Source organism: Dysidea avara, chromosome 2 (genome assembly GCF_963678975.1).
Source record: "Dysidea avara chromosome 2, odDysAvar1.4, whole genome shotgun sequence".
In the NCBI taxonomy this organism is placed as follows: Eukaryota; Metazoa; Porifera; class Demospongiae; order Dictyoceratida; family Dysideidae; genus Dysidea; species Dysidea avara.
In genome coordinates, this window is record NC_089273.1 from 39,109,602 (window position 1) to 39,253,780 (window position 144,179).

Genomic DNA, 144,179 nt, shown 5'->3' on the forward strand with positions numbered 1-144,179 from the left:
GATCGCGTAATTGTAACACAGGTTGGGTTTTGTGTCATATCTCCGTGGTCTTTATCTCGATTTGTTTCAAACCACGAAAAGGCACTCCTACAATGGTTACTCCATCTACATAGCAATTTTCAACTCATTCCATGAAGCGGTTTACCCTGTAGGCGTGACAACAAATCGATCTTGTTTTACGCGAATAATCGGTCATAACTCCTGAACCATTCATCGGATTTGTACCAAATTTGATGCTAGGATTCGCCGTTGTACTCCCTTTCTGTGTGCCAAATTTCAAGGCGATCGGAGTACGTGTTTGCTTGTTATAGCAATGTTTGAAAGTGTGCGAAAAGACGAAGAAGAAAAAAACGAAGAAAAAAAAACCAAACTTTGGCAGCTCGTATCTCGGAAATGGCTTGAGCGATTTCCTTCAAATTTGTAATGTAGACTCCCTTGGCTGGCGGGCAACTGTGTAGCAAATTTGGTTCCAATCAGATTAGTGATCACCGAGATACAAAGGTGTGAAAATGACGTTTTCGTTCTTCCTGTCAATATACTCACGGGTGTGGCGCGCCGGCTTCTTGGGCCGCACGACACACTACCGTGTGTCTTGATATGAGCTAGTACTATTCTGTAAAGGTAATTTTTGTCATGTACAATGTCTTTAGGATGATTTTCAAAGGCAGAATTTTGGGAGCCAATCAAAAATTTTGGGGCGATCTCTCATAAGCGGTACTACCGTACCGTTTGATACTTACTATAAGTCTACTATTCAACATTGTATATATAAAAGGCATACAACCAGGCCCGTAGCCAGGGGGGGTTCGGGGGGTAATGAAGAACCGCCCTCTTGGAAAAAAGGTCCACAATTTCAGTAAAAGGTCCACAATTTTAGCAAAAAGGTCCACAATTTTAGTATACAAGTCCAAATTTTCAGGAGCAAAAGTCCATTAGCTACAGTTTACTAGATACCACTATAATAAGAAGCTAAAATAAGTGCTCCAAGTAACTCATTCAGTGCTTGCATTAAATGCAATGCAAGATCGAGATACTCTAATAGAGCAGTCAACCACTCTAATAGAACAGTCACAATTACATTTTCTTTTAAAAGCTACTTAATTTACATGTAGATTGTCTAAACCGAGCTTTCATTAAAATATAAGATTTTGGTGGACAAGCCCCTCCATGCAGAGCCCACGAATAGCATCCATGCTTCAACTCCATGCAATGTGTAAATTTCATTGTTTAAGGCACCCTTTGTTCTGCTACACTGCCCCTGTTGATCATGGCAGAGTGCTCAATCTTTCCCACTCTTATTCACTGTGACATTCCAATATATTATATTTAGATACATGCATGTGCAGATGGTATAATTACAGTAGCAGTAGAGATATTTTTCAAGATATCATTCATACAGCTGGTCTTCAGCTTACCTAAAAAAATTGTTATTTTTATTGACTGAAATGCCACTAAATTCAACCTTTTAGTATCTGTTTTCAAAAAATTTTCTGGGGGGGCATGCCCCCAGACCCCCCTAGATTGGGTGTGCTTTGCACACCCAGTCTCAGTACCTTTATTAATCATCATGCAAGTAAAGGTCCACTTTTGGTCAAAAAGAACCCCCCTTTCAAAATTCCTGGCTACGGGCCTGACAACTATCATTGCTTCATGTTCACACTACTGTTTGAAGTTAATCCATGTCAACATCAACTGTGATGTATTCAACGCGATAAATTTCTCCAGCACTGCCACGATACACATCGAGGTACAATCCTTTAGTAAGATCAAGATTACGTTGATAATTGGCAATAAATACAAATCCTCCTTCATGCTCTGTATGGCAAGATCCCCATTTCTCACATAGCTTTATCTGTATCTTAACTTCACTGGAGTAGCCTTGTGAAGGATTTGATAACTTAGCACCAGAACTGTCATATATGTTATTTGTAAGCACTTTGTTGACATTGTCACCTTCAGCTTTGTGACATGGAGATTTGGTACCTTTATCAGGTACAACAAAGCCAATAAATCTTTCTCCATCACTTATTCCAATAGATGGATCATGATCTCTAGCATCAGCCCACACTGTGTCCATAGCAATCGTCATAGTAACAGTTGCACATTTGCTATCGTCATTAGTTAGAACACCAGGAGAAAGCAGTTGAACTTGTAAAACATGTTGGTATAAAGTCCCAGCAAGTATTTCCAGATAGTTAGGTTTGTAGGTATATGACCCATGAATAGTAGCATGTTTGGCTAGCCATTTGGGAGTCATCAACTGGTGATAAGGTAACAATGATTTTATGAGTTTTACCTGATAGAAGAAAGCAGATAAATTTATTCATTTTATAAGATAGAAGAGCACACCTACACCTGCATTTATATATGCTATAAGTGACCAAATGTAATACTTACTAGAACTGATGAACCATATGGGATATCACTTACTTCAGTTTCAGCTTCTACTATTGCAGTAAAACAAGTTGCTACCAATATCAAAGCAGTATTCAATACTACCACCATTTTGTCCAACAAGTCAAAAGTACAAGTTGTTCTTGAGTAGTTTAGTAAAATTTAGTAAAGTATTATATTTGCCTCCTTTTATACTAGTAGTCCTCGACTACACGAGTCGATTTTCTAATCAACTATAATCATGTTATGTTATCTCTAACAAGAGTTACAAATTTGTTTTACACTCCAGGCCCGTAGCCAGGGGGGGTTCGGGGGGTTCTGAAGAACCGCCCTCTTGGAAAAAAGTCCACAATTTCAGTAAAAGGTCCACAATTTTAGCAAAAAGGTCCACAATTTTAGTATACAAGTCCAAATTTTCAGGAGCAAAAGTCCATTAGCTACAGTTTACTAGATACCACTATAATAAGAAGCTAAAATAAGTGCTCCAAGTAACTCATTCAGTGCTTGCATTAAATGCAATGCAAGATCGAGATACTCTAATAGAGCAGTCAACCACTCTAATAGAACAATCACTCTAATAGAACAGTCACAATTACATTTTCTTTTAAAAGCTATTTAATTTACATGTAGATTGTCTAAACCGAGCTTTCATTAAAATATAAGATTTTGGTGGACAAGCCCCTCCATGCAGAGCCCACGAATAGCATCCATGCTTCAACTCCATGCAATGTGTAAATTTCATTGTTTAAGACACCCTTTGTTCTGCTACACTGCCCCTGTTGATCATGGCGGAGTGCTCAATCTTTCCCATTCTTATTCACTGTGACATTCCAATATATTATATTTAGACACATGCATGTGCAGATGGTATAATTACAGTAGCAGTATAGAGATATTTTTCCAGATATCATTCATACAGCTGGTCTTCAGCTTACCTAAAAAAATTGTTATTTTTATTGACTGAAATGCCAACCTTTTAGTATCTGTTTTCAAAAAATTTCCTGGGGGGCATGCCCCCAGACCCCCCTAGATTGGGTGTGCTTCGCACACCCAGTCCCAGTACCTTTATTAATCATCATGCAAGTAAAGGTCCACTTTTGGTCAAAAAGAACCCCCCTTTCAAAATCCCTGGCTACGGGCCTGCACTCAGCTCACATCTATGCTGCTTCAGTGATTTTACAGGCACATAAATTCTGACCAATTGTACCCAGTATTTTAATGTTGTAGTTATGTAGGATATGCTTGATGACCCATTCAAACTTTGTTGCCACTAAAACAATCATGTAATTCATCCAGGTTAGGTAGTATATTTACAGTGGTGAAACTACATCTTGGATAGTACACCAGCACGGCATCATCTACATGCATATATCTTAAGACGCTCAATCACTAACTGAAATGTTATTTCCAAGGTTTTGTTGGTGCAGATTTCTTATAATAAATTTCAGCCTTTTGGTACAGAACAACAGGTGCATACATCACATTGTTAACTGCTGACCTAGTGAAAGTAGTATGTTTTTTTTCCCTATATGTACATAACTAATGGATTAACTGAACTATGATTTTGTGTGATAACTGCCTGGACATGTACAGTAGAACCTCAGTTGTAACTACCCAAACTTTGTGTTAACTGGATAGCAAATGTGTTTAGTGAGTGTTCTAGGGTAGGTACAAATGTGTAGAAGTTGACACGTACTAGTTGTAACTAGAGGTCATATTGTATAGTGCATACAGCACATTGAAAACTTATTGTAAAGTGGTTGCGAATAATTTCAAGCTCATGCTTTCAGCCCATGTTATTCTATAGTGTGTTTGTATAAAATATTCCAGCTCAATTACTACATGGTAGCATTAAAACTCTATGAGTCCTACTATAAGATTTGAAACTGATGGACGGACTTTGTATATGGAGTATGTTTTCTTGGCTTTCTTTCCTATTGAATGACATTTCTGGGTTACTTCCTCAAGGTATATCGACTCTAAAATTATAATTTAATGTGTCTAGTGGATAATACTGTGCCGTACCAAGTGAGTTGGCTGAGTTCATTTGGGTATGGCCCGGAAGCTGTCCACATTGCAAATTTTATTGAGCTTTTACCACTCTAAATCGCAATGTTGTTTTCTGGAAAGTTGATTTAGTTGTGAAGGTTTGCGTTTATTAGAATGATCACTGCATATCGTCCAGCTCGCTGAAATGTGCAGTTTTTTATGCGTAATATATACAGAAAGGACAACGACACTAACGAGGACACTCAGCCATGTGTGATTAGCATTAGTATACACCACGTAAATCACGACACCTCTTTGGTCCCAAGGTGAGAAGGTGTGTACTTCAAAACAACATAATTACAAGGAACAATGCAATTGTCATGTTTGGGTTGTTAACGTAAATGGATTGAAAGACACTACATCATTATGGGCTTGCGTTTTGGATTTATATACATAAGAATTAAGAATGAATGGGAAACAATCCATATAGAATTGTTGTCTACACTGTTTAACAAGTTGTAATAGATACAATATTTTCTTGTATTTGTATTATACAGGTAATTTAAGTTTTGTACTTTATGGGATATTCCATAGTAACTAATTCAGTTGTGTGTGTAATTAGTAATTGGTCAATTAATTATGAGTATCAAATAAGATAATTTGTAATTAGCAAACAAAGTAATGGTTAATTACCAATAATTACAGCCCAGAAGCTTGGTTTTAGCTGAAGCCCAGCAATTATTCTTGTTTTACACCTATATATGTACACAGTAGAGCATAAACATATTCATGGGGAGAAAGTTGATGCAAATACTATCATACACTGCTGTCGTAGGAATCACGTATGTAGATGATAGTATTCATAGCCTCATAACTGAACTGTTATCCCATGAATATTGTACACTGTACCCTGCATGTACTGTATCTCATGATACAGGTGTTACAGGTTTCCTTGCTAATTCAATTTTGTACTAGATATTGTCTACAAACACCACTATACAAACTGTACACAGTTAATGTATTGTTACAAGTTGAAGTGTAATAATCACGAGTTGACTGTACAATATGGTCTGTATTGAATTACACTAATGTCAATGTTCCCATTGTAGTGCTGAATGGTTAATCTGATTCAACAGCAACAGCAATGTATTCAATGCGATAGGTTTCTCCAGCACTGCCACGATACACATCAAGGTACAATCCTTTATTAAGATCAAGGTTACGTTGATAATTAGCAATAAATACAAACCCTCCTTCATGTTCTGTATGGCAAGATCCCCATTTCTCACATGGCTTTGTCTGTATCTTAACCTCACTGGAGTAACCTCGTAAAGGATTAGATAACTTGGCACCAGAACTGTCATGTACCACATTTGTAAATACATTGTTGACATTGTCACCTTCAACTTTGAAACATGGATTTGTGCCACGGTTGTCAGGTACATGAAAGCCAGTAAATCTTTCTCCATCACTTATTCCAAAAGACGGATCATGATCATTAGCATCAGCCCACACTGTGTCCATAGCAATTACCATAGTAACAGTTACACATTTGCTATCATCATTAGTTAGAACACCAGAAGGAACAAGTTTAACTTGTAGAACATGTTGGTTAGAAATCCCAGCAAGTATTTCCAGATAGTTAGGTTTGTAGGTGTATGACCCATGAATAGTGGCATGTTTGGCTAGCCATTTGGGAGTCATCAACTGGTGATAAGGTAACACCTGAAAAAAGAATATGGAATAAGTCATTACTGTAGGCAAAACTTTATTGATACAAATCTGATAGGATAAATCCATTTTGTACATCTTCAATTCCATGTTGTAACTGCAAACATTTGGTATGAAATTCAAATCTTCAGCTCTTTATAATCATTTGCTATATGGTAAGCATTCAGCACTTACCTCATTTAATGCGATAGATTTCTCCTGGACTGTTACGATACATATCAAGATACAGCCCCTTGGTCAGATAAAGGTTACGTTGGTAGTTAGCAATAAAAACATATCCTTCATCATGCTCTGTATGGCAAGATCCCCATTTCTCATATGGCTTTATCTGTATCTTAACCTCACTGGAGTAACCTTTTGGGGAGTTTGGTTTAGGGCCAGCAGCATTGTACACTACATTAGCAAGTACATTATTGATGTTATCAGCTTCAGTCAAGTAACACGGTGGTCCAGCATAGTTACCTTTGTCAACCACACGAAAGCCAACAAACTTTTCTCCATCACTTACTCCAAAAAATGGATCATGATCTCTACTATCAGCCCACACAGCATCCAAGGCAATCGTCATAGTAACAGTTACACATTTATGATCATTGTTAGTTAGAACACCAGGAGGAACCAGTTGAACTTGTAAAACATGTTGGTTTGTAATTCCGGAAAGGATCTCCAGTAGTTAGGCTTGTAGGTATATGACCCATGAATAGTGGCATGTTTGGCTAGCCATTTGGGAGTCATCAACTGATGATGAGGAACCTGAAAAAGAATATGGAACAAGTCATTACAGTAGACAAGACTTTATTGATACAAATCCGATAGAATAATCCGTTTTGTACATCTTCAATTCCATGTTTAACAGTAAACATTTGGTATGAAATTCATATCTTCGGTGCATTATAATCATTAATTTTGCTATATGGTAAGCATTCAACACTCACCTCATCAGTAGCATCTGCTGTAGCAGTCAAACAGGTTACTGTCAATGCTGCAACAGTAGTGAATATTGGAATCATTTTACTAACTTGCTGGAGATGAAACTTGTTCCTTGAGAAGTTAATGAGGACATCTGTCTTCTTTTATACTTGTAGTTGTACTCTATGCTGGGTTGATTGTCTAACCATCTGTAATCATGTTAGATCTCACTAACAAGATAGAGAAATTAGAGTAGTGTTAGCCTCATCTTGTCTGCCTAAGCAGTCTAACATTCTAACCAAGTTTGACTGCACTTATCATGTTATGTTTGATGACTCATCGTTTTTGTAGTCAACAATTTGCTACCACTAATTTGAATACGTACATCAAACACATGATTTCTCCAATCACAAAGCTGGACCTGCACTTTTGTACTTTCTATACTAGGGTTTTAATTGGCGAATTTTTGTTGTTGTTGCATAATACGTAAAAGATATGTACCCATGTAAACATTAACATCAAAGTGAAATGGCACTACAGCATTGTGAATACCAGAAGAGGAGTTGTCAATGTTTGTAGTGATTTTATATTATACTAGCACGTATGCTGTGGTGCAAATCTATAACGACCGCTTATGGTCTTGCTAAATATTACATGAGGGTGTTTTCATTGTTTCCTGATAACTGCAATTTAAAAACATCACCATAACTACAGGTATGCAGTGTTTACACAATTGTACATCTGGCTAGCTACTGTAGAATACACTAATATGAATTGTTCTGTAACTGTACACAAATGTTCACATTGTTCTTGTTGAGTGGAATTAATCCATTTCAACATCTACTCTGATGTGCTCAATACGATAAGTTTCTCCAGCATTGTGACGATACATGTTAAAATACAGTCCTTTAGTAAGATCAAGTTGACGTTGGTAATTCTTAATGAAGCGAAATCCTTCTGCATGTTGCATAAGGTAAGATCCCCATTTCTCACAAGGCCTTATCTGTATCTTAACCTCACTGGAGTAACCTTGTGAAGGATTTGATAACTTAACACCAGATGAATCATCGACTAAATTTTTAAGCACATCCTTGACATCATCTCCCTCAGCTGAATAACATGGAGGTAAGCAGTTATTTTTGTCAACCACAATAAAGCCATTAAATCTTTCACCATCACTTACTCCAAAGTGAGGGTCGTGGTCACTACGACCATCAGCCCATGTTGTATCCAAACCAATTGTTATGGTTACAGTAACACATTGATCCTCAGCAGTAGTCAGTACATCGGGAGGAACAAGTGGAACTTCCAAAATGTGTTGGTTTGCAACCCCAGCAGGAATATCTAGGTAGCTAGTGTATGGGTATATGATACATGAATTGTGGCGTGTTTGGTCAACCATTTGGGGGTCATGAATTAGTGATAAGGTAGCACTGATTTCTCCACCTTTACCTAAGAAGATAGAAAGGTAAATTTTATTATGGCACGATATTAACACTGCCTGTTATATGTGGCTAAGTCTAACACATACTAGGATTGGTAGTGGGGATATCACTTTGATTTGCAATTACCTCAGTTTCAGCTTCTACTGTTGCAGTAAGCAAAGTTGCTACCAATATCAAAACAGTACTCAATACCATCAACATCTTGCTAACTAGCCAAACCAGAAGATGTGTTGCTCAGGAGGTTCAGAAATATTATGTAGAACTGTTGAGCCAAGTGTCTGACCAATGGTAACATCATTTAAAATTATCAAAATAAGTTGTTGTTTACTCATACTTGCATCTATGCTGCATCAGCAGTTACGCTGGCACCAAAGTTCTGACCAAGTTTAAATTTAAAGTAGTATGGTAGACCTGGGATTTGATCACTCATTATTTAAGTTAAATGTATCAACCAGTTGAGGTGTCTTACAGTAAGCAAAGTTGCTACCAATATCAGAACAGTTACTCAGTACTATCAACATCTTACGAACTAGCCAAACCAGAAGATGTGTTTTTCATGTGGTTCAGAATTATAGACTTTGTGTAGTACTTGTTGATGATGATGTCTCCTATTATATTAGCTGACGTTCACTATGCTGAGCCGACCGTCTGACCAATGGTAATCATTTTAAATTGTCACTAACAATATGTGACCGGATTTCATATAACAAGGCTTCCACACACACAAAATCAAACTTACGATTTTACCAGAAATGGATTGCTGGTCTAATACACTATCATATTTCACACTGTACTTCCTTCAGCACTGGCAAGTCTGGTTTCTGTAGCAGCTTTCTTCCGACCCTGTCAAAGCCACGAGTGTGAGATTGGCACCATTAAATGGCCATGGCTTTGTGATAATGGTGTGTAGTGAGCTGGGACTTCACAGAGAGCTCGCCAATAGTGTTCTCAGTAAATTTGGAGTAATTTGAGGGCCATGGAGGGCCATGGAGAACCCAAACTTGGCCTCTGGACTCCAATCGTCTTCTTACTCCATTTTATACCCCTATATTAAGACCACCGTCCACCCCCACCCTCCCACCCTTAGTACTACCATCTGTGATATTATTACCCGCTCGAAAAAAGCTGCTCAAAATAGGGCAAATTTTGGGCATCAGAAATGTATACACCCACTCAGTGATAGCTAGTGAACAGATGAACAATTGGTGCAAATTTTGTTTGCACAGCTGGAGGCACTGGGAAGTTATTACACAATGATTCCTTAAAATCGCCATATCTCCTAACAAAGCTTTGTGCGTCGAAGCCTTGTTTTGTCAAATCCAGTCACATATACAAAATTTGTAACAGATTTCTTGTTGTTTACTCATATTTGGTATCTATGCTGCATCAGCAGTTACAATGGCACCAAAGTTCTGACCAAGTTCAAATTCAAAAGCATGTTTGTTATATTATTGGTAGTTACATGGAATAGATTTGATGACTCATTATTTATGTGATATACCACTATGTTGACTGTGCAGTTAAGATGAAAATAATTTTTCAGGTTACCATGGGTACTACATATCACCATGGTTACTATGTATACGTATATTTGTGTCATGTCCAGGTGGACTTGTACTATACATATGAATACTCCTTGAAATGTTTCCAATAATTTTAAGGACGCATTACTACCACCAAAAAGGCTACGGTTAACCAGACATTCATACAAACTGTCTATTGTAGAAAAATACTAAGCGACAGAATTACTAATTCATTCTTCTATAGTTACACACACATTGACACCCTTTTCAAATGCTACATACAGTCACCATGGGTAATGCAATTATATGATTACCTTGAACCTCAGAAGTCATAAGTGAGGTCAGATCTACTACTGAACATAATGTACTAGGTTTGCAAACAAAGTACTTTTTATTGTACTGGATGTGTGCGTAGTGTAGTGTACATAGAAGAGAACTGGTACATAATGAATAATGATTGCTTACGATTCGAAACTTGTTAAATGTGGGTTACTAAACCCAGGTCCAGTCATCTATTTTCTGCACCTTTCCAAACTTACTTAATAGAACTACTTTAAACCGGCTGTAAGACCAGGTGTCCTACAGACCTTCAGCACTTGTGCTGTAAAGTGTTGATTAAACTTGGAAGTTTTGTAAAAACATGCAGTATTATTGGAAGCCTAAGTTGGTTTGGTCTTATGATTATAAATGTTTATTTAGCTGTTAGTAGTATTAAATTATTAGACATGTGTTTACCCTCTAAATAATATGTATTCAAATACTACATTCAGAGGCAATAGTTTAATTGACAATAACACAACAAGAATACTATCAGGTACATAGCAGTTTTGTTGATTATTAAGTCACATCTTGAAATATTAAAACCAGGGACGGATCCAGGAGCTGGCAAGGGGAGGGGCACAAACAGGCTAAGTTTGTTGTAGGTGGTTGGTGAGATCCAGATTCTCTTGTTTGTTACTGCATTTTTGAAGCAGCAAATAGTCACTTCTTAGTAGTGTCACTGTTGATTTTTGCCATTTTGGCCTTTGCAGATGGTTGTGAAGTCTTAAAAGCTGTTAAAAGGCTCCAAATGTCTTAAACAACACTAATATGATAATTATTGTTAGAGGTGCTTAGTACGCACGAAGGTGCTGGGTATCAATTTCACAGCTAGTTTGACATTGGTTTACTTTGGTTACTGGTGAATTTGTAATAAGTGTAAAATGTGCATATGTGACCCGGTCTGCGAAAAGGGGTCTTATAGCCTTTCCAATTCTCCACGTTTGGCTAATCATAACTCGTGATCTGCAAAAGCTATCACCTTGTAATTACACCCACAGCTACTGCTATGTTAGGGGTGTGTAGAGACCAAATTGTAGGCTTGTACCATATTCACAAGTCAAGTTATGGGTCACCAAGTATATGCAATCAAAAAGGCTATAAGACCCCTTTTCGCAGACTGGGTCACATATTTTCATGAGTTTTATAGATAAACTGATCTTGGCCTGACATAAGTTTAGTATTTTAATCAGAAGTATGGTTGGCTCCTCCACAAGGTGAGAGGGAGGGGGGAGGGGGGTGCATTTGCACTAAATGTCCCATCCTGGATCCGCCATTGAAAACCGCATTGTTTCCTACAAGATACTCTTATCAAACAGTACGATAGTACTGTTTAAGTAGGGATCCGGATGGATTTGGCGCGCGCCTCAAATTTTGATCCCTCAAAAATCATCCTAGAAATATCTCACACAGCAAATAAACCTTTTACTAAAGAGTCTTCAAGTTTCTAACTTTATTTCTAGCGTTATATACCAGGAAACGACTAGAAAAGTGCTGGAATTTTATTTCTAAAAAAATCGCTAAAACAGAAATTTTCGTCTGCCTGCCAGCCTGCCTGCCTGCCTGACCACATTCGCAAGGCTACAGGCCAAATGAAGCAGCGAAGGATCACCATTCTTTGCCACAATATTTAACTCGCTGCTGGGATGTGCCTTTTCAGGTTCCGACGAGTGTCTGCCTTCTGCGCTTTGCCTTTCCTTTTATCTTCAATTACGGATCGTCTTCTTCTTTTCCAGTCACGGAGGCGTTAATAATTCGTATCGACACTTTCCTTAGAGCAGCCGTATTCGGACGCCACAAAACTAATAACGGATTCCGTACTGTAAGGGCAAGTAGATGCCTGTATAGCAACACTTGCGATTTAACAGCCTAGTGAAGTAAGAACACACTGCCACGCCCTTATCAATCAGAGCGCGCGCTCGTACTTAACGATCAGTGGACCACGCCCATTATTAATGGTCCAGCTGTAACTAATTGTAGAAAACAGGAGATAGAAACCCTGCATGCCTTTCAATTTAGTAATTGAGCAGCTTGCATAAAGCAAGCAGCAAGATCGAGATACTCTAATAGAGCAGTCAGTGCCAAAGATCAATAATAGCTATATACCTATACCAAAAAAAGTTAACAAACTAGTGAATTAAAAAAATTGTTAATTTAGAAATGGAAGTAGGGATCAAGCGATAAAAACTACTGAAACAAGTGATTTGAATGATGGCAACTATTACAACATAGCTTTGTGGGGAAATCCCTACTTTGGCATTGAACATATATGGTGACGTGGTGAGATGCCAATGTAAGGATTTCCCCACAAAGCTATGTTGTAATAATTGCCATCATTCAAATCACTTGTTTCAGTAGTTTTTATCGCTTGATCCCTACTTCCATTTCTAAATTAACAATTTTTAAATTCACTAGTTTGTTAACTTTTTTTGGTATAGGTATTAATTTAATACTCAAAAAGATATGTACACGTGTTATCATATTATTGTCTCAACTTATAATTAACTCTGTTGTGTACTAGTCCACTAAACAAACTATCAACTGTTTGATCAACTAGCGTTAATGGCAGGAAACTACTGCTGACCCAGGTAGAATCTAGAATTAAGATGTGCGCCAAGAGCTATGTTGAGCTCTTGATTAGCGTGTTAAGTTAAAGTACACAGGTAGCTATATAGAAACTAAACAGGAAAGTTTTAAAATTAACAATTCAGTCAGTGGGTGTGGTTCTACACAAGTTTACAGAATGCAGGACATGTTACCTGTAAGTGGGTGTGGCACTACAACAACTGCTTGGTTTTTCCGATCAACAGTGTTTCTTCATATAACCTCATTACCGGATAGCACTCAAAGTAATTCCTTTCTACCCTGGCATAATTATTTGAGACAATGTGGTATCACTGTTTCAGTTTACACTTACCCAAATTGTTATTATTTCATACAGCCTGTTACTTAGTTGTTAAAGAACTCAAGCGTCAAATCACTGTTAGCCCTTGCTACATGTGATTCCAGACCTGTATGAAACAGCGTGTTATACAGATGTTTCTCATGATTAGTTTTGTAGCTTATGTTCTACATGTATTCCCATGTACCACTGGTTGTATGTTCTGTGTGTGCGTGTGATTTATCATGCAGACATAACATGCACAAATCGTTGTTTAAAAATTGGTCTCAATGTATGTAATAACAACAAAGGATGCATTTTCTAATTGTTACAGCCTAGATATGTATGTGTACAGAGTACAAGATAACAAAGTTAGCATTGTTGTGAGCATTCACACTGTTTGAGTGACCAAAGTTAATTCATTTCAACATCAACAGTAATGTACTCAATACGATAAATTTCTTTTATGTTGTTTCGGTACATATCAAGGAACAATCCCTTGGTGAGATCAAGTTCACGCTGATAATTCTCAATAAAAACAAATCCTTCAGCATGTTCCGTGTGGCAAGATCCCCATTTCTCACCTGGCTTGATTTGTATCTTAACCTCACTGGAGTAACCTTGTGGGGAGTTTGGTTTAGGACCAGAATTATCATATGCTGCATTTGTTAGTACATCGTTGACATTATCACCTTCAGCTGAATGACACGGAGGTGAGTTGGCATAGTTACCTTTGTCAACAACTATGAACCCAATAAATTTGTCACCATCACTTATTCCAAAAGATGGATCGTGATCGTTAGCATCAGCCCATGTGGTATCCATAGCAATTGTCATAGAAACAGTAAGGGATTGACTGTCATCATTAGTTAGGACACCAGGAGAAACCAGCTGAACTTGTAAAACATGTTCGTAAACAGTAGTCCCAGCAAGTATTTCCAGATAGTTAGGTTTGTAGGTATATGACCCATATATAGTAGCATATTTGCTCAACCATTTTGGGGTCATCACCTGATGGTAAGGTAACACTGTTTTAACAAGTTTTACCTAATAGAAGAGAAAGAATATGTTATTTTAAACTTTAATATATTCTACATTATTACTATGATTAACACTCACCTCTGTGTTAGCTTCCACTATGACAGTTAAACAAGTTACTGCCAACATTATCAAAGCTGATTTCACTACTGGCAACATCTTGTGATGTAGCAATTGCTTGAGATACTTCTACCAATACAGCAAAGCTGACAAATGCTGTGTATCTGATAAAATGTGTTTATATAATTATGTGTACTCTACATGTGTAACCCCAAGATCAAAGTGTAAGGTACATGCATCAAAAGGCGATAATTTTTATTACACCTGTATGGATTCTTGGTATAAGTATTATTACCAATAATATCATATCAATTAAGAGAGTAATAATTGAATTTATTATGTGGTTGTTGTGTATTAGCATTTGTCAGTAGCTAACAGTTTGTATTTCACCATTTTAAGGGCAGAATCATTATGTTGGCTTTACAATCAGTATTGAAACCCGGTCACTATTGCTAACTCGGATGACCCATTGACCCGGATAGTAACCCGGTTTAATAAAAGCTGAGGCATATGCCAAGAGCTACGTATATCTTGGGCACTCCACTAGAGTATTAAGTTGCAAAATGGTTAGCTATGCAATACTGAACTATACAGGTAGCTAACAAATCAGTCAGTGAGCTTGGTTCAAATTAAGTTTGCAGACAACAAACTTACTTAATATACTTGCTTGCTTAATGGATGTCACTTTGTGCATACCTACAACTCTTATTAACGTTCTTGGTACATTCATATTCAAGATAAGTGAGTATGGCTCACAGAAGAAGCTGGCTTGCTGCAAGACTAGACATCTACTTGTACAAATCACTATGTATTTTTCTAGTTAAATTGATTTGTACATCAAAAATTGATTGATTGGTAAGCCTGCAGGTAGCAAATGACATGGATTGATGCATACTTGTAGACTGTAATACTAATAAATGGCTGTGGCATTTTCAATTGTATAACATTACTACAACACTAGTTAATTTGCGTCTCACAATGACCAAAGACTATTCTATCCATGATCTGGAATACTTCTGTATATGGTAAAGTACAAAAAATCATCTCATACATTTTCTATGGAAAGAACTTACATTGGAGCAGTAGCACTATAACTACTTGTACTTATACTGCTAAGCAAAAATTGTTCTTGGGTATCATGATGGTCCACTATAGAGTGATGTTTTGTTAGAAACCAACCAGACTAACAAGATTCCTCATAATTTTCAACACAAGTAATTTAACAACTACTAATACATTAACCTGGTAAATTGGCATATTATTTGTATGTCACCAGCTGAAATACCACATAGTTAACATCTCAGATATAACTCTTGAAAAATGATATAACTTACTGTATTGAAATGCCATTAATGTAGCCATTAAGTAATAATAGTAAACTAAATTTGGTGTAATAATTTTCAGTGTACAGCTGTACTTATGTATGTGATGGATACATCAACTTGAGCTACATGTCACACTATTGTGTGTCTTGATACAAGTCATAGTACATGTGTGTGCATTGTGTATCATTTCTATGATATACTGTAATTAGTTTGTTGTAAAATAATTTTCATATGTAAAGCTTGTACAAAAACTTCTTACACGAAATTTTTTACACAACATCGAACCACTCCAATAGAGCAGTCATTCACGTAAATCATACAAAATGCTTTTACACGAAAATTTTTATCACAAAAATTTTATTTGCATAAAATTACGGTATGTACCACCATGATAAGTTCTCCATGATGTTTTTAGTGTGGTACACTTTGGCATTGAAACCGGGTCACTACTGCTGACCCAGATGACCTGCTGGCCTGGATGTGACCCAGATTAATTAAAAGTGAGGCGTGTGCCAAGAGCTACGTTTTAAGTGCTCGACTAGTGCTTTAGCACAATAGTGTCTATGATTAACAATGTTATTAAGTGGACATGGTTCCACGTAAGTTTGCAGAAAGCAAAATACATTTCCTGCAAGTGGATGGACTGTGTCTTGTACAACAGTAATTGATTAGTGGGCGTGGCTCCACATAAGCCTGCAGGCAGCTATGAGCATGACTTCGTGAATACCTATAGACTTTAATATCACCGATAAATGGATGTGACTGCATATATGGCTGCACACAGTCATGTCCAATAAGTGGGTGTGGCTCACAAAAGAAGCTGGGTTGCATCAGGACTTCACTACGACGTGTTTATACATTTTTGTAACGTTCACCTAATTAATTTGGTTCGGATAATTTTTAAAGCAGGTCGGACCTTGATGACCTGGACAGAGTGTGACCCGGTTGACCTGAATGACTCGGTTTAAAGCTGGTATGTACAATTTATCGTGTATCATCCACAAGAATTAATTTAAAAGTTTGTAGTTTCATTTCTACGGGTTCTCTTTAATACCCATGTCTTTGTATCTATCTGAGTGACAAAGTACTTCCTTCATTAGTAATAATTAGAGCTCAAACAAATAGCCAAATATTCGGATTAATATTTCATTGTCAACTGTGATGGACTTAACATGCAATATATTTCATAGCTGGGTCATTCCGTGTCAAAGGATTTTAGGGTCACCTCTCAGATTTTGATGAAACTGGGTGTGTTTGTAAAACCTATGATGCTCATCACCCAAAACCCCATAAACTACATAGTTACTGATTTATGACTGGTGAAGGTGAAAGTCAGTTAAAACTTTATATGGAGCTATTATGTGGCCATCTCAGTAACAACCCGCATAGCTTGCACAAATGCGCTTTTTAGAAAAATGAGCATGCTCTGTGTGTGAATTTAACATGCAGACATATCATGCACAAATTATTATTGAGTGATTCAGTTTATGGTCTCGATAAACAGTGATGTACTCAATACGATAAATTTCACCTCTGCTATTTCGGTATATATCAAGGTACAATCCCTTGGTGAGATCAAGATCATGTTGATAATTCTCAATAAATACAAATCCTTCAGCATGTTCCGTGTGGCAAGATCCCCATTTCTCACCCGGCTTGATTTGTATCTTAACCTCACTGGAGTAACCTTGTGGGGAGTTTGGTGAAGGATCAGAATTATCATATGCTGGATTTGTTAGTACATCGTTGACATTATCACCTTCAGCTGAATAACACGGAGGTGAGTTGGCATAGTTACCTTTGTCAACAACTATGAACCCAATGACTCGTTCACCATCACTTATTCCAAAGGATGGATCATGATCGTTAGCATCAGCCCATGTGATATTCATAGCAATTGTCATAGTAACGGTAAGGGATTGACTGTCATCATTAGTTAAAACACCAGGAGGAACCAGTTGAACTTGTAAAACATGTTGGTAATGATCAGTCCCAGCAAGTATTTCCATACAGTTAGGTTTGTAGGTACATGACCCATATATGGTAGCATGTTCACTCAACCATTTTGGGGTCATTACCTCATGATAAGGTAACACTGTTTTAACAAATTTAACCTATATATGTGACCAGATTTTACAAAACCGATCCAAATCGCACATCAGGCAAAATCAAACTAACACCACCAGTGGATAACTACACTATCGTACTACTAGTTTTGACCCTCAGTACTACTCAAACTACTCGAGGCTGGTTTTAACAGACGTCTCTTCTGGGTGGTGTGGAGTGCTCAAATGACGGTTTCAGGCCTTGTGAAGGTCCTGGCTTGACATGAATCAGTGGTTTACTGGTGGACAGCCTTATAATGTTGGCCAGACGTTTTCTCTGTTGATTTTGCTACATATCAGCCACTAAGGAGCCAGCACAGCCCTGTAATCTCGTGTCTGGACTCCAATCGTGGTCTGCCTCCATTTTGAGGCTGGACTCCAATCGTGGTCTGCCTCCATTTTGAGGTCTATCTCTTGCCCTCCCCGCCACCCCCCACCCCCCACCCTCCGCCTCTTTGTGAGCACTCGTGATACTACTTCGCTCGTACAACTGCTCAGATTTTCTATCTTATTTGGCAGGAAACTCTACAAGCAGCTACAAGTACTGGACGTGGCCTGAAAGGTATTGATGCATCTTTTGTGTAAATTTTATACGCGTGCTTGCTATCCTTGGAGAGTTATGCTGGCTTGAATTCTTTAAAACTGTTTATCTCGAAACTTCTAATGTGCGATTTGGATCGTTTTTCCAAAATCCAGTCACATATGTAGGATACAATAGATGGATACACTGTAACTTCACTTTCTACAATAGTACTGATTTTCACTCACTTCAGTGTTTTAGCTTCCACTGTGATAGTTAAACAAGTTACTGCCAACACTATCAAAATTGATTTCAGTACTGGTAACATTTTGTGAAGTAGTAATTGCACCTTAAAAGCTCAGCTGTCATCTGGTATACAATGGTATAAAATATACATGCTGGATATATGACAAAAATTATTCTTAAAACACACATGATTAATTAAAAGCATTGTCTTTTTGTTCATTAGACTGATAAAAAGCAAACCCCAAAGCCAGCTTTTGTCTGGCTTTGGAGGATTTCACAATTACAAAAAGAAGTGATGCCAATCTATACCAAAAATCTAGCTGTGCAAGCCAGGGTGAAAAAGTAGGCAATCAAAGTGGTAGCAAAGATTGCATGTACACTATGTTGATTCTGTGATTTAAAATGAGGTTATCTATATCTGTCAAATATAACTATAACTATTGATTTATTGAATTACCATGCATACACAATCCCCATTCTGTATTACCTGTCTCTCTCTATACACAGGCTAAAGATGACTTACTGTCAAGATTAAAGCCGCTAGCTATTAGCAGACTGGAACTAGCGGTAGTGGAGATCAGTGTGGTGTCCTCATGGCTACTACAAACTGATCTGTTCTTACAGTCACTGCTGAGAAGGAGGAGAATTAATCCACCATCTGCTACACTATCAGTAAGACTGTGTACATGTACACAATTTTTTGTTGGATTTTATGTTACATATGTGGCAATCAGAAGTGCACACATGCACTTGTCTATAGTCCATGCTGTAATACCTTATTGTATTAACTAAATGATTCAAGCAACAAGTACACAACACATGTATCTGACTCAGAGATAACACACATATGGTTTGTATATACGTACGTATACATGTAGACGCATGCATGCACACATACACACACACACACACACACACACACACACACACACACACAAACATACACACGTGCTCTCACATATACTGTGCACTCACATATACAGTCCACTGAGTGACTGACTGAGTTGAGAACTAGTTTGAGCAAAGCAACAACTCTTAACTGATAATTTTTGTAATAATCATGTACAACAATGACAATAGATTTATACAAAATGAACTGACCAAGATTACATACAGGTAAAAAACCTTAGAAAGTACCCATACATAACTTGTAATAATGTCAGTTCTAAATTTAGATGTGCTGAGCTACGTAATTCTGTATCTCGTGGGAGCACTAACCTCAAAAATATCATAGAAACAGTAGTGAAATAACTTCTCAGACATGCGCTGATACAGTGTCTAGACAATCTGAAAGAACATCAAGCATTTTGTCCAGGCGTTTTAGTAGTTTTCCCTTTCCCAGACAGCCTCTGTTACAGGTGTTGAATACCAGCATTACATATGCAGTCCTGAACAGTGACTCTGATAACACAAACACACATACACTTTTCATCAAGTATACTACCACAACAGCTATCTAGATTAAGGTTACGGTATAGTCATGAGCAATCATTCAAAATTTTGAATGCCTATCGATACTTTTGAGAAGCCCATAAAACCAGTGTAGCAGCATGAAAATTTTTTAATGAAGGTGAAGCCCTTCATATTTAATGTTTTTATGTAGCTACAGTGTAGTTTGAAGCAGGTGGAACACTACAATTTGTTGTAGTAACACAAGTAAGCCAGCTCTTACATTGCTCAGCTCCAGCTGTCACTACCATGTTTTTCGGCGCCAAATACAGCAAAAGCTGTAGGCTCTATTGGCATTTCTGGGGCATAGTGATACTGTATATTAAATTTATTAGGTCCTGTGGAAGCGTTTTTGGCGTGTTTCTTCCCGGTGACTCAGATACAAGCCTTCAAAGAGCTTGTTTCACTGAAATAACTACTAAAAGTTCAATAAAACGTCTATACAACCAGTAACTTAAAAAATCGCTTCCACAGGACCTAGATATTTTAGTTGTTTAGTCACTGTGTTGAAATTATAAGGATTCAGTAATCTGTTAGTCTGGTTGTTGGCAGCCATATTCATAAAACATCTCTCTATTGTGGACCACACACCCAAGAACAGTCTTTGTTCTGCAGTAAAAACAAACAAGCACAATTAGTTGTATTGCTAACACAACACAGTTGTTGAAATTATTTATTCCTGCTTGGTTTAAAGCAGGTTTTGTAATTTGTTCCGCCCACGCATTTTAAACTATTCCGTAGCCTCAAGTCTACTAACTTACTGTATGTGTAATACACAACCAGCAGTTACCAGTGTGTGTATTGTGTATAGGAGTTATCATCAGAGATCAGTAGTCGTCAGTCACTAATCTCAACTGTTGAGAATGATCTCAATCAAGTCCTATTAATATTTAGTGGTGATGAGTTACCATTAGTTACTGAGTTAGGTCATCAGATGACCCAGTGTCATGTGTGTCTGTCAGAACTGATGGAGAAGTTGGAGTTGGTGAAACAACTTTCTGAAGTGGAAGGGATAGATGGGTTAGGTAGTCTACCATCACCATTATTGGACGATGTGAGTGAGCGTGCGTGTGTGTGTGTGTCTTTTGTTCTTGTGTCTTTGTGTGTACATTCATGTGTGTGCACATGTGTGTGGTGTCATTGTGGATTTGTTACATATGTCTGTACCATAAATGTCTTGTTTCATCATTTCTTGTTTCCCAGGATGATCCTTCAGTGCTAGACATAGCCATATCAAATCTACCTAACCACTTAGAGGTGTCCCTTGACAACAGTAACCGACCATCATCTTTAAGTAATCTAGAAGAGGCTGATAGTGGCCTTGATGATCTTGACACCTTCCCATCATCATCATCACATTATAGTTGGACCTACTTTGATACTGAAACTGTTAAAAGACAAGTATGGTTATGTGTGTTTGTGTGTAATTGCTACGTGTGTGTGTGCGTGCGTGCGTGCGTGCATGCGTGTGTGTGTGTACGTAGGTAAGTAGGTATGTATATATAGACATACGTACGTATGTATATATATATATATATATATATATATATATGTAATACTATGTATGTTTGTGTTTGTGGTTTGTTTGAATCTGTTTATGTGTTTTTGTACCAAGTGTTACTGTTTTTAATAACTTGCGTAAGTATATATACTAATATGCAAAAGGTGTCATACCAATGTATTATAGATACTTTACATTTTAAGATGTATACAACATCCACTACCAAAAGTATACTGGTACCTTAGTTTATGGAAAAGGTTGTATCTTCTCATTATTTTAGTTTGTGTTTCTTGCCTAAGTACTGAGCTTTCCTTCAGGCAGAGGTTGTAGGTTTGATCATCACATGTGGTTTGCTAGTAGCTGTTTGCCTGTGGATTTGATATAATATTAGATATGATATAGTTTCCTAAGTGATGTACTGGCTTTCCATTGCCTGTATCTGATAATCTGATAAATGGCTGTCTATACAAGGTCGTATTTTATATTTCAGTGTAACTTGCTGAAAAATTGTATTGTATCCCACAATCAATCTCTCCAAAGTGTGTTATAAAGGATAGCGTGATCGTGTAGTTAGCTGCTTAACCACTTGGTAGAAAGGTGTCTGGAATGGTCAGTTCAATTTTTGGACAGGTGTTATCATGAGTGATAACCCTTGAAACACCTCAGCAAAAAAATTACCTGCATGTAGAGATTAGTACTTGTGAATTTGGCATCTTAAATGTCATAAATCATTGTGTTTATAGCTAAAATCTTTCTGTAGTTTTAGAGTATTGTGCACCTGGTACACCCCCATCACATTGTCTAATATTACTGGCTAGTGTTGGCTACAGTGAGCTGTAACTGGATTCACAAGAACACCTATTGATCGTGCAGACCTTAATTTATAAGAATATATAGATGCATTTAACGTGAAAGTTGAAAAGACTTTATAAGATTGTTATTGTCATTAGAGCTTTACGGTGACCAGTGTGAGAATTTAATCATGTTCAATTAGTTGAGCTTTTCATTTCACTTTAAATTCAAATGAATATAAATCCACAATACATTGTTTTAAAGGGATCTATAAATAAACTGGATAATTGTGGCATCACATTGGTATACAATAGAAAACATTTTTTTGGAAGGTCATGATAATGTAAATTATTTTGACCTAATAACATGTAATTTAGCTTGTTTGGCATATCATAGTAATCTTCACACTAGCTGTGACGTTGTCTTCTCAACATCATGCATCTCTGAACATCCACCTTGATCATATTAATATGCTAACATTCTCTGTAGTACATTTACTTGGATAAACACCACATCTTGAATAGCAACTGCACTTGATTGAGTATGATATACTAACCAAACACTGGAAGGTGTAATTGTATTTTTTTGCATGTGTTTTAAATATTAAATATACTACATATCACTGGAATTTGTGGTATTGCTTTGATATAACTCAATGCCACAATTGATTGTTTTAACCATGACTATAAAACTGTACTCATCATCACAAAACAGTGAATAAGAATATTAAAAGGTGTGAAGCAAAGAAGAATTTTTGCCGGGTATTCCTAAACTGGAAAACCTATGTAGAATGTGCTGTTGTGTTGGTGCCATTGTTGAAACCAGGTTGGGTCAACCGGGTCACATTTTGACATTACAACATCAATTCCCCTACATCAAAATAATGCTGTTCTGTTGTGCACTTATCCTTATATCCTTATAATACATCTTGTAGTTTATACTGCAGAGGATTATAAAAATTAATACAATACAGTGTACATTTTTATCACAGTCATATAAGTTTAATATTATAGAAACAGCACACAGAATTATGCGTTGTTTTAGAAGGTGGTTATAATATTTTTTTTGCAAAATCAAGTTGGTTTGTTTTATCCCCTCATGTGCCAATTGTAATTTTATTTAAATAGAAATTGTTACATGCCATTAAAATCCGTAATACATATATTTTTTAACATCAGTTTAGTAGTAAGATAAAAATATTTCAATATCTGTACTGATCCAGTGGTATGGAATAATTTCAATAACTTCTTAATGTATCCCACTATCAGTTTCAACAAGGCCTACTATTAAAGTCATGTAGTGGCTACTATTGGTTATTTTCCAGTGTTCTCTGCTCCTATTAATAGACGATGAATTTTTGGGAAGTTTACCAAACATGGTAGACTTGTTAGTATACAATAACTCAGAGGAGGTGTGACGTGAAATAAGTGCCATCAGAAAGAATTCATATTAATCGTTTTATTAGAATTTTTAAACTGTGAAAAGTAACTTCTTAATCATCTGTGAACACTCTTTACTTCATTATCAGCAGTGCTCTCTTCTCTGATGGCTGCTTGTCCTCCATTTTGATTACACCAATGAATTTAGCATAAGAAAAACTTTTGATTGGTACATAGTTTTCAGCAGTACCCTTCCACAGTATGTTCTGTATACAAACCCTATACTTATAAGAAGCCATAGGTCTTCTTATTATAGTTAAGAAATTTTTGGTATAGAAATAGAGAGATTTTTCTTCTTTACACATTTTGTTGGCTAAACACATTTTAATTAGATGCTCTCCTGAGTTAAATTTTTAAACATTTAGTGTTGTAATTCAATACCACAATCAATAGTAACAAGCTGTAATATATAATTCTGACAATGGTTGTCCTGTGTGTATTATTTGTAGGTCACGTAATCTCACGTTTGACACTTTTTAGAAGGTTAATCACATCAGGTTAACCTGTAACTAATCCTATTGGCTATATAATTCCTTTTTGCAATGTATACTAATATCTCACTGAGTAGTTCTTCACTAACATTAGACGTATAGTCTTTAAGGTAACAGCTCACATGAGCTATTAGACCTATATGTCTTCAGGGTAACAGCTCACATGAGCTATTAGATGTGTAGTCTTCAGGGTAACAGTTCACATGACCTATTAGCCAGTGATATAAAATCATTCTTACATCACCTTTTAGATCCACCATATGATTATTAATGGCGTACGTCTGATCTTATTTCCTCCTCCTGTACCGTACTCTTTGAATGAATGAAAAATAATGGTTAAAGCCTAATGTAATTATTGAATTCTGAATAATTGAAATACATCAATTAATTGATATTGTACTTTGATGATTAGTTCTGTCCAATTTGTCAATGAAACAAATGTATACTTAGGTTCAAGAATTAAGGTATACTGGTGAAACAAAACAATTACAAAACATGCAGCATACACAAAGGCGAAAGGTTTTATGCCTGTATCAATTGCAGACACATCCTATAGATCATCAGTACTTGTTTTGGTGAATTGGGGAAGCCATATAAGTACAGTATCCATTACAGCTCTTTCCCGAGCTTGTAATGGAGCTGAACCGTACGTGTCTGTTGTTGACACCTTTGCTGTTACCAATAATCATCTGGTTAGCTGAAATATTAACTCTGTTGAGAAAAATCCACTTTTAATTTTTAGCTGTTTTTCAAGATTCAGCTCAATGTGAACATACTATAATGTGGCTTAAAGCTGCTGAAATGAAGGTATCTTGGTATACGACACAAGTTTTTGCTAGTTGAAATAGTCAGATCAAGCAATTTAAATGCCATCTCTGTGCTCTGTGTGTATGTGTGCATGTACAGTGTGTGTGCATACATGTGTGTGTATTGTGATAGTGGAGTTTACATCAATAATATACTTCATTGCTTACTCACTAGGACAAATCTAAGAGGAAGAGTATTCACCTCCAGTTATCTAGTGTACAGATGGACAGAGATAAACAAGTTGAAATGCAGCAATTACTCTCACAAGTTGATGCGCTAAACTTTGAGTTGTTAGAACTGGTTGATCGGATGAATTCTACTCAACTACCTCCAATACCTGATATTGAAGAGGTACACTTCTCCATTGATAAGTGTCAAGTAAGTACAATCCTATTGTGTATTTGTAACTAAGTGACTATATTGGTTGTGTGTTCTTACCCCTTTTGTTATTGTTGTTATTGCTGATGTTGTTATGGTTATTGTTTTCTGTCTTGTCTTTATCTTTTATTTGTTTTAACATCTTCATTTGAACTCTTATCAACACCTTTATTGAACTGTGTTATAGTTGTTGTGAGGGCAATATCTATCATGAAAACTCGGAAGTATGGAATGTACTCATCACACATGTTCTTACTCTTTGTACTTTAGACTATCCAGTCAGAGACATTAGAACAACACAAGATATTAGAGTCACTGAATAATCAATGTTCTACCTTCCTTGAGGCTAACAGTGGCATACCAGCCAAGTTGAAACAATCACTAGAGGTGTGTTGTATCACTTGTATTGGTACACATGCATGCATATATCACATTGCCTTGACTTGTGGACCTAGTAAATATATATTTTTAAACAATTGTTTACACTATTTAAACAAGGTCAGCAACTATACTAGGCAGGCGCTCATATATTATGACACCGGCATTCGTTACCCTGGAATCTACACTACACTCTGTTTTTACAGATTTAAGTTTAAAACTTAAGGCTATAGGGTGCTATTTGCTTCACATTGCATGCAGATATTAGAAACTGTGACTAACTAGATGTTCAGTGGAGAGCAATGCAGTGTTTATTTAAAACTTGGCTCTATGCTGTATGCATTTTACTCTACATGGGACTAGCGTGTTTATGACTTACCATGCTTCGGGGCAGTAGGTTTACTATGTTAGTTATATAATAGTTAGACATCGAAACACAAGGTTCTACGGAATTTAGAAACCCGAAGGCCCCTGTGTTGTGGTGCACAACGAAGCGAGGGTGCTACTACAGGGCCTGAGGGTTTCTAAATTACGTAGAATCCTGTGTTTTGATGTCTAACTAATTTAGACCACAGCTAATTCATGTACCTTCGCTGCTGCTTGTTGTACCTTCCCAGCTGCTTGTAACACGAGAAATGTAGCGTTCATGAGTAGAACAAGTTGTAACGGCACTTACTATCCAGTTAAACGCCCATGTGTTACCAATGTTACAGGCGCTTAATTGCCGTATTTTGTATCACCCCAGAGACAGGGATCTATTGAGACATGAACAAGGGATCTACAGGATTTAGATGCCTGTAAGTAGTCAACGAAATTCGAGTATTTCAACTTGCTGTGGCATAAAAGCTAGTAAATTGAGTGTGTGTATGTGAATCAGGTTGCTTCTCTCTTATGACTGTTAAAGAATTTCTATATGATCTCTAGGTCTACCTGTTTGATGTGGCCACCCTGTGGCAGAAGGTCAATCTTAAAGCTGCTGAAAAGATGAGACAATTACACGAACGAGAACGAGAGATTGGAGAGTTCTATGGCCAACTCAATGGTCTACTGAAGTATGTAGAAGATGCCAAGAAATTTTTAGAATGGAAAGAACTCTTTGGCTATCGTGAAACTGTAGAAAGGGTTAGGGTAAGTTAAATCTATTTCACTATGCATGTTATGTAATTTTTTTGTTTGTTTTCACATTCATGGAAAACAGCATAGTAATCACCTCTCTCAGTTTCTTTGGACATTGCAGTTTGTATTCCATGAGTGGTTTAGTATAAACTAAAACCCACAATTAGTATGAGCAAGTGGTGAAATAAAAGCAATTGTTTGTGTGGTTCACAACATTTTCAGTGAGACAGTTCGTGTCGGACCTCCTCTACTTCAGGCCATTTCTTTATAATTTTTGAAAGGTATTCCTACAGTATTGTAGCATAGTAAGTGGAAAGCTATTAGGCTTGTATTGGTGATACCTGAAATTCTCACTTGGAAGTTGCGTACATTCAAGTTTAACCCAAAGGAGGTTCCAGATCCCAATAGTGTAACTCTTGACACTTACCTGGACTACATATTACTAGTGTTTTAGGATTTTGGCTTCCTGTATTTACCAGCCATTATATAAATTCCCTAAATATTTGTAATATATAGTTACCTAATACAACCACATTATTGGCTAGTTACCATCAGCTTATTTTGACAAAACAAAAAATATTTGCTAAATGCAAATGCTAAAGTATTATTGACGGCTGAATTCTTGGTAATTACTGGCTAAATCACTAATACACAAAATTACTTAGTAACCATACATCTAAATAGTACCTGTGAAATAAAGAACCCAGCTGTTGTTTGCATAATAATAACCACAACAAAGTCATATAACATGGCAAAGTCTAAACTTTGGTAAAACAAGTCCAAACAAACAACGGAATAAGACAATTTCAAAGCGATGTATTACAATTGCAATTGAATTGTTGACATACTTTGGAATAAACTGAAATCCACAATCAAAAACTTTATGGTTGATTATAAAAGTGCTGTAGCTTTACAAGGAATGTTGATTGGTTAAGCAATGTGTGAGATCTGTAGTCCATACCAGAATTCACTATTAAGATTACTTTAATTTTTGTAGGCACTCCTACTTCGGTAGCATAGTGCCGTGAAACTGCAAAAATTGGTTATTTTATAAAGCACATTTTTGAACATATATAACACAAGATTATGTCAATAATTCATACAACATTATTACGAAATCTTAAATATGTAAGCAATAACACCTTTGACTTGATTTTAACGTAATTTTAATTCGTATCTATAGAAAACAGATAATATATCTGTTATTTGCCTAATTATTTTGTTTACTAGTATTTTATTTAAGACTGGTGCAGCACTGAATTAGGAAAAAGTGTTTTTGATTCTATGCTAATGAAGGCTTGGAACATACATACTTCAGTTTTAAAAATTGTGTTTATTAAAATAATGCTGTTCGCTAAACAACATTGGATATAGGTAGCTAACCAGTATACAATCAGTCAGTAAAAACAGTGTTCAACATTATTATTGGTTAATTTCTTGAAGGAGATATAACACAATAGATAAACAATGGGTCTTACTCACAAATAGTGATTGAAATATCAAATTAGTCAAGAATTTGTTCCAGTCTTAACTTGAGTGTTTGATAAAATTAAACTAAAACCCACAAGTGAAAGTGATAGTGACCATTATAAAAGAAGTATGGTGGACTAAGATCCCATAAATGATACAATCCTTTGGTTGAATCTTCATCTCTATGAAAAGAGTATGAAATGTTTGTAAAGGTTGTTTGATTTATCAAAGCAACCTTGTAAACAACAACAACAATCGTGTTTGTTGTGAAGATGTGATTTTGTGTGATAGTGTAGCATTATAATGAATTTTGACTCATTATAAACAGTTTTGTATATTACGTAGCATAATGCGGTAGTTCTGAAACTGACGCACCTATAGGGATCTCATTTATGGGATATCTGGATCATTTGTGGACTATTTCACAATTACATAAATGTGTCTTGTTAGAATGGGTGAGCTAAATCATTCTTCAAGTTGAAAACTAATGTTTGATAACCAAGAGATTGTTGTACATCAATAAAAATAGGTGGAGTTAACTGTTTACTCTGGATGGAGTGCGGTGTGGACATGAGTACATACATCCATATTAGGGCTGAAATCTTGATGATCATGTTTTTTTAGTATTCAACTACTCTCTAGAGTTAACAATCGAGTGCTGATGAATACTAGCTACTTGTAGTCTTATCCATTTGGTACATTTTATACTGAGTTTAAAATGAAAGCTTTTTCAAGCAACAACAATGATACACACACTAAACCTGCATAATCCAGAAACTAGAAAACAAATTGGAAACGCACAATACTTTTGCCAATTTACATTGGTGGTTACAAACAGGCGTGTCTCATGAAGTGTTTGTTTGATCGCTTAGAAAAACAAAGTTTATTGATTGACAAAGAGTAAGCTATATTGTAACAGTGTTAGTTGCAAAATTCCTTCCACTTGTAAAATCCTATGAACACAGCACTGCATCCATATAATTATTGTTTAACTCTTCAATGATATACAGGGGTGTAGTTGAACTGTATAGTTCATGGAACTCATACTGAGAGCATGAATAACATGGTTAGAAAATTATCAAATATGTGCAAAGATATCACATCAACACTACAAAGCTGCTATTAGTAGTAAAGCAATTTTGTCTTAACAGTGTCAGTTTGATCTCACTGAAGTGTTTTAACACAAATCCTCAACAAAGCATTACCAGTAACACTTTTCTTTTGTACTGAGGCTACACAAAAACTTTTGTCGATTCTAATTTCTCACATTTGTGCGGTTAGAGAGTTGACAGTAGCGTGACTAAAGGAACATTTAAAGATGTATTACTCTGGATCAGGAGATGATCAAGATCACAATCAAAGCAACGTCACAGATCAAGAAGGACCTATCATACATGCAGCCTTCCCTTACATTTCTCTGGCATTCAAGTTGATCACAACACTGATCATTATATCAATGGCTAGTTTGGTTTGTGTTACCATCAAGAAGACGAGGTGTTTGCATCAGTCTCGTAACTTCCTGATAGCTAACGTGATGATTGCTGATATAATGTTGGCACTGTGGAATACTATACCAGCTGGTATAGCCATTGTTGGGTTTGCTGCTGGAACAAATGTAATCTACTGTGGACTGTTAAACTTTGTGTACCATCCAGTGATAGCTTACCACACAACATTCATAATGATATCTGTTGATAAAGTGATAGCTATCGGCTTTCCTTTGCGGTACAAGCATATCATGACCTGCCGTGTTGTAGTTGGAATGATCTGTGTCTCATGGCTGTTAGCAGTAATAGTTTCGTTTCATACTCTGTTTATCTCAGATGGCTCTGAATTCCCTGAATATGGTATATGTATCTTGACTGGTAGACAGTTTCTAGTAATCATCATACCTTATGCTATCCCCATCTTTATGGAAGCTGTAGTCACCACATCACTAAACATATACTTGGCTATCAAGGCTTACCAGTTTCATAGGCGAATCCAAAAGCGAGTGAGGTTGTCACAAAGGACTGCACAAGATGAAGACTTGCAACGCAAGCTGCAACAATTCAAGAAGCATCTAAAGCCCATGCTAACTTTGTTGATAATCCTAATAGGAAATTCAATGTCCAGTTTACTGTTCACTGGACTGTACATTCCTGGAAGGATATGGTTGAACAATAAAGTCTACTACAACATCATGGAGTATTTCGTTAGACCAAACATCATATTATTCCACCCACTTCTTCATATTGTAGTTTATGGAGTGTGCTTCAAACAAATCCGAGAGCCGATGGTTAAGTTGATGCGACGGTTATGTACCGGGTGTTAGCAAAACACTATAGCAACTGCTCCACGCTCATGATATCAAGACACACGGTAGTGTGTCGTGCGGCCCAAGAAGCCGGCGCGCAACCCCGTGAGTATATTGACAGGAAGAAAGAAAACGCAATTTTCGCACCTCCGTAGCTCTGTGCTGCCTTGATGAAACAAGACAAATTTTGCTGTGTACATTCCCTCCAACTTTAGTACTCCACATTCCAAATTTGAGCGAAATCGCTTCAGGCATTCCTGAGATATGTGACTTCAAAAATTGGCTTAGTTTCTTCGTTTTTTTTTTCTTCTTCTTATTTTTCTTCCTCTTTTCGCACACTTACAAAAACTGCTATAAAACGCGAACGCGTTATCCGATTGCCTTGAAATTTGGTACACAGAAGGGGGGTATAAAGGCGCATATCTGTACCAACTTTGGCTGGAATACCATAAACAGGCAAAGAGTTATGAGCGATTATGCACGAAAAATAACACCAATATGTTGTCACGCCTACAGGGTAAACCGCGTATGGGAAGAAGCTGAAAATCGGTGGGTGAATAGGTTAACTATTGAACCTCAAACCTTTTGTGGTTTGAAAGAAATCGAGCCAAAAACCAGGAAGATACAGCGAAGAAATCAACAGTGTGTAACAATTACGCAATCGAGATTAGCTAATTTTTATTATTATTATTATTATTATTATTATGTTTGCCACGCCTACCAGATAAACCACTTGGGGTAATGCTTTGAAAATCGCTGTACAGATGGAGTTATCATCTTAGAAAGGCTCTTCAATGCTGTAGAAAAATCAGACTTAAAGCCACGGAGTTGTAACACGAAATCCAACTTGGTGTAGCAAGTGCGAGATCGAGATACTCTAATAGAGCAGTCATCCTAATAGAGCAGTCACCCTGAACAGAATTCAAAAGATCAGTTAAAAATAAGTAACCTGTATAGAGATCAGCTACAAACAAATTACCCTGTAGAGAGTTCAGCTACAAACAATTCACCCTGTTCAGACATCAGTTAGAAGAAGTTTTCTTGTAGAGAGTTCAGTTACAAACAAATCACCCTGTTGAAAGATCAGCTAGAAGATGTCACCTTATAGATAGTTCAGTTACAAAGAAACCACCATGTAGAGAATTCAGCTACAAACTAGTGACTCTGTAGATACATCAGCTAGAAGAAGTTACCTTGTAGAGAGTTCAGCTACAAAGAAACCATTCTGTAAAGAGCTCAGCTGCAAACAAATCACCTATACAGAATTCAGCTACAAACAAATCACCCTGTAGAGAGATCAGCTAGAAGAAGTTACCTTGTAGATAGTTCAGCTACAAACAAATCACCCTGTAGAGAGATCAGCTAGAAGAAGTTACCTTGTAGATAGTTCAGCTACAAACAAATCATCCTGTAGAGAGATCAGCTAGAAGAAGTTACCTTGTAGATCGTTCAGCTACAAACAATTCACCCTGTAAAGAGATCAGCTAGAAGAAGTTACCTTGTAGAGAGTTCAGCTACAAAGAAACCATCATGTAGAGAATTCAGCCACAAACAAATCATGTATAGAGAGTTCAGCTACAAACAAATCTCCCTGTAGAGAGATCAGCTAGAAGAAGTTTCCTTGTAGAGAGTTCTGCTACAAACAAATCACCCTGTAGAAAGATCAGCTAGAAGAAATCACCTTGTAGAGAGTTCAGCTTCAAAGAAGCAATCATGTGAGAGATCAGGTACAAACAAATTGTCCTGTAGAGAAATCAGCAAGAAGAAGTTACCTTGTAGAGAGTTCAGCTACAAAGAAACCATCATGTAGATAGTTCAGGTACAAACAAATCACCCTGTAGAAAGATCAGCTATAGAAGAAATCACCTTGTAGAGAGTTCAGCTACAAAGAAACTATCATGTAGAGAGTTAAACTACAAACAAATCACCCTGTAGAAAGATCAGCTATAGAAGAAATCACCTTGTAGAGAGTTCAGCTACAAAGAAACCATCAGCTACAAACAAATCAGCCTGTAGAGAGATCAGCTAGAAGAAATTACCTTGTAGAGAGTTCAGCTACAAAGAAACCATCATGTAGAGAGTTCAGCTGCAAACAAATCACCTGTAGAGAGTTAAGCTACAAACAAATCTCCCTGTAGAGAGATCAGCTAGAAGAAGTCACCTTGCAGGGAGTTCAGTTACAAAGAAATAAACCATGTAGAGAGTTCAGCTGCAAACAAATCACCTGTAGAGAGTTCAGCTAGAAACAAGTCACCCTGTAGAGAGATCAGCTAGAAACAAGTCACCTTGTAGAGAGTTCAGCTAGAAGAAGTCACATTGTAGAGCTACAAAGAAACTACCATGTAGAGTTCAGCTGCAAACAAATCACCCTGTAGAGAATTCAGCTACAAACAAATCTCCCTGTAGAAAGATCAGCTAGAAGAAGTTACCTTGTAGAGAGTTCAGCTACAAAGAAACCACCTTGTAGAGAGTTTAGCTGCAAACAAATCCCCTGTAGAGAGTTCAGCTAGAAACAAGTCACCCTGTAGAGAGATCAGCTAAAAACAAGTCACCCTGTAGAGAGTTCAGCTACAAAGAAACTACCACGTAGAGAATTCAGCTGCAAACAAATCATCCTGTAGAGAGTTCAGCTAGAAGAAGTCACCTTTTAGAGAGTTCAGCTACAAAGCAACCACCATGTAAAGAGTTCAGCTGCAAAAAACTCAATCACCTTGTAGAAAGATCGGCTAGAAGAAGTTACCTTGTAGAGAGTTCAGCTACAAAGAAACCACCATGTAGAGAGTTCAGCTGCAAACAAATCACCTATAGAGAGTTCAGCTAGAAACAAGTCACCCTGTAGAGAGTTCAGCTAGAAGAAGTCACATTGTAGAGAGTTCAGCTACAATGAAACTCCCATGTAGAGAGTTCAGCTGCAAACAAATCACCCTGTAGAGAACTCAGCTACAAACAAATATGCAGTGTAAAAAGATCAGCTAGAAGAAGTTACCTTTTAGAGAGTTCAGCTACAACGAAACAACCATGTAGAGAGTTCAGCTAGAAACAAATCACTTGTAGAGAGTTCAGCTAGAAACAAGTCACCTTGTAGAGAGATCAGCTAGAAACAAGTCACCTTGTAGAGAGTTCAGCTAGAAGAAGTCACGTTGTAGAGAGTTCAGCTGCAAACAAATCACCCAGTAGAAAGTTCAGCTATGAACAGATCACCCTGTTGAGAGTTCAGTTAGAAACAAGGAATCCTGTAGAGAGATCACCTAGAAGTATCGCCTTGTAGAGAGTTTAGCTACAAACAAATCACCTGTAGAGAGTTCAGCTACAAACAAATCACCCTGTAGAGAGATCAGCTAGAAGAAGTCACCTTGTAGAGAGTTCAGCTATAAAGAAACCACCATGTAGAGAATTCAGCTGCAAACAAACACCCTGTAGAGAACTCAGCTACAAACAAATCGCCCGGTAGAAAGATCAGCTAGAAGAAGTTACCTTGTAGGGATTTCAGCTACAAACAAATCACCCTGTAGAGAGTTCAGCTACAAAGAAACCATTCTGTAAAGAGCTCAGCTGCAAACAAATCACTTGTACAGAATTCAGCTACAAACAAATCACCCTGTAGAGAGATCAGCTAGAAGAAATTACCTTGTAGATAGTTCAGCTACAAACAAATCACCCTGTAGAAAGATCAGTTAGAAGAAGTTACCTTGGAGAAAGTTCAGCTACAAAGAAACCATTTTGTAAAGAGCTCAGCTGCAAACAAATCACCTGTACAGAATTCAACTACGAACAAATCACCCTGTAGAGAGATCAGCTATAAGAAGTTACCTTGTAGATAGTTCAGCTACAAACAAATCTCCCTGTAGAGAGATCAGCTAGAAGAAATTACCTTGTAGAGAGTTCAGCTACAAAGAAACCACCATATAGAGAGTTCAGCTGCAAAGAAATCACCCTGTAGAAAATTCTGCCAGAAACAAATTGCCCTGTAGAAAGATCAGTTAGAAGAAGTTACCTTTTAGAGAGTTCAGCTACAAAGAAACCATTCTGTAAAGAGCTCAGCTGCAAACAAATCACCTATACAGAATTCAGCTACAAACACATCACCCTGTAGAGAGATCAGCTAGAAGAAGTTACCTTGTAGATCGTTCAGCTACAAACAATTCACCCTATAGAGAGAGCAATTAGAAGAAGTCACCTTGTAGAGTGTTCAGTTACAAAGAAACCACCATGGAGATTTCTGTAATCAATATAATATTATGTGACCGGATTTGCGAAAAGGGGTCTTCCACACACATCCAATTCTGTAACCGTTGGAGACCATAACTCAGTGTTCAAGTAACATATTAACCTGAAAATTTCACCACGTATTGAGCTATAGTGGTGCTCACCACTGTCTAAATTTCAAGGCTATAGCTCTTTCCAATCTGAAGTTATCAATTGTCAAAGTTGGCAAATTGGATGTGTGTGGAAGACCCCTTTTCGCAAATCCGGTCACATATGTATTATACAGTATATATAATTTGTACATTTACTGATGAAATATTTAAAGTACATCTACTTCATTTTTTCTTCTTCCTGTGGTAAAGAAAAAAACATAGGTTAAAAAAGTCCCAAAGCTGGCCTATGTATACAAATACAAAAAGAAATGAAATCTAATCCAAAACAGCCAAGCTGTAAAAAAGTGTGCGGCCCTCAGAAAGGCTATGGTGAAAAAAGATGTGAAATCCAAGGTGGCGGCCAAGAAATAGCTGTGATGGTAGGTTAATGGTAAAAATTTTAATAATGACAATTTAGGTAAATTTTGTGAAGCGGCACAAAAATTCACCTGAATTGTCGTTATTAAAATTTTTACCATTAACCTACCATCACAGCCATTTCTTGGCCGCCACCTTGGATTTCACATCTTTTTTCACCATAGCCTTTCTGAGGGCCGCACACTTTTTTACAGCTTGGCTGTTTTGGATTAGATAACTATTAGCAATATATTATTGTGTAACTGGTTACATGTATATATACAATGTACAACTGATTTTTTCCACAATGTCATTGAATTGCTGGCACTGTGGCGTTTGTTAAATGATGGTGTTGTGTTAGTTGTATTTGTTTGCAACAGAAGCACTGTTAGGTGTAATGTGGTGTTAAAATCTTCTACATTACGTACACAGCTGTTAATAAGCTAAAAGTGAAACCCACAATCATATGCTATAACAGGTGTTATAAAATGGTTAAGGTACTTGTGGACGTGATCCTGTCAACTACGTCATGTAACATTTTTTTGGAAAGGCACCTAAAACTGGGAGACCTGAAACGTGTACATAAAATGAAGCTACTAAAAGAGTAGCTAAGCATTTGTTTTAAAGAACAGAGTTGGTCAGATCTTTTATTATGAATTTGCTACAGCAACAGCCTTATACTTGTCTCATGGCATGCAATCTGTAATTTTTTTTGATATCTTTTTATTGATCACTATTATAAGGCAAGCAACAAAATGAGAAGGTTTTGTTTTATTGCACTAAATTAATGTAAGTGAGATAGAAGAGTCTGAAAGGTAGACTGTTACTTTTTCACTGTTTTTTTCATTGCAGAGATAACCTACCCAGTAAAGGATTTGCCTGTTTATGACGAATGCAATGATTTCAACTCTGTATGCTATTGTGTTTTATTAGTCATGTACATTTTAATGATCCAGACCTCTGTAACCATGTTAAAGTTTACACATTATATCTAAACTACTTTAGTGCACCTAAAATGGGAACCCACAGTCACGTTATGTATATAGTTAATAAAAAGATAAGCTGTTCGATTGGAAATGGGATTTTTAATAAAGGCTCAGGATGCCTTATAATGCATAATATTATGTGAACTGCATTCTAATATGAAACTCTACTTTTCCAAACTCGATAAGCATGTAGTCTCCAAAATTTACTTTGTGGTTTGTTAGTACAGTTTGAAATTCTATTATAACAAGATTCTGAAGTGTCACGGATGTCTTAACAGATATTATGAACCCTAATTAATAACATGTGTTATAGAACATTATTTGCAACAATTTATAATCTTTATGTACATATTATGCAGACTTGTTGCTTAACTAATCTTTAAAATTGCTGTAATGTTTTGATCGTAGGAACTTCATCATTTGTTCATGTCTAAAGCTGACATCAAGCACAACCTATTACAACAGATTGACACATTCGTAGCATCAACAATGCCTTCTGCATCACTTAGAAATACAACACCACAATCTAAAATTGTATCAGATTTGTGTACTAAGAAGAGTAATATTCAGGAGGGCTGGCTGACTGTGGTGGAGCAGTTGACATTGTTATGTGATGAGAGAGTGTTGTGAGGTCATGTTGTACGTCTGTGTGAGAGAGAGGTGGATGTGATTGGTGATGGAGTGGATGTGTTGTCTAGTGTTGGTGTGGAGCTAGGAGATGTTAAAAGGAAACATGCAATGTGTCAGGTAATAATGTGTGTGTAGTTTGTGCGAGTGTGTGTGTGTGTGTGTGTGTGTGTGTGTGTGTGTGTGTGTGTGTGTGTGTGTGTGTGTGTGTGTGTGTGTGTGTGTGTGTGTGCGTGCGAGTGTCTGTAGTGTGTATGTTGTGTGTGTGTATATATTGTGTATGAGTGTGAGTGTATGTTGTGTGTACATGAAGACTACAATCAACTGGAGACAGATTTACATAATACGTATTAAGCTATTATTTTACAAGTGGTGTTAACTTATTTCAGAAACATCTCCAACAGTCCAAGAAGATACAGGCTGTACTGCAAGAGATGGTACAGTGTTTATTCAGACATGTCAGTGTTGAGGTCTTGACCACATGTCAAGCTCAGAACTATCAAATGTTGGAGCAACAGGTAAACCATTGGATTGTGTGATTGGTGTATATACAATAATCCCATATAGTATGTATTGTCAAGTATGTGTAGTGTTAGTGTATGTAGTGTATAGTGGAATCTCCGTTATCACATCAGTTAGTTATCAGTTTACAAGGGTGGTTGTACTATTAGAGTACTTTTTGTAGCTCTGAGAAACTGCAAGGGGAGAGAAACTTGTTGACGTAATCTTTCTCTCATATGGCTATTTGTATGTATAAATTTGTTTGCTAGAGATGATGCGGGTAATAAGATCCTGGTATTGTGACATTGCAGGCTTCCTCTTAATGCATGCGTACCATTCATTTTTGCTTGATAATTCAGCCCATATTCTCCTCTCCTCCCTTATGATAACCCCAATCTTGCAATTAACGATTAGCTTAATTCACCATGTCAAAATGATATGTTAGAAAGACATACGATTTCTATATACGTAGCTACATATGTTGTGTGTGTGTGTGTGTGTTGATCACTACTTTGTATTGAATGGTTTACATACTAGAAGCTGTAAGTTTCTATGTACTCAAGCTGTTATGCAGTTTTTTTGACGTATCTTCATCTCTGTAAACACCAAACTTCCTATTAAAATTGGAGTTGGCCTGTTGAGGTTGAGATCACCTGATCGACAGCTTTCCCTGTACCACCAGCCAGCAGCAAAGTTTAATGCACAATTTGCATTCAGAAAATCATTGTCGTTATCTCCAGTAGAAAACTTCCTCATGTTTTGTGGAGAAAATGTGTTAGCACCTGTCCCAGTGTATCCTCCAATCATCAATGGATATTCTGCAGTAGTGTTACCCACACTGAAGTTAGTGTAGTGAATGAAAAAGAAAGGACCATCAGTTGTGCGCTGAAAATCTACCCTCAGTTCCCATTGCCCATTTCGTGTCATACAGTGTAACTTCTTCAGACCATACCAGAAATCTTTTTGTAGGTCTCCAATCCTTCTTCATAATCTACCCAATCAAAATCTGTTTCTCCCCCTACCATATTTCTCTGTATGACAGTCCATCCTCCATCAGTGGTGTGCATGTTACAGTAGACATGTTGAGTAGCAAAGTTGTCTGTACACACATCAGAACAATCAATATCTATCTCATAGACATTAGAAGGTGCAACACTCAATGGAAAGCTAGTGAGGTCACAGCAACTCTTGATGATTACCATGGCTGGAGTACATGTTGTCTTCACCATATTACACTGTTAAACCAGATTCTGGCAACGTTCATCAGCAGTGATGATTGTAAATGACAGTGTTAATAAAACAAGCTTTATAACTTCCTTCATTGCTGCAAATTTGCTGGCTGTTTATTCTAGTTCACTGCTCCTTTTGTGCCATAGCTTGGGAATGAAGCAATTTATAGTAAACACATATCACATTTAGAAGGTTTACAATTAGTTGTATATGTTGTACTTTAACTTAGGAATTTCACTTCGCCATTTTTCTTACCTTCTGATATCACATTCTTTCCAAAAGTGGTAACACTTAATTATGACTTCCTATTGATGCTCTTACAAGTTGTCTGGCTTCATTAGCTCATGTCACTTGTCACTATGGTAATGGTTAGACACCTTCCTTTTTGGGACCACCTCTACTATTGTGAAGAAATGGTTTAATTCAGTCGAATGTTGTTGAGACTGCTCTCTATAGCCTTATGTACATATTAGACTTGTCATTTGATTCCAAAAATGAGGTGGTTAACTGTGGAGAGGAGATTGTTATAGTGTTTCACCAGTAATGCATACTTTTGCTACCACAAAATTTACTCAGTACTACATATATAGCTTGCTCTAATAATTTATCACCTTTCTACTTGTGTGCTGCCGTAGGTATGAATACTGGAAAACAAAAACCAACTGTTTTACAAAGTTTGTATTTTGCTATAAAATATACTATGGTAAAAATACGTATATGTGCTACGTAATCGCTTCAGTGTGCACTGAAACAAAACTCAAATCAATAAAGCCTATACCTCATTAGATTTGCCTGTTTATAGAGAGTAATAGAATCTTAGTGTTGTGTCTGTACAGCCTTATTTACGTATGGTGTGGTAGAAATATAGTTTACCTACTATAACTCCAAGACTATTCACCTTAAAGAAAGTTTGGATGTCCACTCCTTTTCATCACTGTAGATAACTGAGAAGCAATAAAATGAAATTTGAGAAATGTGCAAGAATGGCTGGTTTTCGCTCAGCTGGTCACATATGTCACACAACGTTCATTAGCAATAACCATCATTAGTGATAGTATTATTAGACCCTTTTGTGGTAGATTTGGTGGATTTTGGAGGTGTCTAAGTTATTTAGACCCTTTTCATATTTACTACGCGTGTGCACTTGCATTGGTAGCGCTGGCACTGTAGTAGTGCCTTCACTTCGCTCAGGAACCTGTGGTCTGAAGTCTAACTATTACTTAATACAACTTTCATAATGGTCCTCATAGCTGTTGATAGTGCAAACTTATTGTCTTAATCAATACTCACTTCTGTTTGAGAAGAAGCTATGTATAGGTATAGTATAGTTGTATGACATTTAGTAGGTTTGATTATTTTGCTTTACAGCTTCTGTTTCCACACTGTTTCCAAATAAATAGTTCTTTCTTTTCATTTCCATTAACCTTTCTCAAAGATTGTCAGGGTTTATAATCCTTTATAATGTCATTGTAGTGTTATAATATGTTGTGACTAGAGCTTCAGTGGTTGGAGTTATTTCCTTTGGCTTAGTTAGAGGACTTCAACCTGTACATCCACAGCTTGACAACTGACCTGACCCTTGCACCAGCTACTACTAGCCAGTAGCTCTGCATTACTTGCTAATCCTCTTGCCATATTATCTACATGTCTATAACCAGCTATAACAGAGTCATGCCGTGCCAGCATGACTCTGTTCAGTTCGGTTTTCTATATTCAATGTGTCCACTAGATATTGTATCAAATTAAAGCATAAATGGATAAAAGAAACACTATATTGAATTGACCAATTCAACACTTCATGCACGGCTGGTGTAAGCCATAAACCATCCCTAGAGCACAACTGTGCTAATTCGCCACTGCCTTTCTTCCCTACCACCCGTTAACAGAACCCTACTTTACGCTTCATTATTGTGGTCTAAACACGGCCCATAAACGGAATGTCGTGGTTTCATAAACCGGGTTGCAAAACCGCGCTAAGTGTAATGCAGTATTATAAATGCCTGTGTCATTGTCTGTGGCATCACTTTGTAAGCACTCTGTATCATCTTTTGTTGCACATGTGTTTATCTTGTTGTGGTGGATCCCTTTGGGTAATGTGATGTCATTGCACACTTGTGGATAGTTGATAATAAGTGATGTAGGCAATTCTTCATAATGGCAACCAACAATGTAGAAAACAGTAAGGAATAGGGTAATTACTGTGGCATGCTGCTACTTTTACACATCGAAGGTTACTGACATCATACATACATACACACGTGTTCTCAGATGTCTGAAAACCAGACTAGGAGATAATCACTTCAACTATTAATAGTGTACTGTGTTTTTATAACAGCCAAGTTCTGAAACTTATGACTTAAGCCAATTGTCCTCAAATACTAATAGAGGTAGAAGAATACTTTAATCCTAGGGATTAGGTTATGCATGCATCAAGTTTGGAGGTGTAAAAACCTTCTAATGACTTTAGTTTAATATACTTGTTGTGAGCAGTTATGGTTTCACTACACCCTGTCTCTCCTCTAAAAGAATACGAAACACGTATTTATTGTAATCATATTATGCTATGAATGGCTAATTCATGTGCATTGCATGGTACAGTGTTGTGTGTATGTAGTATGGCTAATATTGTGTCATGTCATAAAACAAAAGTATAGAGACATACAACATAATATTCTCATGCCATGATGCAGTGTTTTGGATGTATCTTCATTTCTGCAAATACCAGACTCTCTGCTAAATGAGGGGGTGATTTATTGAGATTCATTTGGGTATTGGGACAGCGGTCACCAAACCACCATCCAGCACTGTAGAACACGGCACAGTTCCCACGTGGCCATGAATCATTTTCATTGTCCCTGGTTGTGAATTTCATCATGTTGTGAGGAGCAAATTGATCAGTACCTGTCCCAGTGTATCCTCCAACCATCAGTGGATATTCTTCAGTAGAATTGCCTACACTGAAGTGGGTATAGTGAATAAAAGAGAAGGGTCCATCAGCAGTGACTTGATAATCTACCCTCATCTCCCATAGACCATTTTCTGTTAAACAGTGTAACTTCTTTAGTCCATACCAGAATTCTGTTTGGAGGTCACCAAATCCTTCTTCGTATTCAGTCCAGTTCCTGTCAAAACTGACTTCACTTTCTGCTCTATTTCTCTGTACCACGGTCCATCCTCCATCATCAGTGTCCATATCACAGTATGCATGTGTGGTAGCAAAAGGATCACCACAAACACTACTACAATTGGTGTTTATCTGGTAGACATTGGATGGTGCCACACTCAATGGAAAGATGGTGAGGTTACAACAGCTATTGATAGATAGCATAGCTGAGCTACAAGTAGTTTTCAATAGATTGCACTGATCAGCCAGATTTGGCAACGTTTATCAGCAGCAACCACTGTAAGCAACAGCATCACTGTAGCAAATCCAATAACGTTCTTCATGATTACTCTTGCAGTATCAATGCAACAGTTAGAACAATCAACAGAATTGCTGTTCAAAATGTAGTAGTATAAATTCAGTATTCTGTTTGATATGGTACGGCTTTGGGAGAAGATGTTATTTATACTAAAGTTTGTGTGACAGTAGGTAGGATTTGAGACAATTATGTTGTGTGATGTAAATCAAAGTGTTTGCGTAGCCAAACTTTACCGCTTCTGTTGTCACACTCCTGACAAATTTATTATGCTTTCATTATGAGATGTTTTTGTCATTTTAGTATTAACAAGACATAACTCTAGTTTAATAAGTAAAATGTTTCCACCAGTACACCCACTCAGTGGGAAATAAGTTGTGATATCACTACTGTCCCAAGATGTTCATGTTGAGTCTGTACCAGTGCTGATGTGGTATCTTTGAACAAGTAGGAATAGAAAACATTATAAATTACGTTGCCATATCTGATTGATTGTGAGGATTTATTTCCTTTGTACCAATTCCAGTTGGGTAGAAATCTGACCAGAAACTATTTTATTTTGTACCTTTCATCCTGGCGTCAAGTGCAGGCAAGCAAATTGGTATCAACTTATCAGTATTGTTTGATGGTACTACTGGTGGTGGTGTAATGACACTTCCTAACAGAGGTAGGATGTCACTTCATGGTATTGGTTGGGCAACACTTCCAGGCAGTGGAAGGAGGTCACTTCATGTTGGTGATTTCATGACACTTTCTAGATTTAGTGGAGGTGGCAATGGAGGTCTATAACATCATATTCTCTTTCTATAAACAGTTATGGCAGTAATATTCATCCTACGTACCATCACTAGTGCTGTCTGCACCACTTCCAGATGCTATGATGTGGCCCTTCACCACAGAATGCATGTCAAACACAAATATTCGAAAATGCTTAAATAAACAAAATTAGCAGCAATGCATTTTTATATTAACTTTTCTCACTAATTTAGTTTGTCTTGTTATAATCTATTAAATAGAAATATAATATAATATGATAACAGACATATGCATAAGTAGCTATGTGAAGGGGATGTACCATTTAGTTTCACCTTTTTGTTGTTGTTGTTTGCTATAGGAGTTAAAGGCTATATATACCCTTACAATGCCCACAGCTATATTTACATGAATTTAGCCTTCTTCTTTACTTTTCCAGAGTTTTCATTGCTTTGTAATCACAAACATGTGTAAAGGTTGAAAATGCTATCAAAAATAATACTCACATCTTTTTGATGTCTTCTGATTCCGCCTTCGCTAACTTTCTCTGCTTGTAACTAGTGGATATAGATCTACTTCCCCCATTTCTGGTATTTCTTTTATTTATTTTCCTGTCCCTCCCTCTTCTGTATATTCTTTTCTTGCAGCTTGTTTGTCTTGTGAAAATGTTGTTACAGAAATTAACAATAGAGAGAATTATTGGTACCTTCAAATGGTATATAGTTACTCTTCAGAAAGTTTCCCTGAAGGTTCAAGATACTCTGTCTACTTCCTGGAGAATTGAATAAACCATTACTTCTAGCATTCACTTTGCTAGCTACGTAACACGTTACTTAGTAATTTTGACCTCGTACGTACCTACTGTACTCCCACAACTTTTGCCTCTTCATACTACTGCTTGCTGACCATTGCTTTGGCCAGTGAGCCAATGATGGGAAACCCAGTACTATTGTCCAAGGGTTCAGATACTTCAGCCATGGAATGTGTACTCACACTATTGTCCTTAGGTCAACATATCAACACGTACTTCTCTGCAAAAGAATTAACAAATTTAGCTGCTGTGCAGGTGGTAGCTACACCACAAAGCTGTACTTACAGTACACACACCTTCTTATTTTGCTGAAAGCTTGAGGGCTTTGTAATGGCACACGCAGCCATTCAGAGTCCTTGCGCTGCTCAGACACTTCATGGCTACTACTACTAGTTCACACAAATTGCAGCACGCACAAATATTATTTCAGTACGTGGAATTATTGTAGTATGTGAAATCATTCCAGTATGCAGTTACATGCGTGCAATTAGGTAGCTAGCAACCGACAAGCAATCAGTCACGAGTATCTCCCAGGATTACTGGTTGGTGCATGCAAGGCAAACAGTAACAAGGACAGTTTGTACCTAACACACCACAGCGATGACACCAGGAAACTATCTCGGGTAAGCTATTAGCTAGCTACTAGATGAATCAAACACTTTCATAATAGTGATAATTATAATTTCATGATGGTTAATAAAATAGAAGCTATTTAGTTAGCTTAGAGCTAAATGTTGTGGCCTGCTTTAACTGATTCAGTTTCATCGTACTTCTGTGGAAGATAGCTAATGCCCCAATGCCTTCACTCGATCAGTAACCAATCTGAAATGTAAAATGCTGCAACTACTGTATTAAAGCACTGAACACTAACTGTCAACACAGCAGAAGTGTCTTGAACTGAAGTCGTGAAGAGTTACTTCAATGTAGAGTCCTAACACCGTGACACTTGTCTACTGCAACTGACTATGCCTGCAGATAGTCAACTTTTCAGTCTTTCTATAGAATAGAGAAGGTATAAAAATGTTAACTTGATACATATGATTATACTACAAATAAATTCAAATAGCTAGAGACAAAATCTATACGTGGTAATACTATTGTAGTTAGACATAGAACCATGCTGTACTACGAAGTGTATTACTGTGTAGTACGGCTACTCCCGTACTGTAGTAATATCATAAAAATTTCATACTACAACCGTAGTACGGCTACGACTACGTTAACTTTGTCTTGACTCGTACTGTATATTTGTACTAGCTCATCTCATTATTGTTAGTTAAATCTGTTATGAATTAACAATGTTCAAATTGAGATATTCTCAACAAGTAATTCAGTATTAGTGCAAAAGGGAGCCTTAGTGCTTTGAAATTACAATCGACTGTGTCGTTTTGACATCATTAATCAGGAAACGTTTATGTGAGCAAAAATTCGTATAAACTGTTCACAAGATTATTTTTCACAACTTCTCTATAATCTATTTAGCCATCCACTTTCAACAGACAAAACGAAAACCATGAATTACATTTTTAAAAACTGTGGAAGTTTAGTTCACACAAACATTCCTGAAGCTACGTTCATATACACATAAGCTTACTAGGAATACTTTCTACATATCTACAGGTTAGTCATCTCAATGGGATGCTACTATCACACACGGAGGATTTACACATGATAGAGACAACATTGTATTCAAGACTAGCTCTACTCAAACAGTTCTACCACAAGTGGCATGATTTCAGGTTGTGGTTGACTGACACAAGACATCTACTGAAATCCTCCGGCAAGTCACTTTCCAGAACAGAAGATGCCAATAATACCTTACCCAACCCTGAAGAACTAACAAGATTACAGGTGTGTGTAGTGTTACTTTACATACATGTATACATGCTTAGAATTGAAGGATTGAAAGCTGTCAGATTTGTTAATGTGGGGATGTTTTAGTAGTCCAAAACATATTGATATATCCTACTATACTCTAATGCATGATTACTGTTATATGTATGTGTTAATAAAATCATTTATTTTACTAATCTGTTTTCTTTTTGTCAGGCTAATTGTCAGCTAATTGGGGCTAAACAACACAGAGTGAAGTCAGTACAGAATCTTGCTAATGAGATATTGAAGTTACCAGCTCCACAAGAGGAACTAAACCAGTTTGAGACAAAAGTCAACACCACCTTACAACAATGGGATGATGTGTGTAGTATGGTGAGTAGAGTTGTATGGTTAGGTACGACAATATAATGGATTATTATATCACAAATAGACTGTACACCTGGTATGTACGTAGTATCTCCTGCCTGGAAACTTCTTTGTTTGGGATGAAATTGCAAATTGCCCATGTACATATAACAATGCTGTAGTCATGCCTTTATCATAATATCCCATACCCAATTGTGCAATGCAATTGAATCTTCTAATCCACATACTTAGAATATACTGAAGTATTTCTATTAAGAAAGGTGTCTTTATTTCAAGGTCTTAAAATGTATGTATTCATGCTAGCCCAAGTTAGACCATTAGCTAGTTTCCTGACTATGAAATACTTTTCAAAGCATACGATGTTCATGTTTGGTTGCTATAATTGTGTTTATGTGAAGAAAAAAAAACTTGTATTCATGCTATATGTGTTTGTACTTTATTGTTCCACCCTGTAGTGTATACCATCAGGAGGTGTTAACAGTCGTAGTCTACCTAGTTTGTTATCTAATGATGTCACCGGTGACACACCCCACACATCACATGAACTGATCAGTCTGATTGTTAATGTACAGGAGGAACTGAAACCAGATCACATGATCATGGGACACACCCACCAGCTGAGAATACAGTTATCTCAACTAAGAGTAAGTGGTGTGTGTGTGTTAGGTTGATGTTGTGTGTTTGTATGTGGAATTGCTATTCCTAAGGCAAAGTCTTAGATGCCCATATATACTTGTTTTTTGTATTTTTGTGTCTTATTACATATTTGGTCTTTCAATAGTGTCTGGAATACAAGATGAAAGTTGCTGGTGCTATTCTAAAACAAGTCAAAAATGCCAGCAAACAAGCATCAAGAAGGAAGCATCCTTCATCTAAGAGTTACGACTACATTGATGCCGTCCGTCCGGTATCACATGATATTGACAAGTTACATCATCATCGATCATCAACCATCAGTCAGTCTACCAACCATTCTGAAATGATCACCATCAGGTCTAGTAACAAATCTGCTACACTACCAGGACACTATAGAACATCGTGAGTTGTAATAAATATAACATGTGCTATTTATCTTCAATAAGGGATGCTTGCATGGGTTTTGTGTAACACAAATGGCACCTCATTATTTAATAAATACTACATTATTATGGCAGAATCACTACAATAGGGTCACAATAAAATATCTAATGTATGACATCAACATACACTGTTTTAATAACAAGATTGTCCCTAGTGGAGGCTGATCTTTTAACCCCTAAAGCTGTGTTTGACACTTAACAAGTTAGCATCAAGTGGTCACTAAGCTTTACTTGATTTGTACAGTGGAACCTGTCTATAATGGTCACCTTGGGACCAGATATATCTGGCCTTTATATACAGGTGGCTGTTATAGAGAAAACCTGTATAAGGTGGTCAGCAGCATTTTAGTGGCTATGACCGTTATAAATGAGTAATTATTATAAAGAGGCTCGTGCCAACCGCAATACAGTAATAATTTTACTAGTCTTTATGCAGAAAGGGAAAGGTGAGCTTGCTATGAATGTTGGTTATAGCTATTGAATATGTTTAAGCAGTGAAGCCTGATAGTTTATATAGCATTCATTGAAAAGCAGGAAGTGTGATAATTGCACATTACGAAGGATAAAGTTATGCATACAGTGATTCATAGGCGAATTCTTGGTTGGCCGTTATACGCGACACGTTAGACAGGTGACCGCTTAATGCAGACCACAATACATACATTTGTATGGGAAATTATTTGGGACCTCGTGACCATGGTTGTTATGCAAAGGTGACCGCTTAATCCAGGTGATCGTACCACAGGTTCCACTGTATTAACCATTCAAAAATATTATGTCACAAATAAGCACTTACATAACACGTACAAATGTTTACATAGTAGAGTTACATTCTTCCCTATCTCTACAGTTACAAGTTACCAGCATCCATCATCAAGTTGTTTGCTCTTTGGAAGAGTACTTGGTGTGTGCTGTGTGCTAAGAAGAGGATACTTAATGCACTGCTGGAGAAGTGGAGATATTTTGAGACGTTACGTACTGGACTGGTGACCTTCTTGACTGAGGCTAACTCTTACTGTAATCCTCCATTTGAACATCTTGGTGCCATGATGTCTCTGATGGATATTGATAGTGAAATGAAGAAATATAAGGTGTGTGTGTGTGTGTGTGTGTGTGTGTGTGTTTGTGTGTGTGTGTGTGTGTGTGTGTGTGTGTGTGTGTGTGTGTGTGTGTGTGTGTGTGTGTGTGTGTGTGTGTGTGGTGTGTGTGTGTGTGTGTGCGCATATTGTGTAATTCAGTGTGCGTAGATCAAAATGGTGAGAGTGATGTTATTCACAATGTTATTATCCATTTTATGGTGTAGCGTCTCTCAGAGGAGATGATGCATTATTCTGGTCAGCTGACTGAGTTACAGAAACTAACTCGTGGTCTACTAGACATCAACTCTGCCACCACTAATGCTTACCTGGAGAGTCAAATGCGCCTACTACAGGAAGACTGGGACACATTTGAAGAAAAGTGAGTCAGAATTTCAATGAAGTGTACACACCATTCATGCATATAGCCTTAATAAATGTGCCATTGCTTGCTGTACAAGAGTTGCAATACTAACAGCCTATTATGTTGAGTGCATATTATACAATAAAAGATCTCGTACTGGAATATTTAACTTTAGTCATATTGGATAGATTAAAATTGTTTACTTTTTCTGCCATTAATGTTTATAAGAATTCCCATACAAACATGTCATTTTTAGTACTACTTGTACATACATGCTCACTCAGTTTTGTGGTTTGCTCTTTTTACTTGCTGTTCTATCCACTAAAGGTTCCTGGAGGTCAAGCCGATATTCAGTGCACTGTGGCTACGTTGGCAAGTCTTCTATGAGGTGCACAAACAGTGTCTTCATTGGCTGAATGAGTGGCTGTTGAAGACTGACCAGTTCTTGCCTCTGGCTAAGAGTGACATGAAGTCTGTAAAGAAAGAAATGGAACAACTGAAAGTGTGTAGTCTGTTTGTGTATCTCAGTGTGACTGACTGACTGACTGACTGACTGACTGACTGACTATGTCCTTGTCACTATAGGAGATGAGGCTGGAGATAGACACTCAAGAAGATACATTAATTACTGTCAAGCAGAGAGCACTGGAGCTGATCGCTGGCACTGGAGGAGGTCATATAAACCAAGAAGCCATCCAAGAACACATGGAGGTGGTGAACCGCAAATGGCAGAGACTGAAACACTTGACAGTTCAAAGGTGTGTACTAGCAGACCCTGTTGATATTGACCACCTTTTGTGTGTCCTTCTATTATGCCATGTATTGATTTTAGACATGTCAAACTGTGTATAGTTCTACATTCAGAATGGCTTCTAAGTCACTGTTTAATGCCACATTACAAATTTTTTCTGGCTTAATTGTATGTAAAAATATATATATATATATATTCAAACATATATTATATTAAAATCCTTCTGCATAATGGAATGGTTATGTGCTTCATAAAGAATTTTACAATGATGTTATAATATGGATTCACCAAATTTCTGCATTGTAAATAGTAGTGTGGACTGTGCTGTTTAGTAAGGACACCTGCAGACTTAGTTAAGGTCTCTTAGTGCATATAAACTAAACTGAAAACTTTTGTTATTAGTCAGTTCCAAGGTGTCCACGTTATAAGTTGCACTGTATAGGTAGTTGTGTGTACCATGAAAAAATTTAATGCTTGGTAGCTCAGGTATTTCTATACGCTCTTGAATATGTCTTTACACTGTATATTATTGTACTCTTCATCACATGCAGACAGGAAGCAGTTGAAGTAGTTCTGGTGGAGAAACAAGACATTGTTGAGAAGTTAGCTAATTGTGTAGCATGGCTGAAACAAGCTGAAGATCACATGAGCCAACAGAAGGAAATTGGCAGTGACTTCTCACAAGTGCAGACCCAGTACCTTATACATAAGGTGTGTCCGTCTGTCTGTCCACCTGTGTAGTATACATCTGTATATCTGTGTTTGTACTTTGTATGTGTTTGAATAGTTCAGTGCATTAGTTTATAAAAACAAAAAAAAATTATTTCAGCCATGAACATCATTCCAATATCACACTAGTGATTTTAGGTGCCTTGTAATTTATCTACTAAAACCCACAATCTAATGTGACATCCACTATGATAATCTGTTCTTAGTTTTGCAAAACACATTTTTATTTTTATTTTTTGGAAAAGGTCATACATCTTTTGGAGACCTTTGAACTGATCAAGATCATTGTAATCCTAAGAATATGTTTATGTTGAGACTGTGAAAATCAGAGCAACTATAATGGTGATCTCTAGTATCTCAAATTTGTTAACATGTGGCAGTATTTCAATTGGAACACACATAGAGATATTTACAAAATTAAGTGACTTTAGTGCTGCTGTAGTTGGTATCCTGTCATGACCTACTAACTCCCATAATCTGATCTATATTGTTAATGTTATTGATAACTGTGTTCACCAACATGCAGGCCTTCTGGCAGGAGGTAGAGGAACAGGTCCCCAAGATAGAGTTGATCATCGTAGCTGGTAAGAGGTTGGTGAATGATGTGGACTGGATGGGAGAAGACGAGCAGGAGCATCATGTGATGCAGCAGATCACACAACAATACTTGTGTGTGGAGCGACGATGGCAACAATTATTATCACAATGTCAGGATTGGGGTGGACTACTAGATAATCTTTACCCTGAAATGAAGCAATGTCAGGTACTACCATCTGTGTGTTATTATTAAACATGGTATAGACACATTGTACATAGAAGTACCCCCTACCCCATAGAGGTATTAAAATCAGTTTGTTGTTTGTCAGAATACAATGGGGACCTGGACTTCTTAAAGATCAGCAGTGTAATCATCCCATTAATATTTAAACTAACAGGAAATCAGGGATTTCTAATATTTGCTTTAAAATTGTGTGATTTTTTAATTCACGACTGCATAAAGTTATATTGTTATTCATTATTCACATTTAATGAACTCTACACAAACAGTATAACCATTAACAATGATTGTTCTATTAGGACAATATTAGGGACTTAATAGTGCAATCACTGTTAATAAATGTGTCTTCCGTATGCATTTAATCTATTGTACTTGTGTCATTAGATACTGTGTACCACACTGGGTCAGAGGTTGACTGAAGCTGAAGTGTCATTTGGTTGTTTTGAAGACATCACAAACTGTAAATCACTACTAACACTTAGAGATGAACTGGGAGCACAACAAGTGAGTGATGTATGGATAAGTTTTGTAATAGGAACTAGGGCTGAGCGATACTGCCATTTCAGTATCACGATCGATACTAAAGCCACTATTCACGATACTGAATAGTTCACGATACTTATGAATAAGACAATCATAGTTGCTGCTACATACTGTATTGCTCGGCATTCCTGCAGGAAGTCCTTATAGGTGATAGTAAACTAGCCACTATCATTCTTGTTTACAGTAACAGTTATTGTAACACATGCTTTGAGGTTATGTTGTGGTGTTCACACCTCTCTGCAGGGAAAACCAGGTGGGTGGACTTTATCACTTACAAGGATTCTTAGCCAAGTACTGCATAACAAATGACAGTAATGTACAGGCATGGTATCACGATAGTTAATAACAAAATATCGCGATATCGATATTTTCAAAATATCGCGATATATCGCTAAAACAGTAGTATCGCTCAGCCCTAATGGGAACACATAACAACATTTTGAAAGTGAAATGTTGTACAAGATCACTTTTAAGGAGTAAATAAAATATACTTGAATTTTCAATAAAGCTCTTTCAATTCTTACAGGCATTTGAAGCAGACATTAATCCACTGGGTGAACTGCTGGAGGCTATTATGGGATCACAGCGACGTCAACTTCAACTAGGTGTCAAAGTTGCCAAGGAGATGACCGACCTGTCCAAAAGCTATTGCGACCGGTGGAACCAGTTAAAAGCCACGGTGGCCTCACGTCATACAAGGATACAAGAGTGTATTACTGAGTTTGACACCAGTAACATCATGGACAGCAGTAAGTGATGTTCTTGTATGTTAATATTTCACTGAAGCCATACTTCAAAAGGTTGTATAGTGGTAGTTATCATCAACAAAGTGTTAATGTGAGCTCAAAGAAAAACGATCACCAACAGAAGCCAGTTATGTTACAGAAATCTTGAACTTTATGACTGTTTATTTTTTAAAGCGACATACATTTTTTTTTTTTTTTACAATTCATTTTTTTTCACAGTTATTATGGTATTACTCATTCTTATATCTTTAAACCCAAAAGCCAGCAGGCTCTATTTGCAGAATTGAAATGTTAATTTTCACATTTTACATTCTTAGTGTGGTTGTCATATTACTAGAATTTTAGTGAAATTTTCTTTATATTGCAGCACTGCCTAAGGGATGGTCTAGGTCAAGATCAAAGAATGGAGTACAATTCTTCCTAAAGTGAGTGTCCAGTTAAACATGTGTATCTATAACAAGCCTTTTTGTTTAGTGTAACCTTATAGGATATTCTGTAAACTTAGCTAATTGTTACTGTGTTCCAATGGTGCCACCCAGGGTTGTTGACAATAACACTGATGTCTCATTGTCATAACTGTACGTTGTACAGCTTTGAAACAAATCTATTAAACACGTTTCATGCCTTAGCTTTACTTTATGGAAAATAAACTGTTGTTTTTCAATTGTTTGTTTTATAAACTAAATCCCACAATCAAAGTTACCATGGTGACATATATAAAGCTAAGCCTTACTTATTTGCTATGCAATAATTTACTCTAAATAGAACAGATTTTTTGGAAGGATTCCTCATGTACAATTAGTACATACTTTTGGAGGAGTCTTGAATGCTAGAAGTCAAAGACATTGTTATTCTTTCTGTTAATTTTATTTTATTTCTCAGTGGTTACAAGAGTCTTCTTCAACCATCAAACAGTACAGTAGTGTTGTAAACTAAATCCCACAATCAAAGTTACCATGGTGACCTATATAAATCTAAGCCTTTCTTATTGATGTTGAATGATTTATATACTCTAAATTGAACAGATTTTTTGGAAGGATTCCTCAGTACTATTAGTACATACATTTGGAGGAGTCTTGAATGCTAGAAGTCAAAGGCCTTTTTTCTATTGATTTTGCTCCCAAGTATTTCTAGAAACAGACGTCTTCTACTTTCATACGGTACAGTAGTGCTGTATTGTATAGATCATGATGATTTGTATCCTCCCATGAAAGTAATAGTGACTAAAATCAGTCTTGGAATAAGTACCTTAACAGCTCCTTGGCAGTATTGGTATAGTCAAGCCCAATAATGTCTTTAGTGTTATCCGAAACATTTTCAGTGTGTTGCTACAACATTTGTTTAATTTTTTTGTGAAATTTTCTACTTACTGACATTAACTGATGACTTCAGATGAGTGTAACTCGATAACTACTAAGGCTTACAAGCTTGCACTTTTAATATTAGACACCATTTCCAACAGGTACGCACCTTTTGGCATACTGCAGTAGATAGATTACACTCATCATACGATTACCATTGTCTTCCTTTGTGTCATTGACATTTCTGCTTTATTCAAATAACGTGTAAAGCCATTGATAACTGCACTATCGATGAAAAGAAATGTTTGTACCATAACTCAGTAGGCTATCATTCTCCATCTGCTGAACTGTGTAAGCAGAACATAGTTGAAAACTAAGCAATGCATTTATGATACATTGGCTTTTTTGTAAAGGTGTATAAATTCTGTGGTACAATTATATAGCCTTATATGTCTGGTGCAATTTATTGCATTTGTGCGATTGTTATAGAAACTTGCAAAGAATGAACTACAATGGAACCTGTCTAAAGCAGGCCAGGAATATTTGGCCTTTGTAGAGAACTGGCTGCCTTACTCAATATCCTCCATACAGCAGCCATAGGCCACAAACCAAAGGCTAACTTTTATACAAAGGTTCCAGGGATCTATATAGTTTAGTTACACATTCATGCACTTAGCTACACTTCGGCATACCACTAAATTATTGTACATATGCAATGCATGTAACAATTGGTTTAGTATTTGCTATCTTACAGTCGTAATGAGAACTCTATGCAGTGGGAGCATCCGGAGCTGACAGCAGTCTACCAGGCCATTCAGAACAGATATCGTAACATCAAATTTTCCTCTTATCGCATTGCCCTGAAACTGAGAAGCATCCAGAAGAAAATACAACGTAAGTCAATGACTTGTTGAGTGATATACAGAAAGTGTATAAATGTAATACATTCTGAAATGTGTTTGTTCATGTGTACATTGTGTGTGTGACTTGTAGTAAACATGGTTCGACTACAACATGCTCTCGATGCGTTCATCAAACATGACCTGCTGATTCGTCCAGACCTCACAAGGATGATAACGTGGTCAGAGATGTGTGCGGTCACCAATAGCATGTTCCAGTTTGCTGAGAGAGAGTGTAGTGGTGAGGTGTTAAATGTTACCAGATCAGTTGACCTGTTAACCAGCTGGACCATGGATATTTTTGATGTGTAAGTGGTAGAGAAATTGTCTGTTAGTACTTATAGTGATTTCAATGCTTATTATATTAGGCGTTAAAGAGACGTACAGTTTGTTAACAAAGCAGTTTTCTCCTTGACAATATAATGACTTCTTTAGTATTAAAAACTGTGTTCAGATTACACTGTGTATGATACTATGGTGTAATTATCTTTTTAATTTGACTGCTAGCAATCTGGTTTCAGTATAGTGTAAGTGATCTATTATCTTTTTGTGGTTATATTTTGTGTTGCACTGCAAAGCTTCCATTACTATAATGTGTGTAATTGTTCCTCCTGTTACCTCCGTAGTAATCACACTGGTAAAGTTCCTGTAATGGCCTACCAGTGTCTGGTGGTGGTGATGACTTCTGCTAAACTGGATGAGAAGAACCGACGTAAGTATTTGAGTATTCTGTAGAAATCCTTAACAAAAGTACTGTGACATCTTGATACTTAAGACACTTATCTATGGTTTGATTTGTGTTAGTCTAAATACGTGTTGCCCTTACTACCTTACTATTAGAATTTCACAGTATTTTCAAAATAGAAGAGTACTATTCTACTTGGTCCTCTTCATCACGTTGTTTTAATTACTCTTACAGAATTGTTCCAGCTGATATGTAATGAGAACCATTATGCTGATTATCCAACACTAAATCAACTGCTACAACAACTTATTAAAGTAAGAGAGTGTAATTTCATATCTTGTATAATCTGTTGTTAAGCTTTTGAGTTGGTTTGGTGTAGAATATTAACTTTTGTACATACATTGTAAATTTGTACCTTAACCACAGTTGCCAGAGAGTGTCAACGAACATGAGTTTTGTTCCCCACAAAGTGCCAGTAATAGTGCAGCAGAGTGTTTCAACAAGGTAACGTATGACATATGGGTGTGTGTGTGTGTGTGTTTCTGTCTTATGTGTGATGTGTGTCTATATGTGTTTGCATGTAATACGTATATTTGTCTATAGGGTAATTATTTCATATCAACGTTTACGGCTGATCAACTATGCTATACATTTCTACAGGCTGATAATCCACACTTCATTCACATCAACCAGTTCCTACAGTGGATCAATGAGGAACCAAAGACTCTAGGATGGCTACCAGTACTACACAGACTGTCTGCTGCAGAGGAAGGTAAGATAAAACATACTTAGCAGCTATGTTGAATTCCAATATCATATTATACTTGTGTAGTCAAAAAGCACATACTGTACACGTGCACACGCATACAATGTATTAATTTTGTATGGCAAGAAATTTTATTTCTTGTTCTTTTCTGATCTGGATAGTAATCATTGTGTGTTTTCCTTTTTTGTCAGTGGAACACAATGTCAAGTGCTCAATATGTAGAGTCAACCCTATCAAGGGATTTAGGTATGTTAAATGTTAACTGCATGACAGTGATACTCTAGCTATTGTAGTATTATTCTTTATGATTTTTTTTTGTTACAGATATCGTTGTTTGCAGTGTTTCAACTATAACATTTGTCAGGTGAGCAAACATTGTGCAGAAACAGTGGAACAGCCATAAGTATATAAATAATAAAATTATTGCTATGTTTGTGCAGCTACATATATCTATGTAGTAAGGTTTGGATATTAGGACGATCAAATTTTGTTTGATCATTTGTGATACGTCACTTGATATGGGAGTTCAGTTGTACAATTTGAGCATTATGTATTGAAAACGTGTGGTAGTTTCTTGTGTGTGTCTGTCTGTCTGTCTGTCTGTCTGTGTGTGTCTGTGTCTGTGTGTATCTGAGTCTCTGTGTGTGTGTGTGTGTGTCTGTGTGTGCGTGCGTGCGTGCGTGCGTGGGTGTGTGTGTGTGTGTGTTTTCTGTATTTAGAAATTCCTTAAATGTTCATAGCCAGAACTGCTCTGTCTTTACAGGAATGTTTCTGGTCTCGTAAGACATCTAAAGGACACACACTGGCTCACTCTGTTCATGAATACTGTCTCAACAATGTGAGTTATCAGTGTGGTGTACTACTCCAGTGATTGTTCACCTATTCTCTTTCATGCATGTTTGCACATAAATGCACAGCATCAGCTCCTTTGCTCTCAAAACTGTAGATTTTTGTTGCTATACAATTTTCTCACTGTTAACTGTGTTTCTTTTACATTGTAGTCAAGAGCTCCAGATAATGTTAAGGGAGTTGTAAAGCTGTTGAAGCACAAAGTTGGCCTGATAAGAAAGTCATCTTTCAAGAGTCTCTCCTCTATGTCACCATCTGCCAGAAGAAAGCGTACTGAATCTTATGGATCATACAGTAATAGAAGGTGAATATCCTCATTGATAATTGGGAAATAAAGTGCATATGGAAGAAAAAAAAACCAAACACATTCTGCTTTCCACAAATTTGTTGCGCGGCACTACATGTTACCATAAATAATAGATTTGTCATTTGGGTTGTGGAGTCGATTAGTACAATTTATTAAAAATGGCCACTGTTTACAAAAAGTAGTATAAATTTGATAAAGCACAAAGCTATATATACTTACTTTAAGGTACTACTGTTGGATATAGTGCCTTAAACACTTAGACAATGTGCGTACATGCTTGTACAACCTAACTGTTTGTAGTGCTCCATTGATACACAAAATACCTGCTAATCCGATACCAATTCCCAGTAGTGAATATTACTGATGCGAATACCGGTAATGATTTGTTTGTTTGTTTATTTACACTAGTGTTTTACAACAAAGTGAATACATTCCAAGTTAGCTATGTATTTGCGGTGACTGTTCTATTAGAGTATCTTGATCTAGTGTCATGCAAACGTGATAAGTTGCAGTTACTCAATGTTTAACAAAACAAATCATGTTCAACACTTTTCCAGCCTGTCATGCTCCAAAGTTTCGCTAGAGTAGCATCATTATGACGATAAAAATTTGGTGTGAGTGGCTCCAATTTGATGTCGATCCAATTATCAGTGGAACACTAACTGTTTGATGTGTTGAAAGACACACAGAATTATACTAATATTGTTGTTGGTTCACAGTTCTTCACAAGGTTCCATTGATTCATGGAGTGTGCCAGGGACAACCTCAACTCCACTAGCTGCTCACAACAGGTCAGTAGAGAACCCATCATGATTAATATTGATATTGTTCTTGTTGCTCATTTGTAGATTACCTGGTCCAAGTCATGGTCATTCACGTGAGGTGTGTAGACTTGCATTAATGATGATGTTGTAACTAAGGCAATTAGTACTGCACAATTGTTTAAATTAGGAATAGAGTTAAAAGAAAGAAGCTTGTGTTGCAGGAAGACTGGACTCTATATATCCATTGTTCCATCAGTATTGTTCTCTATACAGTGGTCCTCTATTATCCGACCACAATTATCCGAACTTTCTGTTATTCAAACTGTGCTTTGTTTTTTGTATAGCACTCGCAGCAATGCTTTAACTGATTTATGGAACTTTCTAGTTGTAGCTTGCAGCTATACACTAGTACTCATAAGTAACACGCATTGCTCAAATTATTAGCAGCCTGAATACACACAAACTAGTTTAACAAAGTAACTGACGTGTTGTTCACCATAGTTTCGCATGGTAGATGTTCATCACGTATTTTGGCAGGTTTTAGTCACAACCCACAATCAATTCTATTGTGACACATGGTGAAGTATTTCCGTGATATCTCCAGGACTTGTCTGTTTACAGTAACAAATGTAACAGCAACGTTATCTTCTCCCACCCATCATCGAAGTATTTGGATATGTCTATAGAAGCAATCCAGTGGGAGAACTCGTATTGGCTGGGGTGATTGATCACTCAGTGCTGCGAGGGCTGTCAGCCTGCACCGGCTTGGGTGATTAATCGTACTGGCTTGAGCGCCATGGGCTATTAGTCTGCACCAGAACTGTGCTTTATTGCCCACAAAGAGTGTTTTATTGAGTGCTTTATTGTACAATTAAAGCACTTTTTGCGGTGCAATATAGCACTCTTTGTGGGCTATAAAGCACTGTTTGCTCTAAAGTGTACTTTATGAACTTTAAAGTACACTTTTTCCTTTGATCTCACCCACACAAAATTCTATAAGTGTATATACAGCAGATATGTAATGTGTATAATGTGTTTAATTACAGGTGAAACCCAAACCCAAAAGATTTGCTGCTTCATATGAAGTGTTAGAAAATAGCAAAAAGTAAGTCAGTAAAGGTACTAAATGTTGTGTAGACAGGATTATGTGTTTAAGATCACAAAAATATTTTTGCAAATTTTTTAATATTTACTCTTACTAAGCGGTACGGTATTCAGTTTGAGTATGATGTGAGCAATAACATAACAGAATGAACTATAAATCTTCTGGTATAGAATTTGGGTTATTACGACCTAAAACCAAATTGTCAACACTTTCTGTTCCTGCTGTAGACATTTCATGTTTGGTTAATGGTTCTCTTGTGTTTATATCAATGTAGCCTTCCTGCTGAGGTTGAAGTAAAGAACAAATCCAGTTCTCTACCAGTACCAGCCACTACTACATACAGGACAGCTGCTAATTCTCATCTTATGCCACCTATCCAGCCCCTACTTCCTAGTCCAAGTGAAGACCTGTCACACCCACCAGTAGAGAACAGGTCACATGATCAAGAGCCAAGTTCAGAAAGCGCTAAGCAGAGTCTACAGAAGAGAATTCAATTGTTGCAGGATCATAACCTCAGCTTGTTGAATCATATTAAAATGTTCCGCGAAGTCATTGACAAAGTGAGGGTCTCTGTGTTCGTAATGCTGTTCGCAGTCTAGAAATAAATTATCTGTGTACAATGTATTGATGAAGCCCATTCATATGTAGAGCTTTGTGCAACCACCTCAGTATAGAATATGCACTTATTCTAATAGATCATTAACCTGTGACAAAGTTCTGTAATATACTGTATGAGTCACCTTTATTGTTCAGTAAAACCATTGGGGTCCTACTTAATACATCTATAGTAAGGTAGCTAGAGTTGGTCTTCCTCAATACATTGTATGTGTGCATGTGGTATCTGTACAACATAATTGTTATGGTGTTGTTTCTTCCTTACCATAGAGGAGACAATCTCAATAGTTACATACCATGATGTAATACCTGTCACATATTTTCCTCGTCACTCAACATCATTCATTTCAGATAAGAACAACAATTTTTTTTTCAATTCAAATAAAGATCATTTTCTGTACATATTCACACATTATTTTTTAATACCTCTCTGTTATATGATAACAGTATTAATGTTAAAATCATTGTAATGCGAACAATTCTCAACTGGACAATCTTCACATCATGTCATAGTGACCTTGTACATGTTTACATCACTTGCTGTTTTATTAACAACTAGTATTACATTCTAGATCTAAAAAAACTTTCAGTGTAAAAGAGCAAACCTGAAACTGTAGTTGTAGGAAGAAAGCAATAAGTAAACAACTGATATCATTGCTATAAATATCATAACTTATATACATTACAGGGTTGTTTAATAATTACCGTTTTGGTTGTGCCTGGACTGCACTATAGACTAGGGGTATAGTCGTGCCAGACTGTATTGAGGTCAGTATTATTCTACAGAATAGCGTATTCTAGCATTACTCTCCAGAATGGGATGGAATAAATTGACACTCTGGCAATATGTGCCTTCCAGCCACAGGCACATTACTGGTCAACCTCATGGGCGTTGAGTAAATTTGCTCATAGGCTAGGTTGCTTATGGCCTCTACACTAGACTTGAGTCTAGGGCTGGGTGATTGTGACATTTTGCTACTTTAACAATTGTAGGATGTAACATATTACCGTTATGATAACTATGATGAGACTGAGTGTTTACACGTTTTCATTCAAAAGTGAAATGTTACACACGTACCACTTTTAAGGAGCAAATGAAATGAAATTTGATCTTTTTGATGAAGTTCTTTTAATTATTACAAGCATTTTGAAGCAGACATTTATCCACTGGAGGCTATTATGGGATCACAGCGATCTCAACTTCAACTAGGTGTCAAAGTTGCGAAGGAGATAACCAACCTGTCCAAAAGTTATTGTGACCGGTGGAACCAGTTAAAAGCCACGGTGACCTCACGTCATACTAGGATACAAGAATGTATTACTGAGTTTGATACCAGTAACATCATGGAAAGCAGTAAGTGATGTTCTTGTACCAACAGAGGGTTGTTATGTTACAGAAAGTCGTAAACTATAGTGGCTGTTTTTTTTATGCGGCATCCAATTGTTTACAACCTAGTTTTTTGTGTAGGTATGGCTTTATATTTGCAAGCCCAAAAAACCAGGCTCTAATTCCAGATTTGAAATGTTAATTTTCACATTTTGTATTATTATTGTAGTTGTCATGATTAAGAATTGCGGTGAACATTTCTTTATATTGCAGCACTGCCTAAGGGATGGTCAATATCATGACCAAGAATGGAGTGCAATTCTTCCTAAAGTTAGTGTCCAGTTAAACAGGTGTATCTATAACAAGCATTTTTGCCTTATAGGATATTCTGTAAACTTAGCTACCGGTTACTGGGTTCCAATATAATTATTATAGTGCCACCCAGAGTTGTTGACAATGGCCTTACTGTCATAACTGTATGTTGTAAAGCTTTGAAACAAGTCTATTAAACACATTTCACACCTTAGCTCTACTTTATGGAAAATGAACTGCTGTTTTTCAATTGTTTGTTTTATAAACTAAATCCCACAATCAAAGTTACCATGGTGGCCTATATAAAGCTAAGCCTTACTAATGTCTGAAGATTTCCTCTAAATAGAGATTTTTTGGAAGGATTCCTCATGTACAATTAGTACATACATTTGGAGGAGTCTTGAATGCTAGTCAAAGATCATTATTAATTTTATTCTTTCTATTAATGTTTTATTACATGTATCTTCAGTATTACCCAAAACACTTTCTGTGTGTTGCCACAAAATTTGTTTTATTTTTTGGTGGGAATTTCTTGTTACTGACTACTAACTGATGTATTCAGAGTTTAGATGAGTGTAACTTAGTAACTTCTAAGGGTACAGGCTTGCACATTAGACAATGTTTTAACCCAACAGGTACATATGTAGATTTTGGCATACTGCAGTACCGTATTGCCTCGAATTATGGCCGGTCTTGTATAACGCCTGGTCCCGTTTAGTCACCAGGAGTATGCAGCATCATAACAAAAATGAACGCCGGGTCTCAAATAAATTTCTATATGCAGCCATCATTTTTAACAATTCCGGGTGATATTATAAATGATGAAGTGAAGAACATTTTATAGTAAGAGTTCCTTTTAAGCTGGTATCTGTGAAATATGCTGAGGGAAAGAAGCATCAAGGAGAGTCCAGGAGAGCACAACACCAAGGTAAGAAGTTGACCCGTGAATGCCTATCAGATACATATATAAATCTTACAGTCGCCGGTCTCATTTAGTAGCCGGGGTAAAAAATTGCTTGAAAGAAATAAACACCTGGGCCATAATTCGATACAATGCGGTACATATCATCGTACATTTACCATTATCCTCCTTTGTTGTTTGTAAGAATAACGCAGAAAGTGTCCATCACTTTTGTACCATAATTCGAAGTAAGCAGTAGGCTATCATTCTCTATCTGTTGAACTGTGTAAGTGATACATTGCTTTTGTGAAGGTGGTGGTACAGTTATAGCCTTATACATTTAGTGTAATTCCTTGCGTTTAGGTGAAGCATACAAGTGATGAATTACAATGTAACCAGCTGCAGGCCAGAAATATTTGGCCTTTATAGAGAGGTAAATGTCCTCCCATACAGCAGCCATAGGCCACAAACCAAACTTTAACCGTTGTACAGGGACCTATATATTCAAGTTTAGTTACACATTCATGCACTTAACTCCATTTCAGTACACCACTAAACTATCGTATGCACACATGTAACAATTGGTTTAGTATTTGCTATCTTACAGTCGTAATGAGAACTCCATGCAGTGGGAACATCGATATCCAGAACTGACAGCAGTCTACCAGGCCATTCAGAACAGATATCGTAACATCAAGTTTGCTCTTATCACATTGCCCTGAAACTGAGAAGCATCCAGAAGAAAATACAATGTAAGTCAATAACATGTTGAGTGATATACAGAAAGCGTATAAATTAAATGTATATTCTGATGTGTGTTTGTTTATTAGTGTATTATGTACGCTGTGACTTATAGTAAACATGGTTCGACTGCAACATGCTCTCGATGCGTTTGTCAAAAACATGACCTGCTGATTCGTCCAGACCACAAGGATGATCATATGGTCAGAGATGTATGCGGTCACTAATAGTATGTTCCACTTTGCTGATAGAGAGTGTAGTGGTGAGGTGTTAAATGTTACCAGATCAGTTGACCTGTTAACCAGCTGGACCATGGATATTTTTGATGTGTAAGTGGTAGAGGATTTGTATATCAGTTCTTTTAGTGATCCCAATACTTATTATTATTATTACTAGGTCCAGGGCAAATACAACCAAGTACAATCACCAATGGGACAACCTACTAATGGAGCATGTACAAACAGTACATGACCAACACAGTGTGTGCAGGTAGAAAAGATGCACAGTAATACAATTCTATCGGAACTGACTGGCACATAAACATAAGGGATGTATTAGTATGCAATTACAATCAGTGATTATCCGACCATGGGAATGTGAGGATGTGAGATTGCACTTTAAATTGTGAGAATCACGGTACTGAATATGATGCCCACAAGCAGTAAAGCTTAAACATCCAACGAATACTTATTACATTAATTTTATGCAATTGTACACAATGTGTGTTACATGATATGTTTAAATGAGGATGGATTAAAATGCTGGATTAAGACATGGCTGGAGTTGCCAAGAGCAGACCACGGTGATGTTGGGATAAAAGCAGAGTATTTGAACTGTCTATCACCTACAACTGATATCTGAGTTATGTATATATTTAACATGAGCTGGGTCATTTGTACTAAAATAATCACATGATGCCGTGGATATGTTGCAAGACCAAAAAAAACTTGGAGAACAAAATTAATGTAGCTGAAATGCAGTACCAGAATTTCATGGATATGTCAGTGTGCACAAGTATGTGGAGCATTGCTGATGGCTGCAGACTGTAGCTACATATAATAAAAGCAGTTAATAACAAGTACAACCACGCACACAACAATTATCAGCCTAAGGGCACATTTTGTGAATGCTGTGGTTGTTCTCTCCATCAGCGTTCAGTATGTGGAATGTAATTTGGCAGTGAATATTTATGTTGTTTTCTCAGGGCCCATATCAGTGATCAGTCTGGGCACTCCTGGCACTAAAAGGCTTCAGGTAGAGAGCTATGCATCATCACACAAACTTACCAGTTGGAAACTGTACCTTCTTCACACAATGGCCTGCCAGGTGAGGCTTTCTCTCATCCCATACATGAGTGAAGATACCCTAGTTACGCAAGACTAAAGAAACAAAACAAGACTATCAGAGTGTTTAACCAACACAAACTAACCTCCAGCGATTAGTAACAACTTCTAATCATGCTGTTTATTAAGCAGGCGTAGCAACCACTTGTCTTCCAATCGAAATAGTCGCTGTCACCCACTTTCAATCACAAATGAACAGTAGTTCGCTTGTCTTGTGGGTGTCATGTGCTAACTGTTTTGATCGGTGTTAAATAGGATCGTTGTATGTTTCTATCACCTCCACAAAAGCACCTGCCCATTATACGATTGTCTCTTCATACAACATGGATTCTGTTCCCGGTGAGTGTGAAGCCTTAGGCCTTGTAGTTTTCTCAAACATTATTCATTTATTCATTATTAATGATGTACTTTTAACTGCATTTTGTATTATCTTTAGTACTTGGTTGTATAGTTACAAGGAAAAAAAGGCATGTGCCTGTTAATATGAATATGATGATCGTCAACAAATTTTAATATGTATATCATCAGTTCCACAGAGTTCGTAACAAAGTACTGCAATTTTCCAAAGCTGTCTCTATGGAATATATAAATGCTACTTTATTCATGGTGTAAAATGATACCTATAGGGATTTACCCTACAACAAATGTACAGTTTGCTAATGTAACAGAATAGTGGACTGGATACTGTGTATTAGTGTGTATGTGTACGCATGCATAAAGTTGAGTAGTATGCATTAATAAGAATATAGTGAAGAACCACATGGTCCAGTCCTTGTCCCATAATGGGGGCACCCCAGCCCGTTACACTAAGTTAATTTCAGCACAAGTAGATTCATGAAACTAAGAGTGAATAATAAAAGAGAGTGTATAACTCCAGTATGGGCCATCAAAAATGACAGCCACAAGTCTTTCTGGATTATAGTAACTTCATGCTCGTGATATAAGTGCAGATTGAGTGAGTTAACACTTTAGGAGGTGGTGACTTTGAATAGCCCCTTGAAAGTTAGTGTATGCAAGCCAAAACATCATTAATTAACACCTTCTGTAAATTCAAGGAAACTTAGGAAAGCCTGTGGACTTGTGGCTTTCATTTTTGATGTCCCTTACTGGAGTAAGACACTCTCTCTTTTATTATTTACTCTTGATGAAACTAAGTGAAATTAACTTTCCCTTCAGTAACATTATGTCAGTAATGTCACTTAGTAGTATTATTAAATGTAGTAATATGTACAGGAATTATACAATTTGTTGAGTTAGGTTTGATGTAGTTAGGAGTATAGTGGTCAATTATCCAAACATTCTGTCATCTGAACTGAATAGACAACTGTTCTATTAGACCACTTTGTGTAAGATTTACTGTCCAGGACTATTTTCTCAAAAAATACATCTGAACCCTGGCCTTACAATTTCTGGTATTGCCACCATAGTGTTAAAAACTTAAAGGGTCATCTAAAACACATTATCAACAATCAAATGTGTCTATGATGATATTATCTTAATCCACAATAGTGTATGGGGATTCGTTTATCTCTGTTCTTGCTTAATTAACTGGATGACTATATATCACAGGATAAGCATAGATGGCACTAACACATACTACAGAAATTACAAAGTATTTACTATAGGCACCATGGCTGTGAGACAACTATTCCTTGTTGTGTTTGTTCATTACACTGTATTCAAAAATGTATATGTGACTATGATGTTTAAATAGCCAGTGGTTGAACAATAGTTGTGTGACTGTGCAATTGGAGTATTTTTACCATACTGCAATAGGGACAAGGTTCTTGGAAATTAGGAAACCATAGGCCTTGTATGTGTTGTCAAGCCTAAGTGAAGTAACATGGTGAAGAAATTACAGTAGTTTACCACATTGCAGTCAAAGTAATATACAGTGTATAGGTATAAGAGTGTGTCCAGTCATCCAATCAACCTGGAAAACTTAAATAATATGGTTATTTGTAATTATAGTGATTGTTTACATCTCTCTCTATGCAGAATCCCAAAAAAGAGGAACTAGTGATGGAATTAAATCTATCAATACATTACCAATTTGGCAGGCCGGAATGGCAGCAGCTATACTGACACTGTAGAAAATGCAAGCTGGAGTGGGTACTTGTTCTTCCATCAGTACAGTGTTCATTAGAGTCAACAAATAATGTTGCTAGTGCTAATTCCAGTTATTGACAAACAACAAACAATTACAAACACATGTACTGTTGAGCTACCATAGTGGAAATATTAAAAACACAAGGAAAATCCATGGTACTTAAGTGACAATTAACCATCCTCCAATTAACTGGTTTTTTTTTTTGGCAACAAAATTGTTATTAACAGTAACTGTTTCTCTACTTGTTTCACGGTCTTCTTTACCTAATTTCAGTTGAGAAATTTTTGACATGAATCACCAATAGCTCACTTGAATGCTCCACCCATGAGGATGGCAACAAGGCAACCAATTTTCAATGATTTGCTAAAAGCGATGCTGCTTGAGCAGTGCAACAGTGTACCTGTACATCAACAAAATAAAATTTGCACAGGACTTAAATCTATGGAGTTCACAAATCTCGAGGATATTTTCTTCTTTAAAACAAGAATTACACTCCTGTGTTTGAACTAATATAGGAACGTTACAATCAATGAAACTTTAATGCCATTTTGTTCTATATGATGCTAGCATTCCAAAAATCTAACTTACAAGTCCATGTGATTTCTAATGCGAGTTATTGATCAATGAACATCAGTAGATACTGTGCGTGCATCTTATAAAGCTCAGTGCAGCCTTAACGGTTAACAAGGTCATATATGCGATACCCATGTTGAGGCCACATAAAATTAATGACTAGGTTCTCATCTTAAAATAGCAATATGGGCTGATTCAAAATTTTTTTTAGCTCACATGTCCCAGAGTGTGACTTTTTAGTTTGTTATGGCTAGCTACTAACTTTACATATTGCCTAACAGCTGAATTCAGTCATGAATAGTACAAAAAATGGTTGATGTGGCAAGAAAAATGGTGAAATCTGTACAGGTAAGAATGAGAGACCAATTACTAAGTTGGTATGGCCTGATATTTCAGGATTTTTTGTGATATCAGTGATATGTATAGTGCTGTGAACATACAGAGTTTACCAAAACCTGTTACTGGAAAGTGAATAACCGAATATTTCTTGTCTCATAGTGACATAATGGCACACAACATGCCTGCTGGAAGCCTTAAGGTGGTACCAAAAACATCCTGGATTACAATAACAGGGTATTATACAATCACATAATTACACATGTTTTGAAGTTATGTAAACGCTTATCAGCAGGAGTAATCTATGGTTTATGTGATGACACATGGATCTATGCTAGGCCATTATAAGACCTTCCATTTATAAAAGGCAAAAACGATCTTTTTTGGAGAAAACAATGTTTCTTGTCAGGTATCAGGCTTGATTTGAATTTAGAAAAAAATGAATCATGGCATGCATAAAGTGAAAAGTGGCTTGAACTCTATTACAGTTGTACAATACAATGTATAATTGTCCTCAGCTATATGGAATAATAATAACTACTATACTGTGCAGGCCTCTGTACAGAATTGAATGCATATCCAATTGAACATAAACCAAAATACTAGTCTAACTTAACAAAAGTCTTTAACTTCAACAACATGTGCTGTGAGGGCATTCCAGAGCCTTATTGATGATGGAAGGTAGGAATGTTAATAATTTGAAGATAAGAGAGAACTTTTACAGCTAGTCTACAAAAGGTAAAATAGCTCTTAAGATGATACCTGTCCTGCTTGCAGCAGGACCATGTTAAACACTTTCATACATTAACCTAAGTTCCTACAGCAAATGTCCAGTAGCATAGTTTAGTTTCAACGTAGCTAACATAATTATATGTTTTAGTTGAAGAGCTGAATCTATACATAAGGAACATTAAAGTCCCAAATTGGTTCACACTTACTGTTAGCTACCCACGTTTATTGTTTTAATGATGTAAGCTAGTAGAAAAGAATTGTAAAAAGTCAAGAGGAAATTAAAGCAACAAAAGTTTAGTTATATTCTAATCAAACACATAGCTAGTCACTTTGCCATGCACCAGTGAGGCTTGAATCCACAATCATGGAAATCACAGCTTTCAGCGGAAAAGTGAATTATGGTAAACATAAAAAAAAAATCTCTGTGTTGGATGTAGTGAATGAATGCAGTCTAAGGGAGACAAAGAGAGACAAATAAATGTGTTCTTAATTTAATAGCTCATGACTGCCCTATCTCGATCAGATGTGTTCTGCAATTTCTGAAGAGTAACATATCTAGCTTTACAAAAGTTAACTATTAGCAAATTAAAAAGCATATGTAAAAATGTATGCTAGAACAAAAAATAAGAACTCTGCCCTCAGCTAGATTTGAGCCTATAATATACCAGGCCCTATAGTACAACAATGAAGACATTCTATCAAATCAGCATTTTGCCCAAACTTTAAACAAATATACACTGTTGAATGGTACAGGTATTTACTTGTGAGTCTACAACTGTTATCATTTATGTATGTTTATCAATACACAACATTATCTTCTTCATTAAATCTTACCAACATCCATCAATGTGTTTAACATTGCTGAGTAAGTTAAATTCAGTATAATATACCTCTAACACAAGATTCGGTTCATCTCAAAAAATGATCCACCACAGATGTTCATCTAATATTGCACAGAAATGTTACAGTTTCACTGCCTACCCATGCACATCTATGGAACTCTTTGCCAAGAATAGATTTATCTCTCCTTATTTGCATTATCAAGTGTAAACTCTATAACTACATGTGGGAACACTTTATTCAAAATTTTGATGATACCAATTTGCATTCTTTTCATTATAACTATCCTTGTTGCCACTGCATGTGTCACAGCATCGATGACACCTTTGTACAGAGAACTTACCTAATTAATTTATTTTACCCAGGGAGAAATCAGTTGCAAGATTCTTGCAGTGACTTGCAAGAAACTTGCAAGTTTCTTGCAGGAATTGTGTGAGTTACTCATTGCTTGCAAGAAACTTACAAGAAAAGGGACATTTTCCATGCGAGAATCTTGCATGAAGACTTACAAATCTTGCACATGATGTCTCCCTGGGTATTTTTGTATGTTCCCCTTTCTTTAGTTTGAGTCCCAGGCAGTACTTGCCAGTGGCTCTCAGTACCTTTATTTGTACTGTCAAACATTAATAAATTGAATTGTGGTTTGCTAGCAAGTTTTACTCTAGCTAGCTAGCTACACCCTCACATTCACTGCACTATAACTGACAAATGGCGGCCATTAGAAACTGAGTTATTTTTTTACAGACTACAAGCACTAGTTTGATGCTTGATACATGCAGGATAACCAACTACATCAAATAGACAGGCAGTTTATAGTGAAAAACTTTAAAAAAAAAAAAAAAAAAAAAAGGCGAAAACCCAAAATTTGGCAGAAAAAAAAACTTTTGGCAAATTCTAAATAATTTCTCTTTAATGTGGCTACCTCCTAGCTACGCGTTAGCTGATCAGATGTAGCTACGATAGACTATGGAGCGATGGGAGGGATGCGTAAGTTTGCTATCTGTATATGAATGTAGTATGGACTCGCATATGGAAGCGTGTCATGTCAGTTAGCTAATGTCGAGAGCTGAATGTTTAGTTTTACAGTGAACCCCTCGGTGAACTTACAAGCAGTACATATATACCTAGTATTTGGTCGTCCCTTACGAAGCGATGAACTTCCTTATGACACAACGAATATCGAATGCAATGGCGGATCCAGGATGGGGCATTGAGGCAAATGCCCTCCCCCCAACCCAAAATGTGAACATTTTGCTAGTATTTACCGAAGTGAACCAGTCAAACACATTAACTAGCTGTAAAATTGTCACCCAGCACCTTCGTGCGTACTATTAAGCGCCTCTAAACATAATTATCGTTGCTGTGTTTATAGACATTCGTAACCTTTTAAACAGCATTTTAGACTTCACAACCATCTGCAAAGGCCAATAAATGGCAGTAACACTACTAAGAGGTGATTATTTGCTGCTTCAAAAATGCAGTAACTAACAAGTCCTACAACTTAGCCTGTTTGTGCCCCCCTCCCTGCCAGCTCCTGAATCCATCCCTGGAATGTGAAATCATAGGTTATAAAGGGGTGAAATCAATGCTCCATACTCCATAGTAGGGCAAACCTTTAATGTCAAATCCCCACCATTGGCCCCTGTTGTAGCACGGAGATTTGACATAGCATAGAAAGTTACAACAAAAAATACTTGGGCACTTATTGAATGGTTGTCAAAGGTAACAGTTTCGTGTCAGTGTAGCCCCACCTATGCCTGAGGTAGGGGGGGTGGGGGAGTGGTGGGGCAATAAATTGATAGGTGCATTATCTCTTGGCAGTGCTGCATGGCCGATTTCAACATGTGGTCTCACTATAGCATGTGCAAATCACTGGCCATTTTTGTAGGGAAAAATAAATACGATGTCAACTGGAACTTATCAATCAAGCAATGATAAAAACTGGGTAGTTTAAGGACAAAAACCATTGACATGGTAAAAAAAGATACCTTTCAGACATTAGTATTGATAAAGTAAGACTACAAAACACAAATCCGGATTACGTTACACAAAAATGATGTATTATAGTGCCACGCCTTCTTGTTAAACCTGTCTATAATTAGCAGAAAAAAGCACTATAATAATTATGGAGGCTTAAATATTTTAAGGATAAATTTTTCTCTGTTAACCCGCAAAACATCAAAATCAGCAAAAAATTTCTCCTTTAGTATAGCGGGTTATTGTTGCGAGGTCCAAATTTTTGTGAGGTGGCTCCAGCATAAATTTCTGCGATTTGCAAAGACTTGTGAATAGAGGTTGAGCAGGGGGCGTAGCAGCATCACGTTTATGTATCATTAACTTTCATACATGCACGTGCAGACGCCATTTTGAGTAGAAGCGTTCATAGAGTACTGTTGGTGCCACATGTCCAGACTTCCTCGGGCAAGGCTGAACAGAATAAACATTTGTACTTGAATTGTTGTATTATTATTCTTAACTCATGTTTACTTCATGCCATTTAAACTGCATATGTTACTAGTATCATCATTAGCTTCAGTGGTACGAAGAACTTCAACAGAGGATCCATCTTAAAAGTTTATTTGAAGCATCAGACTGTTCACTACATATATATATACTGAGAATATTGGTTTGGGCAGCAAAGAGCATGCACAGCAGTCTTAACTTAGCCCAGCTATGCATGTACATAGCCACATAGTATGCACTTCTCCAATATTTTTAGTAGCTATACCCAGACTTTCAGTGGCATCAAGCCATCAATGATATGCTTTGAGAATACTTTAATAAAAGACAAACACAATTGATTCTTCTGTACACTGTTTGTGGCTGAACTGCACTACTGGTTACCAGCCATTTATACCCATCTAAACCTATCTTTCTTCATTGTACAAGCTGATGGCAAGAACTAGATGATTATACACGTCTGGATACATACACCAGAGGGAACAGACCAATCAGTCCATTCACGGAGGATTCAGCAGTGCAAGCAATGTTACTCTTACTCTCTAAGCAGCAGTACAAATCTTTGGCACATTCCACAATTTTCATTTTATCCTTATATCTCCTTTTCTTTGTCTTTAAGCCCTGGATGTTACTTATAGAATACTCAAATGCCACTGTACTTCACTATGAACATTTTTACTCAAAATGGCATCCGCACATGCGTATGAGAGTTAATGATATGTAAATGTGATACTGCCATGCCCCCATGCATAACCTCTATATGTATGAATACTGAAGTTTAGGGGAGACTCTTCTCACTCGAAAATAAAAATCTGCTAGCAGAAAAATTTTGTGAGTTGCACTTTTATTTGCAAAAATTTGGACCTTGTACAGATAACCTGCTATACGGCATTTTACACAGTATTGAGGTTTTCACCAGTGTTGGAATCCATGTGATGCCGTGCGTGAGTATGTAGCGGATAGCGTGATGGTAAACTCAGTCCTTTGCCATGATGCTAACTAACACACCTGTAGCTATTGGTCATATAGCTATTGGTTAGCATGAAGGCAATGGGCTGAGTTTGCCATCATACTTTGCCAAAGGATTCGGAGGTTGAACATGATGTGTTCTTTCAGGTTCTGGTGGGATGGCATATAAGAGAGTGACTGAGAGGCTTATAGTATCAACAGGGGAGGAGCATTATTCATTGGTGATGTGCTGGCTACATTGCCATTTATCTGCAGAAATAAAGGTATATTGTATGCGTGCATGTGTGTGTGTGTGTGCATGCATGTGAGTGTGTGTGTGCATGCATGCGTGTTCATAATATTGTATTTTGCGTGGGAGGATCAAAGCGATGCCACATATCGTATTGTCCATACAGTTATGCAGCTAATTGGGCAAATACAGTACACTTGGGCAAATACAGTACAGTTATGTGGAGAATTTATTTAAGGAATGTTATGTAAACACACTGTAAATCGCTAAACCACCCAAACTAATCCTACGAGTTCGTTCTACGGCTAAAATAGACTGTATAAACACTTACTGATCATCTGATCACGAAGCCTTTTAAACACGACTCAGCACAATTGATCACATGCGTGACATTGTAAATCGCTAAAATTAGCCAAACCAATCCTATTAGTTCATTCTACGACTAGAAATAGATTAGTTAAACACTTACTGATATACTGATCACCAAAAATCGCAGCGGTTTGAGTACTAGAGAAAATTGCTCCGAGCCAGATGACCAGGAAGTACAATATAACAGTTAAAGCACCACCTATGCTTGTGTGTATGAAAAATACAGCACTCTGGGGTGTCTTAAAGCAAATACAGCACTTGACTTTGCCTCAAGCTATATTAGCCTCTCGACACGCCCCCTCGTGCTGTATTTTCCATATATACGTGTGGTGGTGCTTTAGCTATAATATATTGTGGGGTTGTACATTAAAGTCAGTTAGTACATGATGTACCATAGGCTCTTAAGGCACTACTGGATATTCAACAATGTGACCTACAGCTATCATGTTGCTGGGATGGGAGGACAAGATAGATAATGGTGGAAAACCTTTAGGAAAGAGTGCTCAGAGATCTCTTGAAGGAGTGTGTAAGACAGCTAAAGGACTGCACAAGCATTTTAAGGTAAAGAAAGTAGTGTATAACTAATGGTAGTATTCTTACTATTAACCCTGTATGTACACATCGGTACGATGTATTGTAACTCTGACCAACTTCAATACTGAGTGACAGTGGTGTGTGTGTATGTGTGTTGTATTAGAGTATTTGTACAGGCCCAGCAGTAGAAGTGCTGATCCAAACATATTTATTAGTCAGAGTGTTGCCAAAATTTTAAGAAAAAGGCTAGTGAGTGAACCGGAATACAGGAATACAATCTTGAGTCAAGAAATATAACCCAAATATTCTAATAGATATATTGGAATATTAGAGTGTCTTTCTACATTCTTATAGGACGCAAGTTGTTAATAAGGCTTCTAATTTGGTCAGTGACACTCTGGCCTTACCAGGGACTAATAAAAGAAGGGTTTTTTGCTATTGATGAGTGGACCATATATGACAAGGTGTGTGTGTGTGTGTGTGTGTGTGTGTGTGTGTTCTTTGCAGTGTTGTAAATCAAGTTGAATCATACTGTATATATTGTTCAGTTAGTGTGAAATAACAAGCTACATTGTACATGTATATACACACCATAGTGAGTAACCTGTCTTAGAGCTACTAATATAGAAATTGACCCCTTCATTTTTGGATTCCCTAATTTTGAATTGCTTACATTTTTATATATACATCCAACTGCATATCTAGACCACATTAAGCTTAAAGTGACCGACTACTTACTGCAACCTACAGAATTCTGAAATTACTGAATGAAATTTTTTAAGTTTTGTACATATCATAGTTGGTCTTGTAAAAATTGCTATGTTTGTGGACTTTGTGGTTGTACACTTGTTCATTTCTTAGTCACTACAACAAATAACTGAACAACAGCCACTGAAGGAGACCATACAAGACTCAGCTTGTGGACTACTGTCTTACTTTGATGGGGAATGTATCAGAGAATCACTAACACTCATAAAATCCAGTTACCAACAGGCAAGTGTAGCACTTAACCATAGCTATGTATTTTGTATACTAGTTAAAGTACTGCCACGCATACGATATGGATATAAAAGCACGAGGGCGTGGGTAAGAGACTATTATACCTGTAGCATGAGGCGAAGCTGAGTGCTATATTAGGCTTGAGACCATGCCCGATTGCTTTTATTTTCATATTGTACAAGCGTAGTGGTGCTTTAACTGGTTTAAAGTGCTGACTTGTCATCTTGAATTGCTTGGAGTGTTCATTTTGTGAATTCGAACCGCATTGGTTTTCAGTCATCAGACAATCAGTAAGTGTCTATGTAGTACAGTTGTGGTAGTAAGTATCCCCTTGGCTACTTTTGGCGATTAGAGATGTTATACATGTGATATTGTTTTTTGTATTTATTTTCCAATCAATGCATAACTGTTCTTTATTTTTCATAACCGTACTTTATTGAGATGCAAATGGAAAATATAGCACACTTGAATGTGTCATGGAAAATAAAGCACTCTTTTCGCTGTGATCTTGCCAACGCAAAGTACTTAGGCCTTGACTCTAGGCCTTCCAAAAAATTGTTCATATTCATATTATTGTCATTGAAGTTCATTGTCAAAGCTTAGTCCTTATATATCCTTCCATACAACAATTGATTGTGGGTTTTACTTATCACATCCAATTATTGACTATGACTATGCATTATAAATTCACAGTACTGTTATGTGAAGACTGTATTTAGAAGAAAGTTTGTATCCAAATTGTTTGAAATAAGTCTTCATCAAACATGGTAACTTTGTAATGAACTAAATGTTAAATAGTTGGGATACATCTTTAAAAATGGCAAGCAATAATTGGCACAATATCAAGAGTCAAGTGGCCAAGAAACTATGAAGTGCACACTCAAATATATAGTATCCCAACCTACTACAGCTCCATTTTGGTCCATGGTGTGCTCCACCAGAAACCTGATGGTTAGAAGGTTAATAGCAATGTTATGTATTTGGCATTTAAATCAACAAGATTCTAGTGTTATCAAATGGTACAGTAGTATCGTTTAAGTAGGGATCCAGGTGAAACTTTTGCACACTAGCCAAAACTCTGCCTTCAAAAAATCATCCCAGAGACATTTTACATTACGAAAATCACCTTTGTGGAATAGTAATAGTCCATAGTACATACTATTAAATATAACGAAACACTTACAGATGGCCAGATATAGAATTCTTTGAAAATTGCCAAAGCTCGAATTTTAGTCTCACTGCTTGACCACAGTCGCAAGGCTAGAGGTCAAACGAAGCAGCACATGGTTACCATTATACGCCACAACAACAAACTCACCAGTGGATGTGCCTTTTGAGGTTCCGACAAGTGTAGACCCTCTGCGCCTTGTGTTTTCTTTTATATTCAGTCAGGCTGCTTGTCTTCTTCTTCAACCAACAAAACCATATCGAGGCGTTAATTTTTAGTATCAACGTTTTCTTTCAGCAGCATATGTGACCGGATTTGCGAAAAGGTACCTTTTTCACACACAAAATTTGACCCATTTTTTTGGACTTTAAAGCTTCATAATTTTTGATCATGGCATATAATTGCTTGAAATTTTCAATGAATGTAACTACGTATTTGGCTACATTTTGATACTAAAAGCAAGTTAATCGGTATGAGGAGTTAAATGTTACATCATTTAGTTTGCTGGTATGTCAAATGTGTGGAAAAGGTACCTTTTTGCAAATCCGGTCACATATTTAGATGCCACAGAATTATTTCAGAGTTGGATTGCAGTCCCAGCGCTACTATGAGAGGTACACTTGCTAGTAGGCCTGAGCCTATTGTGCTCAAAATTTTACCTATTATTCTTTCCAGAATTTCCCAATAAATTCTCCTATTATTCTTTTTATTATTCTTGTATCCAGCCTATTATTCCATAATCATTCTCATTCAGTATATACCTGTGGCTAGTTGCTTAGTTTTCAAGATGCTGCTATAAGTAGTTTTGTCCAAATTATTAATAGCCATATATGAAGCATTCCACCTTACACATCATTTTACTATCCATAATAGTTACAGCAGACTTAGAATAGCTATCCACAGTAATAATTCAAGTGTATTTAATTATTAGTGTATAGCTATGTACTAAGTTAGGTAGATAATAATGCTCAAAGACTTAAAGAGATACACTGGTATAAGATGTACAAGTTTCAGAATTGCAGATAATCACGCAGTTGAATCCCTGATGTTGGCTGCAGATTATAACATGAAATGATCTGACTGCTCTACTAGAGTATTTGAGCGTTCTATTAGAGTATATCGATCTGTTAGAGGCTTTTCAACTCCTTTCAGCCAGCACTGCTGTCAGCTTTATATCATTTGTAGTAGCTTAACTCTTTCTTTTAGGTAATCAAGAAGAGACACGCCCCCTAATTCCACCGATTATTTCCGTGGTTGTCCGATTATTCTAAAATTATGCCTGTAACCATCCTATAATTCCGGAATTATTCTCATGAAATTAGTGACCTATTATTCTCAAGATTATGCTGGCATAATAGGCACAGGCATACTTGCTAGATATCTGCAACTTCACGATTGGGATCTGGTTTGTGATAGGTTTGCGACCACGCCCACCAAATAAAGATCTAGGTGGACTAATAGCGAAAGAGTACAGAAACCTCACCTCTTAACAATCTAGCTATTCTATTTACTTAACAATAAACAAGATCAACTCACTCCTTATTGGTCTAGCTAGCTACACATCCCTTGGCTGACTTGAGATATACTCTAAAGCAACAGTCACTTTAATACCACAGTCATGTATGATAGAACAGTTAAAAGTTACATTATTCTGGTAGACATAGCTATTTTTTATAAGAGAAAGAGGCAATCACAATATAAAATTAATATATTACATTCATAGTAGTATTGTTCTAAAGGAGACAGATGCCCCTCAGCAACAGCAAGGTTGATAGCTGGAGGAACACAGTGACGCTTGGATGTAGAATGCGATCCCCTGATACACTTGTTACTGAAGAGCGCAGCAAGGAGAACCCCAAATTACAGCTAAGCCTGCCCATAACCACAGAGTATGGGGAACTCCACTTCTCACTGAGCAAATGGGCAAGATGTTTATAAGTAATGGTATCTTCCTTCCCCATACCTACAGATGTGGAAAGTACAAGTGAACTAATACAAGTTACAATGTAGCTAGCTGTGCCACAACCAAAAAAATTAAACAAACCAGTATTGTAAAAAATTGTTAAATTAAAAATTAAGTAGGGATCTAGGCAATAAAATGATGGTATTACAGTATAGCTCAGTGGGAAAGTCCCTACTTTGGCACATTAGCTATTATTATTTTGTGTAATGCTAAAGTAGGGACTTTCCCACTGAGCTATGCTGTAACACCATCATTCATCTCTTGCGTCACTACTTTTATTGCATAGATCCCTACTTCATTTTTAAATTAACAATTTTTAAAAAAATACTAGTTATTTCAGTTTGTAAGTCTTAATATTGTCTGGTACATAGTTGAATTCCCTGTACTGTTGTGTATGCCACAAATACTATACAATTTCTTGGTTGGCTATGATCAATACCCACCCATCCAGTATACAAAATAAGAGTTGACCATTTGCCATTTTCTGAGCAAAGTAGGCTGCTGACCGACCAATGCAGCCATTGGTAGGCCATTTGTGCCAACCATATTTTTCGTACTTGTATTTATTATTATTAGCCTTTACAACATGTATTATGATAGTTATTATTGTTTCATCATTACCGTCCATTATCAACTCTGTTCAATCACTACATAAAGTCTTCATCCCATCTAAGAACCAACTTTATGCACATGCATAAACTAGGACATTGCAGCATGTGTTTAACTCAATAAATGATTGTGGTTTTCAATTTGTGATGAAACATATGATGACATTACCGGTGATAGAAAAATAAAATATTCACACTATGATTATGACGGCTGTTTTGTGGTTAGAATTTCCAGCGCTGTTGAATGGTGACAAAAAAAGTTCTGCCGACGGACAAACCATTTGTGATAAGTTTTGATTTAATTCACAAGAAACTTTAGCAACAATAGCTAGGTAAATAGTTATAAGTGGTGCCACTTAACTTGACTCAAAACTTGGTGCTTTGTAACAATGTAAATATAACCTGTGTACAAAATGTACAATGATAGCTGCACAATTTCATGTATTTTGTACAATAAATCAATTGTATTGATTTATTGCATAAAATAGAAATTATAGCTACTGCACACATAATTACGATACAGACAAATGCAATTGATTTTCTGTATAAAATATGTACATCAAATTTGTTTGAAAGTAGTTTCAGATTTGATCTCGGAGTGTTCCATTTCCTCCAAACCCTTAGAAGGCTTGTGCTTCACACTGTGCAGGGTGTGTTTCACACACGCACGCACGCATGCATGCACGCACACACACACACACACACACACACACACACACACACACACACATACACACACACATACACACACACACACGAGTACACCTCTGTTTTAATTATAATAACCATACAGTTTTTCAAACGGCCAATCAAATTTACTTTTGACTGGCCATTCTGTCCAAGCAATACATTATGCTTATATTGCACTCTGCTCATTACACTTGTTTATTGTTATGCAGTATGTATCCAGGAGCCCATACGTGTTGCAACTTGTGGTGTTTATGGACTCCTGTTGTGACTATAACTATAGCAGGCTTTCAGATCTAACAGTGTTGCATTGTAGGTACAGAAAAGTTGGAAACGCCACAACTTAATAATGTACATACTAATTACATACTACCACTATTACTACATGTCAACAGTACAAATATTACATAGAAGACATGCAACTGTTATTACTATTCATGTTCACACTGTTTGTAATGTTTGAAGTTAATCCATGTTGACATCAACTGTGATGTATCCAATGCGATAAACTTCACCAGCACTGCCACGATATATGTCAAAGTACAATCCCTTGGTAAGATCAAGATTTCGTTGATAGTTTGCTATATATACAAATCCCTCATCGTGCTCAGTGTGGCAAGATCTCCATTTCTCACCCGGCTTGATTTGTATCTTAATCTCACTGGAGTAACCTTGTGGGGAAATTGGTGTAAGACCATAATTATCAGTTACTGCATTGTAAGTACATTTTTGACGTCACTTTCAGCCAAGTAACATGGACGGTGATCAACATAGTTACCTTGTCAACTACTTAAAAGCCTATGAATCTTTCTCCATCACTAATTCCAAAATATGAATCATGATCACTAGAATCAGCCCACACTGTATCCATAGCAATTGTCATAGTAACAGTTACACATTTGCTATCATCATCATCATTAGTTAGAACACCAGGAGGAACCAGTTGAACTTGTAAAACATGTTAGTTATAAATTCCAGCAAGTATTTCCAGGTAGTTAGGTTTGTAGGTATATGACCCATGAATAGTGGCATAGTTGCTCAATAATTTTGGACTCATCACCTGGTGGTAAGGTAACAATGATTTGATGAGTTTTACCTAACAGAAGAAAAAAATGTTGAATTCATTATGCTGTTAGATGTAACATGCATATTGTATTTACATTAATTATGTTATATATTAATGTATGAACCATAAAGAATATCACTTACCTCAGTTTTAGCTTCTGCTGTTGTAGCAAAATAAGTTGCTGCCAGTATCAAAACGGTATTCAGTACAAGTGCCATCTTATCTAGTTATCAAAAGCACAAGTTGTTCTTGGTAGTATCTTGATATTCCACTTAAAGTAGTTCATTAATACCTTAACTACTAAAGGTAAAGCTACTTGCGTTCTTTTATAGCTAGCTAGTGACCTTACAAAAAGCAATTACAAACCATGATGTGTACATTCACTGTTCATGTACAAAATCTATCAACTACGAAAAGGTTACATGTCACTTGATACAGGACAGAACATGCTGTATAACATGTGACTATCAACCTTATATATTTTTGTATCATACTTGTACATGCCTAACATGCTTGATCAACCATTTGGGAGTCATCGACTGGTGATATGGTAGTTCACCTAAAGATTATTTATCCATATCATACAGTAGTATTGTACCATATAGTAGGGATCATAAAGGAGTGGGCATGGTCAATGAAAAAACATCACCTGAAAACCAGTCTCACTTTTCCCTGATGACGATGAGACAGTATTGGTTTGGTAAAACTAAACCCAAACAAGCCTTCAAATCGACCCGAAAAGTTTTCAACAGGTTGCTACTGGCTTTTAAAAAATTATTAAACGAAATTTTCGACTGACTTGACTGCCTGACTGCCTGACTGACTGACTGCCTGACTGACTGACTGCTTGACTGATGCCTTCAGACAAGTGTAACTTGATAACAGCTAAGGCTACGGACTTGATTTTTTCACTGTTTGACGTCACTTCGGCCCAAGAGGCATACCACAGTATGTACAATGCACTCTTCATGGACTTACCAGTGTCCTCCTTTGTGTCCCATTCATTTTTGCTGACAGCGAAAAGTGTGGATTTGGCAGTAGCATGTGATGGCTTCCCTTCATAACAGAAAGTGTCCGTATTTTTCGTAGTGACTACTTCGATTACAGATGTGCTTTTCGAACAGTTCTTGATTCGTAATGCTACATAACAGGTTGAACATAGCTGACAATGAAGCATAATGAATACTTCACTTTTCAGATGATAATTGATAGCTGGGGCACACAGCGCTATTTCTTTCTATTGATGCAATGTGTGTGGGTTCACCAGTCATAACAAATTTTTTTTTGCAAAAAAAATTAACAAACAAGTACACAAAATTTGGAATTTTCAACTAGAGTAGGGACCATAACACATCGGAAAAAAGTACTGAAACAAACTGGAGTAGTGCACAATATTTAATCACAGTAAAACAATGAGAAGTGTTATATCCCTACTGTGCTCAAGATACCATAATGGAAATTGACAGTGGGAATATAACACTTCTTGTTGTTTTACTGGAAATGCTTGGTTGCTTGTGGTGGTGTGGCTTAAGTTAATAACCCAGCAATAAGCCAATATTTTAATGCATGCTACCACCCACATTATACATCTTTATAGGAATGTCCACACAGTAGAAATAATGCAAATTGAATGAGTATTTATTTGAATTACTTGCGTCCACACGTAATTTGCATTGAAGTAATTCGAATTGAAAGTGGTTTACACGAACCCACCTCTACAGGTGGTTTGAATGCAAATTGGCTGATGAATTGGGATAAATTTTGCTACATCATAATAATGCAATGCTAGTTACGTAGCATGTGAGGGCTTGACACGTTTGCCCGTGACCTTTGTAAATAACAGTGGGTAGAAATACAGAAGCACTTGGTGTGATAAAAGTACAAGGACGTGTCTAAGCAGTGTTTCATCATTGTAGCTAGCTCTTAGAGTTTGAAACAACCCCATACCATTTATGCACCATCAGAGGTCTTTTGTACTCTGCTCGTAGAAATCTTTGCGGTACATTACAAACACAAGAATAAGCATTACTATGAGCTATTCCTTTCATTCTATCATTAAACTCACTGTTGTTATTGTTATTAGCACTTTACAGTGACCAGCACTGAAAGTCTGACAACATGTACTGCAGCCTTTGGATTACCTAACCTAACAAGAACTGGTAATTTTCTGTTTACCACACTAATAAATTTAGTGATGCGCATTACACCATATTGCATGTGGACATGTTCTAGTCAGACCCATTACAGATGACATTTCCTTTTATACTGTTACTTCTGTCAATATTGTCTAACCAACAATAATCATGTTAGATTACTTGAATTACTTGTTTATCACTCAGTCTTACATATTATGCTGCTTCAGAAATTTGACTGGCACCAAAGTTCTGACCAAATATGGTTATGTGTGATATGTTTGATGACTGGTTGTTTATGTGGTTGTGCCTTACTGTCACTAAATTAATCAGTTAATTCAACCAGATAAGGTTGTGTACTTACATTGATGAGATGTTTCTCTTTTAACTATAACTTGTTGGTCTCGTGTTTACGCAGACCTGGACTATATACTTGCATATGTTTTGAACTGTTCCGTAATGTGACAAAAGCAGGCTGTGCGACTCTCGAGCTTATTTAAGGCATACCCAGCCAACAATATACTAAACACCAATACTGATCTGACATACTGATATAATAAAGTGTAGCCATTAAGCCTGGAGGAAACTAAATATAGACTATTCTAGTTAGATAGTAGTTCAAAGTGCTAACAATCACGTTATGGCATGGCCTCAGTTAACCCAGACAGTAAGCTACTGACAAAATTAATTGTAAACTTTGACAAGCCATAGAAAACACATCTAGCTAACATACAATACTTATTAACCATACAATAAATAATCACGTTGGAAGTAACCATTGGTAGGCTTGAGTCTATTATGCTCCAAAATTTCCCTATTATGCTTTGGCATTTCCTCAATTTTCTGTCTATTATGCTTGATTTTATGCTTTTCAGAAATGCATTATGCTTTTATAATGTGTCTTTTCTTTGTGCAGAAAAGTTCTTCATATGACAGGAGAAGTGTAACTTTAACTACAGCGTACCAGCAATAGCTTGAAATTGGGATGTGTTCCAGAGTTGGTAGGCATATTAGAGCAGAGGTCAGGGCATATCTATAGTCCCTCAGAAACTGTAGAGATTTTTTGTCTATACCTTTGTGGTTTTGTATACAAATAATTATGTATAAATATTATGCATGTTTTCTGATTGATCTTCTGAGTTGTAGCAATTGATATTAAAAGGACAGCAACTCATTTCCTGAATTCCTTTTGCATCCGGTTCCTAATTTGAATTCATGTGGACATGCCTTATATTTAAGCAATAGCTTGTAAAGATTGGCCGGTTGTTTCAAGTCGTGTTCCTGGTTCATTCATCCCATGGTTACATTTTGTAGGTCTCCAATTTGATACTTTTGTATTGTTATTAAATATTGTATCAATGTATCTTAGCCACATGTTTATTTCTATAGCTTCTCATAGTGTAGCATTGTTTTCTATATAACAGAGAATATAATGTGGCTCAAATGTGGAAAGTATTTTGAGAATTCAGTTTATATCAGTATCACAAGTGTGTTTTGTCATCCCTGAACCATATGGTTACAGGGAGAATTCTTTGAGGTGGGAGCTTCTTCTTGCATCGTGTAAATGTGGTAGTGGTAATAGCGAGTTCTCACTTGCTCCATAGCTTCAATCCACTTCTCTCAACCGTGGACTTCAGTCCATCCCTGTACAAAATCTTTTCTGGCGGTTCTTTGCTCTCTTCTCTGCTCAGTTACTCGTTCTCTGTTATGGCAGACTGGCTCACACATGATAACACTTTTAAAAAGTCTTCTACCTAAGTACTTAGCTTTCTCACTGACAATAAAACTGCTTCACATCTCTGCATTGTGTACGCTCACTGTAGCACTCATTTAGTTGCATACATGTTGCCAATCCTGTCACATCTTTATGGTCTCTTGATCCCTGTGACACTCAACCTAACAGGTATAAAATCAACCAGTTAACCTGGTTGCAAACACTTGATCATTAATTGTTACTGTGACATGTTGACTATAAATGGTTATGATGTACTGTGCGGATGGATGATTTGTGGCAGAGAAGCAGGTAGATCCACGATACTAAGCGGATAATAAAACTGCGCCATAGACAATTGGCTGAAGTGTTTGCTCCATTTCTCCTGAACAACACTTGTTTCCTTCCACTGTCACTTACTGATGTTTGCATGTCTGTTGTCATTGTGTGTAACCATGTAGTGTTGTATGTAGTAGATTAGTGGATAAAAAAAACTTAGCCTCTTGTGGTAATCATCAAATCCAGCTGTGATTATGTTGAGCGACTCAAGCACTACTATAAACTTCAGCATAATTATCACCACTTGCTGTTAGAATGCTGAGCTAAGGCATACAATTATCTGAAGAGAGTTGGAGATTCTGGCCAAGTACGTAGTTACAGCCATAGGCCTGCTAGACAATTGTGTTATGACTATTATTTTGCAATTAGTTAATACGTAGATTAACAGTTGATTTTCTAGTTCTGTAGTGTGAACTATACAAAGTTACCTAGACCCCTTTGTGGGTTATATGTATAATTACTCACTAGTCGCACTATTGCATAACTGTAAATATGCTTTTTGAATATTGTAACGATTTTGTAATGGAAACCAACATAACATACCAAACATATACGTAAATTATCTACTATTCAACATTGTATCAAAGACAATAACTATTACTGGTTCACGTTCACACTGTTTATAAGGTTTGAAGTTAATCCATGCCAACATTAACTGTGATGTATTTAATACGATAAATTTCACCAGCATGTGTGCGATACACTTCGAGGTACAATCCTTTAGTAAGATCAAGATTACGTTGATAATTAACAATAAATACAAATCCTCCTTCATGTTCTGTATGGCAAGATCCCCATTTCTCACATGGCTTTATCTGTATCTTAACCTCACTGGAGTAACCTTGTGAAGGATTTGATAACTTAGCATCAGAACGTTCATGTACCCTATTTGTAAGTACATTGTTGACATTGTCACCTTCAACTTTGTAACATGGATTTGTGATACGGTTGTCAAGTAAATAAAAGCCAATAAATCTTTCTCCATCACTTATTCCAAAAGATGGATCATGATCATTACTATCAGCCCACACTGTGTCCATAGCAATCGTCATAGTAACAGTTACACATTTGCTATCGTCATTATCAGTTAGAACTCCAGGAGGAACCAGTGGAACTTGTAAAACATGTTGGTTTTCTATCCCGGCAAGGATCTCAAGATAGTTAGGCTTGTAGGTATATATATGACCCATGAATAGTGGCATGTTTGCTCAGCCATTTGGGAGTCATCAACTGGTAATAAGGTAACACTGTTTTGACAAGTTTTACCTAATAGAAGAGAAAGGATAAGTGTTTTTCACATCATTAAACTTCAAAGATAGAGCACACCTTCACCTACATTGAGGTATAACACTGCTCTACTTACTAGTATTGGTGAACTATTTGAGATATCATTAAGACTAACACTTACCTCAGTGTCAGCTTCTACTTTAAAACAAGTCACTGTCAGTATTAAAACTGTATTCAGTAACAGCACCATATTGTTGTTAAAAGCACGAGTTGTTTCTTGAGTAGTTAAATTTAGTATTGTGTGATGTTTATTGATGACATCTCCTTTTATAGTAGCTTTTGACTACTACTTGTGTCAACATTTTCTAACCAACAATAATTATGTTATATTACCACTAACAAGTTACAAATTATTTGTTTATCACTCAGTGAATGTTAATTTTACATAGCTATATGCTGCTTCAACAATATTACTGGCACCAAAGTTCTGACCAAATATGGTTATGAGAGATATGTTTGATGACTTTTTGTTTATGTGGTCATACTTTACTGCCACCAAATTAATCAGGTAATTCAATCAGATTAGGTTGTGTACATTGATGAAATGATGAAAATAATATTTCTCTTATGACTATAATTTGTTGTTCTCATGTTCACCTACACCTGGACTACAGGGGCGTAGGAACAGGGGGGGCCACAGGGGCCAGGGCCCCCCTAGTCTGTGACCATGCATATAGAGAACAGGCCAGGTCTTATTCAGTTGCCAGCAGGAGCCATTTTACAGTAATACATCACGTGATATAACTATACCTACTTGCGCTGATGTATTGTCTTCCCTGACTGACGATATTGATTGGAGACACCGAGGGAGACACTGAGTGAAAGCATGCCCAGTTTATTTGAAATAATTGTAGAGGCGCTAAAATGCTGTGAAATATGTTAAAACTCACGTGGTGCTAGCACATGGTGACACGTGTTAGATAATTATCGAAGAGCTGTTTTATGTCTCGGCAGAAAACTTTAGACGAATTGTTTTGTACCACTAACAGAGGCTCACAGAATTCGGTTGTTAGTGAAGGAGCTTCTAAAGGAGGCTCCTCAAGCGGTACTAGCGGAGGTGGATCTGAAAATCCGCCTTGTTTTAGCCATAACAGTGTGCGTAATGATGGATCTGTGAGCGTGAATCTGATGGAGGTAGCTGAATCAGAGCAACCTCACTCGTTTGAACCAGAGAGCTCAAGTCAAAGTTTGAGTGAAGCTGTATTGTTGAATTACCATCAACTTGATCAAGTTAGGGATATGCCATCACTTACTGCTACCACTAGTAGTCCATCATCGTCATCCATTGCTAGTCCATGCGAGTGTCAGTGCTGTACTAACTTTAACATTCCTTACCATCCTTCAGCAGTTGATAGCTCTAAAAGACAACAGTTATACTCTAGCAAAGAACATGGCAAGCAGAAATCTCATTCAAGAACGATTCAAAGTAGTTGGTATGAAGCACATCCTTGGATCACTGTGTGTACATCTGAATATAAGGTATATTGTGCAACTTGTAGAGCAGCTAATGAGCAGTGCTTGCTGAACTCCATACATGCAAAGTCAACTTTTATTCATCAAGGTTTTAACAATTGGAAGAAAGCTCTCGAAAAGTTTCATGAGCATGAATGCAGTAACATGCATAGGGAGGCTGTTGAAAAGCTTACAGCCAAGGCCAAAGGAGTTAGAATTGATGCCCTATGTGATACTCAGCTAAGGAAAGATCAAGAGTACCATAGAAAAATGTTTATGAAGCTACTACAAGCAATCCAATACCTTTCATGTCAAGGACTGCCCTTACGTGGTCACAGAGAGGATGCAGAATCATTTAGTGGTAACCTCTATCAATTACTACTACTACAGGCAAAAGATTGTCCAGAAATGATCTCTTGGCTCAATCGGAGGGAGTACATATCACCAGAAATTGTTAACGAGATTATCACATTAATGAGCAAATCTGTTCTGAGGAACATTTTAGCTGATGTTAGCAAATCATTATGGTACTCTGTAATTGTAGATGAGGCCACAGACGTTTCTCACAATGAGCAAATGTCAATGTCCCTTAGGTGGACAGATGACAATTATGAAACACATGAAAGTACTGTTGGCCTTGTTCAGTTACCTGATACTAAAGCCCAAACAATCTTTTCAGCAGTAAAAGATACTTTAATCTCTACATGTTCGCTTTCAATCAATCAATGCCGAGGTCAGGCTTATAATGGTGCATCCAATATGAGTGGCATCAATAATGGAGTGCAAGCTCTATTTAAAGCAGAAGTTGAGCAAGCGTTGTACGTTCATTGCCTTGCTCACAGTTTGAATCTTTGCTTAAAGGATGTAACAAAGACTTGTGACATGATAAGAGATGTTTTAAACTTTATTTATGAGTTAACACAACTGATCAAAATGTCCCCTAAAAGATTAACATTGTTTGAAAGTCTAAGAAAGGAAGTAACTGTTAATACTGGTGAACTGACACCACATCTTCGAATGTTGTGTCCAACTAGATGGACTGTAAGACACTTATCGATTTCCAGTATATTGAAAAATTACAGCACTATCCAGAGTGCTTTAGATGAGATTAGTAAAGGTCATGATGAGTATGCTGCAAAAGCTAATGGAATGGCATCAAAGATGGACAATTTTGATACTTTTTTTGGTCTAAAACTTGCATATCTCATATTTTCTGCTGCAGAACAGGTATCAATAAATATTCAAGCAAAGGATGTCACTGTACAAGAGGCAGTTCGTGGTGCTCAACTTCTCATAACGCATTTAAATTCCATGAGAAATGAAGCAAGGTTTAATAGTTTTTACAGTGAAGTGATGCGTGAGAGTGTCAATTTAACAGCAGAACCGACCCTTCCACGTCAAAGAAAAAGGCCTAGAAGAATTGATGATGGTGCGAGTTCCCACATTTATGAAACTCCAAAAGACAGACACCGTCGCATGTATTTTGAAGTAGCTGAAGCAACTGCTGGTGAAGTTGAAAGAAGGTTTATTCAAAAGGATCTAGGAATTGTAAATGAAATTGAATCGATTCTTATTGAATTTTCTAATGGTAATACAGAAAAGAGTATCTCTCCAGATTTAGAGATGTATTTGAAGAATGATTTTGCATTTGAAAACTTGAAGACCCAACTGTCAATGCTACCAGATGCAATTAAAACAAGTTGTTTAGGCATAAAAAAGGTAACCAATGTGAGAACAATAGCAAGTGTAATGAATGAGAGTTCAATATACAAGGGCATGCTACGAGAGGTTGATAAACTTTTAAAATTGTATCTAACATTTCCAGTGACAACTTCTACTGCTGAACGCTCCTTTTCTTCCCTCAGACATGTGAAAACTTATCTCAGAAGTACTATGACAAGTTCCAGATTAAATAATTTGTTCCTATTATATATCCACAGAGACATTACAGATTCACTTGACTTGTGTAACTTAGCTAAGGACTTTGCATCTGCAAACAAATGTAGAATGTATTATTTTGGAAGGTTTTAATAATATTGTGTTGTGATTATATAGCTAAGTATTTTTATAGCTATAGCTATATATGTACATCTTATTTATGTACTTTTCTAATATAGGAAGTTAATTCAAAAACATGCATGTTCACATCATTAACATGGTATACATCATTGCTATCAGACTCTTTATTTAACCATGCCTGTAATCCGAAATAATGGTTAAATTTGCTCCCAGATTCAGTCTTATAACACTTGTTTTTCAAAAATTTCCTGGGGGGCATGCCCCCAGACCCCCCTAGAAGGAGTGCTCTGAGTGCGCTTTGCGCACTATGCATGTTCCCACAAGTACATAACTTCACCCTCCCCTCTTATACCAGTACATGCATGGGCCCCCCTCATATTTTTTGCCTTGCTACGCCCCTGGACTATATACTTGTATATATCTTGAAATGTTTCATATCTTGACAAAGTCAGGGTAGTTGATAATACCAATATTTTAAAAAATGTTCTTTATGTCATAACTTGACAAAGTCAGGGTAGTTGATAATGCCAATATTTTTAAAAATGCTCTTTATGCCATTTTAAGGTTATTTATGCACAGTTTCAGTGATACAGACTTTTCAGACTTATGGACTACCCCTGGTCCCTAGGAGTTTGGATAACTGAGATTCCATTGTAGCTTGTAAAGATAACTAATTGTTTTAAGTTGTGTTTGTAGTTTATTCACCCCATGACTGCTTTTTATAGCTCTCCACTTTGATTGCTTTTGTAAGGTTGGTAGCATATTTATATGGCTGTAGCACTGCTTTCCAGCCTTGTAACAGAGTGTATAATAGCTTATTAATGGCTTGAGACAATAATTGGTATCATAAATGTTCGTCATCCCTGAACCATATGGTTACAGGTAGAATCTTTTGAGGTGGTGGCTTTTGCTTACCTCATGTTAACGTGGTAGTGATGATAGTAAGTTCTCACTTATTTGATTCTGCCCTTGCATAGCCTTCAATCCGCTTCTCTCAACCATATACTTCAGTACATCCCTGTACAACATCTTTGCTTTGCTCAGTTCCTCGTTCTCTGTTATGGCAGTCCTGCTATCCCAAACTTTAAAAGTCCTCCTCGTCTTCTACTGCTTCCATCACTTTAGTATTTAACTTTCTCCCTGACAAGAAAAACTGCTTCACATCTCTGAGTTGTGTATGCTCACTGTACAATACATTTTGCCACACACGATGCTGTTGGCCTGTCATCTCTTTGTGGTCTTCATCCATGTGATACTCAACCAAATCAGGTATAAGATCAACCAGTTAACCTGGTCATACGCACTTAATCATTAATTGTTACTGTGACGTGTTGACTATAAATGACTATGATGTGTTGTGTGGATGGATGATTTGTGGCAGAGAAACAGGTACATTCAAGATACTAAGCAGAGGATAAACCCGTCATAGTGAATTGGCTGAAATGTTTACCCCATTTATCGTGAATAGCATTCCACTGTCTCGTACTGATGTTTGCATGTCTGTTATGATTGTGTGGAGTTGTGATATGTGCTTTTGTAATTACCTCAAAGAATATACAATTTCCTTTGTGGGCTATAAGTATTATTATTTGTGGGTTGTCAGTATTAAAACTGTATTCAGTAACAACACCATCTTGTTGCCAAAAGCATGAGTTGTTTCTTGAGTAGCTAAATTTAGTATTGTGTGATGTTTGTTGATGACATCTCCTTTTATACTGTTTAGTTCTGTAAATATTTTCTAACCAACAATAATCATGTTAGATTACTAACAATGCAAGAACTATAAGTTACTTGTTTATCACTCAGTCTTATATATATGCTGCTTCAGCAATTTGACTGGCACCAAAGTTCTGACCAGATATGGTTACATGTAATGTGTTTTATGACTGGTTGTTTATGTGGTCATAGGTTATATTTACTGTCACAATTTAACCAGATTAAGTTGTGTACAGTAATGAAATGATAACATTTCTCTGGTAACTATAACTCATTGGTCTCAAGTTCACCTAGACCTGGGCTACCCACATGTATATATCAGGAGATAATGTAACAAATTCACTAACTGGAAAGAAGGATAAGGGCTCTTGAGTGTATGTAAAGGCAAAGATCACGCGAGAACGGACACGTGACTGAAGGTGTGAACTCATGGACCAAATATTGTTGTAGGCTGCTAATGTGTGCGTGATTGTAATTGATCAAATGTTGTTTAACAATTGTTTAATGATCATTGCTAAATCATATTAAGTGATAATAGCCTACTGTACCAACCGTCGAGTGATACGGCACACCTCAAGGACGGTTTCACACCTCCGACGAACGACACGTGGACCCGAGAGGCATCACAGTATTTAAAACATACCCAGCCAACTGGTACAGAACAACTGGCACTTCACCTTGGTCTTTACTGCTGTCCTAGTGATAGGATCATTATTATCCTAATATACCAGTGCTGAAACTGGGTCAGGTCAACCGGGTCAGCAGTAGTTCCCGGTTTCAATGCTGTAATATACAGTACATAATGTTGTGGTCTACTGATAAAGAAATTTTGAACTAATCCGATATAATCTGATGTACACACTGATAACATTCTGATATACTGATAATAAAGTATTGCCATTAAGCTTGAAAGAATCTACATAAATAGGGAACTTCATCATTTTGTTTATTGCTATTTATACACTTAAAAAGTGGTTCAAAGTACTAAATCACTGGCAATGTGTGGATGCTGTGTAGTGTGGCTTCAGTTAATAACCCACACAGTAAGCTGCCCGCAAATATTTTAAGGCATGCGACATTGGTCCACCTTATACTTGTGCACGTGTGCTATTGTGTGTACCAAACATGCTTTCTGATTTAACAGTATTGCATTGTATATACAGAAAATTTGTGTATATACTACATATCAGATACACTGCTATACTACTACTACAACATGTCTACTGTTCAGCGTTACATTAAAGACATAATACTATTATTGCTATTATGTTCACACTGTTCTTAGCATTTGAAGTTAGTCAATGTTAACATCAACTGTGATGTATTCAATACGATAAATTTCTCCAGCATCACTGCGATACACATCAAGGTACAATCCTTTAGTAAGATCAAGGTTACGTTGATAATTAGCAATAGATACATGTTGTTGTAGACCTTCAGTGCTGGTCACTGTAAAGTATTAATAATAATAAAGATACAAATCCTCCTTCATGTTCTGTATGGCAAGATCCCCATTTCTCACATGACTTTATCTGTGTCTTAACCTCACTGGAGTAACCTTGTGAAGGATTTGATAACTTATAGTACGTTCGCGTTGCCTCAAAAACGATTACTAACTTACGATTGCTACATCGCATGGGGCTCCTGTATTGCTCGATACGTAGCGTTTCTCGATCTGCTAAAAATATATTAAAAGCGCTTCATTCGAATGTAAGACACTCCCGTTATGACACTGTAAAGTTTCGCCATACATTTTCAATGGGGAAGCCTCTAAAGAGCGGCCCTTTGATGGTCATGTTGACACATGTTTGTGGCGAAGCCAGACGTCGCATACCCGCCCTCAACACGCATGATTTCACCATCCGTTATGTAAGAGGCTCTAATACACTTTTACAAGAAAAATAAAACAGATTTTGTGTGTGTAAAACAGAGTTGCATAAGTAGAAGAGCTGGGGCCACTGTTGCAGTGTATTTAGAAGATAAGTGGCCTGCTTATATTCAGGTAAAAACTTCTTCAGCCTCAAAAGAGAAAAAAACCAAATTATAACAGCTTAAAATCCGTTATGTAGCATTGGTGTTCCTGCAAGTGAGCCAAACAACATGTATTTTACTTCACATTCACCACAGCTGACTATCGTCTTCTGTTCCCATTTAGTCAATTTAATACTTTTCTCATCACTTCGCCACACATGTACACAGTTTTTCCAGCCAGCATGTTGTTTTTGAAGTTACATTCCCAAAAAACTCTAAAAGTTTCAACAAATGAAATAAGTAGCTAAAGTCTTTGAGCAGGCTGTAGGACCAGGTGTCCTACAGACCTTCAGCACTTGTGCTGTAAAGCATTAATAAATAAATAAATAATACTGTTTGTATGAATTTGGGCTGATAGTACCTGTAGTGACTTCCAAACACTCCTGCACTGATTAAATATACAAGGGATGGTATGTTCAACTTCTGATAGCACAATAAAGCAATGATATTTTTCCCTGTAGAGAGATCAGCTAGAAGAAGTTTCCTTGTAGAGAGTTCAGCTACAAACAAATCACCCTGTGGAAAGATCAGCTAGAAGAAGTTACCTTGTGGAGAGTTCAGCTACGAAGAAACCATCATGTAGAGAATTCAGCTGCAAACAAATCACCTGTAGAGAGTTCAGCTACAAACAAATCTCTCTGTAGAGAGATCAACTAGAAGAAATTACCTTGTAGAGAGTTCAGCTACAAAGAAACTATCATTTAGAGAGTTCAGCTGCAAACAAATCACCTGTAGAGAGTTCAGCTACAAACAAATCCCTCTGTAGAGAGATCAGCTAGAAGAAGTTACCTTGTAGAGAGTTCAACTACAAAGAAACCATCATGTAGAGAGTTCAGCTGCAAACAAATCACCTGTAGAGAGTTCAGCTACAAACAAATCTCCCTGTAGAAAGGTCAGCTAGAAGAAGTCACCTTGTACAGAATTCAGGTACAAAGAACCATCATGTAGAGAGTTCAGCTGCAAACAAATCACCTGTATAGAGTTCAGCTACAAACAAATCTCCCTGTAGAGAGATCGACTAGAAGAAATTACCTTGTAGAGAGTTCAGTTACAAAGAAACCACCATGTAGAGAGTTCAGCTGCAAAGAAATCACCCTGTAGAAAATTCAGCCACAAACAAATTGCCCTGTAGAAAGATCAGTTAGAAGAAGTTACCTTGTAGAGAGTTCAGCTACAAAGAAACCATTCTGTAAAGAGCTCAGCTGCAAACAAATCACCTGCACAGAATTCAGCTACAAACAAATCACCCTGTAGAGAGATCAGCTAGAAGAAGTTACCTTGTAGATTGTTCAGCTACAAACAATTCACCCTGTAGAGAGAGAGCAGCAAGAAGAAGTCACTTTGTAGAGTGTTCAGTTACAAAGAAACCACCATGGAGAGTTCTGTAATAAATATATGTATTATATATATAATTTGTACATTTACTGATATTATCAAAAATATTTAAAGTACATCTGCTTCATCTTTTCTTCTTCCTGTGGTAAAGAAAAAAGACAGGTTTAAAAAGTCCCAAAGCCGGCCTATGGCTGGCTTTGGGGTATACAAATACAAAAAGAAGTGAAATCTAACCCAAAACAGCCAAGCTGTAAAAAAAGTGTGCGGCCCTCAAAAAGGCTATGGTGAAAAAAGATGTGAAATCCAAGGTGGCGGCCAAGAAATGGCTGTGATGGTAGGTTAATGGTAAAAATTTTAATAACGACAATTTAGGTGAATTTTTTGCCAAGACCAAGCGGCACAAAAATTCACCTGAATTGTCGTTATTAAATTTTTTACCATTAACCTACCATCACAGCCATTTCTTGGCCGCCACCTTGGATTTCACATCTTTTTTCACCATAGCCTTTTTGAGGGCCGCACACTTTTTTTACAGCTTGGCTGTTTTGGGTTAGATTATCACTAACAAGAGTTAAAAATTACTTGTTTATCATAGGCAAATGTTAGTCTTACATATATATTCTACTTCAGCAATATGACTGGCACAATAGTTCTGACCAAATATGGTTAAGTGTGATATGATTGATGACTAGTTGTCTACGTGGTCAATTATTGTCACTAAATTAATTAAGTAATTCAACCAGATACATTGATGAAATGATTAAAATTAATATTTCCCTTACAACAATAACTTGTTGGTCTCCTGTTCACCTATACCTGATTCTAACCTGAACTATCCACATGTATATATCTTGAACTAACGTGACAAAAAAATCACTAGCTGGAAAGAAGGATTTGTAGCTTCCTGTATTTAAAAACATACCCAGCCAACTGGTATAGAGCAACTAGTACTTCACCTTGGTCTTTACTGCTGTCCTAGTGATAGTAGTATGTTTATCCTAATATACAATAAATAATGTTGTGGTGTACTGATAAAGAAATTTTGAATTGATCCAATGTAATCCGATGCATACACTCATAACATTCCGATATACTGTATAGTTGGTAGGTTTGACGGGAATAAAGTTTGGTGAATCTCTCCATCAAAAGTAAATGGCAAAAAAAAGTTTGGCGAATCGATGAACCATTCGGCGTCATTTATAATTGTTAATTTCATTTCTTGAGCCGCACGTCAGCATTCAGTCTTCATCATAGTGACACCACTACGTGGACTTGCATGCTGTGAAGATGAGCAGACATAGCTTTGTTGTACAGACAAAGTGATCTGTGGATTTCATACATACAAGGTGATCATTCTTGGTGAAGAGTTGGGCACTGAGAGAGCTAGAACTGAAAATGGATACAACCCGCTAGCAGTAGCTGTGGTCAAATCCCTCCATGGAGAAAGAACATAATTATGACAGATGTTCGCACCGCTGACCTTTTCATTTTCTGCTGCATGCAATGGTGGGCGACAGTAGCTATTACCTTACATAATGGTCAAGATAATATTCCATTGAGATCCAGTAGGTTAGATTCTCTTGATGGAGTTGACTTCTCGGTTTTCTTAACAACTCAAAATACTTCTAGATTCCCAAAACGTGTTTATTCCAATTCATGTGATATTAAAAGTGGACAAGTGGGAAAGTTTGGATGGTTTTAGTTTGGCAAATAGCTAGTCATTCGCCAACTTCGCCAAACTTTATCCCCGCCAAAATTTCCCACTGTATGGTACCGATATAATGAAGTGTTGTCATTAAGCTTAAAAGAATTTACATAAATAGAAAACTTCATCATTTTTGTTTATTGCTATTTATCCACTTAAAGTGGTTCAAAGTACCAACAATCACTAGCAATGTTTGGATGCTGTGTAGTGTGGCTTCAGTTTAAGGCATGCAAGATTGGTCGACATTATACATCAATTTGTAGACTAGATACACATGTGTGCAGGTGTGCTTCTGTGTGTACCGCAAATGATGTACAATTTCCTTTGTGGTTTATATAATGATATGAACAATACCGCTCAACACACTGGTACAATACGGTTACTTTAACATGCTTTCAAATTTAATAGTACTACATATCATGTACTCTACTATACTACTACAACATGTCTACTGTTCAGTTTTACTAGAAGACATAATAATTGCTATTCATGTTCACAATGTTTTTATAATGTTTGAAGTTAATCCATGTTAACATCAACTGTGATGTATTCAATACGATAAACTTCACCAGCATTGCTGCGATACACATCAAGGTACAATCCTTTAGTAAGATCAAGGTTACGTTGATAATTAGCAATAAACACAAATCCTCCTTCATGTTCTGTATGGCAAGATCCCCATTTCTCACATGGCTTTATCTGTATCTTAACCTCACTGGAGTAACTTGTGAAGGATTTGATAACTTAGCACCAGAAGTGTCATGTACCACATTTGTAAATACATTGTTGACATTGTCACCTTCAGCTTTGGAACATGGAGATGTTACACGATTGTCAGGTACATGAAAGCCAATAAATCTTTCTCCATCACTTATTCCAAAATTTGGATCATGATCATTACTATCAGCCCACACTGTGTCCATAGCAATCGTCATAGTAACAGTTACACATTTATGATCATCATTAGTTTGAACAACAGGAGGAACCAGTTGAACTTGCAAAACATGTTGGCTTCCTATCCCAACAAGTATTTCCAGATAGTTAAGTTTGTAGGTATATGACCCATGAATAGTAGCATGTTTGGCTAGCCATTTGGGAGTCATCAACTGGTGATAAGGTAACACTGTTTTGACCAGTTTTACCTAATAGAAGAGAAAAGATAAGTGTTTTTTTTTTTCTTTTTCACAAAATTACACTTCAAAGATAGAGCACACCATTACCTACACTGTACATACATGTTGTATATGTTGAGGTATAACATTTCCCTACATACTGACATACTGGTATTGGTGAACTATTTGAGATATCATTAAGACTAACACTTACCTCAGTGTCAGCTTCTACTGATACAGTAAAACAAGTCACTGTCAGTATTAAAACTTTATTCAGTAACAACACCATCTTGTCTAAAGCACAAATTGTTTCTTGAGTAGTTTAAATTAGTATTGTGTGATGTTTGTTGATGATATCTCCTTTATACTGCTACTTCTGTCAATATTGTCTAATTAATAATAATCATGTTAGATTACTTGAATTACTTGTTTATCACTCAGTCTTTCATATTATGCTGCTTCAGATATTTGACTTGCATCAAAGTTCTGACCAAATATGGTTATGTGTGATATGTTTGATGACTGGTTGTTTATGTGGTTGTGCTTTACTGTCACTAAATTAATCAGTTAATTCAACCAGATAAAGCTGTGTACTGTGTTGATGAAATGTTTTTCTTGTCACTATAACTTGTTGGTCTCGTGTTTACGTAGACCTGGACTATATACTTGTATATGTCTTGAACTGTTCCATAATGTGACAAAAGCAGGCTCTGCGACTATCGAGCTTATTTAAGGCATACCAAGCCAACTGGTAAAGAACAACTGATACTTCACCTTGGTCTTGACTGCTGTTTTAATTAGTGATACCATACAGTGTATAATGTAGAAGTGTACTAATCGAAAAATTTTAAAGTGATTTGATATAATCCAATGTACTAAACACCGATACTGATCTGACATACTGATGTAGTAAAATGTTGGCCATTAAGCCTGAAGGAAACTAAATATAGAACTTTAACATCTTAATATCTTACTTTTCTAGTTAGAAAATAATTCAAAGTGCTAAGAATCACTGGGAATGCTTGGTGGCCTGTTATGGCATGGCCTCAGTTAACCCAGACAGTAACACTTTGTTTACACTAGTGCGATAGCACGGTTCGTTATGGCACGGCTCGGCACAGTCCAGTATTGGTCACTGTTCACACTGCACAATGTCACATGCTTCATGAGTACTTTGTAACAAGTGCGTAATTAAGCATTATCGCAATTATGATTGGTGTGCTTACTAAAAATGGAAGCAGCTATTGTTCTTCAGGCTATTTCACTGGTTTTCCTTTGGTGGAAATTGTTTGTCTCCAGACAAGCAGCAATGGAAAGACTGTCGCAGACTTATGAAAACACAACTGCAAATTGTGGCCATGAAAAAGCGACTGACACGATAAAGAAGAATTTTAGCCATGGCTATAGCCACTTGAGTGTGTTCCTTTCCAGTTGAGGGACATTTTTTGGGTTTCTTCCTTGAGGTAATTTGCTGTATAGTCTACATGATTGATGTTATTCCCTGTATTTTGTATTCATATATTTAATCATTGTCTTTATTCAGTCAAGACACACACAACTGCATGCATACAGCTATATGCCATACATGAATATTACAGTAACAAAAAGTTATCTGCTATAAACAACTCTCAGTATTTGGTCTTTAATAGATCTATTTGTGGTGGAATAATGTTGTATTGAGAACATTCACACAGCAATACTGGCTTGAAAACTTCCGGATGTCTAAAGAAACATTCATATACATTTGCAGCAAGTTATCCCCAGCATTGGCAAGAATTGACACAGTGATAAGAAAGTGTCTATCTGTTGAACGACGAGTTGCTGTTACTCTTTGGTGCTTGGCAACTCTAACTGAATATCATACAATTGCCAGCTTGTTCGGCATTGCACGTTAAACCGTGTGTGAAATAGTACATAAAACATGCTGTTCTGTGGTGGATGTATTACTGAAGGAGTACATTAAATTCCCCACTGGTAATTGCCTGACTAGTGTTGTGGACGAGTTCAAAACAAAATGGGGTGTCCCTCAGTGTGTTGGAGCTATTGATGGCTGGCATGTACCAATTTCTGCACCGAATCATTTGCACACGAAGTATTACAATAGAAAGGGTTGGTATTCAGTGTTAATACAAAGAGTTGTCGATGCCAATTACCGTTTCCTAGATGTGTGTATAGGATGGCCAGGAAGTGTCCATGATGCGTGAGTGTTTGCTCTTTCTATGATAAGATTGAACACCACCAGATCTTGCCTAACAACACCATTACTGTATCTGGAGTTAGCATTCCATTATACATGATTGGTGACTCCTGGTGAGTAATTAATCATCACGGGTACTGTACCATCTCGGCCTAGTTCAATCAGGTGGACTGGCTTGGTTTGGTTGGGCCTGGTATGGACAGTGTTCACATTGCACTATTTATCAAGCCATACCGTTCCAAACCATGTTACTGGGCTAGTGTAAACGGGATGTAAGTATGTCATTTATGACATTGCTCTATAATGAAACAATGGTTTAATGATGTTTGAATGTGCAAAACAGAAGATTCTTGTGTTATAACTACATAGCTATAGTTGTAGTACGCTGCATGGACAGATGAAAGATTGCTACTAGTGTTCCAATACACCAGTTTATAATTAATTATAACATAGACAAGATCACTAACTGGAAAGAAGGCTTTGCTGATTATAAGGACTCTTGAGTGTATTTAAGAACATACCCAGTACAGAACAACTGGTAATTGACCTTGTTCTTAACTGATAGTAGTATGTTTTTTCTAATGGATAGTGTACAGTGTAGAGATGAAACACTAAAAAAATGTTAAACCAATCTGATATAACCTGATTTTCTGAGTCTAAACACTGATACCAACCAATATTGTACAGTACGTTAGTACTGTATATTAGGGATGATGGAGATTTGGGGGTTTCTTACACAAATATATCACCTAAAAACCAGCCTAGATTTTACTTTATGACAGCTTGGCAGTATTGGTTAGCCAAAGCGATGCCCAAGAATGTCTTAGATCAACCCTAACCATTTCAACAAGCTGCTATGGAATTTTAATAATTGCTATTTAACTGAATTTTCTACTACCTAACTAACTGACTGATGCCTTCATCCAAGCATAACTGAACCTTCCAGCTTTACATACTTCTTCACCGTTTGATGTTGCTTCAGCCCAAGATGTGCTAACAACAGTACATACAATTTACGCATCATTGACTTACCTTTGTTTTTGCTGACAGTACATGGTGTTGATCCAAAGTGATGTAATGGCTTCCCTATATTTGTAAACAGGAATCGTCCGTATTTTCCGTGGTGACTGGATTGATTGCAGAGGTGCTTCATTCTACTGTTCTTCATTTGTAGCATTGTGTAACAGGCTAAATATAGCTGAAAATGAAGCGTAATGGCCACTTCACTTTCAAGTCAGTATTTGATAGTGGAGGTGCACATTCAGACATTATTAACACTGGAGCCATTCTTTCTTATGATGTGGTATGCGTAGGTTCACCAGTCATAATAATGTCAATTCAAAAAAGGTAAACAAAAAATTATAAGGAATCTGAAGTTTGATTAGGGATCATAGGAAAAAAGTAGGGAAACAAGGAGGTTGCCTACACCTGCAGATATACTAGTGGACATTTAACCCTTAAACGCACATCATAATGATTATTGTAAAATTTAAGACAACAAACTGAAAGGCCTATTATTATCATATTGAGTCAGGGTACTAGACTACAGCTTAAAATTTACTGTGATGTTGTAATGGATTAGGGATCACATGAATACAACCTAAAAACATACCCAAAGATGGCACTTGCTGTTATACCACGCATTCCGGACCGTCTTAATTAAGTGGGGAGGATCGGATATAAAAAATAACTCTCGACCATCATCACAGTAGGGATTTGGTATTTTATAGACAATATCATTGAAGCCAAGATCAGGATTGTGCAAATGAAAGAGTTTTTAGTTGGCTGCCAAACCATCGCAAACTAGTGCCTGTACTTTAAAATTACATAATTCTAATCGACCAACAGCCTCCCACACAGGGTCATACATCAGTTCTCCAGACAGATCGGTAGATGCAAACTGAGCATAGGGAAAAGCTAGTTTGCTATAAAAAGTCCCTTAACAAATAACACCAACATTGTCTTGGCAGGACGCTTCCCAGAATCTGATTTATTTGCTTCACTTGTTACTTTCTTTTCAAGACCAATCAAATGTTCATTAATGTCTTCCAAGTTGCAAAATCCAATTACAGCACCTATTCACATAGTTAAGTGATAATTACCAAACTCTATGAACTCACCTGAATGTTTGTCATACACTACATCTTCACGAATATGTATCTCATCCATCAACAATGTGACATACTTGTCCTTCTCCTCGCAGTCACTGATTTTTGCAATTTCCATAAGCTGTTCATCAACCTCGTCTGAAAAGCAACACTGGGCCTTTGTAACATAAGTGTAGTCCCTAAGGGTCCTCTGCGACGGTAACACAATTGCTCCGCTTTCTCTCAACATCTCATAAGCACTGCCACCTGCCAGATGGCATAAATACAAACACCACCGAATCATTACAGGGTCCTATCTCATGGATGATAACTTTGTTAGAGACAGTGCTTTACACTGAGAGTCCCAAAATATTCTGGCAAAAGACCCTTCTGGGTACTGCTCCGAAATTTTAGTAGAGTGTTCCTTTGTTATATCAAACAAATATTCATTAAGGTCATCATGAACTACAACTCCTCTTCCTTCGATTAGCTTTTCAATACGTTGTGTCAAACGAGCAATTCGCTGCTTTGCGTTTCTTGACTGCAAGTGTAGTTGTTTCATACGCTCATCCTTTTCTGAAAATGATAAGCTTTTGTAGGTGGTATGGCTGTCATTTGCAGTTCTGTCATTTGCAGTTCTGTCTTGATCTCTTCCATGGTCACTTTTTAAACAGTGTAGGAGACGATTAAGAACTTGTCTATGCTCCTCACAGTGACTGCAACGCTTTGAATCTGATTGTGATAAGAATAATGGGCATTCATCACACTGAATTGTCTTTCTGTGTTCATTGTAAAATGCCACTCTCTTTTTTCCTAGTACGCAATTATGCTATAATAATATATTTACAATCCAGTACCACTTACCAGACTGATTCATAAAAATTCCTTTCCTACTTGAAATCAATTCTTCATACTTTTCATCACTATTCCCACATCATATCGATGATTGATTCATCGTATCAACAATGGCCTTCAAATGTGCTATAGAAGAAATAATCTGTGAGTGTCCAGCAAAAATTGTTAAGTGACTATAGGCTCTTGTGTGATCCCCATGATGTTAACGATCCAACTCCCATCTTCATTTATTTTGATAGAAAAACGAATTTGATAATCACCTGCTTCATTAGCTTCAAGTTTAACAAGACTCATAGAATTGACTGGTGCTGGAGAAACTGAAGTTGCATTTATCCACCCTGGAGTCTGGCGGCCTTGTTTGATTGCTGGTATTTCCAGCTGTCCAGCACTTTAACACCTAGTGCTGGGGGTGGTGGCAAGGGCAGTCCATCTAGCCCGGGAAAAAAAAATTATCCACCCTGTACAGGTAGCACATAAAGTTAGGCTGAAACATAAGGAGTAAGAGTGTGTACCTTCTATAATATCAGGCATTGCCTGCAGTCTTTGTGCCAAACACTCTACACTTGATGCTGGCATTTCTTCTACAACATTTCTGGAGATTGAAATCAAGCACTCTTTGGATAATTCATCTGGTTCTGGAGCTTGAAGCTGAATATCTAGGCTTTTCGGCTTAACCTTTACGAGTGGAACATTTACCACTAAACATGGACTAACTGCAACACCGTAGTTTCTCCACTTGGCATATTTCTTTCTAAATTCATTTTTGCGATGAACAGCTAGCCTCGGTTTGCGTTGTCGAGCCATACTACAGGATAAAATTTCACTTAATGCACAAAACATACAAAAAATGTACAGGACTCTGGAGTGCATTCACTATTCAGTTTTTGACTGCTGGCATGGCAAGCTAAAAGTGTATGGTGTAAACAGTCACACCTGGTGTGGCAAGATGGATAGCCACAGGTGATTAAACAACACCATGCAAAGGCACAATGTATGAGCTTTCCAGAAAAACATTGTATAAATTTGTAGCACACTGTGAGTGACATTGAAAGCTCGACAAAATATGGATATCGTGAATACATAAGTTTTCAGACTTCGAGGGCTTAAGATAGCTCTAGGGATGTGGCTCTCATGAATTACACAGTTCATGCAAAACTTACACTAAATAACTATCACTTGGAGGCAGCCATATCCGTCTGGAGTGTATAACGTGTTCCTGAATCTTCGACAAAATTTTCTTGTCACCTGAACAATGTTGGAAAAGCGTTAGTTGTGAATGGTACCCACCTCCTAGCAGCAGTAACCGGAGACAAGCCACCAAAGTAAGCAGAATTCCACTAAACAATTATAATACCATCTTCATCCTGCTGTTCATTGCATTTTCATGTTCTTCCTCAGCCAAAAACGCGTGCTGTCAGGTGTGAATTTCCGAGTGAATTCCTAACAGACAAGGAGTGTTTCAACGTGAGGTATAGCGCACGCCGCTTACTTCCTATCCCGTTCCTGGGGTTTATATATCTATGGTTGCAGCACCCCACCCTGGCCATAACGATTTGCAGTTTATGTAAAGGTTGTAAAACTGTAAGGAGTGCATTGCCTGATATGTACGCATGATGCCCGAGGCCGCTGCTTGCCTGATATGTACGTACTCACCGCGCCTCGCGGCGAGTGCATCATGCGTACATATATCAGGCAATGCACTCCTTACAGTTTTACAACCATTACATAAACTGCAAATCGTTATGGCCAGGGTGGGATGCTGCAACAGAAGTTGCTTGCAATTGCGAACTCATTATGCTGTAACAGTTGGCAATTGACTTCCTGCTTCACAGGAATTCTGTAACCTCCTTGCAGGATCCCTGGAGGGATGAGAATATATGTGACCGTCTCAGCAAAAACCCGACTTGTTCGCACAAGCATGCATGCGTATATTGAGAAAAAACTAAATTTAAAAATAATTCGTAAAATTACGCATGCTAAAAAGAAAAAATACGCAAGTTTTTATCGGGACAGTATTCGAAGAAGGAAGACCCAAATCGATTAAAACTATATACCATCTTATTCGCCTGCTCATAGAGAGTTCGAAAATCTTTGTTTGGTTTCTGTAGCTTCAATGTTATGCGTGTCACGTGTGTTTGTTTACGATTCGGTAAACGTAAACAAGATCGTCATCGTTTCTTCTACCAAACCGCTTTCATATCCATACGCACAAGTGTCTACAGGGATAACACTGTACCTTGGCTGATGTACTGATCCATGGTGAACATTTTAAGCCAAATTGCAACGCTGTAGACTAATCCAAACGGAAGTTATGACTGCGAATGTAAGCGCCCATAGCTTATTTTCAGTATATATATAGTCACTGTACAAATCGATTATCTTACTCTTCCTACTGGCTAGTGCTATAATTTCAAAACTATACACCACAGAAGGCTGAAACTTTGGTTATCCATTCCTTGGACACTGCTAATAATGCTGAGTGAATAAAAAAAATTTGTTTGTGCGAACAAGTCGGGTTTTTGCTGACACGGTCACATATAATATGTTCCTTCTTTTTGTCTGTGACCTATTCAAGGACTGCATTGGGTGTAGGATGGACAGGTAAACATTTTGCTAATAAAGAAATAAAGTGAGCTTGAATATGCATATACATTCTATCTAATCCAAAACAGCTAAGCTGTAAAAAAGGGTGCGGCCCTCAGAAAGGCTATGGTGAAAAAAGATGTGAAATCCAAGGTGGCGGCCAAGAAATGGCTGTGATGGTGGTAAAAATTTTAATAATGACAATTCAGGTAAATTTTGTGAAGTGGCACAAAAATTCACCTGAATTGTCATTATTAAAATTTTACCATTAACCTACCATCACAGCCATTTCTTGGCCGCCACCTTGGATTTCACATCTTTTTTCACCATAGCCTTTCTGAGGGCCGCACCCTTTTTTTACAGCTTAGCTGTTTTGGATTAGATTTCATTTCTTTTTGTATTTGTATACCCCAAAGCCGGCCTATGGCCAGCTTTGGGACTTTTTTAACCTATGTTTTTTTTCTTTACTACAGGAAGAAGAAAAGATGAAGTACAGTGTATAGATGTACTTTAAATATTTTATCAGTAAATGTACAAATTATATATATAATGCATATGTGACCGGATTTGCGAAAAGGGGTCTTCCACACACATCCAATTTGCCAACTTTGACAATTGATAACTTCAGATTGGAAAGAGCTATTGCCTTGAAATTTGGGCAGTGGCGATTTCTTTGCAGCTGAACTCTCTACATGATGGTTTCTTTGTAGCTGAACTCTCTACAAGGTAATGTCTTCTAGCTGATCTCTCTACAGGGAGATTTGTTTGTAGCTGAACTATGTACAAGGTAACTTCTTCTAGCTGATCTCTCTACAGGGTGATTTGTTTGTAGCTGAACTATCTACAAGGTAATTTCTTCTAGCTGATCTCTCTACAGGGTGATTTGTTTGTAGCTGAACTATCTACAAGGTAATTTCTTCTAGCTGATCTCTCTACAGGGTGATTTGTTTGTAGCTGAATTCTGTACAGGTGATTTGTTTGCAGCTGAGCTCTTTACAGAATGGTTTCTTTGTAGCTGAACTCTCTAAAAGGTAACTTCTTCTAACTGATCTCTCTACAGGGTGATTTGTTTGTAGCTGAACTATCTACAAGGTAATATCTTCTAGCTGATCTCTCTACAGGGTGATTTGTTTGGAGCTGAATTCTGTACAGGTGATTTGTTTGCAGCTGAGCTCTTTACAGAATGGTTTCTTTGTAGCTGAACTCTCTACAAGGTAATTTCTTCTAGCTGATCTCTCTACAGGGAGATTTGTTTGTAGCTGAACTCTCTACGAGGTAACTTTTCTAGCTGATGTCTCTACAAGGTGGCTAGTTTGTAGCTGAACTCTCTACATGGTGGTTTCTTTGTAACTGAAATTTCTACAAGGTGACTTCTTCTAGCTGATCTCTCTACAGGGAGATTTGTTTGCAGCTGAACTATCTACAAGGTAACTTCTTCTAGCTTATCTCTCTACAGGGAGATTTGTTTGTAGCTGAACTCTCTACAGGTGATTTGTTTGAAGCTGAACTTTCTAAATGATGGTTTCTTTGTAGCTGAACTCTCTACAAGGTAATTTCTTCTAGCTGATCTCTCTACAGGATGATTTGTTTGAAGCTGAACTTTCTAAATGATGGTTTCTTTGTAGCTGAACTCTCTAAAAGGTAACTTCTTATAACTGATCTTTCTACAGGGAAATTTGTTTCTGGCAGAATTTTCTACAGGGTGATTTCTTTGCAGCTGAACTCTCTACATGGTGGTTTCTTTGTAGCTGAACTCTCTACAAGTTAATTTCTTCTAGCTGATCTCTCTTCAGGGAGATTTGTTTGTAGCTGAACTATCTACAAGGTAACTTCTTCTAGCTGATCTCTCTACAGGGTGATTTGTTCATAGCTGAATTCTGTACTGGTGATTTGTTTGCAGCTGAGCTCTTTACAAAATGGTTTCTTTGTAGCTGAACTCTCCACAAGGTAACTTCTTCTAGCTGATCTCTCTACAGGGTGATTTCTTTGTAGTTGAACTCTCTACAAGATAACTTCTTCTTAGACTAGCTGATCTCTCTACAGGGTGATTTGTTTGTAGCTGAACGATCTACAAGGTAACTTCTTCTAGCTGATCTCTCTACAGGGTGGTTTCTTTGTAGCTGAACTCTCTAAAAGGTAACTTCTTCTAACTGATCTTTCTACAGGGCAATTTGTTTGTGGCTGCATTTTCTACAGGGTGATCTCTTTGCAGCTGAACTCTCTACATGGTGGTTTCTTTGTAGCTGAACTATCTACAAGGTAATTTCTTCTAGCTGATCTCTCTACAGGGAGATCTGTTTGTAGCTGAACTATCTACAAGTTAACTTCTTCTAACTGATCTTCTACAGGGCAATTTGCTTGTGGCAGAATTTTATACAGGGTGATTTCTTTGCAGCTGAACTCTCTACGTGGTGGTTTCTTTGTAGCTGAACTCTCACCAAAGTAATTTCTTCTAGCTGATCTCTCTACAGGGTGATTTGTTTGTAGCTGAACTCTCTACAAGGTAACTTCTTCTAGCTGATGTCTCTACAAAGTCACTAGTTTGTAGCTGAGCTCTCTACATGGTGGTTTCTTTGTAACTGAACTTTCTACAAGGTGACCTCTTCTAGCTGATCTTTCTACAGGGTGATTTGTTTGAAGCTGAACTCTCTACAAGGTAACTTCTTCTAGCTGATCTCTCTACAGGGAGATTTGTTTATAGCTGAACTCTCTACATGATGGTTTCTTTGTAGCTGCATGAACTCTCTGCAAGGTAACTTCTTCTATTGATCTCTCCACAGGACGATTTGTTTATAGCTGAACTCTCTACATGGTAGTTTCTTTGTAGCTGAACTCTCTGCAAGGTAACTTCTTCTATTGATCTCTCCACAGGACGATTTGTTTGTAGCTGAACTCTCTACATGGTGGTTTCTTTGTAGCTGAACTCTAGATTTTTTTCTAGCTGAACTATCCATTTCCATAGTTGCATGAACTCCCTACAAGGTAACTTCTTCTAGCTGATCTCTCTACAGGGTGACTTGTGTGTAGCTGATCTCTATACAGGTTTCTTGTTTCTAGCTGATCTCTTGAATTCTCTTCAGGGTGACTGCTCTATTAGGATGACTGCTCTATTAGAGTATCTCGATCTCGCACTTGCTGCACCAAGTTGGATTTCGTGTTATAACTCCGTGGCTTTAAGTATGATTCTTCTACACCATTGAAGAGCCTTTCTAAGATGACTACTCCATCTATACAGCGATTTTCAAAGCAATACCTAAAGTGGTTTATCTGGTAGGCGTGGCAAGTAGTAGGTTTTTATTAGCTAATTTCGATTGCGTAATTGTTACACACTGTTGGTTTTTTCGTTGTATCTTCCTGTTTTTTAGCTCGATTTCTTTCAAACCACAAAAGGTTTGAGGTTCAATAGTTAACCTATTCACCCACCGATTTTCAGCTTCTTCCCATACGCGGTTTACCCTGTAGGCGTGACAACATATTGGTGTTAATTTTCGTGAATAATCGCTCATAACTCTTTGCCTGTTTATCGTATTCCAGCCAAAGTTGGTACCGAGATGCGCCTTTATATCCCCCTTCTGTGTGCCAAATTTCAAGGCAATCGGATATGGCGTTCGAGTTTTATAGCAATTTTTGTAAGTGTGCGACAGAAAAAAAAAAGAAGAAAAAAAAAAACGAAGAAACTGAGCCAATTTTTGAAGTCGCATATCTCGGGAACGCGCTAAGCGATTTCGCTCAAATTTGGAATATGGAGTGCTGCAGTTGGAGGGAATGTCCACAGCAAAACTCGTCTTGTTTCATCAAGGAAGCACAGAGCTATGGAGGTGCGAAAATTGCGTTTTCTTTCTTCCTGTCAATATACTCACGGGTGTTACGCGCCGGCTTCTTGGGCCGCACGACACACTACCGTGTGTCTTGATCAAGAGTTCATAATATATATATTTAGGAGAGTATCCAACGCCTGTATTACCCCTTCAAAACACACTGCGTAATAATTGTGCAACATTATGTAACATCGGAATATTTTAGTATAATTTCAGTAAACTCCAACACATGGCTTCGCCATGAAAGACTTGTTGATAGGCGTTGATATACCAAAGGGAAGACCTGCAAGCACTTCAAGGCCATTATAGCTCTTGAAGCAAGTTAACACCTTTGGTGATGATGACTATTGCGTAACATTATTACGCAGTGCGTTTTGAAGGGGCAATACAGCGTTGGATACTCTCCTAAATATATATATTATCTAATCCAAAACAGCCAAGCTGTAAAAAAAGTGTGCGGCCCTCAGAAAGGCTATGGTGAAAAAAGATGTGAAATCCAAGGTGGCGGCCAAGAAATGGCTGTGATGGTAGGTTAATGGTAAAAATTTTAATAATGACAATTCAGGTAAATTTTGTGAAGCGGGACAAAAATTCACCTGAATTGTCGTTATTAAAATTTTTACCATTAACCTACCATCACAGCCATTTCTTGGCCGCCACCTTGGATTTCACATCTTTTTTCACCATAGCCTTTCTGAGGGCCGCACACTTTTTTTACAGCTTAGCTGTTTTGGATTAGATTTCATTTCTTTTTGTATTTGTATACCCCAAAGCCGGCCTATGGCCAGCTTTGGGACTTTTTTAACCTTTGTTTTTTTCTTTACTACAGGAAGAAGTAAAGATGAAGTAGATATACTTTAAATATTTTATCAGTAAATGTACAAATTATATATATAATACATATGTGACTGGATTTGCAAAAAGGGGCCTTCCACACACATCCAATTTGCCAACTTTGACAATTGATAACTTCAGATTGGTAAGAGCTATTGCCTTGAAATTTGGGCAGTGGTGATTTCTTTGCAGCTGAACTCTCCACATGATGGTTTCTTTGTAGCTGAACTCTCTACAAGGCAATTTCTTCTAGCTGATCTCTCTACAGGGAGATTTGTTTGTAGCTGAACTATCTACAAGGTAACTTCTTCTAGCTGATCTCTCTACAGGGTGATTTGTTCGTAGCTGAATTCTGTACAGGCGATGTGTTTGCAGCTGAGCTCTTTACAAAATGGTTTCTTTGTAGCTGAACTCTCTACAAAGTAACTTCTTCTAACTGATCTTTCTACAGCGTGATTTGTTTGTAGCTGAACTATCTACAAGGTAATTTCTTCTAGCTGATCTCTCTACAGGGTGATTTGTTTGTAGCTGAATTCTGTACAGGTGATTTGTTTGCAGCTGAGCTCTTTACAAAATGGTTTCTTTGTAGCTGAACTCTCTAAAAGGTAACTTCTTCTAACTGATCTTTCTACAGGGTGATTTGTTTGTAGCTGAAATATCTACAAGGTAATATCTTCTAGCTGATCTCTCTACAGGGTGATTTGTTTGTAGCTGAATTCTGTACAGGTGATTTGTTTGCAGCTGAGCTCTTTACAGAATGGTTTCTTTGTAGCTGAACTCTCTACAAGGTAATTTCTTCTAGCTGATCTCTCTACAGGGTGATTTGTTTGTAGCTGAATTCTGTACAGGTGATTTGTTTGCAGCTGAGCTCTTTACAGAATGGTTTCTTTGTAGCTGAACTCTCTACAAGGTAACTTTTCTAGCTGATGTCTCTACAAGGTGGCTAGTTTGTAGCTGAACTCTCTACATGGTGGTTTCTTTGTAACTGAACTTTCTACAAGTTGACTTCTTCTAGCTGATCTTTCAATAGGGTGATTTGTTTGTAGCTTCACTCTCTACAAGGTAACTTCTTCTAGCTTATCTCTCTACAGGGAGATTTGTTTGTAGCTGAACTCTCTACAGGTGATTTGTTTGAAGCTGAACTTTCTAAATGATGGTTTCTTTGTAGCTGAACTCTCTACAAGTTAACTTCTTCTAGCTGATCTCTCTACAGGGTGATTTGTTTGTAGATGAATTCTGTACAGGTGATTTGTTTGCAGCTGAGCTCTTTACAGAATGGTTTCTTTGTAGCTGAACTCTCTAAAAGGTAACTTCTTCTAACTGATATTTCTACAGGGCAATTTGTTTTTGGCAGAATTTTCTACAGGGTGATTTCTTTGCAGCTGAACTCTCTACATGGTGGTTTCTTTGTAGCTGAACTCTCTACAAGGTAACTTCTAGCTGATCTCTCAACAGGGTGATTTGTTTGTAGCTGAACGATCTACAAGGTAACTTCTTCTAGCTGATCTCTCTACAGGGAGATTTGTTTGTAGCTGAACTCTCTACAGGTGATTTGTTTGAAGCTGAACTCTCTAAATGATGGTTTCTTTGTAGCTGAACTCTCTACAGGTGATTTGTTTGAAGCTGAACTCTCTAAATGATGGTTTCTTTGTAGCTGAACTCTCTACAAGTTAACTTCTTCTAGCTGATCTCTCTACATGGTGATTTGTTTGTAGCTGAATTCTGTATAGGTGATTTGTTTGCAGCTGAGCTCTTTAAATAATGGTTTCTTTTTAGCTGAACTCTCTCAAGGTAACTTCTTCTAGCTGATGTCTTTACAGGGTCACTAGTTTGTAGCTGAATTCTCTACATGGTGGTTTCTTTGTAACTGAACTCTCTACAAGGTAACTTTTTCTAGCTCATCTTTCTACAGGGTGATTTATTTGTAGCTGAATTCTTTACAGGTGATTTGTTTGCAGCTGAGCTCTTTAAACAATGGTTTCTTTGTAGCTGAACTCTCTACAAGGTACCTTCTTCTAGCTGATGTCTCTACAAGGTCACTAGTTTGTAGCTGAGCTCTCTACATGGTGGTTTTTTTGTAACTGAACTCTCTACAAGGTGACCTCTTCTAGCTGATCTTTCTACAGTGTGATTTGTTTGAAACCGAACTCTCTACAAGGTACCTTCTTCTAGCTGATGTCTCTACAAGGTCACTAGTTTGTAGCTGAGCTCTCTACATGGTGGTTTTTTTGTAACTGAACTCTCTACAAGGTGACCTCTTCTAGCTGATCTTTCTACAGTGTGATTTGTTTGAAACCGAACTCTCTACAAGGTAACTTCTTCTAGCTGATGTCTCTACAAGGTCACTAGTTTGTAGCTGAGCTCTCTACATGGTGGTTTTTTTGTAACTGAACTCTCTACAAGGTGACCTCTTCTAGCTGATCTTTCTACAGTGTGATTTGTTTGAAACCGAACTCTCCACAAGATGGTTTCGTTGTAGCTGAACTCTCTACAAGGTAACTTCTTCTAGCTAATCTCTCTACAGGGAGATTTGTTTGTAGCCGAACTCTCTACATGATGGTTTCTTTGTAGCTGAACTCTTTGCAAGGTAACTTCTTCTATTGATCTCTCCACAGGGCGATTTGTTTGTAGCTGAACTCTCTACATGGTGGTTTCTTTGTAGCTGAACTCTACAAGGTGATTTTTTCTAGCTGAACTATCTCTTTCCATAGTTGCATGAACTCCCTACAAGGTAACTTCTTCTAGCTGATCTCTCTACAGGGTGATTTGTCTGTAGCTGATCTCTATACAGGTTTCTTATTTCTAGCTGATCGCTTGAATTCTCTTCAGGGTGACTGCTCTATTAGGATGACTGCTCTATTAGAGTATCTCGATCTCGCACTTGCCGCACCAAGTTGGATTTCGTGTTATAACTCCGTGGCTTTAAGTCTGATTCTTCTACACCATTGATGAGCCTTTCTAAGATGATTACTCCATCTGTACAACGATTTTCAAAGCATTACCCTAAGCGGTTTATCTGGTAGGCATGGCAAGCCGTCGTTTTTTTATTAGCTGATCTTGATTGCGTAATTGTTACACACTGTTGGTTTTTTCGTTGTATCTTCCTGGTTTTTAGCTCGATTTCTTTCAAACCACAAAAGGTTTGAGGTTCAATAGTTAACCTATTCACCCACCGATTTTCAGCTTCTTCCCATACGCGGTTTACCCTGTAGGCGTGACAACATATTGGTGTTATTTTTCGTTAATAATCGCTCATAACTCTTTGCCTGTTTATCGTATTCCAGCCAAAGTTGGTACCGAGATGCGCCTTTATATCCCCTTCTGTGTGCCAAATTTCAAGGCAATCGGATAACGCGTTCGCGTTTTATAGCAGTTTTTGTAAGTGTGCGACAAGAAAAAGAAAAATAAGAAGAAAAAAAAACGAAGAAACTGAGCCAATTTTTGAAGTCGCATATCTCGGGAACGCGCGAAGCGATTTCGCTCAAATTTGGAATGTGGAGTGCTGCAGTTGGAGGGAATGTCCACAGCAAAAATCGTCTTGTTTCATCAAGGAAGCACAGAGCTACGGAGGTGCGAAAATTGCGTTTTCTTTCTTCCTGTCAATATACTCACGAGTGTTACGCGCCGGCTTCTTGGGCCGCACGACACACTACCGTGTGTCTTGATGTACTCTTGATTCTATCTAATCCTAAACAGCCAAGCTGTAAAAAAAGAGTGCGGCCCTCAGAAAGGCTATGGTGAAAAAAGATGTGAAATCCAAGGTGGCGGCCAAGAAATGGCTGTGATGGTAGGTTAATGGTAAAAATTTTAATAACGACAATTCAGGTGAATTTTGTGCCAAGACAAAGCGGCACCAAATTCACCTGAATTGTTGTTATTAAAATTTTTACCATTAACCTACCATCACAGCCATTTCTTGGCCGCCACCTTGGATTTCACATCTTTTTTCACCATAGCCTTTCTGAGGGCCGCACTTTTTTTTTACAGCTTGGCTGTTTTGGATTAGATTTCACTTCTTTTTGTATTTGTATACCCCAAAGCCGGCCTATGGCTGGCTTTAGGGCTTTTTAACCTGTCATTTTTTCTTTACTACAGGAAGAAGAAAAGATGAAGCAGGATGATTTCTTTGTAGCTGACCTCTCTGAAAGGTGATCCTTCTAGCTGATGTCTCTACCGGATGACTTGCTTGTAGCTGAACTCTCTACAGGGTGATTTGTTTGTAGCTGAACTCTCTACAAGGTAACTTCTTCTAGCTGATCTTTCTACAGGGTGATTTGTTTGTCTCTACATGCAGGGCAATTTGTTTGCAGCTGAACTCTCTACATGGTAGTTTCTTTGTAGCTGAACTCTCTACAATGTAACTTCTTCTAGCTGAACTCTCTACAGGGTGATTTGTTTGTAGCTGAACTCTCTACAAGGTAACTTCTTCTAGCTGATCTTTCTACAGGGTGATTTGTTTGTAGCTGAATTCTCTACAGGGCAATTTGTTTGCAGCTGAACTCTCTACATGGTAGTTTCTTTGTAGCTGAACTCTCTACAATGTAACTTCTTCTAGCTGAACTCTCTACAGGGTGACTTGTTTCTAGCTGATCTCTCTACAGTGTAACTTGTTTCTAGCTAAACTCTCTACAGGGTGATTTGTTTGTCTCTACAGGGCAATTTGTTTGCAGCTGAACTCTCTACATGGTAGTTTCTTTGTAGCTGAACTCTCTACAATGTGACTTCTTCTACTGAACTCTCTACAGGGTGACTTGTTTCTAGCTGATCTCTCTACAGTGTAACTTGTTTCTAGCTGAACTCTCTACAGGTTGATTTGTTTGTAGCTGAATTCTCTACAAGGTAACTTCTTCTAGCTGATCTCTCTACAGGATGACTTGTTTCTAACTGAACTCTCTATAGTGTGATCTGTTCATAGCAGAACTTTCTACTGGGTGATTTGATTGCAGCTAAACTCTTTGCATGATTGTTTCTTTGTAACTGAACTCTCTACAAGGTAACTTCTTCTAGCTGATCTCTCTACAGGGCAATTTGTTTGTAGCTGAATTCTCTACAGGGTGATTTATTTGAGCTGAACTCTCTACATGATGGCTTCTTTGTAGCTGAACTCTCTATTAGGTACCTTCTTCTAGCTGATCTGACTACAGGGTGACTTGTTTGTAGCTGAATTCCCTACAGAATAACTTGCAATGTAATATAACTGTGCAAATTATACATGCAGCTGAATGCTTTATTAGGGTGACTGTTCTATTAGAGTATCTCGATCTCGCATTTGCTACACGTAGTTGCCTTTCGAATCATAACTCAGTGATTTGTAATCCGATTCTTCTGTACTACTGCAAGGACTTTCTATGATGATTATTCCAGCTACATACTGATTTTCAGTTCATTGCTCTAAGCGATTTGCCTGGTGACACGAAAACTAATAGTTTTTTATTCATAAAAATCGATCGCGTAATTTTGACATAGGTTGGGTTTTGTGTCATATCTCCATGGTCTTTATCCCGATTCCTTTCAAACCACAAAAAGGCACTCCTACGATGGTTGCTCCATCTACATATCAATTTTCAATTGATTCCTCCAAGGGGTTTACCCTGTAGGCGTGACAGACCTTCGACCTTATTTTACGCAAATAATCGGTAATAACTCCGTGAATGTTCATCGGATTCCTACCAAAGTTGGTACGGAGATCCGCCTTAATGAGCCCTTTAAGTGTGCTAAATTTCAGCCCAATCCAAGCACGCATTCGTGTTTTATGGCGAATTTTGCGAAGTGTGCGAAATGAAGAAGATGAAGAAGAAAACGAAGAAATTAAAACGAAATTTTGTTCGCTCATATCTCGGAAATGGCTGGACCGATTATCTTCAAATTTGGTATGTAGACTCCCCTAACTGGGCGGCACGTCTCTAGCAAATTTGGTTCCAATCGGATAAAGGATCACAGAGCTACATAGGTGTGAAAATTGCGTTTTCTTTCTTCCTGTTAATATACTCACGGTGTGGCGCGCCGGCTTCTTGGGCCGCACGACACACTATCGTGTGTCTTGATGTAATGAATGTCTTCAAATTTCTACCGTAGAATGTATTAGTGAAATGGTAGAAATAGAATAATATTGTAGTAGTTATGTACATATTTACCTGCTATATAAAACTGTTTCATCCGTAACAGCATTCAGAGGTTTCTTAAACCTATATTCACATATAAAACTATAGTAATTATGTCACATGGTTTGCATTTTATAAAATTTTGCTTTTTTCTTATAAGGAAGAGATAAAATTATTTTAGTTATGAATACTATATGTACCCACCTATATGTACATTTTGTATATGAATTATGAGAATCTTTTCCCTGAACCCAGTGGTAATCTGTACGTGTGGTGTGGGGCCTTAATGGAGTTCTGGTCAGCCTGGGAATAACTTTATGTGGCTGTACAGCTCTGTGGTGTTGAATAAGTACCCCTGCTGTAAATTTCCTTTCATTTTAGCCAGTTTTGAGACATAAATGGCTCAAAACTTGGCCTAATCCATCCCCTGGCTTTCCTTTTGAATTTTTGAACACCATCTTTACCGCCTTCCAGGGCCCCCACCTCCCACCCAATTTGCAGCTCACCTGATACAGTCAACCTAGGTTTAAAAACTATCTAAAATGGCGGAAACTTAGTTGTTGGCTACTTGTACAGTGGATGCTCTGGAAGATAAGGAATTTGTGTAAACCATGTGAAAATTTGGTACACATAGCTTCAACCATTGGCGAGCTACAACACACTAAACACTTAAAACCGGCATTTCTCAATACTTTTAAATAGGCGATAAGCCCGGTTTTGTCAGACTGGGTCACATATTTATTTATTCAGCGCTTAATCCCAATATTTTTTTATGCTTGTGTTATCTACTACAGCTATCACTGACACAGCAGCATTCAGCTATCGCTATAGCACAGCCTAAGAAATAAAAATAATTAGCAGTGTAATTAGATGACGACTCATAATAATAAAAACTAGAGATCTATAGAAAAACATTTAATAAAATTGCATTAGTCTGTGGTGTAATTATAGATGACAGCACATTGAAATCATTTTATTTTATACTGGACCATAAAAACATCTTAGCAAAAGCAAAATGTATAAACAGTTTGCATTGTGTGTTTGTTGGGAATTTTTATCATTCTTGGAAGGGATGGCTGTTCCTCACCTGGGACCACATTTTTTATGTGGATGATACTTATTGTAAAATAGGTTTAATGGGAAAAATTATGATGAGTCACATGCAGTTTGCCAAATTTTCCAATTCCCTCTTGAGTTTCACTTAAATTTAGTATCAAAATTATAACATAAGTATTTTGACTTGTCACTATAAGCTTGGTCATCCAATTCATCGGTTTCCCTTGTCAAACTTTTGTACTGTATGTACATGTATGTCTGTGTGTGTACATACCATTGAAGATTAGCTGATCTTGAGAACTTGTATACTCATGTAGTAGTATAGTGCAAATTACTCTATAGTGCAACCGGGCATAAACATCCAAACTTATTTTACTTCCTCGCCCACGCATTTATTTCTATATGCCACTAGATACATTCTATAATGTTTTTATCCTTTCATGTGTTGCTTTGCTCATTAGTATTTCATAATTTTTTGTTATTTTGTGGTTATACATATTTGCAGTGTCTCAGAGCATACTTTTATAAATTGTGGTTTTCAACAAATTTCACAGAAAAATCCATAATCTGACTTTACGATGTCATAAAACAAAAACTAAAAAGAAATTTACAAAACCCCAGCTACAAATTTTAGGCATGTCTATCTTCTTTCAGAAAATAATGAGTATATGTAAAAATTTTGAAGTATGTGAAACTAGATACATTTTTTCGAAACCCTATGAAAATCACAAAAATCACCATAACTTACTTTTAAAACATTTTTTTACAAATCTGGTACTATGAATTGTCAGGCTTGATGAGACCTTTCATCTACTAGAAAATTATTGAAAAACTCAAAAGTATATAAAACTAGATACGAAAAAACCAAATACCATAAATATACCATTTTTGAGATAATTGTGGTTGTTTCCATGGTAACCTGTATACAGATATGTACAGATACATGAGTATAACCATGTGAAAAAAAAAACAGAATTAAGATGTGTGGTGTATGCCTCAAGTTATAACCAGAAACACAAAATTTAACTTTTTGGAAGTACATGCTCGGTTGCACTATACTTCTTATAATGGTAGTCATGTTGGCCTCTTGTGCATAATGTTTTTTATGCTTGTTTATTTATGATTGTTATAGCATGTATTTTACTCAGCACAATCAAATACAATTTTTTGGTTATGCCTGTGTTAAAGTAGTAGGAAATGACACTAGCAAAATCAATTTTTATTAGCAGTGCCAATTGTACAGCAATAACTCTAGGATTCAAATAATATCAGTAAAATTTATTATCAGGGTAATTAGATGAAAGCACATAATGAATACTTAAGCTTTTATTTTTATACTGAACCATAAAAAAGTTTAGCAAAACAGCAAGTGTATAAACAGTTTTCCATCATTGTGGCACATTGACTTAGGATTTTAATTATGTTGAAGTTCTTGGAAGAGATCTTCTGGGACCAAATTTTGATTTTATACACTTGAGTTTCCAATATAACGTATGTGCATGTGTGTATACTTGTTTGAACACTGTGTTCTGTATCCTCCTACAAAATGATAGAAATAGAATATCACTATAGTATTGTAGTAGTTATTTGTCTGCTATATAAACTGTTTCATCTCATACATTCAGAGGTCTCTTAAACAAAAATTCAAGATTCATGGTTTGCATTTTATAAAGATCTTTATTAAGGAAGATATAAAATTATTTTAGTTATAATTACCTTATGAATACTAATAAGTGCTCACCTATATCCTATGCTTATAAAAGATGCAACACAAAGTTATATCAGCAGTCTGTCTAGCTAGTGAGGTCTCTCTTTAGTTCACAAAATGCTAAAGGTGGTTACTACTATAGTTTTGTTGGTGGTACCTTGTTCATATCAGCGTTGAAACCGGGTCACTACTGCTGACCCGGATGACCCACTGACCCGGATGTGACCCGGATTGACCCGGATTAAATTAAGCCGAGGCGCGCGATAAGAGCTATGTTTCGGGTATTCTCGAGCGAGCGAGACTACGTTTTGAGCGTTCGACTCGTGTTGAGTAAACGAGTAGTTATGTGATAACTAAGCCGGTAAGTTTATAATTTAAAATCAGTCAGTGGTTCCACGTAGCTACTGTGAGTTTACAGACAGCAATTGGGTGTGGCTTCATACATACTTAGTATTGCAATTTCCCAATATATTAAAATGGGTGTGGCTCACAAAAGTACTTAATATCCTGCTGCAAGACTAGACCTAGACTATTTATTTATTTTATTTATTTTATTTTAATACTTTTTAATGCAGTTCAGGACTGCATTAAAGGTCAGTGGGTAATAGATACCCACTGCCAAAGAAACATACATACAATACAGAGCATTAACTAATAATTACAACTGTTAGTTACTTATAATTACAATGGATAGCTAGAGTTTGTTAAAATTGGTAGAAATTGGCGCTCTAGAGCAGCGGTGGCAACTATATAAACTCATACATTAATCGATTAGTGGGCGTGGCTCCACGTAAGCTTGCAGACTAAAACGGACACAGTTTCATGCTACAGACTGCACTTACTAATAAATGGGCGTGGCTGAACGTATGTTTGTAACGCGATAAGTGGGCGTGGCTCATGAAAGAGCTACGCGACTAGCGTTTATAGGTTCCACGTCGCCAAACGATCAATTTCGTTTCTCACGTGATCCAATCCGGGTCAGACCCGGATAATTTGTAAACTGGGTCAGACCCGGATGACCCGGAGAAAATGTGACCCGGTTGACCCGGATGACCCGACCCGGTTTCAACGCTGGTTCATATGCCAAACAGGGGCGTAGCTAGCCAGAATATGATGAGGGGCAGGCATGCCCCCACGAAACGTTGAAAATTATTCATGATTGCAAAAAGGGCTAATGACCCAATGGTGGGCTAGCCAATATACGGTGTTGTATTATTACAGCTTACACAACTAGCTACGTAACTATTTCAGTACTGATTGCTTATCACGTATCAATGATTCAATGGATGTATAATTCGTCGAGCATCATCGCACGTGCCACAACTGTACTCCAACAAATTTATCCACAGTCCGGTAGAGCTATATTGTTAATATTTTAGTGTTAATACAAATTACTTTACCTTTTGCTGCAGTCCTAGTACACTGCTGACAGGATGACACGTTCACTCACTTCACTCGGCGAAATCAAATGCCACGTATTGCATGAAACTGATCCCACCTGTCTTTCTTGCTAGTAGAACTTGTAAGCTTGTGACTGATCCGCCTGACTGACCGATAAAGTAAAAAAAAAATGACTATACTGCCGTACAAAGATCGATCTAGTGTGATCGACTCGAGAAAATAAACTTGGTACATTTAACACTTTATCACCTCGTAGGCAGTAGGTTCGTAGCGTCATCTGGTCTCCTTTGTCACTTGTGAGTTGTGACTCCTGCCGCGGCGAGGTCCTTAGAGCGGGTCACTCTTCAGATTCGAAAATGTTCTATCACGTGAGTAATCTAGAAGTGTGTCTCTAATATTTTCGTTCGGTGGATTCACGAGCGAGTTGAATGTTGTGTGTGCGCGTTCACTAGCAACCTCTGGTGATACCGCGTAGTAACGCACATAATTTAGTCATTTGCGTGTCAGTTTAATACTGGTAAGCTTGTGACGGAGGTTAAAAAATAACCACTACGGTGATGGGGGGGGGGGGAGGGCAGGGGCAGATGCCTCCCCCTGCCCCCCCTTGGCTACGCCTCTGATGCCAAAGCTGATGATAAGGTAACTGTAATGATAGATACTGTATAGCTAGAAACTGTATACTGCACTGTATAGCTGTATGAATACCGAATAGCTGTATACTGTATAGCAGAAATTTTTGGGTCTTATACTGTACATCATGACTACCTTGAAATCCTTAGTGGGTTCTCATATGAACGTCTCATAAGAGTTCAGCTGGTACCTCCAGAAACTTTGTTTAAAGAAGAAGATATTACTGTAACTATTACTGTTGCTATGGATACTACACATGCTGATGCTTATGACCATGATCAAATTTTTGGAATAAGCGATGGAGATTACTTTGTTGGTTTTATCACACTTGACAATAACCACTACTCCAGCTCTCCACCGTGCTATCATGCTCAAAGCATAAGTTATGATGACGGAATTAGTCCATCAACTTCTTCTGGTGTTACCAGACCAACAGGTGCAAAAAGTTACTCCAGTGAAGTGAAGATGCATATTAAACCAACTGAGAAGTGGGGTTCCTGCCACACAGAACATGATGAAGGACATATTACTATTGCTCAATATTCCTATAAACTGGATATCACTAAAGGACTGTACTTTGATATGCATCGTGATTATATTTCTGAAACTTATCGCATTGAGTACATCCCAGTTGAAGTCTACTAAATATGTAGCAAGGAGTGTTTGTAGTCATTATAGTGACTTAACTTTGTAGTTTTGATTGACATTGCACTAACAATTTGTTTACTGTACATCATCTTATTCTTGAATAGATATATACTACTATATGTACGTCATTCCTAGGTGCAGCTCTGAATGTTAAATTATGTTCATCAACCAGTGCATTTTCCCCACTTGCTACATAGATTAATACATCAAAATCACAAGTAAACTTTACAAGTGTGATTTAACGATTTTTATGATGAAAATTCATGGACATGTCCATGAATTTTCATCATAAAAATCAAGATCTGCTCTATGCTATAATAAAATAGCAACTTAACCTGATCATGAGTAAAAAACAAGTTATTTAAAACTGCTGGTGCTGAAAATTTTTAATCGATGATTATTACATCCTCGAAAATTTGTAAATAGCTATATTGTTTTCTTACATTTTTACTTTAGTGCAAGTCTAGCTATACTTTCACTTTAGTGCAAGCCTAGCTATAGCTAGGCTTGCACTAAAGTAAAATGTAAGAAAACAAGGGTTTGGACAAGATACTTTGCAGCAAGACAGTGGATCTAGCTGTAGGGAAGGATTTGAAAGTGACTTGAATAAGTTTGCTCCCTACTTTTGCCAGGTGACTATGGCAGTATAATGCCAAGATGATACTCTGCCAATACTCTGAGGATGACTTGGACTTTGGCTACATGGTGTACCTATAATTAAACATGTAGTAAATTATAGTCTTTGGGCCTAATAAGTCATAACAGCAAACAGGTGCATTCCTAAATGTACTAGCTAAACCAGGCCATTTTAAAAAGCACTTCCATAATACTGTTTACTGCAACTCTTAACCTTACCATTTGAGTTTAGATGAATGTTTTTAAAGAAGAAACAAGAGCAATAAAGCCAAACATTAATATAGTAGTGACAAGTATACATGAAAAATTTGGAATTTTCAACTAGAGTAGGGACCATAGCACATCGATAAAAAGTACTGAAACAAGTTGGAGTAGTGCATGATATTAAATCATAGTAAAACAATATAAAGTGTTAGTTATATCCCTACTGTGCTCAAGATACCATAACGGAGCACAGTAGGGATATAAACTTCTTATTGTTTTACTGTGATTTAATATCATGGACTACTCCAACTTGTTTCAGTATACTTTTACCGATGTGCTATGGTCCCTACTCTAGTTGAAAATTCCAAATTTTTTCGTGTACTTGTTTGTAAACTTTTTTTTGTAAATAATTTTATTATGACTGGTGAATCCACGCATACCGCATCTAAAATGGCGTCGTGCACCCCAGCTATATCAATTATCGTCTGAAAAGTAGGGACCCGCCGATTATGTAGGCATAATTATGAGCATAATAGGTGCCTGAAAGCATTGAGCATAATGCTAGCATAATGGGTAGAATATTTGTGTAATAGTATGAATCCTTAGTAGCTATCACAGAAAGATCGATATACTCTAATAGAACAGTCAGTAACTCTAATAGAACAATCATATCGCTGACTGTTCTATTAAAGTATATCGATCTTTTCTGTAATATGCATTTTGACAAGTAGGTTTGTGCTTTCGCCACTTATTATTTATCCATAAACTGGAATTTATTGGTAGAGTATGAGAACTGAGGCATAAATAATTAGGCATAATTTTAGCATAATAGGTAAGTATTGAGCATAAATTTAAGCATAATGGGTAAATTTTTGAGCAGTGCAGCATAGCATAATAGGTAAAATTATGAGCATAATCGGCGGGTCCCTACTGAAAAGTGAAGTATCCATTACGCTTCGTTGTCCATATCAAAACATATGTATGAGATTTGTCAAATCAAGCATTTTCAGGTGGTCAACATTAAAAATTTTCAAACACTGGGTTAAACCTTTAAAAATTAAGAATTATGCATTAAACAAATCTAATATCTGTTTAATATCTTTTTTGAAACCTCAGCTTGGTAAAACAGGCTGATCATAAAATCTCATCATTTCTTGTCCTTTGCTGTCCAATACAAAATACTTGTATTTTACACTACACACAAAAACACTAATTTACAACCTTTAACTCACAAAATTTCTACAGCACACCATACAATAAAAGAAAGCCCTTGAATTTTTCTAACCAATTCCGACCGTACAAATGGGAAAATGTTGCCATAGCGACAGTTATTTGCTGCTGATGATGACATAGTATGCACTCCATACATTAACCTATTGGAAAATTTAATTATCTCGCCGGGAAAATCCCAATTTACAAGTTGTTATCCTCAACCAAATTCGCTAAATTTGGTATCATTCCACGCAGCGAAGGATGCTTAATAAGACTCCGATCGTACAAATTGTTAAACAGGTTAGTTTAGGCCCCTATTTGGTGATTATTAGTTTCTCATCCACCGCCCGAATCCTTCTTAAGCTACCGCATGGTAAGCCATTATTTACTCTGCGCATGCTCAGAAGAACACGTGATACCAAACTGTTATAATTTTTGTTGATGAATGCTACAATGCGCTATATATCACTAGGAGAACTGTTGTTTTCCTTAGCAAATTGCTGCAGTGCCAGTTGCAATCGTGCTCTATCGACTTCATCAAAGCAGGCTTTCAGTTGACTGTCGAAAAACAGTTGGCGATCACGAAAAGTAGAATCAGCTGGTGAAGGAAATGTTTGTAGTAAGAAAAAAGACAATTTGGACAAGGTCTGTATATCAGTGTGTTAATAATGGTATAATGGTAATACCCTCCCGCCCGCATCATAATAATTAGAAAGGCTGGATGAGAAACTAATAATCACCGAATAGGGGCCTTATAGAAATATGGTTTAAAAACATATGTTTTTACGGGCATTGGAACACGTAAATTTCGCAGTACAAGGCTCCTTTTTAGCTCCCCCCTCGTTACTACACAAAGAACTTACACATGAATCGAATCGCCTTTCATCAAGGAATATGATAAACCAAACTTCGTGTCTGTCAACCAAGGGTTTTACTCTTTTCACCACCTTTCATAACCTTTACGTAATATTAAGCTCAAAAGCATCCAGACTTCCTACTGTAGTTGTTGCTCTCTCTCTTCGACTTTAGGGCACGCATCTAGTAGTTTCCGCGAGTATTCGACTTTAGGGGATGCGTCCAGTAGTTGCCGCGAGTAGTAGACTTTAGGGGAAGCGTCCCGTAGTTGCCACGAGTAGTAGAGGTTTAGGGGAAGCGTCTAGTAGTGTTAGCGTTAGGGTTAGAGTTCAGCTTTGGTTTCTTCTTCACCTTTAGGGTTAGGTTCTTCTTACTATATACAGCTTATTTCGTTAGTCACATTTATAAGATACAAAAGAAGGGAATCAAGGGAGCTAGCAGCGGTAGCATAATCGGTAGCACACTGGACCATCACAGTGGGATCCTGGGTTCGATTCTCCTTCAATACTGCACTTTTTTTTTCGCCTTTTTGGTTCACCGTTTTTTGTCTAAGTTCTGTAGGGTTATGAAATAGGGTGAAAAGAGTGATACCCTGTCAACCAAAGTACGCGGAAGTTATGGTGCCTTGTTTAGAGGACGGTGTTATTTTATACGAAACGGGCGTAACCTATTAGGAAATGCTGAATATCTTACACAAGTTTTGATATGCAACTATGTTCAACTCGATACACAGCAATACGAATCAAGAACTTTTCCGAAAGAACTTCTACAATCTACGCATATCAAAAGAAATGGTGCCGCGCCCCAATTTTATTAATTATCATCTGAAAAGTGAAGTATCCATTACGCTTCTCTGTCGGCTATGTTCAACCCGTTACACAGCAATACGAATCAAGAACTGCTTGAAAAGCGCCTTTGCAATCGTAGAAAATTCCGTCGAATAAAAAAATTTTAAATTTCGTAGCAACTTGTTGAAAGCATTTCAGGTCGATCTGAAAGCTTGTTTGGGCTTAGTTTTACCTCACCAATACTGCCTCATCGTCGTCAGGGAAAATTGAGGCTGGTTTTTGGGTGATTTTATTTCGTGGGCCACGCCTACTGCTTTGTGGTCCCTACTATCCAGTTACTATCCAGGGCTGTAGCCAGACTTTTATCTGGGTAGGTTCTTTTAGAAGAAAAGTGGACCTTTTTATATGACAAGATTCAGATTATATTATGGTGTGCGCACCCAGCATGCTGAAACTAGGGGGGTCTGGGGGCATGCCCCCCCAGGAATGTTTTTGAAATAGATAGTAAAAGGTTGGATTTAGTGGCATTTCAGTCAATAAAAATAACAATTTTGTTAGGTAAGCTGAAGACCAGCTGTACGGATGATATCTGGAAAATATCTCTACTGCTACTATAAAAATTATACCATCTGCACATGCATGTGTCTAAATATAATATATTGAAATGTCACAGTGAATAAGAATGGGAAAGATTGAGCACTCTACCATGATCAACAGGGGCAGTGGAGCAGAACAAAGGGTGTCTTAAACAATGAAATTTACACATTGCATGGAGTTGAAGCATGGATGCTATTCGTGGGCTCTGTATAGAGGGACTTGTCCACCAAAATCTTATATTTTAATGAAAGCTCGGTTTAGACAATCTACATGTAACTTAAGTAGCTTTTAAAAGAAAATGTAATTGTGACTGTTCTATTAGAGTGATTGTTCTATTAGAGTGGTTGACTGCTCTATTAGTGTATCTCAATCTTGCAATGCATTTAATGCAAGCACTGAATGAGTTACTCGGAGCACTTAATTTAGCTTTTTATTGGTAGTATCTAGTAAACTGTAGCTAATAGACTTTTCATCCTGAAAATTTAGACTTGTATACTAAAATTGTGAACCTTTTTGGTTAAATTATGGACCTTTTAACTGAAATTGTGGACCTTTTTTCCAAGAGGGCAGTTCTTCAGAACCCCCCTGGCTATGGGCCTGCTATCGTACTGTATGATTATTTTACAGACGTCTTATATACTTGTAGTTGACATGAAGCCATTATGGGTGAAAGACAGGTTATATTAAGTGTTGTTTCTATCTCTGAATTGTTGCCATTAAATAAATGTAAAGTGTTGCATGTTCACTATTTTGCTTATCAAGTTTTGGTTTGATTTCACCCAAAAAGTGGTGAGGCCCTGGCTTCACTAGTCACACATGCTCTGATGTCATTGTCCCCAGACATATAGCTGCTGTCATCAGAATTGGTATTCATATTTGTAATAACATGTTTATGTTCTCAGTGGAGGAAGATTATATTTTGCCAGTTGACTTGCTACTGTACATTCAAATGTGTTCATTATTACCATGTATGCAGTAGTTACATGCATACATACTATCTTCACCAGCTAAACAGTTTCTTTTAAACATCAGTTATTGCATGCAATTTGTACACAGTATTATTATATGACTATACACATAATGTTTAAGTGCTTAGAGCTTACAGCTGAAAGCTATGTACAATTCAGAGGTCCCTTATGGCTGTCAAATACAGGTAGCATGCAGTGATGTCAAACACTGTACTATTATTATCATACAGGAGATAAAAATGTAAACTGTCCAGTTGCAATTAGCTTATGAATATTATATAGTTATACAATGGGCATGAGTGCTTTGCCTGATATAAACGCACGAGCCTGAGGGCCGTCAGGCCTGAAGGCAAGTACGTTTATACAGGCAGAGCACAAGTGCACGTTGTATAACTGCTATGTACCACTCACTTAATAGGTGGAGAGAGTCTCACAAGTCAGCTGTAACACTTATAAAGGTCAGGTTTCTAACATCGATTGTGGGTAACCAAGCCGAACGTTCTGATGACGCTCCCTCTACAGTATTTATTTTATTATTAGCACTTTACAGTGACCAGCACTGAAGGTCTGACAGCAACATGTGCTGCAGCCTTAGGATTACCTAACCTAATTTCAGGGACTTAGACCTACATGTAATGACTTGACTTACTGACTGACTGATAAGGTGTAACAGAAAAGGGGCCAAAGTAAGGAAAAATCCCTCCAACACCAGGATTCGAACTGCAGGTCACCCAATGTCTAGTCAGGGCCACACTCAGTCTTCCTCCAGGAGGGATGGATTTTCTTCCTTAAACCATAGCTTAAACCTAAAGTATTTATTATTAGCACTTTACAGTGACCAGCACTGAAGGACTGACAGCAACATGTGAGTACTGCAGCCACCTAAGATATTGAAAGCTAGTACGCTATGGTTTATATCACTAACCTGCATTCGCTGTTCTACTGTCATCATGTAGTGCTCAGCATACCAGCGTGATCACTCAGTCGCCATGTAGACTAAGCACCAGACTAATCGCCATAGTGATTTTCTCAAGCAAAAAAAAAAACAGCTAATAGATGGTTTAAGTAAACAAAACCAAACTACAAAACGATACTAGTCTAATTCTTACTATTCACACTGGCTAAACTCGTATCTGGTGGCATGACAAAAACTGGTTACCACAATCGAATGTAAAGGTGAGTATTATTTAGAATATCAGTTTTATTGAGTCATTGTCGAAGTGGACTACAGTTTAACTTAGGCTCAGATGGCTCCAAACTAGTAAGGTGTATAAGTACATTTATAAACATGTAGACTAGAGTTGTGGCCACCGCGTTGGCTTTTTCGATCGCTATTGGCTGCTTGGTAAACATTATACGTATTGGTGACATTATGGCCCACAATCGACCTTTACATGTCAGGCTATAAAAAAATTCGAGTGATCTGTGAGGTGTCTTTCCACCTATTAGGTGAGGTGTCATAGTGGTCTCGGCGGCTGGCACTTGTGCATTGCTGCACAAAACCGCAGCCAGTGCAATATCTGTATATTGCACTGCGGTCAGTGCATTATACCTTATAATGCACTCGTTGCGGTCTACAAAACCGCAACCAGTGCGTTATAAGTTATAATACACTCGCTGCGGTCTACAAAACCACAACCAGTGCGTTATAAGTTATAATGCACTCGCTGCGGTCTGCAGCAGTGCAATATACAAATCATGGCACTGGCGGTGCCTTTGAACTGCCCACGCAGAGTGGTACATACTATTATGCACCTACCTTTAGCTACTTCCTGTCTACAGTGTACATAAAAGATACAATCCAAAACTATACCAACAGTTAACTGCAGATTATAAGTCAGTCTTTCCACTACCAAGTTATTTTTTACCTCACTAGATGCTGAATTTGATTTCTACTGTAGTGCTGTTGGTGGTAGCTTTTTCATATGCTAAAGCTGATAAGATATGTGAAAATGGTACCATCGCTACTATATATATATAATGCTATTGCATATGTTCTCCAATGCAAAATCATTCCAAATAGATATAATCAATTCTAGGCAGCATGTTATCATCAGCTCATAACCCCTCACTGGTTAAGCAAACATGCTGATATTTCTGGGTCATATACTGTATGTCCTGATTATCTTGAAGTCCCTGCGGGTGGCTTCTCTCTTGGACATCTCATAAGAGTTCAGTTGGCACCTCCAAAAAATTTGTCTAAGGAAGATGATGTTACTGTAACTATTACTGTTGCTATGGATACTGTATATCAGCGTTGTAAGTGAGTCAGTACTGTTGACCCGTTTGACCCACTGACCCGAATAGTAATCCGGATGGGACCCGGTTTAATTAAAATAGAGGCGTGCCCCAAGATAGGGTCCGCAACGTGAAAAATGAAGTTGCAGGAAACAAAACCCCGACTATCGTAGTATGTTACAGTTAGTGCCCCATCACTAATACTACCCTTGGTTTGGAACTGAGTTCCCTTGTTGGAGCAACACACGGATTTTAATATCTCATGTGATTGATCTTTATTCCGTGCGCTCCAAAGAAGATGTCCAGAGTTCCCAGATTCTGAATGTTATATCAAGTGTTGTTGGCCTACCAAACCATGTATAGAAGTGAGTAAAACTTGCTTGTGTTTTCCACGGAGGCTGATTTTCTGTGTATGGGTCGAGAAAATTTTTCGTTCCAGGTGCTCTACCAGCCAAGAGAAGAGAAGCCAATCCTATCACATAAGATGGTAATGAAGTTGGATGTATAAGTATTCTACACACCAAGTTTGAAAGAGCTGCGACCTTTCTAACCATCTGGCTGGTGGAGATGAAATTTTCAGTACAATGATCTTCAATGATTTTGGTGGGTTGCCTCCTTCCTACTGTTACAAACTGTCTTCCTAGGAGCTTTAAATCAGAGGAAGATCCAGAAGAACATCTGAGGTTTCTAAGAAGTGGTAAAATCCTTGACTTTTAAAGTTTAAAGGTCACTGGAAGCTACTACTCTAATAGAACGTTCAGTATCCTATAAGAAAAACCATGTAGTTCAGTATACAATTACCATCTGCTTTTGGATTGTGTCAATTGAACAGCTGTATAGATTGCTTGGAAAGTGTGCATTTTATGGACATTTAAATCTTAAGATGCAGTTGCTGGAGAGTCTAATAGTATTGAATTTTGAAATCCATGCCATTCATTTGCTATGAAGTAATCAATTTGTATCAGCTGGAGCACTCTAATGCAGAACCGGCTCAGGTAATCTCACATTTTACATATACCTGGTTTTCTATACAAAAATTAACAACAATAATTGTGACCTAATTTTAGAAAACCGTCGATATCCGCACAATTTTCAAAATGCATTTTATTTGTTCTTTGTTTTCTACAGGGACAGAGGAATGGACTAGCCAAGTTTCAGCTTCTTAGCTTAAGCAGCGTTGGAAATACAGCACTAGACAGCCGGACGAGCAAATAAATTGATATGTACAGAAGCTATTGAGAATAGAATCTACAGGCGCTTACATAAACCATCATAACTTACTGATACAACGACGTACGAAATTGAATCATGGCTCATTGTGTTCGCCATGAATGTTTGCATCCACCAAGGTATAGTTTTCCCCCAGGCATGCTTTTTCGTTCGAGAATGAAGGAAAATTCACTGAAAATGATCGTCGGTAAATTCTTTCGTCACCGCAGCATAAACAAACGTCTGTAACTTTGGAATCTTTCGTGTATGGAGATGAAACAAAGATTGTTGTACTCCTTATGGACAGGTGAACACGATGATGCCCAGAAGTTATGCATTGGTGGCTTAATTCGCCCACCAGCGAGGCGATAAAAACTCGCGTAATTTTTTTTCTGGAGCTTGCGTTTTTACCCATAGTCTTTTAAATGCGTTTTATTACAAAAGTACTGTTGTTCGTATATCGACGGTTTTCCAAAATTCGGTCACAATTATGTATCTTGTGCAACTGCCTAAGCAAATAACAACTCAGTAATGTAGGTATAGCCATAATACCCTAATGCTGCTGTGTATATGGCCTATGAGTTTGTGAAATTATTGATTCATGACTGAGATAGAGGTAAAGCAGAGCTTCACAGTTTTAGCAGAGCTTCACAGTTTATTTGTCAATGTGAGTAGTCTATTACTTTATAGGTGTAGTAGACCAGTAGATTACACATGTTTTTACAGTGTCCTTTTATCAAGTTTTGCACAGGTAGTGAAAATAGGGCAAAGAACCACAAGGCCATGGTCCCCCAGTTTTGGTGGTCAATTCTTGTAGCAAAAGATTAATCACAACTGTTAGTAGCTGCTTAATTTTTAAAGTGAAAATGGCCACCCAAAGTACTGTCTCAGAGCCCTGGGGCATGCATCCAGATGGAATCTGTGTATGCATCAGCTAATTAAAGTGGAACTTTTTACATTCAATTGCAAGCACTTGATAGTTAAATGTAAGGAGATGTGCATGGTTGAATATTTCCTTGAACTTGTTAGTGTACTTTATTGTCCAAAGAATACATTTAACCTGTTGTATTGATTTCTGTTTGTCACAGATCCATATACATTGGACTGCTCTGTGTAACAACACCCTTTCAAAATAACAAACTTTACTTGAAAATACTCGTCAATCTGCTATGTTATCTACTTTAATGAAGCCAAATTTCTGTTCATCTAGATCTATTAATTTTGCGTCTCTGCCTATAGCTATGTCATTGTTTCCCTTATCATATCAATGATTTTTTGTTCCATTGATTGTTGAGTGCAGCTGTAAGAAGTGTTTCAAAGGCAGACTTGTTGCTCAAGGGTTTTTGCAAAGGCATGGAGTCGATTACGGAGAAGTGTTTTCTCCTGTTGCACATTTATCTTCAATTCGTGTCCTTCTAGCATTCGCAGCTGAGAATAAGTTACAGATTCACCAGATGGATGTTGTTAGCGCCTTCTTAAATGGTGAACTAAAGGAGGAAATCTATATGAGGCAACCCCCAGGATATGAGCTAAAGGGAAAGGAGGAGTTAGTGTGCAAACTAAGGAAGTCCATTTATGGTTTGAAACAATCTCCGTGCTGCTGGAATGAGAAGCTCTGTAATCACCTGAAATCTCTTGGGTTCAAAGAGAGTGGAGCAGGTTCATGTGTTTTTATTCAAAGTGGAGGAAAAGGTATGAAGATAATAGCTGTCTATGTTGACGATTTGATTCTCATTGCAAAAACCCTAGCTGAAATTGAGCAGGTGAAAGAGGGATTGTCTGAAACCTTTAAGATGAAGGACATGGGTCAACTTCGTTATTGCCTAGGCATCAATTTTGAAGTTACCGAACAAGTCATTTCTCTGTGTCAGAAGCAGTATCTAATAAAATTATTAGAAAAGTACAGGCTCTCAGAAGCAAATACCATGGCTACACCAATGGATCCTAGTGTTAAACTAGTATAGGATGATGGCTATGGCAAGAAAGTTGATCCAATTCAATATCAATCTATGGTAGTCAGCTTTTACATGCAGCAAAACCTACACGTCCTGATATAGCACATATGCTGTTGGAAAAGTGTCAACGTTTAGTGCTGCACCAACACAATCCTACCTAACTGCAGTCAAAAGAATCTTCCGGTATATCAAAGGTACTATTGATCTGAAGTTGCAATACAAACCAGTTAATGAAAAGCTATTAGGATACTCTGATGCTGATTGGGCAAATGATTTGAATGACAGGCACTCAACAACTGGTAATGTGTTCACAATGTCAGGAGGAGCTGTTAGTTGGTTAAGCCAAAAACAAACAACGGTCGCCTTATCTACTGCTGAAGCAGAATACATTGCCTTGGGTTCTGCTACTCAAGAAGCCATATGGTTGAAACAGCTTTTGGCTGATCTGAACACTGCTCCAAAGAAAATCAAGATACTAGAAGATAATCAGAGTGCAATTGTAATGGCCAATAACTCAGCAGGACACAAGAGGACAAAGCATATTGATATCAAACATCATTTCATTAGAGAAGCAGTACAGACTGGAACGATTACTTTGTTTTACTGTCCAACAGCAAATATGCTTGCTGATGTATTTACCAAACAGTTACCGAAAACTCAGTTTGTGAATTTAAGAAGAAGATTGGGACTGAACTAAACAATTACTAAATCGAGGAGGAGTGTTGTAATGAACGATTACATAATTGTATTATTTGTTGTGTAATTAATTAACAAACGTACTTATAATGTTGTATATCAGATCCAGGAATTTCTAGAACAATCTTTATCTGTACCTATAAATTGTGATTGTACAGAATTTATTGCTACTATTAATAATTCAGTTCTGACAGTGAAGTTGTTGCTGTGGCGCTCCTGCGGTGTTGTATTTCGACACCCGACCCACTTACAACTAGGGACCCGCCGATTATGCTGGCATAATTATGAGCATAATAGGTGTCTGAAAGCATTGAGCATAATGCTAGCATAATAGGTAGAATATTTGTGTAATAGTATGAATTCTTGCTTATCAAAATAGCTATTACAGAAAGATCGATATACTCTAATAGAACAGTCGCTAACTCTAATAGAACAATCATATAGCTGACTGTTCTATTAGAGTATATCGATCTTTAATGTGATATGCATTTTGACAAGTAATTTTGTGCTTCAGCCACTTATTATTTATCCAGAAATTGGAAATTATTAGCAGAGCATGAGAACTGAGGCATAAATAATTGGGCATAATTTGAGCATAATGGGTAAGTATTGAGCATAAATTTAAGCATAATAGGTAAATTTTTGAGCAGTGCAGCATAGCATAATAGGTAAAATTATGAGCATAATCGGCGGGTCCCTACTTACAACACTGTGCATAAGATTTCAATCTCCATCCCACCAGACTAAAGATATATTTAGCCTAGTTGCACTCCTTTCACAAGTTTACAAAGTCGTTTCTTCTTTAATGAGCTGGCTTAGCTAGTACATTTAGGAATGCACATGTTTGCTGTTATGACTTATGAGGCCTATAGAATTATATTTCCTACATGTGGTACACTAGATATAATTAACTTAACTAAAGTCCAAGTCATCCTCAAGAAAGAATATTGGTAGATTATTATCTTGGCATTATTATACTGTACATGGCATAGTCACCTGGCAAACTTAGGGAGCAACTTTATCCATGTCACTTTCAAATCCTTCTCTATAGCTAAATCCACTATCTCACTGACTTATGTTGTTTTCTTACATTTTTACTTTAGCACAAGCCTAGCTAGCTATGTGCAAATTTTGAGGATGTAATTTTCATGGATTACCAAATTTCAGCGCCAGTAGCTTTATTTAGTGATTCACTCATTTTTTACTTAGGTCAAGTTGCTGTTTTATAGTAGCATAGAGCAGATCCTGATATTTGATGATGAAAATTTCACGGACAGCTGTAAGTAACTGAATGTTTATGTCCATCATCATTTCATTGCATATTGCCTACTTGCTACATAATACTACCACATCACAAGTAAACTTTACAGGTGTGATTTAAGCACAACATCCCTGGTACACGTTATATCTATGCAAGAATATAATGATGTACAGTAAACAAATTGTTAATGCAATGTCAATCAAAGCTACCAAATTAAATCACTGTAATGGCTACAAACACTTCTTGCTATATAAGCTGTTAGTAGACTTCAACTAGTATGTACTCAACCCGATAAGTTTGCGAAGAAGATAAACGATGCATATCAAAGTACAGTCCTTTGGTGACATCCAGTTTATAGGAATACTGAGCAATAGCAATGTGTCCTTCATCATGTTCTGTGTGGCAGGAACCCCACTTCTCAGTTGGTTTGATATGCATCTTCACTTCACTGGAGTAACTTTTTGCACCTGTTGGTCTGGTAACACCAGTACGAGATGTTGATATACTAGCTGAAGTATCATAACTTCTGCCTTGAGCAAGATAGCATGGTGGATAGCTGGAATAGTAATCATTTTCAAGTGTGATAAAACCAACAAAGTAATCTCCATCACTTATTCCAAAAATAGGATCATGATCATTAGCATCAGCCCACACTGTGTCCAAAGCAACAGTAATAGTTACAGTAATATCATCTTCCTTAGACAAAGTTTTTGGAGATACCAATGGAACTCTAATGAGTCGTTCACTTGAGCTACCAGCAAGAAAATGAAGGTAGTCAGGATGTACAGTATATGATCCAAATAGTTCAGCATGTTTGCTTAACCAGTAAGGGGTCATGAGTTGATGATAAGATGCTGCCTAAAATAAATTATATAGAATAGAGCTAGCTATATATACAGTACATTTACCTTATCATCAGCTTTGGCATATGAACAAGTTACCATGAACAAAACTATAATAGTAACCACCTTTAGCATTTTGTGACTAAAGAGAGACCTCAGTAGCTAGACAGACTGCTGTTAACTTCTGGTATAACTTTGTGTTGCATCTTTTATAAGCATAGGATATAGGTGAGCACTTATTAGTATTCATAAGGTAATTAAAACTAAAATAATTTTATATCTTCCTTAATAAAGATCTTTATAAAATGCAAACCATGAATCTTGAATTTTTGTTTAAGAGACCTCTGAATGTATGAGATGAAACAGTTTATATAGCAGACAAATAACTACTACAATACTATAGTGATATTCTATTTCTATCATTTTGTAGGAGGATACAGAACACAGTGTTCAAACAAGTATACACACATGCACATACGTTATATTGGAAACTCAAGTGTATAAAATCAAAATTTGGTCCCAGAAGATCTCTTCCAAGAACTTCAACATAATTAAAATCCTAAGTCAATGTGCCACAATGATGGAAAACTGTTTATACACTTGCTGTTTTGCTAAACTTTTTTATGGTTCAGTATAAAAATAAAAGCTTAAGTATTCATTATGTGCTTTCATCTAATTACCCTGATAATAAATTTTACTGATATTATTTGAATCCTAGAGTTATTGCTGTACAATTGGCACTGCTAATAAAAATTGATTTTGCTAGTGTCATTTCCTACTACTTTAACACAGGCATAACCAAAAAATTGTATTTGATTGTGCTGAGTAAAATACATGCTATAACAATCATAAATAAACAAGCATAAAAAACATTATGCACAAGAGGCCAACATGACTACCATTATAAGAAGTATATAGAGTAATTTGTACTATACTACTACATGAGTATACAAGTTCTCAAGATCAGCTAATCTTCAATGGTATGTACACACACAAACATACATGTACATACAGTACAAAAGTTTGACAAGGGAAACCGATGAATTGGATGACCAAGCTTATAGTGACAAGTCAAAATGCTTATGTTATAATTTTGATAATACTAAATGTAAGTGAAACTCAAGAGGGAATTGGAAAATTTGGCAAACTGCATGTGACTCATCATAATTTTTCCCAATAAACCTATTTTACAATAAGTATCGTCCACATAAAAAATGTGGTCCCAGGTGAGGAACAGCCATCCCTTCCAAGAATGATAAAAATTTCCAACAAACACACAATGCAAACTGTTTATACATTTTGCTTTTGCTAAAATGTTTTTATGGTCCAGTATAAAATAAAATAATTTCAATGTGCTGTCATCTAATTACACCACAGACTAATGCAATTTTATTGAATGTTTTTCTATAGGACAGTATAAAGTTAAAATCTCCAGTTTTTATTATTATGAGTTGTCATCTAATTACACTGCTAATTATTTTTATTTCTTAGGCTGTGCTAGCGATAGCTGAATGCTGCTGTGTCAGTGATAGCTGTAGTAGGTAACACAGGCATAAACAAAATATTGGGATTGAGTGCTGAATAAATAAATATATACCACTTTCACACCTCACTTCAAAGGGAAGAGAAGGTGTATAAGTGGTATAATAGCACTGCTAGCAGTGCTGAGGAATGCAGTAACGAGAATAGGAGGTAGTATAATATTATACAAGTTATATCCCTCCTAGGAGTGATATAACTTGTATATACTACCTCCTATTCTCATTAATGCATTCCAAGCATTCTCAGAAATCATTTGATTTCTTTGATGAAACTGTGTGATCTCCTCTCCTTTAATATATCGACACTTCACAGGATCGATAGTGGGTTTTAGTTTTTGTAAAGTGAGCCAAGGCATAGATCATGGACTTGGGGAAGATGATAGTTCATTGTTTTACTGAATGAAGAAGGTCACAGGTTAGTTTATATTAAACATGTTACATTCAATAGTCACGTGGGGATGTCCCACAGACACTGGGTGTAGCACTTAATTGATTTGGCCATTAGTTAGGGTTTCCAACTCAAAATAGGAAGGTACTTCCATTTGTTGTTTCTGGTGATTTTCACGCAGACTGACCTTTAAGGTTACGGTATAGTTTAAAATGCGTGGGCGGAACAAATTACAAAACCTGCTTTAAACCAAGCAGGGATAAATAATTTCAACAACTGTGTTGTGTTAGCAATACAACTAATTGTGCTTGTTTGTTTTTACTACAGAACAACAACTGTTCTTGGGTGTGTGGTCTACAATAGAGCAATGTTTTATAAAAACGCGCCACCAAAAACCAGACTAACAGATTACTGAATCCTTATAATTTCAACACAAGTGGCTAAACAACTAAAATATCTAGGTCCTGTGGAAGCGATTTTTTAAGTTACTGGTAGTATAGACGTTTTATTGAACTTTTAGTAGTTTTTTTGGGTGAAACAAGCTCTTCGAAGGCTTGTATCCGAGTCACTTGGGAGAAACACGCCAGAAACGCTTCCACAGGACCTAACAAATTTAATATACAGTATCACTATGCCCCAGAAAAGCCAATAGAGCCTACAGCTTTTGCTGTATTTGGCGGCAGAAAAAATGGTAGTGACAGCTGGAGCTGAGCGATGTACGGGCTGGCTTACTTGTGTTACTACAACAAATTGTAGTGTTCCACCTGCCTCAAACTACACTGTAGCTACATAAAAACATAAAATATGAAGGGCTGCATCTTCATTTAAAACTTTTCGCGCTGCTAGACTGGTTTTATGGGCTTCTCAAAAAGTATCGATAGGCATTCAAAATTTTGAATGATTGCCCGTGACTATACCGTAACCTTAAGATAAAGCAAACAAGTGTTAATTTATTATTGGATTGCTTGTAGCATTGAGTATCAACATAAGTTCAACACACAAAAACATACAAAAAGTGGTCACGTGACCAAAAATATCATAATAGCTAAATTGGGCAGCTTATTTGAAAATTATTGTATTGTAGCCATTTGTAGGGTGACCAAAGTCACAATTAGTGTATTTTCTTGCCTTATAATGAAGACATGTACATCTTGTAGTGTTATAGCACATCCATTATAGCTGTAATGGGATTGTTGGCCACATGACCACTTTTTGGGCATTTACAGTTAAAACTGCACTGATATTGAAAGTAATAGACAGTTTAATAATATGTTAGCACTTGTTTGTATTATCTTAAGGTCAACCTGTGTGAAAATCATCAGAAACAATGAAAAAGGCTGAGGCATCATCTTATTTTGCAGTGGAAATCCTATATGAAGGGATTTTTGGTCACGTGACCACTTTTTGTTATTTACACATGTTAAAATTGTGCTGATAGCGACTGCTATAAACATTCCAATAACAAATTAGCACTTGTTTGCTTTAACTTGATGGTAAATCTATGCAAAAATCTCCAGAAACAACGAAATGAAGCACCTTCTTATTTTGAGTGGAAACCCTACTGATTAGTGTTAATAGTATTCACTACTTTAGTTTATTCATGGCTAGTAAAGTAAGTACTTTAGTGCAGTTGAATCGTTTTTACATTGCTGTTTTGACACCTGGTGCTATGTCACACACGCGTAGTGACTGGGCGTGGCGCTTAATTGGCTAGGCCATTATAGCGATGTAAACATATTCACTGCTTTAGTTTATTCATGGCTAGTATAGTAAGTACTTTATGAGCTGTTCAGCTCGTATTTGGGCTTCCTGTGTTTAATTGCGTACCCAAAATCGAAGCGATCTACATGCTCGTGACGATACACTTACGTTCGGCCTCTCAGCAGTGCCTTGTCGTTGCTCTTACGACGTTACCCACAATCGAAAGTTACATGGTCCCATATAAATACACTCGCAAAGCATTCCAGCAGTTTCCATGTACACTTGCAGGTGATTCACCCAAGTAGAATATATTAGTTGTGACATGGGCACTTGTGATTTGCCTGAAATATACACACGAGCATGAGGGCGCAGCCCTCGTGCTCGTGTGTATATTTCAGGCAAATCACTCGTGCCCATGTTACAACTACTACATGTATAACAAAAATCACAAACATGCTGTGGTTGTTGACTACAAACTATTAACATGCTGTTATAACTTTAATAAAGCTGATTGTTAGATCAATATCACTGTGTTATTTTGACAGTAAATAATTATTGTGTTGTTTTATCAAAAGAAAATTCAAGCTGGCTGCAAAACAACTATGACAAAAGTAATGTTTGATCCACCCCAAAACAACTTCACTGTAAAAAAGGCATGTCCAAGAAACTACAAGTACCAGCATGAACCCAATGTAAAAACAGCTCAGCTGAAGCGAAAAATAACTGGTATTTAAAGAGCTGATGTCTGGAGTGGCCAAGAATAGAACTAACTACAATTACTTTAAAAGGTGGCCAAATTACCAGCCAATTAGAGTTAAAAGAAATTACTTTAGGATGCAGCAAGAGTGAATATAGAACACAGCTGAATGATAAAGATTCAATGCTAAATTTTCAAATTAGTTGTATATAACAATTCATTCTTGGCCACTTCGCTGTTTCAGTTGCCAGTTACTTTTACTTTCATTTATGCTTGTGTTTTACAGCCAAGATGTTCTGGCATAGATTAAAACTTAAGTAATTGTAGTTAGTTGTATTCTTGGCCACTCCAGATATAAGATCTTCAAATTACTAGTTATTTTTCTCTTCAGCTGAGCTGTTTTTACATTGCATGGGTTCATGCAGGTATTTGTAGTCTCTTGTACGTGCCATTTTTTACAGCGAAGGTGTTTTTGGGATGAATATCACTCATTTTTGTTAGTGATAGGTGCAACAAATTGGTTAAAAAGGTAATTAATTTTGGAACTTAAGGATTCGAATAATTTGGTTCAGTGGCATCGACTCTACCTGATTAAATGGTTACAGACCCAAGGTATATTCAGTATCCTTGGAGAATGACTGTCGAGATTTCAGTTTAGATGGTGTATCTGTGATCACGTTGGTAAACTCATCCAGGAGACCGGAGGCATACAAGTCCTCATAGTTTCTACTTATGGAAATAAAATATCAAAAGTTAGTTTATATGCAAATAAACTTGTTTATATTATATTATGTTAGTACAGAGAGTAAATTGAAGACTAAAGAGGAACTCTACATCTGTAAAGACACTTAGAATTCCAGTAGACTCTGACAATGGTATATTGTCAATAGTCAGGTAACTAAGAACTTTATAACAGTCACAATGCATTTCTGCTTCTATTGCTTCATCAGGTGACAATGTTCTTAGGGTGGAAAATAAGAAACAGATTGCATGGAGCTGTGTGTAAAATAATGTTGGAGTGAGTGAATATAAAGTTTTACTTACCTGCTGTCTTGTTATACTTTTCCTTTAGTAATATAACTACTGTGCCAACTTTGTTTTGTCTTAACTGGTGATATGCTGTGTATTATCGGAGAAAAGTGTTTTGTTAATTTTATTCATTAAAATTTTACCTTTAATCTAGTACATGCTTAAGTGGCGGCGTGCGTACATTATGTACTTCATGGGACTGGCCAAGGTGTTTTCCAAAGGTTCAATTAGTCTTGAAAGAACATTTAGTAGTGCTAAAAAGGAGGAAAGTTTTGTATTAAATAAATGAAAAACTACTGTACCTTTTACGGAGAATACGGAAGTCACTGCCGCAGTTACTCAGTCCTATGGGTTCGCAGCCAAAGAGGAAGCAACTAAATCAGCGCATTTTAAAGTGTAACTAAGTGAGTGCATCGTGTAGCCAATGAGGGCCGTGGATTTTAAATAACTGTAAACAATGGTTGGAGGTCGAAAGGTTACCTTTGCAACCAGTGTAATCACGTGAGGGCAAGCCTTGGAATCTAGCAAGTGGGGGACTAAAATAGACGCCAGCAGTGTGAATGTTACTGTTTGTGTGCTATTTACTCACAGTACAGTCTGTTCTAAACTTAAGCCTTTTAACGTATTCCAAGACTTCCAATCAATATTACGTGGGTGGACGAATTTTGCTGTAGCAACATTTTTTTCTTTATTAAAAATATTTTTTTGGTATGTGTGTTCATGTGAGGGAGTGTCCAACAGCTGTTACCCCTGTATAAGTAAAATACACTATCATCACAGAGGCTTATTTATTTCCATTGGTATAAAGAAGGGCACTGAGAGTTTTCAACATAGGTATATATCCTCTCACTTTTTTCAATCGACTAATTAAATAGACCTTAGATTAGCTACAATGATAAACTGTCCGTATATGGGGAGTATGACTGTCACAAGTAATTATGCACTTGTCAATTTCATGCCCCACCCCCGCACCTCCGGGCATCCCCACACCCCAGGTGGGGATTTGACATTGCTTCTTGTCCCCACCCCTGGGGCAATTGACAGTTGTCTAATTCACTGACTGATTTTTGGTAGTTGCATTTCTAAACAATAAAATCGCACTTGCTATAATTTTACTAGCTACAGGGCAGGTTTATTACTAGTCGCATGCATGAAATATGCACTTAGGCATCCTTGAGGTGTTGTCAAATCCCCTACTATGGGGCTGGGGACATAGTGGGGATTTGACAGCCGATTTTGCCCAGTAGTGGGGAATTTGACACCACGATTTGTCAAATCCCCCCACCCTCCCCGGGGTGGGGCATGAAATTGACAAGTGCATTACTAATTCACTATAGTTTGAAGACCCATTGGACTATAGTAAAGAAGTACAGTTCGGTTACTCTGGCATTGTGAGTTGGCAAGCAATTAAGCATCAACAATTTGTCTTGCTAGTGATGAGTAATCTTTTACAAAAGGACTCCTTCCAAGTCTACACATGATGTATAGTTATGCCTCATCATAATCAGACTGTCTTGGAACTTAAGGATTCGGCAGCATCGACTCTACCTGATGGTGTTACTATTGCAAGGCGTTCAACAACGTCCTTGGAAAGTGACCTCGGGGACATAGGCTTCTTTATGGGGGTCTCACCGATGACATCTGCAGACACATCCAGGAGACTACTATGTCTTCATAATGCTACTTGTGTGGTGGAGAGAAAAAAATGTAAATAATAAAATATTTAGTTTTAATACTGTAGTAAGCTATGATATGTGTTAAGAGGTGATTGGTGAGAGAGAAGATGGTAGACGGAACTCTGTGACATTGTTCAGAATTCCAGGGACTCTGACAATAGTATTGTCAATAGTCAGGTAACTAAGAACTTAATACTAGTCTTAAAGTTATATGTGACCGGATTTGCGAAAAGGTACCTTTTCCACACATTTGACATACCAGCAAACAAAATGATGTAACACTTGACTCCTTATACTGATTAACCTGCTCTTAGTATCAAATGTAGCCAAAAACTGTGGCTACATTCATTGAAAATTTCAATCAATTATAAGCCACGATCAAAAAGTTATGAAGCTTTAAAGTTCAACAAATTGGTCAAATTTTGTGTGTGAAAAAGGTACCTTTTCGCAAATCCGGTCACATATGCTATTAAGTTCTTAGTTACCTGACTATTGACAATACCATTGTCAGAGTCTACTGGAATTCTAAGTGTCTTTACAGATGTACAGTTCCTCTTTAGTCTTCAATTTACTCTCTGTACTAACATAATATAATATAAACAAGTTTATTTGCATATAAACAAACTTTTGATATTTTATTTCCATAAGTAGAAACTACGAGGACTTGTATGCCTCCGGTCTTCTGGATGAGTTTACCAACATGATCACAGACACCAGGGGCGTACAGAGGGGGGTTTCCAGGAAACCCCATTGGATTTTACACAGTACTTAAAACATTAAACTTCAGGTTTCCAGAATCTAGAATCTATCATGGAACAGGACACATTGTAAACTTTAATCTTAGTTAAATAATAGTTTCTCACATGATAGCAACACGTATAGCTTATGATTTTGGTGAAAAGATCGAGATACTCTAACGAAGCAGTCAGGCAATATAGACTACTCTAATATAACAGTCACTTAGCTATAGTGGAAACCCCTTTCAAAATTCCTGCGTATGCCCCTGGATACGCCATCTAAACTGAAATTTCGACAGTCATTCTCCAAGGATACTGAATATACCTTGGATCTGTAACCATTTAATCAGGTAGAGTCGATGCCGCTGAACCATTTTATTCAAATACTGTCCTCACGTGATTACACTGGTTGCGAAGAAAACCTTTTGGCCTCCAACCATTGATAACAGTTATTTAAAATCCACGACCTTCGTTGGCTATACAATACACTGACCTAGTTACACTTTAAAATGTGTTTTATGCTGATTTAGTTGCTTCCCCTTTCGCTGCGACCACACAGGCTGCGGTAGCGACTTCCGTATTCTCCGTAAAAGTTACAGTAGACAGTAGTTCTTCATTTATTTAATACAAAGCTTTCCTCCTCTTTAGCACCACCAAATGTTCTTTTGAGACTAATTGAACTTTTGGAAAATCCCTTGGCTAGTCCCACGAAGTACTACCGAATAATGTACGCACGCCGCCATTTAATTAGCTACGTATTAAAGGTAAAAAAATTTTAATGAATAAAATTAAATTAACAAACACAGGAAACGTACGACGCAAAGTCGGTACTGATAAATTGTTGGATTAATAGCGAGTTTTCGTTGTATTCGGTAAAACCAGAAAGATCCACAATTGCTTATCCGAAAATATACCCGATTATAACCGAGATGAGACACAATAAATTCATACTCACCGATTATCCCATTGATGATGCGGCGATTAGCTGGTCTGTTTCCGAACAAGCAACAGTTTCTTCGAACGGTCGTAGCCATAACCGGACTTCATAACCGAGGACGCAACCCGTGTTGCTTCTCAGCGCGATCCGCATTAATTAATCATTGCATACCAGCTTTAATATTTGCGTATTAAATTATACGGGTTTTTATAAAAATAATTATTTTCACGCATAAAATTATTGTTACCATTAGTTGTGTACTCTCTGCTGGCTGTAAGTCCATTCACCCTGCTACATCCATTAGTTGAAGAAGTTCTTTCACATTTTAAAGTTGTTGGCACATTCTAAAGTGATTAAAATATTGGTAATCACTTCTAAATAAGTAACGCCACTTACATTGCAACAGAATTCTTTAAACTCGATCTAAGTTTTGCTGGCCAACCTTGAGCATCACTTCAGTTGACGGCCTCACTTCAGTAGACGGCCTCACTTCAGTTGACGGCCTCACTTCAGTTGACGGCCTCACTTCAGTTGACGGCCTCACTTCAGTTGACGGCCTCACTTCAGTTGACGGCCTCACTTCAGTTGACGGCCTCACTTCAGTTGACGGCCTCACTTCAGTTGACGGCCTCACTTCAGTTGACGGCCTCACTTCAGTTGACGGCCTCACTTCAGTTGACGGCCTCACTCCAGTTGTTAAGAGTAGTCCTGGCCCACGTCCTCACGTCTACAAGTTGGCACATTCTAAATTGATTGGAGACATTGGTATTCACTTCTAAATAAGTAACACTACTTACATTGTTTACAAACAATCTAAGTTTTGCTGGCCAACGTCCTCACTCCATTTGACATACTTACTCCAGTCGTAGAGTATCCCTAGCCCACATCCTCACATCTACAAGTTGGCACATTCTAAAGTGATTGGAGACATTGGTAATCACTTCTAAATAAGTAACACTACTTACATTGTTAACAAATAATCCAAGCTTTGCTAGCCAATGTCCTCACTCTGGTTGTAGAGTATTCATGGCCAATATTCTCACGTCTACAAGTTGGCACATTCTAAAGTGATTGAACACATTGGTAATCACTTCTAAATAAGTAACACTACTTACATTGTTTACAAACAATCTAAGTTTTGCTGGCCAACGTCCTCACTCCACTTGACATCCTCCTCACTCCAGTCGTAGAGTATTATTAGCCCACATTCTCACATCTACAAGTTGGCACATTCTAAAGTGATTGAAGACATTGGTAATCACTTCTAAATAAGTAACACTACTTACATTGTTTACAAACAATCTAAGTTTTGCTGGCCAACGTCCTCACTCCACTTGACATCCTCCTCACTCCAGTCGTAGAGTATTATTAGCCCACATTCTCACATCTACAAGTTGGCACATTCTAAAGTGATTGAAGACATTGGTAATCACTTCTAAATAAGTAACACTACTTACACTGTTTACAAACAATCTAAGTTTTGCTGGCCAACGTCCTCACTCTGGTTGTAGAGTATTCATGGCCAATATTCTCACATCTACAAGTTGGCACATTCTAAAGTGATTGAAGACATTGGTAATCACTTCTAAATAAGTAACACTACTACATTGTTTACAAACAATCTAAGTTTTGCTGGCCAACGTCCTCACTCCACTTGACATCCTCCTCACTCCAGTCATAGAGTATTATTAGCCCATATCCTCACATCTACAAGTTGGCACATTCTAAAGTGATTAAAGACATTGGTATTCACTTCTAAATAAGTAACACTACTTACACTGTTTAC

At 37.2% G+C, this 144,179-nt stretch overlaps 10 protein-coding genes and 3 long non-coding RNA genes across 15 annotated transcripts in view; 5 read left to right on the forward strand and 8 right to left on the reverse strand.

Moving 5' to 3' along the window:
• Positions 1-1,639: 1,639 nt before the first annotated feature.
• Positions 1,640-2,532, reverse strand: LOC136244980 (uncharacterized). Its single transcript, XM_066036506.1, has 2 exons — positions 2,431-2,532; positions 1,640-2,296 (listed from the first exon to the last, which is right to left on the reverse strand). The coding sequence occupies exons 1-2, from the start codon at positions 2,503-2,505 to the stop codon at positions 1,673-1,675; spliced, it is 699 nt and encodes a 232-aa protein (XP_065892578.1). The 5' UTR covers positions 2,506-2,532; the 3' UTR covers positions 1,640-1,672.
• A 2,757-nt stretch (positions 2,533-5,289) lies between these two features.
• On the reverse strand, positions 5,290-7,348 carry LOC136244988 (uncharacterized). 3 transcript variants are annotated; one of them, XM_066036517.1, is made up of 2 exons: positions 7,050-7,348; positions 5,290-6,108 (listed from the first exon to the last, which is right to left on the reverse strand). In XM_066036517.1, the coding sequence occupies exons 1-2, from the start codon at positions 7,122-7,124 to the stop codon at positions 5,503-5,505; spliced, it is 681 nt and encodes a 226-aa protein (XP_065892589.1). In that variant the 5' UTR covers positions 7,125-7,348; the 3' UTR covers positions 5,290-5,502. The 3 variants fall into 3 exon arrangements, 1 of the variants encoding a protein (XP_065892589.1); XR_010695687.1 differs by lacking the exon at positions 5,290-6,108 and adding an exon at positions 6,145-6,288; XR_010695685.1 differs by lacking the exon at positions 5,290-6,108 and adding an exon at positions 6,298-6,867.
• A 365-nt stretch (positions 7,349-7,713) lies between these two features.
• Positions 7,714-8,747, reverse strand: LOC136245002 (uncharacterized). Its single transcript, XM_066036536.1, has 2 exons — positions 8,595-8,747; positions 7,714-8,475 (listed from the first exon to the last, which is right to left on the reverse strand). The coding sequence occupies exon 2, from the start codon at positions 8,423-8,425 to the stop codon at positions 7,847-7,849; it is 579 nt and encodes a 192-aa protein (XP_065892608.1). The 5' UTR covers positions 8,426-8,475; positions 8,595-8,747; the 3' UTR covers positions 7,714-7,846.
• A 4,724-nt stretch (positions 8,748-13,471) lies between these two features.
• On the reverse strand, positions 13,472-14,466 carry LOC136247289 (uncharacterized). Its single transcript, XM_066038907.1, has 2 exons — positions 14,310-14,466; positions 13,472-14,237 (listed from the first exon to the last, which is right to left on the reverse strand). Exons 1-2 carry the CDS (start codon positions 14,385-14,387, stop codon positions 13,605-13,607), a joined length of 711 nt encoding a protein of 236 aa, XP_065894979.1. The 5' UTR covers positions 14,388-14,466; the 3' UTR covers positions 13,472-13,604.
• Positions 14,467-17,941: 3,475 nt separating this feature from the next.
• On the forward strand, positions 17,942-37,043 carry LOC136248076 (interaptin-like). The gene is made up of 8 exons (XM_066039891.1): positions 17,942-17,977; positions 18,992-19,156; positions 20,745-20,987; positions 21,137-21,334; positions 25,138-25,341; positions 25,612-25,728; positions 26,644-26,847; positions 36,711-37,043. Exons 1-8 carry the CDS (start codon positions 17,942-17,944, stop codon positions 36,930-36,932), a joined length of 1,389 nt encoding a protein of 462 aa, XP_065895963.1. The 3' UTR covers positions 36,933-37,043.
• A 280-nt stretch (positions 37,044-37,323) lies between these two features.
• Positions 37,324-59,816, forward strand: LOC136247290 (dystrophin-like). The gene is made up of 29 exons (XM_066038908.1): positions 37,324-37,447; positions 45,264-45,494; positions 45,693-45,851; positions 46,301-46,489; positions 46,627-46,883; positions 47,775-48,015; positions 48,228-48,382; positions 48,692-48,866; positions 48,950-49,122; positions 49,667-49,826; positions 50,371-50,607; positions 51,007-51,126; positions 51,692-51,914; positions 52,279-52,336; positions 53,967-54,106; positions 54,206-54,419; positions 54,738-54,823; positions 55,031-55,110; positions 55,223-55,300; positions 55,457-55,568; positions 55,754-55,808; positions 55,887-55,926; positions 56,326-56,400; positions 56,564-56,715; positions 57,438-57,509; positions 57,567-57,600; positions 58,529-58,587; positions 58,862-59,147; positions 59,473-59,816. The coding sequence occupies exons 1-29, from the start codon at positions 37,364-37,366 to the stop codon at positions 59,488-59,490; spliced, it is 3,963 nt and encodes a 1,320-aa protein (XP_065894980.1). The 5' UTR covers positions 37,324-37,363; the 3' UTR covers positions 59,491-59,816.
• Positions 59,817-62,169: 2,353 nt separating this feature from the next.
• Positions 62,170-64,454, forward strand: LOC136247291 (uncharacterized). Its single transcript, XR_010697317.1, has 3 exons — positions 62,170-62,494; positions 62,599-62,812; positions 62,880-64,454. It is a non-coding gene; the product is annotated as an uncharacterized lncRNA (long non-coding RNA).
• Positions 64,455-84,223: 19,769 nt separating this feature from the next.
• Positions 84,224-85,169, reverse strand: LOC136245012 (uncharacterized). The gene is made up of 2 exons (XM_066036544.1): positions 85,060-85,169; positions 84,224-84,917 (listed from the first exon to the last, which is right to left on the reverse strand). Exon 2 carries the CDS (start codon positions 84,851-84,853, stop codon positions 84,287-84,289), a length of 567 nt encoding a protein of 188 aa, XP_065892616.1. The 5' UTR covers positions 84,854-84,917; positions 85,060-85,169; the 3' UTR covers positions 84,224-84,286.
• A 1,550-nt stretch (positions 85,170-86,719) lies between these two features.
• On the forward strand, positions 86,720-88,421 carry LOC136248077 (zinc finger MYM-type protein 1-like). Its single transcript, XM_066039892.1, has one exon. The coding sequence runs from the start codon at positions 86,799-86,801 to the stop codon at positions 88,419-88,421; it is 1,623 nt and encodes a 540-aa protein (XP_065895964.1). The 5' UTR covers positions 86,720-86,798.
• A 2,833-nt stretch (positions 88,422-91,254) lies between these two features.
• On the reverse strand, positions 91,255-91,870 carry LOC136245023 (uncharacterized). Its single transcript, XR_010695697.1, has 2 exons — positions 91,743-91,870; positions 91,255-91,683 (listed from the first exon to the last, which is right to left on the reverse strand). It is a non-coding gene; the product is annotated as an uncharacterized lncRNA (long non-coding RNA).
• A 39,031-nt stretch (positions 91,871-130,901) lies between these two features.
• On the forward strand, positions 130,902-131,585 carry LOC136248078 (uncharacterized). Its single transcript, XM_066039893.1, has 2 exons — positions 130,902-130,945; positions 130,991-131,585. Exons 1-2 carry the CDS (start codon positions 130,902-130,904, stop codon positions 131,583-131,585), a joined length of 639 nt encoding a protein of 212 aa, XP_065895965.1.
• Positions 131,586-132,872: 1,287 nt separating this feature from the next.
• LOC136245033 (uncharacterized) lies at positions 132,873-133,904 on the reverse strand. Its single transcript, XM_066036553.1, has 2 exons — positions 133,754-133,904; positions 132,873-133,703 (listed from the first exon to the last, which is right to left on the reverse strand). The coding sequence occupies exons 1-2, from the start codon at positions 133,820-133,822 to the stop codon at positions 133,104-133,106; spliced, it is 669 nt and encodes a 222-aa protein (XP_065892625.1). The 5' UTR covers positions 133,823-133,904; the 3' UTR covers positions 132,873-133,103.
• Positions 133,905-142,568: 8,664 nt separating this feature from the next.
• LOC136245045 (uncharacterized) overlaps positions 142,569-144,179 on the reverse strand; it is a 3,317-nt gene continuing 1,706 nt past the window's right edge. Inside the window, exons 8-17 of the long non-coding RNA XR_010695709.1 lie at positions 144,171-144,179; positions 144,000-144,117; positions 143,851-143,947; positions 143,680-143,797; positions 143,509-143,626; positions 143,359-143,455; positions 143,191-143,305; positions 143,041-143,137; positions 142,790-142,860; positions 142,569-142,737 (exon numbers count right to left, since the gene is read on the reverse strand). The exon at positions 144,171-144,179 is cut by the window's right edge and continues 88 nt beyond it. This is a non-coding gene — a long non-coding RNA (uncharacterized lncRNA). The remainder of the gene's footprint in view (positions 142,738-142,789; positions 142,861-143,040; positions 143,138-143,190; positions 143,306-143,358; positions 143,456-143,508; positions 143,627-143,679; positions 143,798-143,850; positions 143,948-143,999; positions 144,118-144,170) is intronic.

What these genes read in the sequence shown, in the direction of transcription:
- LOC136244980 (XM_066036506.1), bottom strand. Translation starts at nt 2,505, where the DNA reads ATGGTGGTAGTATTGAATACTGCTTTGATATTGGTAGCAACTTGTTTT. An exon ending in TAGTAGAAGCTGAAACTGAA is followed by an intron (nt 2,297 to 2,430) that starts GTAAGTGATATC and finishes TTCTTCTATCAG; the next exon opens with GTAAAACTCATAAAATCATT.
- LOC136244988 (XM_066036517.1), bottom strand. Translation starts at nt 7,124, where the DNA reads ATGATTCCAATATTCACTACTGTTGCAGCATTGACAGTAACCTGTTTG. An exon ending in CAGCAGATGCTACTGATGAG is followed by an intron (nt 6,109 to 7,049) that starts GTGAGTGTTGAA and finishes TTCTTTTTTCAG; the next exon opens with GTGTTACCTTATCACCAGTT.
- LOC136245002 (XM_066036536.1), bottom strand. Translation starts at nt 8,425, where the DNA reads ATGGTTGACCAAACACGCCACAATTCATGTATCATATACCCATACACT.
- LOC136247289 (XM_066038907.1), bottom strand. Translation starts at nt 14,387, where the DNA reads ATGTTGCCAGTAGTGAAATCAGCTTTGATAATGTTGGCAGTAACTTGT. An exon ending in TAGTGGAAGCTAACACAGAG is followed by an intron (nt 14,238 to 14,309) that starts GTGAGTGTTAAT and finishes CTCTTCTATTAG; the next exon opens with GTAAAACTTGTTAAAACAGT.
- LOC136248076 (XM_066039891.1), top strand. Translation starts at nt 17,942, where the DNA reads ATGAATCAGTGGTTTACTGGTGGACAGCCTTATAAT. An exon ending in CATCACCATTATTGGACGAT is followed by an intron (nt 20,988 to 21,136) that starts GTGAGTGAGCGT and finishes CTTGTTTCCCAG; the next exon opens with GATGATCCTTCAGTGCTAGA. An exon ending in CTGAAACTGTTAAAAGACAA is followed by an intron (nt 21,335 to 25,137) that starts GTATGGTTATGT and finishes CTTACTCACTAG; the next exon opens with GACAAATCTAAGAGGAAGAG.
- LOC136247290 (XM_066038908.1), top strand. Translation starts at nt 37,364, where the DNA reads ATGGTACAGTGTTTATTCAGACATGTCAGTGTTGAGGTCTTGACCACA. An exon ending in ACTGTCTGCTGCAGAGGAAG is followed by an intron (nt 55,569 to 55,753) that starts GTAAGATAAAAC and finishes CTTTTTTGTCAG; the next exon opens with TGGAACACAATGTCAAGTGC. An exon ending in CCACTAGCTGCTCACAACAG is followed by an intron (nt 57,510 to 57,566) that starts GTCAGTAGAGAA and finishes GCTCATTTGTAG; the next exon opens with ATTACCTGGTCCAAGTCATG.
- LOC136245012 (XM_066036544.1), bottom strand. Translation starts at nt 84,853, where the DNA reads ATGCCACTATTCATGGGTCATATATATACCTACAAGCCTAACTATCTT.
- LOC136248077 (XM_066039892.1), top strand. Translation starts at nt 86,799, where the DNA reads ATGATCTCTTGGCTCAATCGGAGGGAGTACATATCACCAGAAATTGTT.
- LOC136248078 (XM_066039893.1), top strand. Translation starts at nt 130,902, where the DNA reads ATGGCTATGGCAAGAAAGTTGATCCAATTCAATATCAATCTATG. An exon ending in CAATTCAATATCAATCTATG is followed by an intron (nt 130,946 to 130,990) that starts GTAGTCAGCTTT and finishes GTCCTGATATAG; the next exon opens with CACATATGCTGTTGGAAAAG.
- LOC136245033 (XM_066036553.1), bottom strand. Translation starts at nt 133,822, where the DNA reads ATGCTAAAGGTGGTTACTATTATAGTTTTGTTCATGGTAACTTGTTCA. An exon ending in ATGCCAAAGCTGATGATAAG is followed by an intron (nt 133,704 to 133,753) that starts GTAAATGTACTG and finishes AATTTATTTTAG; the next exon opens with GCAGCATCTTATCATCAACT.